The following is a 142,914-nucleotide window of genomic DNA, read 5'->3' on the forward strand; positions in this document are numbered from 1 at the left end:
AGAATGTGTGCATGTGTGTGTGTAGTATATATATATGGTATATGTGGTGTATGATATGTCAGTGTGTATGTGTGTGTGTGTGTGTGCATGTGTGTATGTACTCTCTGTGATGTATGTGTATGGTGTGTGTTGTGGGAATGAGTATATGTATGTTGCGTATGTTGTGTTTACTGTGGGTGTGTGAGAATGTGTGCATGCATGTGATGTATGTGGTATGTGCTGTCAGTGGGTATGCGAGTGTGTGTGTGAGTCAAGGAGCACATGTGCAGGCCAGAGGGCAGCTTGCTGGAGGCAGTCACCCACTTCCACCATGTGGCTCTCAGGGACAGAACTTTACCCACGGAGACTTCTTGCCATCTGAAGTGTGCCAGTCTCGGCCTCACCTCCCCTAATGATGCAACATGGGGAGAAGCCAGAGCTCGCACGCTGTGAACCATGTGGGAACCCTGGAGTTCTGGCAATTCTCAGAAGCAGCTTGTGCTCTGAGCACTTCGGTCCTCTGGGGGTGGAGGGGGCTGGGCCGGGATGGTTTGCCAGCGAGTCCTGCCCACTGAGCACACACGTAGGTGGTGATTTGTTTTCTGCATCTTTCTAGAGACTTCAGGCTGGCAAGGATGCTGTCTAGTGACAGGAGTCTGAGGTTCAGCTATGACAACTGTGTCAGTGTCATCCATACCCTCTGTTTTTAGTGAACATGAAAGACTGCATCACGTTGAAAGACTCCAGCTAGGAGAGAGGGGCGGGAGGCAGAGTGGGCTGCCAGCTCCTACCTGGGCATAGGGTCAGCTGACCTACACAGTGAGGGGCTTCAGACACGTGGCATGTTTTGGACACACTGTTCCCTCTGTTAGAAAAGCAATCGCCTGTGTTTATAAACGGACATCACTGTTGCCATTTTTGGTTCCTAGAAATGCCCTAGGGAGAAGTTATTTTTGGTAAGGGGGTCTTCCTGCTTCAGTGTGTAACTGTGAGTCGCTGGTTTGGAATCTTCTCCAGCATGGGCCAAGGGAGAGTAGAACAGGAGGTGAACTTGGTGGAGCATCTGCTAGGTGTCAGGCCAGGTGCTTGCCTGTGTGTGTGTGTCCATTGTGTGTGAACCTGTGTGTTCATGTGTCTGTGCATTATGTGTGTGCCTGTGCATGTGTGCATGTGTGTATGCATTGTGTGGGTGCATTGTGTGTGCATGTGTGTTCATGTGTATGTGCATTGTGTAAGTGCCTGTGTGTGCATTGTGTGTGTGCATGTGTGTGCATGTGCACATGAGCAGGCCACATGACAAACTTGGGTGTTGCCTCCCATTTGGCCTTTCTAAAAAAATTACATCTATTTATTGTGTGAGTGCACACGCATGCCCAGGTCAGGGGCACCTACCAGGCGCTAGCTCTCTCTGCCTCCAAGGGGCTCTCAGGGACTGAACTCCACGCTCACGGCAAGCACCTCACTTGGTAAGCTACTTTGTCTGCCTCTCATCTTGTCTTCTGATGTTCCGTCTCTTGATGGTCTGGAACGCATGAGTTTAGCCCTGCTGGCCAGCTGCTGAGCCCCGGGGCTCCCCTTGTCTTGTCTTCCTGGTGCTGGGGTTCCAAGCATGCACTCCCCCCACCCCCACTGTATGTGGGTTCTGGCGGTTGAACTCAGTTCTTCATTTTTGTGTGGCTGGCCCTTCCCAGCCCAAGGTACATCTCTAGATGCTGCCCTCCCCCTCTGTTTACTCAAAAGGACGGTCTCCTTACTCATGAGGTCAGAGCCGCAGAGCCGAGACCTTGTCTCTGATGTCTCTCTGCCATTTAGCTTAGACGAGAAGTTTGAATGTGGGGTGTCTTCATAACTTACTACATACCACAACTTGGAAAAGGAGCATGATAGAGACAAAGAATATCTTACTAGGTCAAAAAGGACTTAAACAAACAAACAAACAGTGGGGGAGGCGGGAGGGTACTGTATCATCTGATCATCTGAAAATCCCAGATGACTTTAAAAAAAAATCAAAACACCAACATTTTGGAAGAAATGATATTGATTCAGACATAAAGGAGCAGCGTGCTGTTGGGGGAACTTACTCCTCCCCGCTCTGCCACTGGGTGGACAAGTCATCTGTGTTCCTATTTTGAGTGAAAACGTGTCTCTGTCCCGCTATACAGTGGGCACTAGAGGGGTGATGCTGGCAGTCTGTGGCAGACCCAACTCCTTCCCAGGATCTTACCACACCACCTAGACCTTTTCTAGTCCCTCCAAATACTGTGCCTTGGGGGGTGGGGTGGAGAAATGTCTGGTAAAACTGGTCCATTGGGAAACAGAATAGACAGAAGACAAAAGCTAGCATCAGACCCAAGCCACTTCTACTGGGACAGCAGGAGAACTAATCAAAACGTGACCAAAACCCTCTCAACTGTGGACAGAAGTTCACTCCAGCCTCGGACGATCCGGGGTTCACAGTGATGTATGACAATTTAGATAAAGGTCCTGCAAGCTTAGGATGTCTCCAGATTTCCTCGTCCCTTAACAGGTACCACATGGGTTTTGAACGTGGACCTATGTGCCCAGCCGCAGAGAAATGAAGTAGTGACCTCAGCAGGGTTGGGGGGTAGTGAAAAGGTCACCACAACAGGTCCAGGCCCCTGGAAACTCCCTACTGCCCAGAATCGAGCCTCAGCCCTTCCACTTCCCTGAAAACCCAGGAGGCTCGGCGCTCTCATGGGGGCACTTCCTCTTGTGGCTCTTGAGTTGGTACAGAGCCTGCCGGAGCCAGGATACCCTAAGCTCCCCCACTGGACACACACCCTGAGGCCTTTCACCTAAGTGCAAGCCAGTTAATGACCTTGAACCTAGAGCGCTTCCATCAGCTGGGTCCCTGAGGGACAGCTCTCCTCCAGGGCGTGACTCTCACCCCATTTCACCCCTTGGCTAGAGCCAAGCAACTTTCTCCTCTCTGCTGGTGTCTCTTGGCTTGGTTCACAGAGGAGGTCTAGGGTGGGGCTAATGGCTGGAGACACCCCCTGCGGTAGCTCTGACCTCTATTAGGCAATCACTCGAAAGAGCAGGTGGGAGCACTCCAGGGTACCTCCTGAAGCGTCCCCTCCAGGACAGTGTGTTAATTGGAATGTCCACTCAGTACTGGGCATCTGGACTGTGCTTACGGAGCTAAGGGCGAGGAAGAGAGGAAAAAGAGAAGAGAGAGAGGAGAGGAGGAGGGAGAGGGAGAGGAGGAGGGAGAGGAAGTCCCTGGTGCCTGAGAGGCTGGGTCAGGAGCGCGTGGCCGCGGACGGTTGGGGGCGCGCCGGGCTGGGGCGCGGAGCCGCGGAAGGGGCGGCGCGTCGGGGTCCGCGTCGGGGTCGCGCGTCGGGCGCGCCGTGGCCCCGTCGGGGCGGCGGGAGCTGCGGAGCCGCCATGGCGGACCTGGAGGCCGTGCTGGCCGACGTCAGCTACCTGATGGCCATGGAGAAGAGCAAGGCGGCGCCGGCCGCGCGCGCCAGCAAGAAGGTCGTCCTGCCGGAGCCCAGGTACGGCTCCGGCCCTCTCTGCCCTATCCAGTCCCCTTTGGACCTTTCCCGCCCTCTCTAGTCCCTTCCCGACCCCTCCGGGTCCTCGTCCTCACCTCCTGCCCCTCCAGTTCCCTCCCGGTTCCCTCCTGTCCCCTCTGGTCCTCTTTCTTCTTCTCTGGTCTGCCCGCCAGTCCCCTCTGCCCCGCTGTCCCGGGCTGGTTGCAGGGCTGGCTGGCTGTCAGCACCACTGCCCCTGTCCTCTGCCCCCTTACTACTACTGGAAATAGACCGTGAGTTCTCAGTTCTGTCACCAGCACCAGCACCTGAGCCACTTTCCTCAACTTGGACCCCTGGCGGCCTGCCCTTTCTAGAAGGGATGTCAGGAGAGCCACTTGAACCTAGTCTGGTCTTGCAAGACTGGAGGCTCCCGCTGCACCGGCTCAGGCTGGCCACTCACTGCCAAGTTGCTCTTAATATCACTACTGATTTATTATTGATTTTTCTGAGGTGTGATGGCTTCCTGGAGCCGTGCTTGTGCCGGGGAGTTCCAGGCGGTGTTCCAGAGTGGGGCTGTGGGCTCACTTCTTAACTGGCTCCACTGCCAGTTGCTTAGCCCGTGTGGCTTCCCTGAGTTGAGCATAAAATTGACTCGGACTTTACAGCCACTCCTGAACCATGCAATTCTGTAAGGATCTAAACCAAAGCTGTGTCCCCTTTCAAATGGTCAAGCGTGACACACCCATATGGCACTAATGTTACTCACCTTCCTGTGACGGAAAACATACACATTTACTCTTACACTTTTTTGAGGTCCTGAGGATGGGACCCAGGGCTTAACACATGTTAGGTGAACAGTCTGTCTACCTAGCAGCATGCATAGCCCTCAGAAAACCTTTCAACGCTGAGCGATGGTCAGATTATTTTTTCCAAGCGTGTTTGTGAGCCCCGTGATCCAGGGAGCATCAAATCCCTGTGCGGTGTTTGCTAGGAAGAGTCACACTGTACACACAGCTGTGCTGGCTGGGTATTTTTGGCTTGCCTTCCCTTGCAAGCCTTGGCCCTTTGCTGCCTTTGGGGGCGTGTTGCAGAGTAAACCAGGCACAAGGGAAGACTTGGGTGGACTGGACAGTGCACACCCTCCTGGAGTTTAACCTATTTGAAACTCACTGAAAACAGGACTTGATTGAAATCTTCAGTAAGTGGGAGGGACCAGACCCAGGACTCCCCAAATCACAACCAAGCAAACTTCACTAGAAAACTTTCCCTATTGGGGGGGGGGGTGGACATGAAAAAAATGCATTTCATTCTCTCTTCCCTTCCCTCTGCCCCCACCCTGTGAGGGACAGGGAATCTTAGCTATGTATGGTTTCTATATATAAAACCAATAAATCACAACTCACAGGGAGCTTTATGGGAGAGGGAGCATATAAAATTACTAAAATTAGGAATGTCCGCTCATCATCGGTTTTTTCCTGGTGTTTCTAACCTAGCTGGGCTTCTCTGTGTGTGTTCACTCTTGGGCGCTCACCCCTGTGCCCAAGGCCCTCCCTTCTCTCTACAATACCCCTCTGCTTTGACCTGGTCTTTGGTGATACTTTGTTTCAAAGGAGATGTGGTGTGGCTGAGCTTGTGAGTGTTGACATCCTAAGGTTGAGGGATGTCTATTGGAGAATCAAGTTAGGATGGAGTCCTTTGAGAACTGCTATTCTGTAGCTGTTTTTCAGGTAGACTCTTGAATTAGACCATCTGTTCCCCTCACTCCAGGAATCTAGTCTTTGCCTGTTTGTCTCGGTGGCTTCAGCCCCCAAGCAATAACCAACAACTCAGCCACAGACACTCTGGGTTCCTTGTGAGGATTTGGTTGTTTGAAGATATTGTTTGGAATGTGTCTGTCCAAAGAGGAGTGTGAATTTAACTTGACTTTTGCTATCAATTTTTTTAATTTCTAACTAATTATCTGGTCGCCCTCAGTATTCATTGTGCTTCCTTATCCTGGTGACTTTACCTCTTCCCAGTGTTCCACAGACAACAGTGTCTCATTCATTACAAGGAGACAGGTCTGCGGGGCTCAGCCTCCCTTCCTCAAGCATCCGAGCATGAGGGGAGGAGGCCAGATGCAAACGTTTTGTTATGTTGACACATTATTCAATTAACAGGCTGATGGGTGTAAATCCTTCAAAGGCGGACGAGTTGTTCAAATCACATCTCTGCTTTAGTTCACCCAAACATTTGTTGAGCTAATGGAGCTGATAATGGGGCTCACTGGAGGTGGCGGCTGTGACCCTTGCAGCCCTATTAGCCAGGACGTTTATATTCTGTGCCCTTTGTATGCCATCGTGACAAGAGATGTCCTGATTGAATTGGGTCTGACTCATGGGTAAAGGCCCAGAGAGTTAGTTTCTAAGTCCTGCCATGGATGGCTAAGAGAACTCTTCACACTGGGTCCATTTCTCCAATAACCTTTCCCAAACAGAATGTTACTGAGTTGACTCAACGTCACATGTGGCTGAAGGAAGTTGGATAATGAGGCCATGTTCGCCCCTGAGACCCTTTCTGTTTAGAGGACACTGACAACTTTAAGATCTCCACTGGGAGTCGGCTCTTGTCAATCATGCATGCCAATGACTGGGGGAGCAGAAAGCACACAGCTTGGCCCGTGGGCATGCTGAGGATGTGTAGAGGTTAAAGGATAGCCATAGCCATTGGTCCACACTGCCCCGCTTGTCTGAGTCACATCTTGTTCATGGATGGGACAGCTGACCCACACACTTCTGGATTTCTCCTGTCTCTATCTCCCATCTTGCTGTAACGGTAACACTGAAATTATAAACACTTGTCTTGTCCATCTTTACGTGGGCTCTGGGGATTGGGGTTCAGGTACTCCCCTGCCCTGTTTATTGTTGGTAGCCATTGTTGACCCATTTCTCGGAAGCTGTTATGGGGATGTTCTGTCGCACTACCCGGCCTGTGCAGAGAGTCCTATGATAGCAGAGACTTGGCCAGTAGACCCGGGCTAGAGGCTTGTTTTTGAGAGTGGGTGTTCTCTGTTCTGTTTAACCCCATGCAGGCATCATTTGCTTTATCTGGTTTTGTATTTGTGGAACACATTATGATTGTGAAGCGCTTTCTCATAACTTGTGAAGAGTTGTCCAGGCTTGGCAACACTTAAGTGGCAAGGCCGTTCACCACTCCCGATTGTCAGGCTGCTCGCTCCTGTGACCGACCTGGAAAGGGTGTGGCCATTTGCCCTTTCACGCTGTGGTCACTGGAGAGAGCCTTCCTTATTCTCCCTTTAGGACATTCCCTGGCTTCGTTCTGTGCACACAGTCTGACGTGGAAGAATGGGATGAGGGCTGAGGGGGATGGGAAGCAGCTAGGTGGCAGCCACCGCAAACAAACCAACCTGAAGAGCCTGGGAGGATGGTGTTTTGTTTTTGACAGGAGTCATTCTAAGAAGGGGGCGGGGGGGGGGCAAACTGGAAAGGGAAATTTGTCCTGACATTCCCACTATTATCTCATTCCCGGTCAAAGTTAATTAGTGCCAGTGACTTAGAGAGGCAAGGGCTGCTTGCGGCCAGCGGAGGTTCTTGGAAACAGATGTTCTGGAGCGATCAATTTGAGACAAGGACCTGCCCTGTGGAACACTGTAAGACACTTTCAATCAGAGCCCGGTGTGTCTCTTTGGGGTACAGGCAGTCCCTGATTCGGTGATCTGTTCTTAGAGATGAAGCACTTGCTCTGGACACTCCCTCCCCCCCAGCCCCCCCCCCATGAAGCTTTGCCAAACTCCCATGAAGACAGGCATAAAACTCAGGGAGGGGTGTCAAGGCTGCAGGAGATGCAGTGAGAGTCTCTGTCAGCAGATGGGTGGCGGATGGATGCCAAGGGGGAGAAGTGAGATTGGAAGCAATCAGAGGTTTGTCTCCCGGGGACCCCTAGAAACCCAGACAAAGGAAAGATATCTGCTACATCATGACTTAGGGACCAACATTCCTGGGCACATCTCCTCTGCCAGGTCTGGGCGCCATCAAGTGTTACCAAACCGCAGGTGTACACGGCATTCTCGTGTTTCACAGACGGATCCGTGCTCAAGAAGACCCGAGAGGGGAGGGCAGGTAAGCTCACACAGGATCCAAGATGAAGGATACAAGATGGGGGAGTGGAGCCATGCTCCCCATTCTACCCACTGGGCGGCTCAGCACCGTTCAGCACGATTGAGCGCGAGAGCAGACCACCTCACTTCTTACTTTGTAGGGAATGGATGAACCTTTCTGTTCTTTTTAATTCAGGAGATGGGGGAGGGGGAAGGTCGTGTCAGGAGATCCTGGTGTGGCTTTGGGGTATCGGGAGTGTCCTTCAGAGGCCGCGAGAGCAGCAGCTCCTCTGGGGCCTCCGAGGAAGGTAATTAGGGTTAAGTAAGTCTGCAGGAGCTGCCCTGTTTCCCATGAGGAGCAGTGTGGTATACACTCTTGCTGGAGTGGCGGGAAGTGGTGGTCAAGATCCCCCTTCTCTTCCCTTCTTCATTGCTAGGAAAACAGTTAAAAATGGAAAGATAATGCATTTAGCTTCATTCTTAATAAAATCACCATTCCAAAGAACCTTTGCTTATCAGAGAAGAATGGGGGTTGTAGACTGCTGGTGGGGAATGGTGGGGAATGGCGTGCCGCCAGCATGGCTGTCTCCTCATCCCTCCATCCGTCTGTGGACACTGGCAACTAGACTCCGGTGTGCTGGTTAGGTCTCTGTCGCCTTGATACAAGCTGTAGTCATCAGAAAGGAGGGAGCCTCAGTTGAGGAAAAGCCTCCCTAAGATCAGAATGCAGGCAAGCCAGTGGGCAGTTTTCTTGGTTAGTGATTGAGGGGGATAGCCCCGCCCACTGTGGGTGGGGCCAGCCCGTTGTGGGTGAGCCATCCCATTGAGGATGGAGCCATCCCTAGGCTGGTGGTCCTGGGTTCTATAAGAAAGCAAGTGGAGCAAGCCATGGGGAGCAAACCAGTACATAGCACCCTCTATGGCCTCTGCACCAGCTCTTGCCTCCAGATTCCTGGCCTGACTTATGTATGGTGATGAACAGTGATATGGAAGTATAAGCCAAATAAACCCTGTTCTCCTGAGTTGCTTTTTGGTCACGGTGATCATCATGGCCATAGCAACCCTGTTAAGACACTGGGCACGTTTATTTTTGCACATGTGTGTGTGTGTGTGTGTGTGTGAATGGTTTGGAAGTCGTGGTGTACACAGGCTGGCCGCAAACTCTCAGAGATCCACCCACCTCTGCCTCCAAAGTGCTGGGATTAAAGGCAAGTACTTCTGTGCCTGGCTTTCCCACCTTATTTTTGGAGACAGGGTCTCTCACTGAATCTGGGACCCACTGTTGATGGGACTGGCTGGCTAGTAAATTGTAGGGTTCTACTTCTCTCTCCAGCTCCATCCCAGCCCCCAGGGTTACACACACACACACACACACACACACACACACACGGTTTCTAAGGGGGTACTCAGGATCCAGACTCAGGTCCTTCTGTGTGCAGGGTTGAGGTGGCTTCTCCTGGCGGCTAATGCATTCCTGTGCCAGTGGTGCCCAGTGGGGTTGGGTGTCCCCTCTGCCCCAGATGCTGCAGTCTCTCATGGGCTCCCTCTCGCTGATCTCATTCTCTGTTCTCACCGTTGCTGCAGAGCTGGAATTCCCAGGCCTTCTGATTACTCCGTGGGTCTGTCCTCACACCCTGTAAATGTCACTTCTAATTTTAGAACTCATCTTTTGGGTCCTCTGAGCTTTGGCCAAATCATACGCATATTTAAATACATGCTTCGAGTGGTACTGCGGGGAGGGGGGTCCTGCCTTCCGGATACCCTGGTGAAGGGCAGCTTGGGCGCAGCCTTGGGTCTGTTCACACGGCTTCCTCTTTCCATGGTGTCAGAGGCAGGAATGGCATGAGAGGAGGGCCCTCTGCCGCCAAGGTCTCTCTTCTTCCTGTGCCCTTCTTCCTCTCTCTGATGGATGTGGTAGAAGAGAAGGTTCTAGAACAGGAGCCAAGAGCCCATACAGTCACCCACCACCCGCCCCATCTATAACACAACATATACTCATTGCTGACCTAAACACGTCCCAACAGAAGCCCTTGTCATAAACATCTTAATTCACTCATTCGTACTGCGTGGAACTCCAGGGTGGTGGTGGTGGTGGTGGTGGTGGTGGTGGTGGTGGAGCTGCTGAAGGCTCTCAGGCACAGAGAACTGGAGAGGAGAAGGCAGTTTTCCACTCTACTCTCAGGTTGCTGGGACTGTGCACAGTGCAGCGTAACAGCACTCTGTCTCAGTCAGGGTTTGTATTCCTGCACAAACATCATGACAAAGAAGCAGGTTGGTGAGGAAAGGGTTTATTGAGCTTACACTTCCACAACGCTGTTCATCACCAAAGGAAGTCAGGACTGGAACTCAAGCAGGTCAGGAAGCAGGAGCTGATGCAGAGGCCATGGATGTTCCTTACTGGCTTGCTTCCTCTGCCTTGCTCAGCTTGCTTTCTTATAGAACCCAGGACCACCAGCCCAGGGATTGCACCACCCACAAGGGGCCCTTCCCCCGTTGATCACTAATTGAGAAAATGCCCCACAGCTGGATCTCCTGGAGGCACTTCCTCAACTGAAGCTCCTTTCTCTGTGATAACTCCAGCCTGTGTCAAGTTGACACAAAACCAGCCAGTACACACACGCTTTCACAGAAGCACAGCAGTGGCTGGGAGTGGACATCAGTTGGCAGAGCATTTGCCCAGCATGCCCGAGATCCTCCAGTTTGATTCCCCAGCAGCTGGTAAACAAAGTTTGGTGCACACATCTGTAGTCTTGGTACGGGGAGGTGGAGGCAGAGGGTCAGGGGTTTGTCAAGTTCATCTTTGGCTACATAGTGAATTAGGGGCTAACCTGGGCTAAGTGAGAGCCTAGCTCAAAAAGGAGGGAACAAGAGAGAGAGAGAGAGACAGAGAGAGAGAGACAGAGAGAGAGACAGAGAGAGAGACAGAGACACAGAGAGACAGAGACAGAGATAGAGAGACAGAGAGACAGAGACATAGAGAGTCAAACTAGACAGCAGTAGATGTGCTGCAGTGGAGGCCCTGGCGCCAGGCTGCCTGGGGGAGGAGGTGGAGGTGGAACCATGGACAGTTGGGGGTGACTGGCAGGGCCAGGGAAGAGCCATTGTTGAGCCTTAGAAACAGAACTAGGTTCACACCCCTGACGTGTCCTCCACTTTCTTCTTTGAGCCGCCTATTGTGGCCTCGTGTGTTTAGACCTTTCTACACAGCGGACCCTCCTCTCTTTCCATCCTTTCTCTTTCTCCCTGCTTCCCCTCCCTCTGGTGAGATCTGGGGAGGTCTTCACAGGTTCTTGATACTGTGCCTTCCTTCCCTCATGGTATGAGGCTGCAGGCTTCTGTAGTAAGTCCCTCCGCTCTCCCTTTGAGCAGACTGCAAACTCAGAGAGCCCCACCCTTCATTTGGGAGCTCTTGGGAAGTGGCCAGCCCGGTCACACATCTCTGACACTGTTGGAATGTGTGTAATATCATGACACTGTCCTGTAGTACAGTCTGAACGCTAGGTTCCTTCAGTCCCTCTGTGGTTCTCCAAACACAGCCTCCACGCACGGTGGCTCTCCAGCCTGCCTTGGTTTTCATGGGGGAGAGCTCTGGTGCCTTGTACACTGAAGTGTGCACACAGCTCTGTAATCCGCTCAGCGCAGGAGTGGCCCTGATCAGTAAGGGCTCAGACTTACCGATCACGAAGAAATCAGAGAGATGTGTGGAAAACCATCACAATTAGTTTAGGCGTTAGTGTCTCAAGTGTTGAAATTGTATGTGGTCAGCTTACTCCTAAGTTCCATCTTAGGAAGAGACTTCGGCCCCGTGAATGGTTTAAAAATCTCCTGGCAGTTTTCTGACCAGGGTTTGAGTCAGGGTGCAGAGTGAGGTGTGGGTTTATACGTACATATTGAAGCCTTGGGGTGCTGAGTGCTGAGTGGGTGCCGGGCAGGGTGGAACCCTGCAGTTGTGAGCCGGGATTAGGAAGAAGGAGGACATTAATTGTGTTGAAAGCCACCTTGCCTTGTGAGGGATTTAAGAGGAGATTTTTCAGGGACTCAGAAACACCAATCCCATTAGGCAGGGAGAGCACCACTCTCTTAACCCTAGTGGTCAAGTTGTGTTCTCTCCAGAGCTGGGTGTGAACGGGACCTCACCCATTAGCTGCTAGCAGAGCTGGGAGGCTCTCCCTCCTTCCCAGCAAGTCTTCTGAGCCGTATTCCCAAGCAACAGACTCTGGTGACTGCTGCTGTGTGATTGCCAGTCGGTGTGTGTGTGTGTGTCTATATTTCATGTCGATTAACAAGAAGACCTGCTGTAGTTCCTGATCTTCTCATGGAGGGTTCTGTATCTGCATGGCTATTGACAGGGATTTAAGCTAAATTTTGTACTAAAAGTTACCGTACAAATCAACCTTCATGGGGCCGCTCAGTACCGAAGACTGTCTTTTAGCTTCAAAGGTGTCGGACGCCGTGATATTCCAGTGCTGTCCTCTTTGTGAAGTGTGGGAGCTGGAGGGTGTGGTGGCAGGGCCAAGCTCTTGCCTTGTGTGAGGCCCTGCACAAAAAAAGGGGAAGGAAGAGAGGAGGAAAACCCTTCTGCGCGTGCCTGAGGGGCTTGCTGGTGACTGACAGGTCCAGTCAGCACTGGTTTCCCGGAACATCAATCCCAAGTGCTGCTCCCCAGCGGTGTTGCCTCCCCATGTTCCAGTACACTCATGGCGTGTGTTGTGTTGTATTGTGTGCTGTGTCACACACGCAAGCGTTGTGTGGGTGCGCATGGAACCGTGTGTGTGTGTGTGTGTGTGTGTGTGTGTGTGTGTGAAGGCCTGAGGTTTGTCAAGGGTCTTATCCCTCAGAAGCCGCCCACCTAGGTATATTGAGATGAAGTCTGGTCCAGAACTCACCAATGAGACTGGGCTGGCCAGCGAGCCAGTGGCAGGGATTTCCACCACCCCTACCCACCCAGGTCTGCCTCTCCAGTTTGGGGATCAAACTCCTGTCATTGTGCTTCCAAGGCAAGCAAGCACTTCTGTCTGAGCCATCTCCCAAGCCCTCCAAAACCTCTATTTCTTATAAAGGCCCCCGGACCAGAGAGTAAGTGAATCCAGTCAGTAGGACATGAAGTGTACACGGTATTGGCCCATCTCCTCAGATGAGTGGAAAGAGTTGGTTTATGTAAGCATCTCCTGGCACTCTCCCTCTGGTGAGATCTGGGGCCCTCAACGCTCTCGATGCTGTGCCTTCCTTCCCTCATGGTATGAAGCTGTAGGCTTCCGTAGTAAGTTCCTCCGCTCTCCCTTAGACTGAGCAGACTGTGCAAACTCAGAGAGCCCCACTCTTTATTTGAGGTGCTCTTGAGAAGTGGCCAGCCGGGTCAGACATCTCTGACACCGTTGGAATGTGTGTAGTAGTGTCATGAGGCTGTCCTGTAGTACAGTCTGAACGCTAGGTTCCTTCAGTCTCTCTGTGGTTCTTCAAACACAGCCTCCAGGCATGGTGGCTCTCCAGCCTGCCTTGGCTTTCATGGGGGAGAGCTCTGGTTCCTTGTACACTGAAGTATGCATACAGCTCTGTAATCCGCTCAGCGCAGGAGTGGCCCAGTTCAGTTAGGGCTGAGTGGTGGCTCAGGTGGGACACCGCATGACTGGCAGGTGTCTTGGCCAGTGACTTTGCTGCCTCTGTTCCTTCCACTCTGACTGACATATCCAGGATCTAATCAGTGGCTGCCTGGCTGGCTTATATCCACGTGAGAACAGATGCCCGCCTGGGTCTCTGTGCTATAGGCTTCCCCGATGGCTGCCGCAGAACACGCAGCCCAGAGCCAGGGCTGCTCACTTTGGAGTCTCCGCACTGCTGCTACTTCAAGCTCAGTGCTTGGCTTCTGGTATCCTCTCCCGTCTGTCCGGGACAGGTGCATGCTGGCAGAGTCCATTTAGAAAGACGTAAGGAGACCGTGGCTCCGCAGTGCTCCCCGTTTTCCCAAAACAAGTTGGATCTGAGGTATAGACCTGTTCTTACCCAAGGGACCACCATGACTGTTTGACGTCTCACTTCCCCTTGTACGTGCGTGCACTTGCGACCCAAGACCCGCTGGCTTCTGTTGAGTCATAGACTTAAATTTAAAATTACTCCTTAACTGTTGGCTGCCCTGGGTCAGGGCAGAGCCACAGCTGTGTGTGACAATCTGATGAAACGGAATTGACAGGTGGAGCCCAGTAGCCACGGGAAGGTTGGTCCTCGCGTGGCCCTAGCGTCTGGGGAGAGAGCAGGCTGTGTATACATCTTCAGGAGTCACAATTCTGGGATGGAGGGGATGGGGCAGAGGACATTGCGACCATCTGAGGAGACACTCAGAGTTTTGAGAAACACAGAGTAGTACGGGGTCAGGGACCTGCTGCTGGAGATTTGCTTTAAAATACTTTAAAGATGGAGGAAGTGAGGGAGATAAAGGAGCTCTAAGTCCTGGTGACTGCTTAAGATGTGCCCTATGTGTCCTTAAACTCCATGCTTGCTGGCTGCTGCTGCTAAACAATAAATCATCATCATCATCATCATCATCACTATAGACAGGATCTCAGATAACACAGGCTGTTTTCAAACTCACTTTGGAGCCAAGGATAACCTGGAATGTCTGATAGCCTGCCTTCTGACCCTAGAGCGCCAGGGTTACAGAATGCACCGCCATGCCCTATTTAGGCAGAGCTGGGCCCAGAACTTGGGGCAGGGTTTGTTGCAGGCTGGGTAAGCAACCTGTGCCCTGAGGTACATCCCCAGCTCTGGTTTGGGAATTGTTGTGGTGATGGGGAGGAATGAAGGTGCTAGCTGTGCTCTTGCAGGGTGGAGGGCCTCCGTTGTCACGTACCTTGACTATGACAGCGTCATGCAGATGCACAGTGCCCTGTAACTTCCTAGGGTAAAGAACTTCACTGAGCCTCCTCAGGATCTAGAGTCGAGGTGTTGCAGATAAAACCTGAGGGGAAGGGTGGAAGAGGCTTGCTAGTTCAGATGAACTATACTTTAACCACGCTGTCACCCACATGGCTTCCTAATACGATCCCCACAACAACTTTCTATTTTAAAATTCCTTGAGGGAGGGCCTGCGAGCTGGCTCAGCAGGTGCTTGTGGCTAGGCCTGGTAAGCTGAGTTTGATCCCCAGGACCCACATGGTGGAGGGAGAGAACCAGCTTCCACACGTTGTCCCCTGACCTCCACATGCACACCCTGACATGCGCACAACCCTCCTCTACCCCTAACATTTCACAGCGATGTATGCGTCTCCAAATAGACCAGTGTGAGGAGAAGCAAAGCTTCGTTAGAGCATCTACATGGGAGAGAGCTGCAGAGTTTCTAGAGAAGGTGCAGCACAGTGCAGATTTCCATCCAGCCTCCAGAGAGTGCGTGCATTCCAGAAAACACGGACTGGGACCTCATCGGTGGCAGAGAGCATCTGTCCACAGAGAACACAGTCTTGGGTTTCCCACCCAAACCTTGGGTTTCCTTTGGGTCCCTCCTGTGAACAAAATCAGTGATCAAGACAGTAAAGCAGTGGTTCTCATCCTACTGAGTGCTGCGGCCCTTTAACACAGCTCCTCATAAAGTTATCTTCCTTGCCAGTTCATAACTATAATTTTGCTACTGTCATGAAGTATAACATAAATATCTGATAAATAGGATATCTGATATGCAGCCCTTGTGAAAGGGTCGTATGACCCCCAAAGGGGTTTCGACCCACAATTTGAGAACCACTGGCCTAAAGGTGCTCTGTAAGTGGAGACTTGCTGACCCAGAAGAGAGAAGAGGCCAAGAACCAATAGGATATTGAAAAATAAGGCATGTGGTGGAGTCCCGTCCCCGTCTGTGGATTTGATTTATGAGCAAGTAGCTCTGAGCTGTGAGGGACTGGTGGTCTCTGACAGGCACTATTATGTCAAATTGCAATCCTACATTTCATGCAAAAATGAGTTCTAGAGCATTTAATTATAAACTCTTCATGGAAGCACTGTATTAGAGTTCAAAGGAATGTATCTCTGTGGGCCGGGGGGATGGGGGGGAAACAGGGCTCTCCTAAACCAACCCTGAACCTACAGACTGTGTCAGGGAGACTGAGGGGTATGAAGACCCCAAGCTGAAGCTCTCATGTGACTCAGTTTGCCATACTCCAGCCTGAAAGACCCAAGCGCCCTTAGGAGAGGTGGATGCATCAGAGGATTTTTTTAAAAAAAGATTTGGAATGTTTGAAGGTACATGAGGAGGTATTTTATCAGAGGACCTGAGTCTAGTCAGAGAGGAAACTATGTCACAGACACCTCCCACACATGGTCCCAAAGGACATTTTTAGTGAAGCCTGTATTAAAACAAATACCCCCCCCCCCACACACACACACTCATACACTAAAAACAAAGCAAAATAAAAAACAAAACAAAACAAAAACAAAAACAAACAAAAAAACCCCAAAACAGACAAAGCTTTTAGATTTGGAGCATTTTGAATTCCAGGTCTTCAGATTAGGGGTGCATTCGGTAACCATCCTCTAATGGGTTAGCTTAACTTGTTACTTTTTTGCTACATACTTACGGAATGACATTGCTTCAGGAGGAGACAGCAGGCAGCCCGTGCTGAGGAGTAGGCCTTTTCTCTCAGGGAGTGACTGTCTGCTGGCCAGTTTCTCCTCACAGGAGGGAGGTGCTTCTTCCCCTGACAGACACATTAGCCCCGGTGCTGTGCCTGGCACTCAGGGGCCTGCACATGGCCGTGCAGGCAAGCGAGTCTCACTGTGGCTTGCTGTTTTCCTATATTCAAAGAAAAATGACTGTGTGTGTGTGTGTGTGTGTGTGTTTATTTTCTGTGTTCCCCTGCCTATAAGCCAGCACCTTTGGGCCCTGTTTGTTCTCTTTGTCCTTATGGGGTACCCCTCAGCTTCTGTAGTCCTGCACAGTGTGAGAATGTGTGCACCCCATGTTCGGGCTGAGTGCTCCATGCCTCCTGAGTGCTCCATGCCTCCTCTGTAGATGAAGCTCTGCTGGGCAGGAAGCATCAGCCCAGGGCTGTCTTTGTGCAAATGCATGAACGGCAGCTGAATGAACTGTCTATACCTCTTCCTCCCAGGGAGAGCATGAATGTATGGAGCAAGGCAGGTTGGCACAGGCGTGTAATACCAGCTACCTTTGGGGCTGAGGCAGGAGGCTCACAGGACGAAGGCCTGCTGGGTTGACAGAGTAAGTTCAGAGTGGGCAACACAGTGAGATCCTGTCTCATTAAAAAGAGAGAGAGAGAGAGAGAGAGAGAGAGAGAGAGAGAGAGAGAGAGAGAGAGAGAGAAGAGGGGGTGCTGAGGAGATAGCTCAGCGAGAGAGGACTTGTGTAACATGCCCTAGGTTCTGGGTTCAATCCCTGCAAAGAGAGAGAGAGAGTTTGATATCCTATCTATGATAGGGCTGATATCCAAAGCAGTGAACTCTAAGACAGCAGTGTTCGAGGCTGGGCTCTGTATGATTATGACATCCAAAACTCCTTGTATGTTGTTTCTTTGTATGTGCAAAAACCACATCCCAGAACAGTGGTTCTTAAGCTGTGGGGGTTGAATGACCGACCCTCTCACAGGGATCCCTAAGGCCACAAGAAAACTCACATATTTACATTATAATCCACAACTAGCGAAACTACAGTTATGGTTTCGCAACAGAAATACCTTTATGGTTGGGGGTCACTACAACACGAGGAACTGTGTTAAAGGGCCGCAATGCGAGGAAGGTTGAGAACCAAAGCTCTAGGAGATGACATTATTTTTAAACTGCAGATTTGGATACATTGGGCTCAATAGCTTTCCTTGAGCTGTGAGAATCCATCTCTCTAGACATTTCTGGGGAACCTTACATGAGAAACACACCAGCCGAGGGGCCCAGGCGTATGTTGGTGTGACAAAGGAGATAGGAAGCTAGAAACTGTGGGACTCAGGGAAAGGCGGGGCACGTTAGAAGCCTGGAGTCTTGGGGGTGCGGATCCTGGGAGGCTTGTTTGTTTTGAAAAGTAACTTTGAAGGCTCCACACCAGTACAGGATGTCACAGTTGGCGGCTCGCATTGCATTGCCGGTGTTGATTGTCTGAGAAACGGAGATAAAGGGAAACTGGGTGCTCTCTGGGGTTTGTTGGAGGTCAGTGCTGTTGGGCAGGGTGTAAGCTCTGGTAGCAAAGACTCAAATTACATCCTGGAGAGGCTCAGGATGTACGTCTGTGTGCACATGTGTGTGTGCTCCCGTGCATGAGTGTGCATGTGGATGTGCGTGTGTGTTCAAGATTGTGTGCATGAGTGTGCATGTAGGTGTGAATGTGGGTGTGGTCCTGTGCAGAATTATGCATGAATGTGTGTTGTGTGCATGTGTGTGCATGTGGGTGTGGTGTGTGCATTTGTAGGCATGAGTGTGCATGTGGATGTGTGTTGTGTGCATGGATGTGCATGTGCACATGAGCTCGTGTGCCTGGGTGTGCATGTGTACACCCATGTGTGTGTGTGCACAGGTGTGGGAGAGTATGTGCATGTGTGTGTACATACCTGTGGAGGTCAGAATTCAGTGTTGCTTGTCTCCTTCAACTTCTCCACCTCATTTTTGGGCAGAGTCTCTCCCTGGGCGCCCTGATTAGGTTGATCTGAGTGTCTGTGGAGCACCAGAGATCCTTTACCTTCTCCTCTCCAGGGCTGGGATTACGGTCGCGTGCCCTGGTGCCTGGCATTTTGCCTGAGTGCCAAGAGACAGGAGGCTTCTCTTTGTCTACCGAGTGGTCCCATCAGCCCCTGAGGAGTTTAGATCCCAGGGTTAGCAAAGATGAGAAGCCAGTGACTGACCAGGTCTGCTGCTCATGGCTGCGCTGTCTCTGTTGTCCTCCGTGCCCTTCCTGTGGGATTTCACCCCAGGCCAGACACCAGCCAATGACGGAGCTCAGGTAGGGGTGAGGGAGGAGCCCAGGGCAAGCCAATTTCCTTTTAAGGAAGGGACTTGGTGGAGCTTGTTTCAGATGATGAGAACTTGGTAGTGTGTAGCCCACAGGCTGGCTGGATTCTTCTCTGTTCAGGTGAGGAACGGTGTCCTTAGAATCAAGGGTCCTGGATCCAGGGGCTCACAAGCTGCCTTGGCCAATCAGGGGACTTTCAGGGTTCAGATCTCAAGCGCCATACACTCTTCCTGGCTTTAATCTGTCAGAGAGTTGTTTATCTGGGCTCCCTTAGGGCGAGCTATGCAGACTTCCAGGGAGGTAGGGTGTTAGACAAGGGGCAATCCAGTGGCACCCCTGGGAACCCTGGGTTATCTTGACACATTCAGAGGGGAGAATCAAAACCTGCGAAGGGAAAGAAAAAAAAAAAAAGAGCAGTAAAAACCAAACAAACAAACAAATCCGCGAACGGTAAATGGGGACACTCGCTGTGGGGGACGGTCAATGAACCTCCCTCTCTGCAGTTACACTGTATGCAGTATCTGAATGTAGAAGACATTCTGGTGGGCGGAGAGGGCAGACTCGGGAAAGGCCTCCTTTCCTGTATCCTTAAGGAAAGACTGCTTCCAGCTCGAATGGCATCCTAAGTAAACACGAACTGACATGAGTTTTTTTCCGATGTAGTCGTGGATTTAGAAAAGCGATAGTTCCTCACTCCTTCTTTTGGAGACATTCCATGGTGACACATGAGTACGTTCATAGTGACAGAAGATGAGATTCCATGTCAGAATGGTGGCTTCTGGTCGTCAGAGATCCACAGTGACGTGAGAGGCAGAGAAGCCGGTGGGCGAGGCCTGGGAGGTCCTTAAAGGCCTCGTGGTTCTGAAGACTCCGACAGGGATCTTGGGGTTTGAGTTGGAGGCTCCCATGTGAAGCGGGAAAAGGCTCGGAATAAAAAGGCAGGAGATGGAGTGATCTTTAACAGTAGTGTGGACCAGTGTGGCTGGGTAGAGCTTGCTGTGCCTGGGATGAGGCTGGAGCATGCTTGGGAGTGGCTTGAGTGTGGGTGGGGGGAGTCTGGGGCGTGGCTTGGGTATGGCTTGGACATGACGGGGCGTGGCTGGGTTGTGGGTGGGCGTGTGCGTGCGTGTGTGTGCGTGCGTGTGTGTGTGTGTGTGTGTGTGTGTGTGTGTGTGTGTGTGAGACAGAGATAGAGACTGGCTAGGGCATAACTTGAGTGTAGCTTGGGTGTGGGTGGGGAGATGTTGGGGCATGGGTTGGTATGTCTGGGGCGTGGCTTGGGTGTGGGTGGGCATGCCTGGGAGAGGTTGGGGTGTGGGTGTGGCATGTCTGGGGTGTGGCTTGGGTGTGGGTGTGGCAAAGTCTGTGGGCGACTTGTGCAGGGATGGGTAGGACTTGGGACCTCTTTAGAAATGTCTCTACTAATGAGCCAGGGTCCTGGAGTCTTCCAGGTTCTTCCCGTCTCTCCTCTGAGGTGATGTGTCCTAGTAGCCAATGGTAAAGCGGCTCATGAGTCGGGAGTTGTGTGTGTAAAATCGACTCTTGAACCGAGTTTAAAGCCTTGCTCTGATGGACTCGTGATGAATGGACGGCCTCAGGCGCCGCTCGCCTTTCAGCTGTAGTCTGTTCAGGGTTAATCACATGTGGGGCTTTTCTTTAATTTCTAGTGAAATGCAGGTGTGTTTAGAAGGAGGGGGCTGGGGAGACTCAGCTTCCAGGAGCTCGTAGTACAACCAGGAGACCCGGAGTTTTCAACTCTCAGGTGTCTGGTGGTTCCTGTCTGTCATCCGGGGCAGGGGATGGAGGCAGGAGGACACCCGTGGGTGGCTGACCAGCTAGCCTCACAGAATTTGCGAGCTCCAAGCTCAGGAGAGGCTCTGTTTGAGAAGAGGTGGGGCGTGTGTGGGCTGTGGGCACGCGGTACACATCCTTTAGTGCTTGGGAAGCAGAGGCTGGTGGGTCTCTCTGGGTTCTGAGCCTGCTAGGGCCACATAAATAAAAATACATACATACATACATACATACATACATACATACATACAATAAATGCAAGAGGAAGAAATCCAGAGACCTTGATCCTCCACATGCTCAAATGAGGGCATATATTTGCAACACACACACACACACACACACACACACACACACACGACTTGGCATTGACTGTCCAGATCTTGTTGGAGTACCAAGAGGAGCTGTGAAGTCACAGAGCTTTGCTGGTCTGTTCTCAGGGACAAATGGCTGTGGGTGCTGGATTGTGCAAGGCTGTGGGATTTTTATGTAAAATTCAGTGCTGAGGAGCAGAGGGATGGAGGAGAGCAGGGAGGAGCTGGGGGATGAAGGAGACCAGGAAAGAGCTGGGGATGGAAGAGAACAGAGAGAAGCTGGGGGGTGGAGGAGACCAGGGAGGAGCTGGGGGATGAAGGAGATCAGGGAGGAGCATGGGGATGCAGGAGACCAGGGAGGATCTGGGGATGCAGGGGACCAGGGAGGAGCAGGGGCATAGAGGAGACCAGGGAGGAGCTGTCCCTCATCTGCATGGTGACACACTGAGCAGCCTGTGTGGTCTGGTGACTTTAAACAGTGGAACCAAGTTTCCATGGTGACTTTGGGTATTTCCTTCTGGGTTGTTCGCCTAATGAGTTGTTTGTGGAAAATCTCCAGCAACTGTACATTAAAAAACAGGATGCCAAAATCCTGCGGTTTCGTTTTGAAGGGCTTAAAGTTTGAAGTGACTGCGGAGTCGTTTCGTTTTTCTTAAAGAAGCTGGCGTGCGGTTTATGGCCCCGATGAATGTCGGCCACTGCAGTCCGGGTGTGCGTGGCTTGCAGAGGACTTGCGTGCAGGCAGCAGCTGGCCTGGTCTCCCCACCTGCTTCCTGTGCAACGAGACTTTTACCGGAATGTGATGCCTACTGGGTAAAATATTTATGCACCATAACAAAACAGCCAGACCTTGGGCGGAACTTGGTGGATTTTAACTGTGGAAGCAGCACAGTTAAATCAGCCATTAAGTCTTTGCCAACAGGCACTGGGACTTGCCTCTCTCCCTGTGGTCCAGAGAGATCAGATGGCTGGTCCTTCAATTAATTAGTTGTGTTTTGTGTGTGTGTGTGCATTGAAGTCAGAGGACAGCTTGGATCTACTTTCACCATGTGGGTCCTGGGTATTGAACTTAGGTTGTCAGGCTTGGCAGCAATCACCTTTACCAGCTGAGCCATCTTGCCACCCCCTTTGCCTGCGTTAGCAGTAGAGACATTTTATCCATGGAGCTGACTGTCCTGCCCTAATGGGCAGTGCTGCTGTCTCTCTACCCAGCTGCCATTAAATTTCAAGGAACCCACTAGACTCCAATCAGAATCTGTTGTATAGCCTGATTCGTGTCATGTGAACGCTGTCACCCCTACCCTGGCCTCATCTGTCTGCTGGCAGCACCCGGCCATTTCCATCTCCCTCCACCTCCCGTTTCTCTTGGGTTATTGAGAAACATATCCAGGCAGACATATTGTCTCACCTCTAGCTCTCTCTGCCATTATATACAAGAGAGCTCGTAACTCTCTTCAGATACAAATTGCTTCAGATGTTCAGTCAAGTCACTCTTCCTTCCTCTCCTTCTGCCAAAGTCTCCCTATGTAGCCCAGGCTGACTGCACACTCGAGAGCCTCCTGCCTCAGCCCCTGAGTGCTGAGATCTGAGACAGTACAGCTGGCAGTATTTTAACATCAAAAACTTCCTCCTTAACCTGCATTCCAGTTACGGCTGTGTATCTGCTGGGTCATCCTGACCCCTGGGTCTGCTGCTGCTGCTCCCTCTTAAGTTATTTTGTTTCAGAAATCAGGTTCCTCATTTTCTGCCCCCAGGGTGTACCGGTGTCTTAGCTGTTGCTGAGGTAAAACACCGTGACAGGGGCAACTTGTAGAAGGAAGGGTTTGCATGTGCTGTGGTTATCCTATAATACCCAGAGCAATAAGGGCCCGTGACCCTCATGGAGGGAGCATCATGGACCCTCATGGAGGGAGCATCATGGACCCTCATGGAGGGAGCATCATGGACCCTCATGGAGGGAGCATCATGGACCATCATGGAGGGAGCATCATGGACCATCATGGAGGGAGCATCATGGACCATCATGGAGGGAGCATGGCAGCAGGAGGGCAGGCATGGCGCTGGAGCAGTGGCTGAGAGCTCACATCTGCTTCACAAACAGGAGGTAGAGAACAGACTGGGAATGGCCTGCCAGCCCCAGTGACACACCTCCTCCAACAAGGCTCCACCTCCTAGTCTTTCCCAAACAGTTCCACCAGGGGACAAAGTATTCATAATCAGTTCAATTCCCCCATGACTGTTCACAGCTGCCTGTAACTCCAGTCCGGGGCATCTGATGTCCTTTTCTGGCCTCTTCTGGCACCAGGCACACACATTCATACACACACACACACACACACACACACACACAAGTAAACATGCATGTACACATATGTACACACATGCATACACACATCACACACATACATATACATACACACATGCATACACATATGTGCACATACACTTATGTACACCACACACACACACACACACGTTGCACAGAGGCACAAGCAGGCAAAACGCCCATACATGTGAAATTTTTAAACATTAAAAAATGGAGTAAGGCAGACAGACAGACATACAGTGGACTATAAGAAAGCCTGATAAGTATGATTCTGCCCAGTTAAACATACAAATCCATGTATAATGATGCATACTAGGTAATGCTGCACACATATGTATGCATCTTCCTCCTCAGAGCTTGGCTCTGCTCTCTGTAGTCAAGGAGCATACACTGTCTTGTGGGAGATCGAGAACTTCACTTCTTTAACTCAATGCAATCATTTTAGGACCTATCTATGCTGTCTAGTACACAAACTGATAGTTCATTTCCCTCTGACACCCTGTTTTGAGACACTGACTCTGGATAGCCTCAGATTCACTATATAGAGCAGGCTGGCCTTGAACTCACAGAGATCCACCTGCCTCTGCCTCGTTCAGCCTTTTTATTGCCAAGTAATATTCCATTGGTTGCGTGCCTTAGCAGCTCTTGTGGAAATGTGTATTATTTCCGGGCTTTAGCCATTGTGGTTAAGGCAGGAATTACCAGTCAGTCACATGTCAACTTGTATTTGGTTGTATGCATGCACATTTCTGGGATGCATGCCCGGGAACTGAATAGGGGTCTCACAGAAGTTGAGTCTTGAAGCTGTTGAACTTCAAGGAGCTGCCAAGCTCTTTGCTGTGCCCGTTCCATTTCCCCGTGGTTGTTCTGCATTCGCGGATGCAGGATTTGGTCTTTCCTCAGACCAGCTACTCTGACAGGGTGTGGTGGAGTCACAGTTATTTTAATCCCTTTAAATCGTTAAATTTCTTCTGAGGGAACATCCACTCATTTGCATGCTTGCTCATTTATATCAGGTTGATTTTTTTGTTTTGTTTTTCTGAGACAGGGTCCCATGTAGCCCAGGCTGGCCCTCAACTTTCTACATAGCTGAGGATGTCCTTGAATTTCAGATCCTTCTGCCTCTGCCTCATAAGTTTTTAGATTGGCGGTCTCTTTAAGTTTTATGTGTGGGTAAGGGGTTGTCTGTCTGTGTGTGTGCACGCGCGTGTGCATCATGGTACATGCCTGGTGCCCTCTGAGGCCAGAAGACGGTGGCGGGTCCCCTGAGACTGAAGTTACAGTGGCGAGCCACCCTGTGGGAACTTGGGCCCTCACCCAGATGGGCAGGTGTCCTTCACACTCCCATCTGCAGCCCTTGCTTGGTGATTTCTCATTCTTGAGTTGTAAGGAGCCACCTTCATGTTGGACTCAGGCTTCAGTCGTTGGCGATCTATCTGCCACCTGTTGCCTCAGGTTGGGGCACATCCTTCACCCTCGAGTTCCAATGGCGAAAGGGAAGTTTTGATGTCCATGGCTCACTTTTCCTGTGAGGCTCCTTGTCTGTGCTCCCGTGGGTTGTGTGGAGGTCAGAGTCAATGCTGACAGTCAGCCTGGACTAGTTTCTATTTCATGTTTCAGTACTGGGTCTCAATGGCAGCTTCCAGGGGTCTGTCTGTCTGTCTGTCTCTGCTGCCCCTCAGGGCTAAGGCTATCGTTGTGTTGCTGGCCTGGATGCTACAGGGGTCCTGGAAATCTGAGTTCATGTCATCACGTAGTTTAGCGACTGAGCTATCCCACCAGCCCTGTGTGTTTCTCCCATGACAGATGTCTTTGTTTAATCCCTGGGTGTGGGGTAGGGGGATGGGGGTGGGGTGGGGGGTGAGGGTGGGGGTGGGGTGGGGTGGGGGGATGGGGTGGGGGTGGTAAAGACTTTCTGTAGTTTTCTTTGAGACTTTCTATGCTTCTGTATTTTAAGTCTATGATGCACCTTAGTTAAGTCTACAGCGCATCTCAAATTATTTTCTGTGCGGTGTTGGAGGACTGCAAGCCGCTTTCTCTGAGCCAGCAATTAAACATGAGAAATATTGAAGATACGAGCAGGAAATGAGGACATAAGCGTAGAATGGTTTTCTAGTGGTTAGAGAGGAAATGGGAGCCTTAAATAAAAGATAATTGAATCGCGTTGAAAACTCCTATGTTTAAGTGAATCAGACTCCGAGCCTCTCACCAACCTTATAGGAAGGCAGATTCCAAAGTCTCAGCACGGCAGGTGAGGCAAGAATTGAGAGTCGAACGGAATCCGGGCTAGGCTGGTACTTACTGTGGTCGGCGTCTAGAACATTCCTGAACAGTCTCTCTGGAAGGTGTCAGGATGGTCCGTGAGCCAGTCATAGCACGTGAGACACTGAATCAGACTCCTTAGTTCCTCAAAAAGAAGAAAAGATTCTGTCTCCCGAAGGCAGCCAATCAGCACACAGTCCATGCCTTGTTGAGCTCTGTCCCTTCCTTGAGACAGTTTCTGACTGGGAACTTTTAAACCTGCCCTGTTTGAAAAGTTCATCACTAGTTTGTTGGGGGAGGGAGGAATATGGTGTTTTTCTTTCTCTCCATCCAATGTGAAAGGCTGTGGCTGAGATCCAGGGAGGACCCGATTGAAGTGAAGGAGGAACCCAGAGTCTGGGACAGTTCTTACGTCCCAGTGGTCGGTCGAGGGCTGAAGGCCATGGTGGTCAAGGGAGAGCACAGGTGTTCACACTAATAGTGTATAAGTGGACTCTGCAGGTGGAGAAGTCAAGGAAACTCCATCAGGCAGACCCCGAGGGATCCAAGTGTCTTAAGATTGCATGTAGGAGCTGAAGGTGACTTTCTAGAAGAAAAACCTGGTAGGGCAGGTTGGGGCCTAAGATTAGGCAGGTTTTTCTTTGTTGTTTGTTTGTTTGATTTTTTGTTTTTTGTTTTCCACACCAGAATCTTGATACAGTGTAGAAAAGTATCGACAAGTTGAGTTCAGTCAAGTTTCAAAGATTAATGCCCTTCAAAGACATCAGGCGATTTCAAGAAAAACTCTGAACTTCAAGAAACTATTTCAATGGCGGTCATGGTTTTCTTTCTAGTTGCTGTGAGGAAATACTCCACAAAAGCAACTCTGGGAAGAAAGGTTTAACTCTTTTAAGTCTGGGTTACAGCCTTCCTGCAGAGTAGTCAAGGCAGCAGGATACTGGAGCAGCTGTGGCTCCACTGACAAGAATGACAAGAACGGCAAGGACAAATTCTGTGTGCTTTCACACTGCGGCTGGGTCTTCCTGAGTCAGTTAACATAATCAAGATGATTACCCCCCTTTCCAGGGGCCGACCTGATCCAGACAAGCCCTCAGTGATCATCTCCCCCAGGAGAACCTTGACATAGCAGCAGTAAAAATAGATGATAAGGGTCCTGAGTACATAAAGAACTAAGTAATAAGATACCTCCTCAGAGTGGGCAAAACATCTGGAGGTATTTCATCCCAGAAGACGCACCATCAACAGATACAGAACTTACCATGTTTAGGTCTGCTCTGCCTAACTTTTTTGTGTTTGTGGTGTTGGCACCATGTAGAAAGCGTGCATGTGTTCTGGAATCACGGGCAGGTGACTCATATGTTATCTGCAGTCCGTGGAATTCCCCTCAGCAGTGCACATGCACCCAGACACGAAGACCATACTGCTCAGTTCCACGTGGAATTTCTAGAGGTCACAAGGTCCAACGATACCTGGCTGATGGGTGGCTAGCCTGTGCTGGGAACTGACTTAGATCTCTGATGAGCACAGGGATCCTCTTCACACACAACAAAAGTGTTTTAGGATGGGTCAAGGTGTGCTTATTAAATGTCATACAAGTCAGGCAGGTGAGATGGCTCAGCAGGGAAAGGTGTTTCCTGCCAAGCTAGGTGACGTGAGATTGAGCCTTGGAACCCACACTGTAGAAAGAGAAAACTAACTCCCCGTGGTTTGTCCTCTGAAACAGAAATCAAAGTCAGGGTAATCTACTTAAACAGACCCACATACATAGTTATGGTCAGTACAAGTTGTCCACATACTTCAATTAAAAGCAAAGATTGACAAAGGGAATCAAGGTCCAACTGTGTGCTGTAAGCCAGAAACTCAACTCATGCACATAGGAAACACAGTATCTACTTTGCAGATCCTACCCAGACAGCAGCCAAGATAAACTTGCTACAACTTGGTCAGGGTTTAATGAAACGGCAGAAGAAACAAGCCTGAGATAGACATCAGGAGGAAAAGCTTCACCATGATGGGGGGTGGGGTGGGGGACTGGGGGTTTGGAGGGTTGGGGCTGGGGAGTGTCCCTCATCACCAAGCCATAACACCCCCCCCCCAGCCACAAGACAGACAATGCAGGTGGTATCGAGAGCAGACACAGAGTCAGGATAAAGTTTGAGAGTTCTGCATTGCCACCCCAGCAACTTACAGAAAAACAAGACAAGGAAACTCGGCGATCCTCAATCTGGAAAAATCTAAGTGGCTCTGCTACTCATCCTGACCCAGTGAGCCTTTACCAGTTTGTTCTTCCGGTATCTACACGTGCATTCCACTCACACACGCGCACAGAAGACTCACAAATGAACCGCATGCCAGGAGTGAAGCAGAGGTGGACGAATCTAGAAAGAATGGAAGCGTTTGGTGCGTGCTTTCCAGCTACTGTGGAATTAAGCCAGAATCAATAACTGGCAGGTACCTGACATCTCCAAGAACTCAGAAGCAAGCAACGTGCCCGTAAATAAATTGCAGAGCGGGGAGCGAGCATCGAGGGAAATTAAAAAGTCACGTGAGTGGGGAGAAAATCCAGGTGGGTGTGTCAAGAGCGGTGGGATGCAGTTACGTCAGTGCCCACAGGAAACTCAGTAACTGCCAAGCTACTTCTGAAGGAATTGGCCAGGAAAGGAGCAACGAAACCGGACCACGTGGCGCTTCCTCGAGGGGCCGGGTGGAGCAAACACAGACCTGTGCTGTTGGCTCTGCAGAGGCTCCCTAGTGACTCAGTGGGGACCGATGATGGTCTCATCACACGGCAGTGAACTGTTAGGGATGGTACGGAAGACCTTTGCCTTTTACCCAGACGTCAGCCTGCAGTGAACACTCTTCCAGACAGGAGAGCTGCAGCTCGGACACGTCTCCTCTTTTGAAAGAACCATTTTGTCATTTTAAGTGCGTGCATCTGTGTGTGGGTCTAATTGGATACCCTGGAACTGGAGGACAGGCGTTTGTGAGGCACCGATACGGGGCTTGTCAACAGAACCCAGGTCGTCTGCAAGAGCAGCCGGTGCTCTAACCACTGAGTCGTTTCCCCAGCCCCTGAAGCTCTGAAACTTCTAAAGGGAAACATGAATGGCCTTGGAGGTCTGAAGAGGGCAAGGCACAGACTGCCCATCAAAGGAATGGTCAATAAATTAGATGTCACCAGCAAAGTCCGTGTCAGAAGGACGACATGAGAAACAGAGACGATGCTAGGGCCAGTTGGGGGAGGTGTAGGCATAAACTTTCGCAACCTACTTTTAATAAGGGTTCGATTTCTCCTCTAGCCTACCACCCAGCAGAGGTAGTGGAAGAGAAAAGTTATCAGGATATAGGGAAGTGGACCTGCTCAGCAGTAGTTCTTTGGGGGTGAGCTCGATCTTCTTTGACAGCAGTTCAGTCCCGTAGCAAACACCAAACACGACTCAGCAGCTGCAGACGGGTCCTCTAGGCAGGAAGACACCAGGCAGCTGTAGTTCTTCAGTCCTGAAGAAACCATCCGGCTCACCAACCAGCCTGAGGAGAGGCTGCTGAAGCGACAGGCTGCCACAGGAACCTCGAGAGCAGTCCTTGGGCTAGGTTTCCTCAATGGTGGTGTCATCGAAAGCTGAGATCTACATAAGGCAAACCAATACATGTGTGTCTTTATCAAAGAAGAGCAAAGGGGAGCAAACCAATGCTCAGTGCTCGGCTCCTGCTGTCTGTGGGGTCATAGTTACACTCCCTCATCATGGGTCCTTTCATGTGTCTGCAGTAATCAAAACATTCTTTCATCTGTGTATTTTTGTTTGTTTTTCGTGACAGGGTTTCTCTGTGTAGCCGTGGCTGTCCTGGAACTCACTCTGTAGACCAGGCTGACCTCGAACTCAGAAATCCACCTGCCTCTGCCTCCTAAGTGCTGGGATTACAGGTGTGCACCACACCTGCCCAGCTCACCTGTGTCTTCTTTAGGAAAACATTCTTTCACGTGCCTGTTTTGCAAGACATCCTTTCATCTGTGTGCTCCAGCAAAACATCATTTGACATACCTGACTTTCGAAAGAAACTAGAAGTTTTCACTTTAGGGGAGACCATAGAGTTATATAGACATCTGATAGCATTTTCTTACAGGCTATTTGAAGGAGCCTTATACTCAATAGCCAGGCAAACAGCCCAGTGAGGAAGCAGGCTATTTGACGAAGTTCCTCACTAAAGCAGATGTATTGATCTCAGTCAGCACATACAGACACGCTCAGCATTGCTGCTTATGAGGGAAATGAGAAACAGCATCTTCCACACACAGCAAGGTGTCTAAAGGTTAGAGGGGAGGAGCTAAGTGTTGGCGGGGAGAGGGGCGGATTGAAACATCACAGGCAGTCAGTGTGGTCGTGAGGCTACGGGGGCATTTGGGACTGTGGGGTTCATGGCTTTCCTTGACGGATGGTAGGATTTACCATGCGACCGGCTCTCACCCCTCAGTATTTCCCCATTAGAGGTGACAACATGTGTTCTTAAAATGCCAGGGACATGGATATTTAAGGCACTTTCATTCATAATGATCCCAAACTGGTGGCGAGACAGATGTCCACAAACAAATGAAGGGATCAGCATGGCCTGGGTTATTCCTGCAGCAACAGAAGCCGGGCTGGGGGAAGGCTAAGGATATAGCCTCTGGGCTAAAGAGAAAAGCAAGTGCACGAGACAGCCCTGCATGTAGGCTGACGTGGACCACAATCTTGACCTGCAGCGCGTGACCTGTACGGTTCCCAGCTGCCTGAACTTCAGAATCTGGGGAGGCCTTTTGCTCTTCTATGGCTGATGGAAACTGTTAGGACAGGGGCTTACAGGGTGTGTGTACACATGCAAGACTCACTCAACAGTGCTACCAAGATATGCATTTAATTATGACTTAGAGGGCTGGAGAGATGGCTCAGCAGTTAAGAGCACTGACTGCTCTTCCAAAGGTCCTGAATTCAAATCCCAGCAACCACAGGGTGGCTCACAACCATCTGTAATGGGATCCAATACACTCTTCTGGTGTGTCTGAAGACAGCAAGAGTGTACCCACATATAATAAATAAATAAATCTTAAAAATATTATGACTTATATATAAAAAATATTTATTTTATGTATGAGTACACTTCAGACACACCAGAAGAGGGCATCGGATCCCGTTACAGATGGTTATGAGTCACCATGTGGTTGCTGGGATTTGAACTCAGGACCTCTGGAAAAGCAATCAGTGCTCTTCACTGCTGAGCCATCTGACAAGCCTTGCTGACAATGGGAATTACAACCCCAAGCTCGCAAAGTGAAGGAGGATTGATTCCCACACATTCTACCCCGTTGTCCACACTTGCACCGCGGGTACCGGCACACTTAAGTGTCAAGTGTGGCAGTAGCTTGCACGCTCACCGTCGGTGGCTCGCACGCACACTTGCATTCCACTCTAGCTGAGTTGGTGCTCTGAGGCTCACTTGAAACGCCACCTTTCTCCATTTCCCGCCTTTCTCCGACCGTTTGTATCACACTTCACGGCTCTGTGCGCGCACTGCCTGCTTTCTGAGCTCACTGACCCTGCACCGCACCTGCACGTGGCCGTCCTTTTATGCTCAGCTCCGGAATCTTGCTTCTCCTCCTTCAGAAGCCCACTGGCTGCCCTGCATTCTGCGTTGTTTTATATAAATTGCTTCTTGTCTCTGCATCCTGTGATAGTCCCCCGCGGGGTCCTGATGGGCTCAGATGGACTTCGTAATGAAATTTGGCAAGTCTTTGAGCGTTTTTAATGCCCAATCTCTCCGTTCATAACCATTTCTTCACTCTTTAGTCTTTTCCTCTCTGTGATTTGTAATTCCCCCTGTAAATGTCTCGTGCATAATTTTGGAAGGTTTTAATTTTGAGGCATTTCAGGGTTTTTTATTTTATCGTAACTACATTCTTTTCTTTTAATCACGTTTTGAATTGGTGGTGCACCGAAGTGATTTCAAAACACCAATCCTGTACCTGGGGGGAGGGGGGTCTTTCGCTTTTGTTTTAGGAAGAGATTGATAAGGAGGATTCTCTGTGAATGCATGCCTGGGCTGTGGGGAGAATGCATATGGTATGCGTGTGTGTGCTCAGGGCCATGTGTGTAGTATACAGGCAGCTATGTGCGTATCTGAGGCTGTGTGCAGGGAATGTGTCCATGCATGGGGTCATGTGTCGGGTATGGGTGTGGTGTGTGTGTACATGTATGTAATGGTATGAGATATGTATATAGATATGTATGCATGGGCCTGTGTGTAGAATAAGTGTGCTTGTATAGGGTAGTATGTCTGCATAAATATGACTGTGTGGAGAATACGTGTTTATACATGGGGTCATGTGGTGTGTGGTGTTTGTGTGTGTGTGCACATGTATGCATGTGTACACACATGGGGCTGTGTGTGAGGTATGCATGTTCACATGCTCATGCACACTTTAGAGAGAGGTGATACTGAGGGTAAGCGTTGGCATCTTCATGTGGTACTCTGAAATGGATTTGCCACATTTAGAGTTGGCCCCAGGTCCTGAAAGAGGGTGGGTGGTGTCTGGAGTGTCTGCCTTGTCCACTGCCAGACCCTGGACAGCTCCTGAAGTCCTGGGTAGCCCTGGGAGGACTCTCTCAGACAGCTGATGTCCTTGGGGGGCAGTGGCCATCTCTTCCTCCCTCCATAGATCAAGGTTACTCACGTTGCACGTTTAACACAGTCTTTAAAATCTGATACTGTATTCCTGTTGCCGTAACGGAATGCCGGAGAGAACCAGGTGAAGCAGGGAAGGGCTCAGCTCATGGTTTGAGGGTGCCGTCCATCACGGTGGGGACAACGTGGCAACAGGAGGCTTCTGGATGTAGTTGCAGGAACATGAAGGTAGCTCACAACTAGGTGGGTCAGAAAGCATCAGTGGGACTTCTCTGGCCTGTAGGTCACAGCTCCTCCAAATTCCTTTGCAAAGTGGGTCAGCAGCCTAAGAGGGGCATGGCCAGGCAGTTACAGCCATGCCCCTGTCTCAGCAGCAGTCCTCTGCTTCACTTGCTCCTTTGGGTCTGTGTGACCATTTATATAGCAAGAGGGGGTGGGGCTTTGTGTTGATTTATATATAGTTTGAAGGTTGTGCTGGATAGTTTTATGTCAACTTGACACAAGATAGGAGGGAAGTCCACTGAGAAGATGCTTCTAGAAGATCTGACACATCCTTAATTAGCAATTGATGGGGGAGAGCCCAGCCCATTATGGGTGTGGCCATCCCTGGGCTGGTGGTCCTGGGTTCTATAAGAAAGCAAGCAGAGAAGCCATGGGGAGCAAGCCAGTCAGCAGCACCCCTCCATGGCCTCTGCATCAGCTCCCGCCTCCAGGTTCCTGCTCTGTTTGAGTTCCTGTCCTGACTTCCTTCAATGATGGTCTACTGTGTTAGTGACGCTTTCTGTAGCTGTAAGGAGACACCCGAGGACCCAGGCTGCTCTTAATAAGGAGAACATTTAACTGGGACTGACTTATGGGTTCAGAGTTCAGTCCATTATCGTCATGGTGGGAAGCATGGCGGCGTGCAGGCAGACGTGGTGCTGGAGAAGGAGCTGAGAGTGCTGCCTCTGGCTCAGCAGGCGGCAGGAAGAGAGAGATCCTGGGCTTGGCTTGAGCCTCTGAGACCCCCTCAAAGCCCACGCCCAGTGACACACTTCCTCCAACAAGGCCACACCTCCTAATAGTGTTACACCCTAAGCATTCACACTTGAGTCTATGGGGTTATGCTGATGCAAACCACCACAACTCTGATGTGGAAGTGTGAACCAAGTAAATCTCCTCAACCTATGCTTGGCCATGGTGTTCATCGCAGCAATAGTAACTCTGACCAGGGTAAAGGGTGTCACAGCCAGGAAGGCATGGTGGCAGGCGAGGTTTGTGGGTGTGGCTGCCAGAGCTTGAGACTGCTTGCTCAAGTCTGCATCAAAGACACACACAACCAAAGAAAAAAACCCAAACCAAACAACGACACTTGAGATCTGTCAGTAAGTGAGGCTCCCAGCAACCCGCTTCCTCAGCCTCGTCCCATCTCCAGGACGGTCCCCAGCACAGTCAACTCTGGAGCACATGGAGGGCTGTGTGCACCTGTGCCCTCACAGCTACTTTTATCTTGCAGTATCCGGAGTGTGATGCAGAGGTATCTGGCAGAAAGAAACGAAATAACCTTTGACAAGATTTTCAACCAGAAAATCGGTGAGTCCTGCTTCTTCATCCGGAACTGTCACGGCAGCAGAGGTATCGGGTGATGTCACCGTGACCTAGTCTACCCTATGGGAAGGATGTGTTATTTTATGTCCCAGAAAGAGCCCTCGCCCTCACCTGGAACCACTCCTGTTCTCAGTGAGAATGCACCCAGAAGCCTCAGGCTTGCTTTTTGTGCCTGAGCTTTTAGACTTTTCTGGATATTTCTCAGAAAGAAAGAGAGAGAGAGAGAGAGAGAGAGAGAGAGAGAGAGAGAGAGAGAGAGAGAGAGAGAGAGAGAAGGGGAGGGGAAGGAGAGGGGAAGGGGAGGGGAGGGGAGGGAGAGAGTCACTGTGCATGGACCCTGTGATCTCTCTGTGTCAGGCTATTCCTCAGAGAGTGAGTCCCCACCCCCACCCCATGGAGCCTGTGATGCCCGTGTCTCACCTCTTTCACTGACAATGGCTTTCATTTCATCCGCTGCCACATGTGTTAGCAGTTCATTCCGTGTCGGTGGTATGTATGGACACACCACGCTTTGATTATTCATACATGAGGTGATAGATGGTTGGATTATCTCTATGTTTTGTCCATTCTGAACAAAGGTGCTGTGGCCTGTGAATAATTACAAACTACTCTGTGTCTCTTTCTTTGGTCTCTGTCTTAGCATCTCTCTCTGTCTCTCTCTGTCTCTGTCTCTCTGTCTGTCTCTCTGTCTCTCTGTCTGTCTCTGTCTCTGTCTTTCTCTGTTTTGTCTCTGTCTGTCTGTCTGTCTCTGTCTCTCTCTCTGTCTCTCTGTCTCTCTCATATTTCCCTTTCACTTTAACCTCTGAGGAAAGCTCCAGACTCCCTCTAAAGTCCCTGCATGGCTGCTCGTGCCGCCGGGAGCTCTGCTTTCCCCTGGCTGCTGCCTGCTAGCAGCCATCTCGTGAGTTTGAGGTAGCGTCTCATTGTGGATTTTACTTCTCTTTCTCTCACTGTTAGTGGTATTGAGGGTGTTTGTGTAATTAACTGTAATTTCTAGATGGCGTTGGATAAATGTGTGTTTACATAGCTTCCCCTTTAGGGCTCACGTCACCTGTGTCGTTGACAACAGCACGATTGAGAATGCTCTCTTGTAGTCAATAGCTTCCTTCCCATTTTACTGGTGGCATTTCTGCCCAAAACCTTTTAATACTAAAGCTAAGTCCAGTTGGTACATTTTCTCTGTAATCCTAGCTTGGAGTCATATTTAAGATATTGTTTGCCCAATGAGTTCATAACAACTTTCTTGTAAAGGTTTCAGCTTTTTCTCTTAGTATCTGGTTTATTGGGTAATTTTTTCTAATCTATGGTATTGAGGTCTAAATTAGTGGGGCTGCTTTAATTGTATAAATTATTTTACATTTATTTATGTGTTTGTGTGTTGATGGGACACACATGCACTCCAAGAATCACACGAGAGGTCAAAGGGCAACTTCCTGGAGTTGGTTCTCACTTCCATGTGGCCTCTGGGGCTGAACTCAGGCTGTCAGGCTTAGCTGAAATCACCTTTACCAGCTGAGCCCTCTCACCGGCCCCTTCCCCTCTTGAATGCTTTACATGGTCTTTTCCCCATTGGATTGTCTTTGGTAATCTTTGCTGAAAGCTGACTGACTCTAGAACTGGCTTAGTTGGGCCTCTGGTGTTGTCTGTCTACCCTGTGTCTGCGTAGACTCAAGATTTAGAGCAACATTTGGACTGGGAAATAAAAGTCCCCACCATGTTCTGTTTGTTTGTTTTAAGGCTGCTTGGAGTTGCTCTGGACTCTGCATTTCTGTGTGAGGTTTCATTATTTTAGCAAACGCTTTCCAGTTTTCCCTGGGTCTGTGGTAGCGACCCTTGAATCTGTGCTGCCGGGAACCACCGTTTGACTCTGTCGGTGAACGGCCTCTGCTGCTTCAGGTGCTCAGGCACTGCCGCCGGCCTTTTCCAGTCTTCAGTGAGTTTATTCCTAAGCAAGGAGACCCTGTCTGTGGTCTGCAGCTGGACCTGTTTTCTTGGTTTCAGTTTTTATTGCTCATGGCTGGGATGTGGAAATAATGGTGTGTTCTACAGCTAGCTCCTGGCATCTGAACTAGGTTATTAGTTCTAGTAAAGTGTGTGTGTGTGTGTACTTGTAGGTGTGTGTGTGTGGTCTGTATGTGTATATATGCACCTGTGTGTGGTCTGTATGTATATATACGCACCTGTGTGCATGTTTATGTGTATAAACCAGTGTGTGTGTGTGTGTGTGTGTGTGTGTGCCTATGTGTAGCAGTTCAGGCTCCTCTGTGTATGTGTGCTGCTATGTCTATGGTACAGTTGTGGTCTGTATGTATGTGTATGTACCTGTGTGCATGTTTGTGTGTGTATACTGTGTGTGTGTGTGTTTGTGCATGTGCATGTGTGTGTGTATGTGTGCCTGTGTCTGGCTGTTCAGTCTCCTCTGTGCGTGTTTGTGTTTATGGGTGCATGTTTATATACCTGTGGGCATGTGGGTATTGTCTGTATGTGTGTGAATGCACCTGTGTGTGTGCACCTGTGTACAAGTCTGCATGTATGTGCTTGTTTGTGGCTGTTCACTCTCCTCGTGTGTGTATTGGTATGTCTGTGGTACAGTCGTGGTATGCATATGTGTGAGTGTAAGTGCATGTATACATATGCAAGCCTTAGGCTAGTCTACTTCCTGCCTGAGTGATCGGTTTTACTTTTTTGGTCTAATTTTTTTGTCTGTGTTGATTTCATTTTTCACATTAATTCTTAATTTTAATGGTTCTCTCAATTGTTTATAGCAGCATGATTTAAAATAATGTTTATCTAGAAAGAATACAACAAATTGCATTTGATCCTGGAGGCCCAGGCATAAGAATTAGGCTCACCCCGAGGTTAGAGAACAATAGCATGTGTTTCCTGATAAAACAACAACAAAAGACCATGTGGGCGACAGGCCACGGTCTCACAACATCCTTTTGTAAAAGAGGGCATTGCTGAGAGCTCCCTGCAGAGACAGATTCATCCCGGGCCTTATTCTAGTAAGTGTGATGGCCACACAGGACCGCTGGCACACTAGAACCTATAGGCAATGCCAAATAAGATATTCTAGGGACGCTGGTTTGACTCAGTGGGTAGAGCACTTGCCTCTAATGCATGAAGCCCTGGGTTTGATCCCCAGCTCTGCACAAACTGGGTGTAGTGGCTCACACCTATTGTCTGCTCATAATCCCAGCACTCAGGAGGTGAAGGAACAGAAGTTGAGGGATATCCTTGGCTACACAGTGAGCTTTGGGCTGGCTTGGGCTACCTGAGACCCTATATGCAAAGAAAGAGAACAGCTTAGGATTCCTTGTTGTTGATCTCGACGGGCAAAGCTGCCAATCTGTTTCATGGTTCATAGGTGACTGTTTGCCAGGCTTTGTGCCTTAAAGCAGAATAGATGTGTAGGATCTGTAGGCACTTACAGCTGGGCAGCCTCTGTCCGGGGGCAGCTGGGCAATCTACTTGCAGTCCTAGAGTGGGTTGTGTATCTGTGACATCCTGCCTCCCCATTCTCCCTGGACTGGCCCTCTCCTGTTGGTTCCCCCACCCCCACCCCATGCCATCAGCAGAGCGTCCTCTGGCCCAGAACCACACCACCAGAGAGGAGACACTAGGGTCCTGCTTTGATTCAGCCTCAAGAACTCTGGCTTTGGACGGCCTCTCCTGGGAGGGGAGAGTTTTGAGTTTCCCTGAAGTCAGGGATGGACACTGAGCTAATTGGATTTTCAGTGGAAAGGGCTACAGGGCAGCAGGCAGGTGAGCCTGGGGCACTGGGCTGGTCAGTCACAGACCACAGCTTTCACTTTGGATAAAGAAGCTGCCACACTGACAGGAAACATGAAACAGGAGGGAGACAAGCGTGAAGTTGTCTTGGCAGCCATTCTGTCAACCTGGGGTCAGATAGGGAACGTCTGTCTGCCCCACCCCACATCCTCTGCACCCCTGGGGACTGTGGATGGATCAGCGGCCTGAGGTGAAAACCTACGAAAGGGCATAATGAATCATCTCACAGGGAAACTCGCTGTCTCCTTGTTAAGCAGTTACTCAGATTCTACAAGTGAGCATGCTTGTCACTGCCCAGAGGGAGGTTGGGGAAAGGCCCAATTTATTGAGTCATGAATCTACTATGCTCTGCCTCCTTGTCCCTGAAACGTCCCTAGGCTCCTGACCTTTGACCCATGACTCACAGGCTGACAGAATTACCTGTGTTGTATTTTTTTTTTTTTTTTTTTAGGAAGACTTTCCTCTCCTATGAGCAGCTCTGCAGGGGGTCAGGCTACAGCTGCATGCTCAGTCCCCCCTCCCCCCACTGCCAGGCCCCATTTGTAGCTCACTCCCCAGGGAACTGTGCTGTTTATGTGACCTCCACCACTGAGCTAACCTCAGCCACCATCTCCTCTCTCCATATACAGCCCAACTAGCAAACAACACATACAGTCGTGCATCTGGAGGACTGAGGCCGAGGCTCATTTGGTAGACCGGTTGCCTTCAATGCAGAAACTTTCATGTGACCTCCCCCCCCCCCACACACACACACATACACACAGAGCCATAGGAACACACAGGGTACCCAAACCTATGCTTAGTACCTGTAATGCATAGGCATGTACAGGCACATGCGTACACACGTGTATACATGTGCCGAGCACACACAATGCACTTCCAGGCAGAGGCTCTGCACAGCACTCATGGGTGACCTGCACATACAACTCACACACATGTATTCAGCATAGTGAATACACACAGGTACATGTGCACACATGCACTCACGCCTCTGGTTCTTTGCTCTGCTTCCTGTGGTTGTCGATGACTCTTCTGGACCCCAGCCACTCGGGACAGACTGGCTGTGATTGACAGATTGCTACCCGGCCTATGGTTATCCTTCTCTGTGCCTTCTGTAACCTCCATCATGATCCCTGTCCAGGATGTCTCGGGGCTCTCGAACTGGGGTTTCTACCCTTTCCTTCCCTTCCTAACTGTCCAGACAAGTGACATCATATAGGCTCCTTTTATGACCCTGAGTGGGCAGAGATCTCCCGCATTCCGTGACTCAGGCCAGAGAAGGAGGCTCTGTGACTTTGTTCTTTCTCTTCTGTCTCACTGTTCACCTCTGCCCCCTCTGGATTCTTCCCTTCCTTTCTCCCGCCACTGGAGGAATGTCCCCATGTCAGTCCCCGGCAGCACTCAGCTCACAACCTCATGCCTGGGGTTAAAACAGTTCCTGTCCACCAGGGCAGCTTCTACACCTGTGGGCTCAGGAAGCTGCAGACCTGGAAAGTGCCAGAGCAAATCACAGCTGTGCTGAGCGCTGCAGACTTTTCCTGGTCCATGTTCCCTGAATGGCTGCTGCAGCACTGCCGTCTTCTCAGCATTCCACACTGGGAATGATGGGGGTTGGGAGGATGAGAGGATGATGGGAGCACAGGAGAATGGGAGATGGGTGGAAGGATGATGGGAGGATGATGGGAGGATGTGAGGATTGATGGGAGGATGGTGGGAACATGGGAGGATGATGTGAAGATGGATGTAAGGATGGATGGGAAGATGATGGGAGCATGGGTGGTTGGGATGATGATGTAAGGATGATGGGAGGATGGGTGGGAGGATGATGGGAGCACGGGGCGATGGGATGGTGATGTGAGGATGGATGTGAGGGTGGATGGGAGGATGGATGGGAGGATGATGGGAGCACGAGAGGATGGGATGGTGATGTGAGGATGGATGTGAGGGTGGATGGGAGGATGGATGGGAGGATGATGGGAGCACGAGAGGATGGGATGGTGATGTGAGGATGGATGTGAGGGTGGATAGGAGGATGGGTGGGAGGATGATGGGAGCACGGGAGGATGGGATGATGATGTGAAGATGGATGTAAGGATGGATGGGAGGATGATGGGAGCACAGGAAGATGGGATGATGGGTGGGAAGATGATGGGAGCATGGGAGGATGGGAGGATAGGTGAAAGGATGGGAGGATGGGTGGGAGGATGATGGGAGCACGGGAGGATGGGATGGTGATGTGAGGATGGATGTGAGGGTGGATGGGAGGATGGATGGGAGGATGATGGAAGCCTGGGTGTTTGAGATGATGATGTAAGGATGATGGGAGGATGGATGGGAAGATGGATTGATGGATAGGAGGATGATGGGAGAATGAAGGGATGATGGATGGGAGGATGATGGGAGGATGGATGAGATGATGGATGGGATGATAGATGGGAGATGATGGGAGGATGGGATAACGAATAAGATGGTGGGAAAATGACGTAGATTCGGATGATGGAAGGATGGAAGGATGGATGGGAGGACAGAGTGGTGATGAGAAGATGAGTGGGTGGCAGTGTGGTCAGAAAGATCCTCACTGTATAAAACAGGGAGAGGGCGACAGTGGAGCAGCCTTCAACCACGCCATTCTGTAGAACGTGATGCTAGCACAGGGAAGAGGCACACGGAGCCGGCATGCTGATTTGGCACAGGACAACAGGTTTTAACTTATTCCCACCCCCAACCCATCTCAAGACATTTCTGTCCTCTCTCCCCAAATGGCAGAGACCTGACTGCAACCCCCATCGAATTGGTTTAGGATGCAGACCTTTATTTAATGAATAATTTGGGGTTTCAGGCTGCCCTCTTTTCTCTGGTCTCAGAAGAGGGCAAGTGTGTGGATGCATGTATCCAGGTTCCGTACAAGCAAGACATCTTATACAAGGGCCGTGGACACCTCAGGACTGGTACCGGGGTACCAGGGATGTCCACATGTGAGGGACAATGTCTCAGATGAACAATCAGTTCATTGAAGTGTCCACAGCCCTTCCTTTCTGAAGCATCCACTGGCACTTTTGACACTTATTGTGGAGAACACAGTTTGCTCGCGCGCGCACATGCTTCTGATGTTCCTTGGGACTGATGGTGAAGGAACTGAATTCCCAAATTTCAGCCTAGCTCGGGGCAGAGTGTTCTGGAGGTGTCTTGGCTCAAATATCTTCCAGCTTTGGACTTGCAAGCTGAATCTTCATATCTTATAAAAAAAACCCAATTGCCCACTTTATTAAAATTATTCCCCACAGGCCTTTTGGCCGTTGGAAGCCTCTGGCAAACACGATACTGTCCAACTGATAAATATCAAATGTGGGTTTCCTGCAAATGGGTCCCTTGGCTGCTGGATGTAGCAGCTCTAACAGCACACTGGAGACTCTGCAGTGTGGCGGTGTGGCGGTGTGGCGGTGTGGCAGATCAGCCCTTCCACCCTCCACTCCCCTGCAGGGACTTGCTCTTCTGAGCTGAAGGCACCTGTAGTGGAAAGTCCTGTGTCAGAGCCTATACTGTTCTCTCTGGGGCCTATGCACACATCTCTTCCCCTAGAACCGTCCATGACTGTTCATGGCCACACTGATATTTCCATATCTCTGACTTGGGGACAAAGAGGAGAAGAAGGGTGAGCCCCTATCCTCACATGATTCTGACCAGGTAAAAGGCAAACGGAAGCAAATGGTGGCTGCTTACACAATGAGGTGGGGAAACTCCCTAAACAGGGTCCTAGCTGCCAGGGCCAAAGCCATGTGGTCAAGGAAACATGAGAGGTCTCCTGAGCAGTCCAGGACTGTGGGAAGGAGCAGAGATGGACCCATGCATCGACCACATTGATCCAGGGCTTACATAATAGCCCCCTCTGTCATGGTTACCCCACGGGACAGACTGCCATGCTGCTGTGGGGGACTCACATAGCTCTCCATAGCCGGCATAAAGACTCCCAACCCTGTGTGATGCTGCATGTCCACAGTCCCTGCACTGTGAAGGGGGAATGAGGGCAACCCGAATCTTCGTTCCTTTCTCTGTGGCTGTGATAAAAACACTCTGACAAAAGCACTCTAGGGAGGAAGAGTTTGCTCAAGGCTCACTCAGTCTGTCATGGTGCAGAACTCAAGGCAGCAGGAGCCTGAAGCAGCAGATCATGTTGCATCCTCAAGCAGGAAGCAAATAGTGAGGAATGCCGTCTGCTTCTCCACTCAGAGTCCAGGACTGCACCAGGGAATGCTGCCGCCCACAGTGCGTGGGTCTTCCCGCCTCTGTTAACTCAAACAAGACAACCTCTCACAGGCAAGCCTAGAGGGTTGCTTCCTAGGTGACTCCAGATCCTGAGACCTTGTCCTGGGAAGGCTAGGACCTCAGTACAGGGGGATTACAGGCAATGGATGGCTTCTTGGACCTATGAGGGGTCAGTCAGGGGTTGCTGCTTCACGTGAGGCTTACGTGAAGTACCGTGGGCACAGCAATGGCTTGCCAGTTGAAGCTGGAGGGTGGATGGCTGAGGAATGTCTTGTGGAGAACTGGCAGGTGTGGAGGCCAGATGTACAGTAAATACAGTGTGTAAATACAGTATGTAAATATGTTAGGGGGAGCCCATCTGCTGAAATTGGCCAGCCTGGGCAGACAGGATGGGGAGACTGCCCTTCGTGGGGCAAAGCAGGTGTGCACTGTGGGGAAATGTGTGTTTTCTAATGTTTCCAGCAGCATCCATCCCTAGGATCTAGAAATCACCAGGATGTCAGGTATGATGGTTTGTATATGCTTGGCCCAGGGATTAGCACAATTTGGAGGTGTGGCCCTGTTGGAGTAGGTGTGGTCTTGTTGGAGTGGGTGTGGCCTTGTTGGAGGAGGTGTGGCCTTGTTGGAATAGGAGTGTCACTGTGGGTGTGGGCTTTAAGACCCTCATCCTAGCTGCCTGGAAGTCAGTCTTCTGCTAGCAGCCTTCACCTTAAGAGGTAGAACCCTCAGCTCCTCCTGCACTGTGCCTGCCTGGACGCTGCCATGCTCCCGCCTTGATAATAATGGACTGAACTTCTGAACCTGTAAGCCAGCCCCAATTAAATGTTGTCCTTAAAAGAGTTGCCTAGGTCATGGTATCTGTTCACAGCAGTGAAACCCTAACTGAGATATCAGGAAAGACTGGTGGGAAAAGACAGCAGACAGCAGAGGGGCTGCGGCTTCCCAGGTGCCAGAAGGAGGCTGTGTGAGTCCTTAGCACCCCTCCCCCAGGCCGCCTGCCCCTGTACTCTAGGCAGCTGTTGGCTTTCTGGCTCTCTGTAGTTAGTGCTCTGAGGGCTCTCTGGCCATATGTGTAGTATGACACATGCATGGGACACAGGATTGATTCTCTTACTGTCAGGAAATGTGTTTGGAATGTAGTGTCCCTGGGAAGATGTTCGCATGGGACTCAGAGTCAGCACAAAGCACAGAGGGGACACACTCTGCTCACTGGCTGCTCTTGGCTACCTCATGTTGAGGCTGGACCTGCTGGGCGTCCATGGTCTATGACGCCCCTCTGCCTGACGTCCACAGATGCCAGTGTGGGTGGATGTTTCTACACAAGCCTTTGGGTAATATTTGTCTGATGGTTTATTTGAGTATTTCTAGTGCTTCATAAATCATTTGAAATCTGTTTAATTATCAGAGTTTGTGCTATAGAAGAATGTCATGGTTAGTTTTCTGTCAGCTTGACACAAGCTAGGGTCATTTGGAGAGAGGGAACATCGATTGAGAAAACTGTTCCATGAGGTTGTCTCAAGGCAACCCAGCAGGGCATTTTCTTAATAAATGGTTGACAGGGAGAGTTCTGCCCACTGTGGGTGGGGCCAGCCCATTGTGGGTGGGGCCAGCCCATTGTGGGTGGAGTCAGCCCTGGGCTAGTGGTCCTGGGTTCTATAAGAAAGCAGGTTGACCAAGCCATGGGGAGCAAGCCCGTAATCAGCACCCTCCATGAATTGTGCATCAGCTCCTGCCTCCAGGTTCCTGCCCTGCTTGAGTTCCTGTCCTGGCTTCCTCCTGTGGTGGACCGTGATCTGGAAGTGAGAGCCGAAATCAGTCATTGTTTGTGGCGTTTCTCACAGCAGCAGAGACCCTAAGACAGGGGCCTGGGACAGAGAGCTGTGAAGACAGGATTGTAACCCTGAGGGAGCCCGCCGTGCCCTGTGGCTGGAGACTGTCACTGTGCGACAAGACCACTTCCTAATACTGGAAGGAGTCCTCCAGGGATCGGCAGCACTGGGTGCGATTTCCCTGTGGCCGCGCTCTATTCCTCCTGGAATAGCATAGCCTGGCCACCCTGAGTTGAACACTTTCCTCATGATTCCAAATTGGCAGTGACCTTCCTGTGGCTTCTTCCTGTGAAGGTTTAAGTCTGGATGCAAAAGCTCCGACCACTGTGTACAATTATATGCTAGTTTAACGAGCGGGGCTACCTTCTACTGTTGTTGTCTGCACTCTTTGCCGTAAATGTTAGAGTTTGTTGACTGACTTCTTTAAACGTTTCCTGCTGGACCTGGCACTAGGATCACAAAGTCAAAGGCAGGCTTAATCATCGATGCCCAGGAACACGACATTGCTCCTCACTGACTTGTGTTCTCCTGATCTTACTCATTGGTGTTCTGCAATGTTTAGCCTGGGAATCATACACTGTATCTGGCTAGACTCGTCCCTACTGTTGCGCCGTCTGGTGTTAGGATGAACAGCACTCCTGCGTATGTTTCCGTGTGCTGTCTGCTGAAGGCCATCGTAAACCCCTCCAGTTAGCTCATCACGCCACGGGGAAGCATTTTATCTTATCACCGCTCAGTTTCTAGACAGACAGTGTTTTAGCTCCTGTTCCATCTGAAGCGTCTCAGCTAACCTTTGAAGCTTGGTAAGAAAATGCAGTACAAATGGTTTTATTACCAGGGCCGTTTGTTAGTCCACACAGCGTGATGATGGCTGTGTTCTCTGTCTGCCCTTTGGATAATTTTATTTTTATTCTGGGACCGTCCAGTTCCTGGCGTCTCCTGTCTGGGGGCTCCAAGCTTGAGGGGTCTCCGAGTCTTGCTTCTGTCTCCTTGTTCTCTGTCTTTACACCTGGCTCCTGGTTATCTCTGGTCGGTCCTGATGTCGGACCACCCATCCCGTAAAAGGATTGTTTGGTTAAGTTTGCTGTGTTTAGAAAAAAATGGAATCTGAGAGCCTCTAGAAATTGGTCCAAGAACCTTTTCTTTTAAAAGTTACATTGTGTGTGTGTGTGTGCTTGTGTGTGTTTGTGTATGTGTATGTATGTGTATGTTTGTGTATGTGTGTGTATATGTGTACATGTTTGTGTATGTGTGTGTTTGTATGTGTGTATGTATATGAGTTTGTGTATGTGTGTGTTTATATATATATGTGTGTTTGTGTGTATATGTGTACATGTTTGTGTGTTTGTGCTTGTGTGTGTTTGTATGTATGTGTATGTGTGCTTGTGTATATGTATGTGTATGTGTATCTTTGTATATGTGTGTATGTGTGTGTGTGTGTGTGTGTGTGTGAAAGTGCATCTGAGGAGGTCAGAGGACAACTTGTGGAAGTCACATTTCTCCTTCTCTCCCATGGGTCCTAGTCATCAAACTCAGGTTATCAGCTTGGTGGCAAGTTCCTTTACCCCCTGAACCAGCTCACCTGCCCAAAGTCTTTTTCTTTCTTTTTAAACGTTAACTATATACAAATGCTAGGAGCACACGATATTGGTTTTTGTGAGCTCCTTCGCCTCATTGAAGCAGGCTCAAGAGACGTGCAGTGTTTCGGGGTAATTCACGTGATCCACCCATGAGACTGGCATAGAGAAATTTGTTTTGAGCCACTTGACACGATGGCAGGGCAGAGTGGGAGGGGCAGGCTCGCTCAGTCCTGAAGACGCTGCTGCGGAGGGTGGAGAGAGCCGTCCGAAGGCGTTTTAGAGAACCCTTGGAGCATGTGGTCTTGGCTGGCTGTATGCTGGCTCCTTCCTTCCCTCTCGTCAGGTTAATTGCAGTGGATTTAAAATGCACTCCTGGTAAATTGTATTAGCATTTACATTTTTTCCCCCTGTGTGTTAGCTCAAGGATATAATGCACTCAAAGTTTGTTTTTTCTTGAATGCCAAACTCAACAATCTCAAGTGGTTAGGTAATTGCTAATTATAAAAGCGAAGCACATTAGAAACCCGGGACGATATCACTTATTCCTATTATGGCCACATAAAATTATTTTTAATTGTTAAAGGCAAGGGCTTGATTATTTCTCAAGCATAATAAAATAGCTCCTCCTGTAAGTTATATAACCTTAAATTACTTTTTATTTTGCCTTCATCACCCATTGTGTTGGTGTTCGTTTTATTTCAGACATAGTCTCACACTGTAGCCCAGGCTAGCCTGGAATCTACTCTGTAGCCCAGGCTAGCCTAACATTTTACCAGTCCTCTTACCTCAGCCTCTTGGGTGCTGGATTGTAGGTGGGTACCACTTGGCTCTATATTATCTGTTTTAAAAATATAATTTTGTATTTCTGTCCTTAGCCCCGAGGGCAGGCTAAGGAGCCTCGTCCTGGAAGCCCCAGGTTCTTTGCTTCTGCTGCTCTCTTTACCTTCTCTTGTGATCTTTTTGTTTTGTTTTTATCTTGTACGTGTGTGTCCTTTGGTGAATCAGATACGCTATGCCCCTCAGACACTGTGTGAATGAGTGTCTCAGAGCAGGGCTCCTTTCTGGGCTGGCTAGGAAACTCAGGGGTGAGGAGCTCCACGGTACACAGCGGCCAGGGAACTCAGCACTGACGTGCTCACGGCTCACACCAGAGCCTCGGTGTCCCCTGTCGTCTGTCGCCATTACCATCCTCTCTCTGGGAGGGTGAGCCTTCAGCTTTCCCTGGGTTTCTAGGCGTTTTCATTGTGGAGGTGCACAGGATGACTGCTCCTTGAATCATCCATGACGTTGGTTGTCAGTTACAGTTCTGGGTACATACACACATATACGCACACATATACACACAAATACATACACATATAGGCACACACATACACACATACATACATAGACACACATTTACACACATACAAACACAGGTACACAGACACACATTTACACACAGACACACAGACACAGACGACACATATATACATACGTTCACATACATATACACATACACATAAACACACATACACACACACAGAAATACACACACACACACACACACACACAGAGTCATAGGAAGGGCCACCTTTTCCACGAGGGTGCGAAGGCTTGAGAAAACGGTTACTGTTTTCCTCTTCCCTCTATCTTGAAAGTCATGTCCTATGAGCCACATGGAGTTAACAGGGCTCACACAGGAAGGGGAAGTTGGTCAGTCTGGCAAGAGGGTAAAAGGCGGAAGAAAGCAGGGCCGTTTGCTGATTGGTTCTGAGCCTGGTTACGTGGTCCTGGCTAACAGTCACAGCTGCCCTCTATCCCCACTCCCACCCCTCTGCTGGCACAGTCACCTGGGCTCCCTGTCCAATTCAAGGTGCTGAGTTATAAACACATTATTTCAGGAAAGCCCTGAGGGATAAAGTTTATCCTCATTTCCCAGCCTGAAGTTTTCTTTTCCTTGTCTCCTCACTTTAGGCTTCCTGCTATTTAAAGACTTTTGCTTGAATGAAATTGGCGAAGCGGTGCCTCAGGTGAAATTTTATGAAGAGGTAAGACTCGGGCCTCTCGTGAAATTCCCTTCCAAAGGGTGAGCGTTGGAGAAATCTTAACGATTGTAAACACTTATGTAATTCAGTTCATTAAAATCCTTCTAGGCACTGATGTCTCAGCCCCAACGCTCATGGCCACAAGCCAGGGCTGATGCCCACACATCCCAGGCTTCAAAGCAGCAGCGGTTCTCAGCCTGCGGCGGGGGGGGGGGGGGGTGCCAACCTCTTTGGGAGTTGAGCAGCCCTTCCACAGGGGTCACGTGTCAGACAGACATCCTGCATACCATATGTTTACATTATGATTCGCAACAGTTGCAAAATGATTCACAACAGTAGCAAAATTACAGTTATGAAGTAGCAACAAAATTATTAATGGTTGGGGGCACACCACAGCGTGAGGGACTGACGGGGTCGTGGCATCAGGAAGGTGAGAACCGCCGCCCTAGAGGCTTTGGAGTGCAGTTGTGGCGGTCAGCATCCTTGGGCCTGGTAGCTTTCCCGAAGGACAGCGTGGCTAGTGACAGAAGCCTTACAGGATGCCCAGGGCTCCAAAGCCAACGGGAGACTGAGAGGAATGGAAGCAAAGCCCTGGAGATGCAGAGCTTGGATTATAGAAAGGTGGGGCTGGGACACAGCGGTGGCCACAGTGGGTGTGTGGCCAAGCAGAGACTGGCTGTCTATGGGCGTATGCTATCACTCCTGTTCTTCAGTGTGGAGACTCATCACCTGAGTGAGTACCAGGTCAGCTCTCCTACCATTGTGAAATGTGTGCAGCTGTCAGGAAGTCCTCTGGGCAGGTGCATCCCAACTCACAGCCTGTTCTGGAGAGGTGACTCAGCAGTGAAGAGCACTGACTGCTCTTCCGAAGGTCCTGAGTTCAAATCCCAGAAATCACATGGTGGCTCACAACCATCTGTAATGAGATCTGACTCTCTCTTCTGGAGTGTCTGAAGACAGCTACAGTGTACTTACATATAATGAATGAATCTTTCAAAGAAAGAAAGAAAGAAAGAAAGAAAGAAAGAAAGAAAGAAAGAAAGAAAGAAAGAAAGAAAGAAAGAAAGAAAGAAAGAAAGAAAGATAGATGTGGGTTTCAGACACCGCCAGCCCTGTACTCTCTCAGCCACCAGCACATGCTCTCTCTGCGCTGTCTGACATTCGAGTGAGGTTAATCAGACTCAGGACCCAGAGCACAGGCACGGTGCTGTGCTCCATTGGTTCACAAAGCCAGGATTGTCTGTGTAGCTGTAGAAGACAGATCGTGGAAACTTCCAGGAGTGAGCATCTGAGTCGCCAGAAGCACTGTGCCCCATGGGTCCCCTGCATGCATCCCTTTACGGTTGTGTGGTTGTGTTCAGGACATTAGTTCTGGGATGGTGCTCTACTGCACCAGGTTGTTTGTATATCAGGGGACACGCTTTGGCCTCCGGTTGGCTTGGCATCTGTTCTAGCTTTCAGGCCTTCTGGTGTTAACCCTTGACTATCCTAAGACCAAAATACAACCTGAGGAGTCAACCAACCAGAGGAGTCAGCTAGGCCCCACCCCATCCTCTCTGATGACTTGGGTGCACTGTGCCTGACGTTGTCCACCTTGCAATGCTGGCGTCCACATGGCTGCTCTGTGCTTAGTTTTCAGAGACTGAGGTAGGATGCTTGGACCTGGTTATGCCAGCCTTACTGAGACCTTCTGATCCTCTTGGGATGGTCCCACAGTGTCGTCTGCCCCAAGAAGACCCCATTCCTAGCCCCAGAAGTCCCTCTGGCATAACTGTCAGTCACTGTGCTACACTGCTGACTGAATCCTTGGTGACTTCTCAGTGTGGGAACTGTCTAGCTCCCACAGGACCTCCATGGTGACACCCTCTCCCCCCACCCCCAAACTGTGACCTCATCTGCACGAGGAATCTTTGTAGGATTGACTGGTTTTCATTCTAGTGTGTGATTGACATCCTGAAAGGTCAAAGCTAGCCCCCCCGTGGAGCAAGTCCCTGTTTCTGCCAGCCCACGCTGCCAGCTCAGGTGAAACACAAAAGTAGCCTGAGGAAGGTGTCTTATTTTAATAGTTCATTGTTTTTAGTCTTGCCTTGAGTTATCGAAATAAAGAAATGTGTAAAGAAATGGGGACAGTTTTCTGACCAGGAACCTCTCAAGATCAGATTACAATAAATGGACTAATTACACGATTCCCACATGCCACAGGTGCTGCTAAAAACCCACTTCACTATGTAGTCAGCCCAAAGGCCAGCTGGGCAGCCTTTCTTGGCAGCTAGAAACACTAGAGCCTTCCTCTCTCTCTCTCTCCCTCCCTTCCCTCCTTCCTCCCTCTGTCTCTCCCTCCCCCTCCCTCCCTCCCTCCCTTCCTCCCTCCCTCCCTTCCTTCCTTCCACCTTCCTATCTAGCCCAGGCTAGACTCGGCCAAACTCTTCCTGTCTCTGCCTCCCTTCCTCTTTCCCTCCCTCCCTCCCTTCCTTCTTTCCCTTCCTTCCTTTCTTCCATCTCCCTATCTAGCCCAGGCTAGACTCGGCCAAACTCTTCCCGTCTCTGCCCCCCTCCCGAGGGCTGGGATGACAGCCATGCATACCACACCTGGCCTGTGATAATCAGGAGGGTTGGAAAATCACACTTTCATCCAGGAGGCCACTCCACCCCCAAACACACCCTTCCCTTGGGAAGATGAAAACCTCCCGATGACTTCTGGTTACTCCCCCTGCTGGAGCTCTGGTAGAGCGTGGACTCCTCCATCTCAGAGCTGAAATCCAGCCGGCTTGGGAAGATGTGTGCTTTGTAGAGAACTGGCCAGGCAAGTGGCCTCTGGCTTCCGTGCAGTGCGGGATAATTGCGGCCGGGGTAGATTTTGTTTCCACATTAAAATGCTGAGGGTCACCGCGGAGTGAAACCCGTTTATGTCTCTAGCCAGGTCTAATGTGTGGCAACCTCATTATCTCCCCGTGCAAAGCAGTCATTTTAAGGGGAATCGCTGCCTTGGTAATTTGTTTTATCTCGTGGGGAAGGGTTCCCGCCTGGGTCAGCCATAGTTCTAAATAAAGCCAGTTTCTAGGAAGCCATGAGCTAATGTTGACAACCTCCGGAAATCTAGATAAAAGAATACGAGAAACTGGACAATGAAGAAGACAGGCTTCGCCGGAGCCGGCAAATGTATGACGCCTACATCATGAGGGAGCTCCTATCCAGCACACATGTGAGTGTCCCATCCCAGTCCCCAGATGGCACCACGTGGGACATTGACAGGCATAGCACACTAACACTGACACCCTGATGGTGGTGGTGGTGGTGGTGGTGGTGGTGATGGTGATGGTGGTGGTGGTGGTGATGGTGATGGTGGTGGTGGTGGTGGTGGTGGTGGTGGTGATGGTGGTGGTGGTGGTGGTGGTGATGGTGATGGTGGTAGTGATGGTGGTGGTGGTGGTGAAGTTGATGTTGATGAAGATGATGATTAGTGCTGCTGTATCATTTAGGGGTCTAGAACTGAACCCAGGGCCTTATGCTTGCTGGGCAAATACCAGTGAGTCATCTCCCTAGCCTTGCCTCATTGGATTAAATTTAACTATACTTTAACAATGGGGTGAACCAGAGTTCTATTAATATAAATACTCAGCAATGTCTTGGGATTGATCAGGATTATAAATATTATGTTAATTTTATTCATGAGTAGTTAAGTGATGATCGAAATTATCGTCTTCCTTAGAAGTCAGATAAAAAAATCTAATTGGGATAAACTAGGTTCTAGGAAGTGACTTAGGAGAAAATGGATTAATTATTAGCAAGGTGGAAATTGCAATGTGGGTGCCTCTGTATCGGCACAGGCTGTTTTTCAAAGGGCACAGAGTTTTCACCTACTCGATCCAGGGCCCTGTGCCCACTAGCCACATGTAGCCACTTGAGTTTATTTAAAGCAAGAGATGGCTCAGCGGTTAAGAGCTCTTCCCGGAGGTCCTGAGTTCAAATCCCAGCAGTCCCATGGTGGCTCACAACCTTCTGTAATGGGATCTGATGCCCTCTTCTGGTGTGTCTGAAGACAGCTACAGTGTATTTTCATATAATAATAAATCTTTAAAAAAAAAAAAACTTTTAGAATGAGATGAAGTCACTTCAGAGATCCCCCATGAACTGTGTCTGTCCCAGGCACCTGAAGCCTCGTGTAGCCGGAGGCTCCCATTTGTGACAACACAAAGGTACAATATTACACTGTGCCCTGATGGTGGCCTGGATGGCCCAGTTGTGCCCTAGCACTTAGGATGTAGTTATAGTTTGTAGTGATGCAGGCCTGGTGGTGGCACATGCTGTGGCCTCTCTCAAAGCCTCACTGCTTTGTACCTGGGTGCCTTGGCTGGGCGTGGCTGAGCCCTGGGGCACGCATGTAGTCCGTGTGAATTTGGTTTTCCTTAGCTCAGCTGTGGGGGCACTGCGGTATGGGTTTTGTTCAAAGGACTTGTGGAGATCATCCCCCCAGGTTGAGTGAGGTTTATATTCCAGAGTTAGAGGTGGTGCTCAGAGCACACTGGGGTCGCATACTGCTTAGCTGCTTCTATCCTGAACACTACAAAGATTTAAACCAAGACTGAGAAAGCTGGCCCCTCATGACAGGCCTGTGTGTGTTTGCTGCTGTTCAGGCTGACTGACTTCTCCCCTGAGAACCTTTTCCAGCCCAGGTTTTCTGTAAAGGGGGCCACAGGAGTAAGGACAGTCAGAGTCTCAGGTAGCATGTGTTCATGTCAATTCGAATAAAGGAGACCACATTGAAAGGTTTCTGGAAGACATGGTTTGCAACCCACATCGACTGAAGTTCTGTTCAGTTTGCCCTCTGCTGGGGCTCAGTGAGACCTCTGGGCCCCAGGGCCATCTGCCGCGGAAGCCTGGCTTGTAATCCTTGTGTTGAATTCCTAGGTGCATGACCCTGCATCTGTTTCCTCTGACACAGCAGATAGTCTACATCTGTAGAACTGTTCATTAAGGAAGGAAGCAGTGGTAGGACTCCTGACATTCTGTTGCCATGGGAACCTTGACCTGCTGAGGGGTCCTATTCTGGGCACCCAAGGAAGCACTCTGGATACCCAGAGAGACAGTATGTGCATGGATTGTCTGCAGAGAGCCCATGGGTCACTCTTAGGGAATCACTGTGTTGAGACATCTGTTGTAATGTGTGATCTAGACATGTCACCTCCTTATTTTAAAAAATGCTGTTCCCTTCCTTCCTTCCTTTTTTTTCTTTTTAAAGCAATTCTCAAAGCAAGCTGTAGAACACGTCCAGAGCCATCTCTCCAAGAAGCAGGTGACGGCTACTCTTTTTCAGGTAAGATTAGATTACTCCAAAACAAATGTCCCAGCTTGCCTCCCTCGAAGTCTTGGCAATGCTTCCTCAGCTCGTCAGACACACTGAGGTTTCTGGCTGTCTGCTCAGAGCACGCAGGTCCTCTTGCTGCAACCCGCTGCAAGTGCCGACAGCCATCACAGACGTTCCTGCAAAGGGGCCGCTGGCTGCGGTGGTCTTGTAACTGTATGTTCTGGAAATCCGTTGAGCTAAGACAGAGCCTTAGCTGAGCCTTCCTCAATGTCTGGGAGAAGTGTGGGTGATGTGGCTTGTGGTGGTTATCCTCTGGATTAAGTGGGATTTATGTTCCAGAGTTAGAGGTGATGCTCCGAGAACGATGGGGTCGCATACCGCTTGACTGCTTCTATCCTGAACATTACAGAGGTTTAAACCAAGGCTCGGAAAGCTGGCCCCATTGGAAAGATGATGCGGTCATGCCTGCCACATTTGTGTTCTGAGGAGTTCTTAGAATCCCGTAATCCAGCTCCGCTTCCATTCCAGCTGGCACTGTGCTTCAGCGTTTTCCTCAGAGCGTGAGACTCCTGGGGAAATTCTAGTTCTCCGCCACCTTGTTATCTCATAGCCTGGTAGCTGAGGAGAAGAGCATAGTGTCTTTTTAGGTTGTCCTCATCCCTGCCTCGCAGGTTACAGGGAGATTTGGAGGGTGAGCACACAGGGTGCTTTGTGGGGGACCTGCTCTTCTCACTGTTCCTCAGATGAAAGCTGAGACCAGATATGCTGTGTTTTATAAAAAATAAGGAGAGGAGAGAAGGAATATGTTTGGTGGATGTGCAGTCCGGTGTCGGGGAAGCGGGTGGCTCCTCAGGCCCATGCTGAGGCATCCCTTCCCCCCCCCCCCCAGGGACCAGTCACATGACAGTATCGTATAGACTAGAGGTTATCCCGGGCGTGAGGAGGGGAGTTGAGCGGGGAGTAGAGAGAGGGAGAGCAGAAGTAAAGAGACAGAGCAGGAGAAGAGAGTGTGAGAGAGCGAGAGAGCGAGAGAGAAGAAGCAACAGAAGGAGGAGGAGGAGGAGAGGGAGGAGGAGGAGGAGGAGGGGCAGGCAGCCCCTTTTATAGGGAGTCAGGCACACCTGGCTGTTGCCAGGTAATTGTGGGGCAGCACCTAGAAGAGATGCTAACAAGATGCCTTACAGTGAAAGCAGCAGTGGTGCTGACGTCCACATCGCCACACCGTATTTACAGTGTGAGTGCTTTGGCTTTCAGCTGATTCCCACAGATAGTCCCTAGCCAGTCACACGGACATTGCTGAACTGTACCTTACACCACACCGCACGCCTCTTGAGGTTCCCGAGAGGGGCATGAGATACAGCACTAAAGTAACATTTATCTTCAAGAATCAACAGTGACTGCTTGCAGTAAAGAGTCTTAACTCTTCGTTTATTTAACTCTTTATTATTAATTATTTATTTATATTAGCTGTTTGGGATACTGTGTCCACTCTGAGGAGTGGAGGCCCAGGCAGTCAGGCTAGCCTCTGCTGCTAGCTTCTAGACTGCATTTCTAGAAGAGACACTGGCAGGGGCTTATTCTTTAATAGTTTCTCTTTCCTGAGAACATGCAGAGTCCCCAGAGACCTACATTGATCCCTTCTGAGCACCTTGGTGCCCTCTCCACCTCCTGCTTCTGGGACGTCCCTTTAGTTCAGCATGCTGGGGACCAGGCTTCCAACATGTGACCCTGACATGAGTAAACCACATCTCACCCTTGGCACCCCCTTCTCCATTCAAGTTTAGCCTCAGTAACAATGAAACAAGATCACTACAGGCAGGAGTTACAGCGACTGAAGAAGTTATCATGCTGGCTCCGGGACACACCCACCTACAAGCTATTTCTTCAGCACCTTGGCGCCGTTAGTGTGGCTTAGTACAACCTAGTGATGAATTGGATGCATGGCTAGATGGACAGACAGAAGGGCCATTGTCTTGTGAAGTCACCTGAAGTTTACAATGCGACACAAATGGTCAAAGTCCATGCAAAAGGATCAGTTGATATATTGAATATATTTTCCAATCTGCTTTTGAGAGAAATAATTACATAGGCACATTTGGAGGTGAGAGAGGGGCCTAGCTAGACACAGGAGAGGGGCCTGACTGCAGAGGAGAAGGGCCTGCTGCGGGTGACTAAAAGGTGCTCTGTCTTGTGCCCCATAGGTGACATTCTTAAATTTAATTTACTTGGTCATTGTTTGTTATATGTGACTTCCCACTTTTACAGGTTGAAGTAACTGAGGACTCTAGTGGGATGTGTGCTCTCATCCCTACTGCTGAATGCTGGCTTTGTCTCCCTTCACTGGTCTGTGAGTGTGTGAGCATGTGCATGTCTGAGTGTGTGTGTGTGTGTGTTTAGTGTATCTGCATATGTGCATGTGAGAATGTGTGTATTGTGTATATGCATACATGTGTGCATATTTGTGTGTGTGCATGTGAACATATATGAGTATATGTGTACATTTTGTGTGTGCATGTGTGAGTGTGTGTGAGTAGTGTTTGCATCCACATGTGCATGTTCACATGTGTGCAAGTGAGAGTACATGTGTGTGTGTGCATGTGGGAGTGTGCATGTGTGCATTGTGAGTAGTGTGTACATGTGTAAGTGTGTGTATGAGTAGTGTATGTGCATGTTTGTGTGTGGGCATGTGAGAATGCATATGTATGTGTGTGAGTGTGTGTGAGTGTGTGTGAGTGTGTGTGAGTGTGTGTGTATGTTGGTTCTATAAAGTACCTGACAAAAGCCACCTAAGGATCGCAGGGTTTGTTGGGGTCTGCAGCCCACAGGGACACAGCCACCATGGCAGAGAAGGTGTAGTAGCAGGAGTCCACAATCAGGAAGCCAAGGGGAGGAAGCAGCTGCTCCTGTAATGGAGCCACTCCCTGAGTCCATATGGCGATTCTGGACCCTCTTGGGTTGGCTATCAGTAGCTACCAGTGCATGTCTGATTTGTTAAAACATGGCCAGGTGGTAGTCAAGGGGTCCTGTAGAGACTTAGCTACCCCTTCATTACTAGGAAGAACAGAGCATTTGATGGGACAGAAACATGAAATATGACCAAGCACACTGATCCCTGAGGAGAAAGTCTATTGGAGGAACATGGGACCTCACTACTGAGTCCCCACCTGGGCTCCCTGCTGCCAGGCCACTCCCTTCTCCCTCCGTCTCTACTTGTTTTGATATACTCTCAGTGAAGACACAGAAAGGGTTCAATTTCCCATCATCCAACGCATCAAACATATCAAGATATTTTCCCAAAAGATCTGATGAACTCTGGTGAACTCCAGAGCATGGCCGTCTGCCAGCTTCTTGTTCTCAAGTGGAGCGTGTGGAACCGAAATCATGGCTCAGTGTGAGGAGGAGCAGAGCTGAGTCAGAGAGTGGTTGTTCTCCATCAGAGGAACTTGGAGATCTCTGCATCTCCCAGGGTACTCCTCAGAAGCCCTGACCACACCCATTCCACCCTACAGCCTCCTTCTCTGTCCCTGAGTCTAAAAGGTATAATACTAATTAACTAATTAATATGGCCAATTAGGACAAGGAACTGTGGGTCTATCAGCTTCTGGTCTTTAAAACAGTCCCAATGGACGAGGCATGTAGCAAGGCATGCTGGGAAACTCACTCACAGGATGCGTAGCAAGGCATGCTGGGAAACTCACTCAGAGGGCCCAGTGCCCGAGGTAAACGCAGGGCCCACTTTTCAGAAATTAGTCTGAATTCCAAGATGGCGGTAGAGGGCCACATAGCTAAGGGCTGCAACTTTTTATGTGCCTAAGGAAGACAACTCCCATCAGTAAGGAAGTGACAGCGGCTCATGAAGTGCTGTGTGCAATGCTGATGGAGATGATAGTCCTGGAATGAGCCCGGTCATGCTGCGGGGGCAGTGAGGGGGCAAGCATGGGGACAGAATCTTGTGGGTAGCATCTCCGGGTAGCGGGGTTGCTCACTCAGGCCCAAGGCCACCAGCAGCCTTTCTCTGATTCATTCCTATTTACACTGTGACCTTTCTTTTCTATTCTTTGCAGCCGTACATAGAAGAAATCTGCGAAAGCCTCCGAGGGGATATTTTCCAAAAGTTTATGGAAAGGTATGCAGCTTGGTGTATGCATGATGCCTTCCCCTCCACAGACTCTTCCTTGCCGGGACCCCCGGCCAGCCCTTTGTGACACTTCCTCCTTGATGCTTTATGTTATAGCTCTGGGGAGGCTAGCCCTAGATCCCCACATTCTACTCCAATATGTTCTAAGACTGAGACAGCCTGGGGAACTTCCACTTTACAAGGATCATAAGGGAGGCCTTTGCTAATTTGGTGTAGTGGCTGTGTTTTATCTGATTCACATCTTAGGATCTTGAGACATGTCTCCTAAGGCAGGGCAAGCCTGGGAAAGGACAGACTGTGTACTCACGGGGGCATTGTTTGCACACTTAATCAATTCATGTCCATGGGTTTCTAGGCTGCAGAGCAGTGTGTCATCCGGTACTCCCTTGAGCTGTTTACGCATGTGTCTTGCAGTCACAGGACTCCGAGCCTCCGAGGGCAGCCCCCTGTGTGTGTTCCCCTTGACTGCACGGGTTGTGATTCTACTAGAATGGAGAGATAGTTTATCCTGGAATGCACTCAGTATCTTGGGGACTGACATTCGTGTATGTGATCCTTGGCCTCTGATCATGGGGCCGGCAGAAAGCTCTGGAAAGATGTTTAGTAAAGACAGAGAGGAATGCAGGCTCAGAGCTGAGCTTTGGCCTCTGGGAGGGGGCCAGCCCCACTGCCTAGAGTTCTCCAGTCTGACTCCTGACTAGGAATCCATCTCAGTCTTGTGTGACTGGGTTCCACTTGTTCTGTGCCCTGAGACTGGTCTGTCTTTACCTCAGGAGTTGGTGATCCCTCATCGTGGGATACCAGGGGTATAACTTGCTTTATAGGTGACACACACAAAAGCACATGCCTTGCTCCACGCCTTGTCCACATGGACGTGCGTGCGCACAGCAGTTACCGACTTAAGTGTTCTCCTAGGATGCTGGCACCTGTGACTTTATAAGATCCTCCTCCTCCGCCCCTCCATTTATAAAGAACCTTGGATTTTGTGTCTTTATGAGGAATTAGTCAGGGACTAGGTGAGATGCAACCTCTGGTCCTCCTCACCCCTCCTTTCCCCTATCGCTCTCTTCCCTTCCTCTGCCCTCCCTCTCTTCCCTCCTCCATTTCTCCCTTCCTTACTCCCCCCTCCTTTCTCCTTTCTCTAGCCCTAAGGATTGAATCCAGTGCCCCATACCTGTCAGGGAGACATTCTACCACCAAGCTGCACTGCCCCAGCCTGCATTCTGCATTTCTTCTGGACCTCTGTAATAGCAGCACCACACCGACATTCTGCTCATTGCCGGATAAGCAAACATAGTGCTGTCTGTGTTAAGGAGGGTAGACGTGTGTCCACTGAGTCCATTTGTCCTTTGGGTTGTTTAGAACAGAAGTGGAAATCTCTAGGGACTAAAGACCGTTGGCAGTCAGAGCCCAAGGTCTCCGTGGGGTCAGAGGGTAAACCTTGGATGTGGGAGGGGCTCAGGCTCACCTGCTGCCACTCCAGCACTGATTCTGATGCTCAGGACCAGCGCGTCCTTGTGTGGGCTGGGCTCCCAGCCCCCCAGCTCTCAGCCTCTGTGCTCCCCAAAAGCAGCCGGAGCCTGGGAGCCAGGGAGCCAGGGGAGCCGCAGCCATGCTGCTGAGGTTTCCCCGTCCTCCCAGCAGGTGGCAGGGCTCACAAGAAAGCCCTGAGTGCACCACCCACCTGCCTGCACAGCTCAGGTGATGTCAAGGCCTGCGCTTTCCAAACCCAAGCTTCACACTCTCAGCGAGCACGCGTGTTTTTCAGACATTTATGAATGAAGACATTTATGAACGTCGCGTTAACAAGCGACGAAAAGACCAGTGCGAAGTACAGTATCTCTGCTGTACTCCATGCGTCTCTGAGGAGTTCAGGAGCCTCTTAGTCTGGACCCATCTGCCCACCCACACATGTCCTTTGCCCAGTTCCATTGGCTGGCCCTGGTCTTGGCAGTTGTAGAGTTGGGTCAGGATGTCCCCGTTCATGGAGCTGTTGAAAGGAGTCAGTGAGCCTTGTGGATTGGACATGCGGTGACCGCAGGCTGTGCTTGCTGCTCTTGGAGTTATTTGTGTGCATTGCTTGTCTTTTTCACTGTTTAGAACCGAAGGTCTAAAAGAGTGGTCATGAGTCATCCGTAGCTACAAATTGAAATGTCCCTTGTGTACAGAAGAAGCCGATTCTGGGAGGTAGTGATTCTCACTGGTCTCAAAGTGGCAACTTTGTTGCACTGATTTGCATCAATACACTGTTAAATCAAATTATACATGGGGCATGTGACACTTGAGGAGAGCCACGGAGGCTTTCATTTAAACAGAAAAATATTTTATTTTGCGAATTGTATCTCATCATACCTTCATTTAAACAGAAAAATATTTTATTTTGTGAATTCTATCTCATCATATCTACCCTCCTCCCTCCCGCTCCTCCTCCTCCCTCCAGCTATTCCTCCTCCCTCAAGCTACTCCTCCTCCCTGCAGGTACTCTTCCCTCCAGCTGCTCCTCCTCCCTCAACTTCTCCTCCCTCCAACTCCTCCCTCCATCTCCTCTTCTTCCCTCCAGCTCCTTCTCCCTCCAGCTCCTCTTCATCCCTTTAGCTCCTCCTCCATCCAGCTTTTCCTCCCTCCAGCTATTCTCACATTTGTCTCCCCCCAAGTTCACGGTCTTGTCTATAATGGCTATTGCTATGTATATATACGTGTGAATTTATATGTATAAATACATGTGAATATACTCACACAGGTATGTAACCTGAGTCTATTTATCTCACATGTACATGTATGCAGAGCTGGTCACAGGGGATTAAAACTATGTGGGTACTCATCCTTGGAATAGACTGGTTTTCATTTAGGGGTGGGACCCTGTGAAATGTCTCCTGTGCCCATGTAGGTCACCTAGTGTTGCCACTGTGCTAGTCTTATTCCAGCAACCATATTGCTAAGGGTTCATGGGTGTAGCGTCCCTGTCATGCATTGGTCCTCTGGTCTTATAATCTTTCTGCTCTCTTTTCCAAAATCTTCCTGACCCACGGGTACATGGGTAGCATTGGAGGTGTGCCAGTTGCGGTGTCTGAGAATGTTTTTCTTGTGTGAGAGGCAGCACAGGAGCTAGATCCCATCCCGTGGGCTCTTCTAGAACTCCAGTTAGGTGCTTACGCAACTCTCCAGTAATTACCTATATTCTCTTTTAGCGATAAATTCACTAGATTCTGTCAGTGGAAGAACGTGGAATTGAATATTCACGTGAGTACCATACTTCTCTGCCACGCTCCTTTTAAATAAAAACTTCCTCTGCCCTAATGTCATGAGAAAATGCTTTGTTCTGGAACATTCTCCCCAAGGGTATGCAGCGCAGCACAGATGTGCTTCATACAAGTCCGGGGACTAAAAGCTGGACTCCCATGCTCAGTGATAAGCAGTTGCGACCTTAACTTTCCTTCCTCGTGTTTGTGTGAGAATGAGCTTATGTACGTAAGAAGGGCTATTTTAGGTTGCAATTGATTGACCCTTTACCAAAAATAACAGTGGCGATGCAAGCCTTCTGTTCGCTATCACGTCTGCTTGGCTTGCGCTCGTGACACACTGTGAAGTTCCCTTCACCTGCCTTACTGTAGGATATAATAAAATGAACAGAGTAGTTTTCTAGAATAAGGGTTGTTTGGTTTCCTTTTTCATACTTTGGAATAGGCAGGAGTGGGGGTTGGGTATTCAGCTCAATGATATAACACTGGGATAGCCAGTGCAGGAGTCAGTCTCTCTTTCATTCAGACACACGCACACACACACACATGCATGCACACGCACATGCACACGCACACGCGTGCGTGCGCGCGCGCACGCACACACACACACACAGAGAGAGAGAGAGAGAGAGAGAGAGAGAGAGAGGCAGACAGAGAGAGAGGCAGACAGACAGAGACAGAGAGACAGAGGGACAACAACAAACCCAGGGAGATGGAACAGAGTGACCCGTGGCCTCCGCTGTGTGATTCTTAGTTATCTTGCCATCCTCTAGGCTGAAATGTCAGTCACTCTAGGAAAGGGCCGGGCTGCAGGTCACATTTGGGTGCACACAGTTCTCTCTGTACCCTCCCCCCTCCTCATGTGGGTCTTCCGGAAATACAGGGTTTGGATCGGATAAAAGAATCAGTTGTATTTTTGTTTTCAAAGAAAGATTTGTACTTAAAGCAGTGTTGTGAGAAAAGAGCTTTTTCAAACCTTCCCCGTGCATCCTGCCTGTATCCTGGATGATTTAAAAGAAAGGGGTTGTAACATATGTATGCACACACACACACATACACACACACACACACACGCATACACATACACAGTCATACACATGCACTCACATGCACACACATACACACAATCACACACATGCACTCACACAGATATACATATACACAGTCATAAAGATGTACTCACATACACACAGACACACAAGCATACATACATATACACACAGCCTTACACATACACACATGTACATACATATACACAGTCACACAGTCATACGCATGTATCACATACTCACACATACATACGTATACACAGTCACACACAGGCATATACATACATACACATACACACAAGGATACGCGCGCACACACACACACACACACACACACACACGCATATACCTTTCTTGGCCCCTGGGCTCTGTCAATGAACAGAATATGTGTGTGAATGAAGTCTCTTTCTGTGGCTCTTTTTATGTTCGTGTGAGGAGTCCCGTCTCCCGCGGCCTGCCTCTCAGCATTTCCAGTCAGAGGGTGTTTGTCCTGAAACAGCTGCCCTCCACATGGACTCTTGCCTTCCCACCAGGACAGTGTGTAGAAGGATCTGTTTGTCCCCAAACTCTAGGCTTCCTGGTGCCTGAGATCATTTCTCATATTGTCTAGTAATTCTACTTCTGTGCTGCCCCGACACCACAGCTTGCATGACCTAAGGTTTTCAAGATCTCCTCCCTCACTTCCCCTCCCCCACATCTGCCTCCATGTTGGACCTGGTGTGCCTCGGGGCATCGGTTAAGGCAAAAGATTGTCCCTGGTTACAGTATCCTGCAGCCTCATCTCTCAGGAATCGGTCCTGGGAGTGGGAGGTGACACTGTCCTTACCCTGACTTCATGTGACTTTATGTCTTTCTTTTCTCTTGTGCCTCCACAGCTGAGCATGAACGACTTCAGTGTACACAGGATCATCGGCCGAGGAGGGTTTGGGGAAGTTTATGGCTGCAGGAAAGCAGACACCGGTAAAATGTGAGCCTTTGTCTTGTCTCACAGGATTGTTAAGGGGACCTCAGTCCACAGAACAAAAATAGATGGTTGGATTTGGTCAGGAAGCCTGGCCCTTCACTTCTTAGGGTGACTGGGAAGCTAACAGGATCCACACATGGAGTGTCCGCAGCATCGAGCCTGTCCTGGAATTGCTACCTGTTCCCCTTTGAGCTGAGCCAGCAACCATGGTGCCTTCCTTTGTGTCGGGATCCTGCTGAGCGTGTGCGCACGGCCTGACGGTACTGGCTGCTCGTTCTCCAGTGGACGGGTCTATGAAAACCATCCTGGCAAATGGTGGAGACTGGAACAGAGAGCAGAGCTTTTGGAAGGTCCCGCATCAGGGATACATTGTTGCTCTTGTTCTCAGGCTCTACCATGCGGTTAAGCTCCTTGCTGCTTCACAGACTAGTTCTTCTATAGGTCACATGACAGAGTCTCACGCAGCCCAGGCTGGCCTGATACTCGCTGTGTAGACCAGGCAGACCTCAGACTCAGAGATCCGCTTGCCTCTGCCTCAGAGCGTTCACTGACACTCTTCTCACTGTGCTTCAGTTAACAAGCCACGGTTTGAGTTCTGGACTCTGATGCCATCCCCACCCCCACCTGCTGGGCAGTTTGAAGCAAATGAGACAGTCACAGAGAATTTTCTGTCCTTAAAACTCTTGTAACAAGAATCCTCTTTCAGCTTGCCACTATTATACTGAAACGTTTCTTGCTGTCCTCTGTCTGTGATTTATAGAGCAAGCCAAATGATGGGCTGGTCGGTTTCCCTCGTGACTTTGTCATGGGCTCTTGCAAATTTTAAGTTGTGAGCAGGGCCCTTTAGTTAGCCAGGATCAGACATGTGAAATCTTCTTGTCACCTGGAAGACCGCAGGCCATTTGTGAGTGCAGGAGAATCCGGTTAGGGTCTTACGGCAAGGAGTCCAAAGAGCTAAATCCGATTGATGCATTCATCTCCTCTGCTCGATAGCACCAAAGTGCACATTAAGTATTATTTTTGCTTCTGCCCCATTTACCTAGTGCATCTCTAGCCACACGGTGAGAGGAATCCCTGTAGTATCGCATGAATTCTTTCTCCTCACGGTGGAGATTCTCCGGAGGGCACCTGGGTGCCATCTTGCTTCCTCTGGCCGCCATTTTGTTTCCTCCGGCCGCCATCTTGTTTCTTCCGGCCGCCATCTTGCTTCCTCTCGCTGTGACAGAAGTTTGTGTAGAGAAGCCTAACCTAGAAGTTTGTGTAGCCTGGTGTAAGTTCCCAGCCTAGACTCTCATCTTTATGTCTTCAGGTATGCTATGAAGTGCTTAGACAAGAAGAGGGTGAAGATGAAGCAGGGAGAGACACTGGCTTTGAACGAGAGGATCATGCTGTCTCTCGTCAGCACTGGGGTGAGTAGGTCCTGTGGCTTCGCATATCTTGTCTGTTGCTATGTCTATCCCAACTGGTCACAAAGTAGATTGATGGAGGGAGGGTTAGGGTGTGACACAGGACGGGCTCATGCTGGTTGGGCGGGGTGTGATGCCTCTGTCAGAGCTGGAGGGGAGGTCTCCAGAACCAGTACCTCTCCCAGAGCCATTCCCCTCTGCTGCCTTCCTTCCTTTCTTCCTTGCAGAGTGTGGTACCCAGAGGGCAAACAATTATGATAAGAACACACCAATGCAATTTTTAAATGGCCTGCATGAAGGAAAGCTAACCAGAGGAGGAAAGGTTGAGCCCTGCCAGCTGTAAGCCGGCAGAGGGCGGGGCCTCGACTCTGACTTATTTGTCTGGGAGTGGGTGTCAGGCATCCAAGCCTCAGCATCAGAGCTAGTGATATGGGTTGGAGAATGAACATTTGAGGAGTAGGCATGAGGCCTTGGGTTTGATCCCAGTACCATGACCACTACCACCCCACCACAACACCACCACCACCACCACCACCATCACCCACCCCCAACCCCCAATGGCCTCTATATGTTTGCACAGAGCCACCCAACAAGACAGCCCATCCAAGACAGCTCTCTTCGCAGGCACCACACGGCTGACAGCCAGTGCCCAGAGCAGGCCAGAGGCTTAGGATGGAGTTGTGCCGTGGCAGAGTATACTATACACGTGTGTCTGGCAGGTTAATGCACCCTGTAATAAGTGGAAGGCTCTGATTGTCACTGTACAGGCCATAGGTGACAATTTCTGACGGTCACCTCCTGTGGGGCCCTTCTGACTGACACAGCTGGATTCCATGCACAGTTCTCTCTGCCTACAGGATTTGAAGGCATCACATCTAAATGGCTAAGAACCAGTTTCAGCTGGTGAGAGGGCTGCAGATTCCCCAGAACAGATCTGCCCCTTCCCTTCTGGTTCTTCGCCACACTGACCCAAGCTCACCTTTCGGATCATTCCTTTGGAAGCAAAGTGGTTTTTGTGTGACCTGTTTTTATTGAATTGAGGCTGACAATGACTCTAGCCTTTCTTTTCAGAGCTTCTGGAAGAACTATTTGCTACTGAAGCAAAACAACCACGTCATTTAGGTGAACTGTAAAACGAGATCAGGGGCTCTAATTAATTCCTAATTACGCAGTTTGTCTTTCAACTCTGGACATTTAGCCCCATTTTTAATGAGTTATTCCAAAGTCCCATTGGTTTTTAAGAACTCCAGGTTGTGTGTTTTCTTTTAACATTTCCTTTATTCAGATGAGGGGGTATTGGGGTGAGAAGTACATCAGCTTTGCTTTGGTCTAGAGGAAATAAATTTGAAATCCAGGTTCTATTGGGCCACTAACCTGAACTAACTTAAGAGAATTAACCCTACTCATGTTCAGAGACTGAACTGTTTTGCTAATGACAGCCCAGGTGCTTCAGCCTGGCTCGCTATGGTAAGGTGACTTGGGACGGTCTGCACTCAGTTCTGCATGTCCTGGACACCATGTGACCCTCCTTCTGGTGTCTGCTTAGCCACTGGATCATTGAGGTTTGCCTGTCTTCTCCCCTTACTGGGTGTGTTTCACGCTGTGTCAGTGAAAAGCACCATGGGGCTTGTGGTAGGATGGTGAGAACTATAGCCAGTGGTGTTCTCTCTAGTTTCACAGAGGGGTGGCAGGGAGATGGGGTCTGCCCAAGGGGAGCAACTGAGCTCCCAACTAGTATGTTTGTGGGGGAGGGGTGTTTCCTAGGCGTGGTGGGGGAGGGGCTGCCCACAGGTGTTTTATTCAGTTCCACAGTCAGTTTGGTCAGGTGCCCGAGGGGGCCATCTGAGTGTGCCATTGGTTGTTGCCAGGCTGTGTGTTCTCCCCACAGAGGTGAGGGAAGGGTCTGGTGGCAGGTGTGGCCAGGCCAGATAATGTAGCTTTGGGTTTTCCCAGGTGGGCAGGAGTCATCCCAGGGATGTGGTCTGAGACTGGGGCAACACGCCTTGTCTGTTAGAGAAACTCAAACTTGAATGGCACCCATGGTCAGGGCTGCGCGCGCAGATCCACCCTGCTGGGACTGGGTCAGGTGGAGTCTGGACCTGGCACTGTGCAAAACCACCTTATAAGGAGCTGTGGGGGTGGGGGTGGGGGGCAGGATGCTCAGGGAATCATGGCTGGCTGCCCATTTCTTTGTGGCCCCAGGCAAGAAGTTTCCTCTTCAGGGCTTGGCTTGCTGGTCTTTAAATAAGGAAGTGAGACCAGCTGGGTTTCTTCTTCCTCCTCCTCCTCCTCCATCTTCTTCTTCCCCCTAATTCTAAATTCTAATTCTATAACTCATTCCCTATCTTGCTAAAGATGCTGGGCTGTCATTAGAAGGAGCACAGGCCACTGTGTTCCAGGATCTCCCTCTGAGGTCCCCTGGTACCCTGGGTACAGTTCCCCACCCCAGCTGGGAAAGACCCTGGCTTTGCTGAGTTTTGGGTCCACCCACTTCTCTTTTCCACTGAGCTGCCCATTAGATCACAGGGCACATGTTTGGGGGGGTGCCCACTGAGGATGAGGGGGTAAGTGTAGCAGGGGAAGGTCACGGGAAGATTTGGAGAAGATGGAGGCCTGTGTTGGTTAGTTTGAGTCAACTGGATAAGAGCTGAGAAGGGGGAACTTCAGGTGAGGAGATACCTCCATAAAATCGGGCTGTAAGCAAGCAGTGAATTTTTTTAATTAGTGACTGGTGGTGGAGGAGGACCCAGCCCCTTGTGGGTGTGGCCATCCCATTGTGGGTGGGGCCCTCTCTGGTCTGGTGGTCCTGGGTTCTATAAGAAAGCAGGCTGAGAAGCCATGAGGAACAAGTCAGTATGCAGCACCCACCGTGGCCTCTGCATCAGCTCCTTCTCTAGGTTCCTGCCCTCTTCCTGTCTTGGCCTCCTTCAGTGGACTGTGACTTAGGCTGTATAAGTCAAACGAGCCCTTTCTTCCCCAACTTAAGTCCAGTCATTCGGTTTCAGCACAGCAATAGCATCCCTAACAGAGCTCCAGAATGCCACAGGCTCACAGGAGGATAGCTCTGTGCTTTATGTACTTAAGGATGCACAACTCAGAGTCAGTAAATTCACCACCTCAGCAGACCAGAGGCCCGAAGAGGAAGCTGTCAGTCACCCTGACCCAGTTTTCTCCAGAAGATTTATGGAAATGAACCCGTCTGTACGTCCTCGGTTTATAGCGCATACTAACTCGAAATCATCCACACACCCTCGATACGGAGATTTTGGAGCCTGTTAGTGCATATTCTGTGTGTGGTTGTGTGTGCACTCTTTGGCTTGAGTGTGGAGGTGAGAGGTCAGATGTCAAGGGGTCACTCTTAGGTTGTTGACCTTCCCCTGTGTTTTGAGATAGTCTCTTTCTGACCCGGGGCTCAACAATTGGGCTAGGCTGGCTGGCTCAGGAGGCCCAGGGCTCATCTTTCTCTGCCATCACAGCTTTGGGATCCCAAGTGCATACAACCATGCCTAGCTCGTTAATGTGGGTTCTGGAGATCAAACCCAGACTGTCTTGGTTACATGTCAAGAATCTTATAGACTGAGAGTCTCCCCAACACTGACGTTTTAAGGAAGTTATGTAGTGAGAAGTTTGGTTTCTGAAAAAAAAAAAACTATGTAGATATGGGTTTTGGTTGTTTGGTTGTTTTTTGTTGTTGTTTTGGTTGGGTTTGGTTTTTGGGTTTTTTTTGAGACAGGGTTTCTCTGTATAGCTCTGGCTGTCCTGGAAAACACTGTAGACCAGGCTGGCCTCAAACTCATTAATCTGCCTGCCTCTGCCTCCCAAGTGCACCACCACTCTTGTTTTAATCCCAGGTGTGGGATATGGGGCTACTTCAGTTTGTCTACAACCATTAACTATGATTGTCTCGTGTTCCAAGAGGGGCGGGCTTTTTGCCAGCTGCAGACAGTTTACGTTTGGAATTCTGGAGACTCTAGTGAGGGTATAAAGTGTGAGGGCCCCAGAGGGCTGGGGTGGTTGCTGGCTCCCCTGCTGCTGCTGGTTTCTGCTAGATTGCTGGATTTGCTGGTTTGAGATATCCTGACGAATGAGATTGGGCTTGCCTCTAGGAATTCAACACCCCTGGTCAGCAGCAAGTTGTCTACAGAGATCCACACCTCCTTTCCCCTCTAACTTTCTTTCTCTCCTACCTAGTGGTGTGGAGGTGGGGGCGGGGGGGGGTTGTGGTTGAGGTGGAGACAGATGGTAGATATAAAAACCCGATAAAGTAAAAGAGTACAACTGCAAAGTATAAAGCGTGTCTATACTTTCTAACTGCTTATAACCTCCCACATACAGTTACACTGGGGAAACTGCAGCCCTTCTTTGGATTTTAATAATTCAGTGTCGAGAAAGGCCATACTGTGTGGCAGGCATTGACGTATGGTAGGTCACATTGTCGCTGGGGCTCTTTAGTGGCAAGAGTCTGAATTGATCCTGTGTTGAGTCCAGCAGAGGATCCTGCTGAATCAGGATCTGAGAGCTGGCTAATGCTCAGCCAGAGATAGGGTTTGTCAGGAGCCTGAAGTCACCCTGAGACTTGAGGCACCTGCTCCCTGCCCAGGCAAGGTGCCTGTCTCTGCTGTTAGCCTGACCTGCATGTGCCTGTTTCTGCTTCTCTCCCTGAGAACGTGAGATAGCCCATGTTGCTGTATGTAACAGCTGTTCCCTGTATAGCTGAGTAGCAGGGTCAGCAAGATCTGTGTGGCACTGGCGCCAAAGCCAGTCCGTGAGCTGAGCGTGGTTCATCTGTATCTAGAGGCCATGTAAGGAAAGGTCTTAGAGACTAGGTGTCGGACACTGTGTGTTCTGCAGAGCCTGAGCTAATGTTCAGGTCCAGTCTGGTGCCACAGCCATGTGTCCCCTCCCTCCCTCTCCCCTGAGGCCTTTCCCAGGCTAGGCTAATCCAAGCAGAGCTGTTAGGCAGTTCTTGAGATAGACCTCCTGCACCCACAGTGCAGATGGCCACCGACTGTATACTTGGTGTGGAGTGGCCAGGCCACGTAATGCACAACCCAGGTAATAACTCCAAATAGGTGGCCTTGTGGCACTAGTGGTGGTGGTGGTCACACAGAGTGTGTGGTCGGCCATGTTTCTGCTTTGTTGAGTAGATGCTCAGCTGTTTGGCACTGATAGAGAACACTGAACCTGCCTGTGGTCTGTTATGTTACATTAGTTCAACTCAAGTGACCACCTACATGTGTGTCCTTGGCAGGACTCTCTCCTCCGTTACTTGTTTTGTGCTTGAGTTTAGGGCATTGTTATCTAAACTACATTTATAAGTATGTGTATGTGTGTTTACCTGTGTGCATACCTATGTGTGTGAATGCATGTATATACATGATGTACACTTGTGTATGTGCTACATTTATAAGTATGTGTATGTGTGTTTACCTGTGTGCATACCTATGTGTGTGAATGCATGTATATATATGTACACTTGTGTATGTGCTACATTTATAAGTATGTATATGTGTGTTTACCTGTGCATATACCTATGTGTGTGAATGCATGTATATACATGTACACTTGTGTATGTGCTACATTTATAAGTATGTGTATGTGTGTTTGCCTGTGTGCCATTGTACATCATGTATATACATGTATATGCATGTATACATCCATGCGTGTTTGCATATGTATGTATATATGTGTGTATGCATGTGTGCATCTGTGTGTGTGTGCTATCCTTTATGGAGGAGTGTGTGATGCTCATGTGTGTGCCTGTGGAGGCCAGAGGTGGATGCTGATTTCCTCTGTTGTTCTGTAGCTTGCTTTCTGAGGCAGGCTCTCACATTGAATTTGGAGCTCACTGACACAGTCACTGCACACTCTCTTTAATGCGTGTGCAGGGCATCTGAGCTCAGGTCCTCATGCTGTGCAGCCCCACGGAGCCCTCTCCCAGCCCCATAAGGAGTCAGCACGTACTGCTGCGACTTTCCTGGCTTGTTTTTCTTAAAGCGTGTCTATACCTTCTGACTTCTTATAATCTCCCACACATTGATCAACCTGTCAGCCTTCATCTCTCTTAGGATTCTGTGGGATCTGTGGACAATTCATGGGACACGTACACCCGTTTATGTTGAGTTACTCAGTCAGTCTACCGCATGTTTTCCACCTTCAAACGCTAATTTCATTCTAATATCACAAGTGCTAAATAACTGCCCTCTCCTCTGGCTCTTCTGAGTTCAAAGCAGAGATTCAAATACATGGTTGACTGGCCAGAACTCAAACCTTGACAGCAGAGACCAGCAGGGCAACAGTGTCCCTGGTGGCTGTGGTCTTCTGAAGTGAGAGAGTACCCCTGCTGTTCCGATGGTGGGCTGTGTCTCTGGCTTTGTCATCAGCTGCTCTGTGACTCCTGGAGTGGCCAGCATGTGTCACACTGAGCCAAGGAGAAGGCTCAGCAGGAGTGCACGGTGGGGTGTTGGGCAGTGGAATGCTTTCTGGGGCTCTGTCTGTCCGTCTTACAGGCTTCTGTTTGTCCACTCTAGGACTGCCCCTTCATCGTCTGCATGACCTATGCCTTCCACACGCCGGACAAACTCTGCTTCATCCTGGACCTGATGAACGGTGAGCACGCGCCAGATGTCTGGCTGCCGTGTGAGCGCTACACGGTGTTTGCTCCGAGCCAGCGGCCCCCAGACGCGCTGGACGCTGTGAGTCCGTCCCAAAGTCAGACTCCCGCTGTACTTTAAGGGCATCTTTGCTCTTTGGCTTTCGGAAGGAAGGTCGAGCAGTGATTTCTCTCAATCTGCCATTTTCTCCCAGGACGCTGGGTCTAGAAACGTCTCACAAAATAAATACTGGCCATGAAATTTTGCCCTCTAGCCTGGCCTCAGTCTTTAATTAGCCTATTTCCTGGTCTCGAGTCTTAGGAATGAAATATCTCCCCAGAACGCAGGCCAAAGATAGACACGCATGTAGGAGCTGGCTTTCAAGGGCTGATTTGTGTGGATTCTGTGTTTTAATTTTCGTGCCTCCCGAGTCCTCAGGATTCTGTGCTCATCTCTGAAACCATGAACAGCCACCCCAAAAGGCACAAACACGAAATGTTCATCCGTCTGGAAAGTGCTTTCAGTGTGAGAATGTGGTATCGGAGCACTGGAGTACTTTTAGGAAAAGCTGAAACAGAATATGAACCATTCAGATGTTCAGTTGCTTGCTTGTTTATTTGTTTATTTATTTGTTTGTTTGCTTATTTTTAGTTCTCTTAAGTTTTATGTTTTGAGTGTGTGATTTTGAGCTCACATCTAGCCCCAAAATAGGAAGGACAAAGATTGGTAGTGAGTTAAAGACGTGTGTGTGTGTGTGTGTGTGTGTGTGTGTGTGTTTGTGTGGGGGTGGGGGTGGGCAGAGGGAGCTGTGATCATGGCGGAGTCCCTTCCTGCCAGAGCCAGGCTGGCCCACGGAAGGACCTTGGAGCCCGTTATTGTCTCAGTCTGCACACAAGGAGGGAAGAGCTGCCTGGAGTGCAGGGTATCAGCGTCGGACCTGTGCAGCCTTTCCCGTCTACCCCTCCCCAGCCCGGGCCTTATGACCGATCCTTGAAGCCACGAAGCTATTTCCTTTTCCCAGTACTGTGTTACAAACGATTCTGAACACATGACCTGGGTGGCAGTTTTATGAGGGCTCTCGGATCCCCGCCACCTGGGTTTTGTCAGCTACACGTCACTGTTGGACAGGACCAGCATCCAATCTCCCTCCACGGGGCCAGCTTAAGGGTTTATTTTGGATTCTCGTTTTCTCCCTATGGCAGATCAAAGAGTGGACTACTGGGTGGGTTCAGTTACTGGGCAGGGTTTAAATAATTTGGAGGTTCTGCTGGCTGGCCTACACTCCATGGTGTTGCTGGCAGCTGAGCTGCTGCCCCAGTGGTGGCTGTGTCTCATCCATGTCTTCCTCATCATCCCCTTGAGGTTGTTTCTGTAATGATCAACGCTTCTGGCCAAGTTAACAGAAATCAAAAACACATGTTAACTTCAAAAGGAGGAGCCATTCCCCTTTTCTCTAGCCCCCTCATGATGTGGCGTGAGCTCTGTCTCCTCTCAATGAACACCTGTGACTTGCCCTCTGGGTCTCTGGTTGCAGGGGGCGACATGCATTACCACCTCTCCCAGCACGGGGTGTTTTCTGAGAAGGAGATGCGATTTTACGCCAGTGAGATCATCCTGGGCCTCGAGCACATGCATACCTGCTTCGTAGTCTACAGAGACCTGAAGGTGAGGAGTGTCGGGGTGTGCCCAAGGCCCTCTGGGAGCTCCTTTCTCTGCAGTAGGACCCTGTGCTTGTCTTCCTAGCCCTGGCGAAGTGGTTTGTTGTGCAACCACCTTGCGGGGGGGGGGGGGCGGGGGGGTGTATCTGCAGCCAATCCCTGTTGTCATGGCAACCTCAGTGCTTACTAAGGTGCTGGGTGCAGCTCATACTTAGTCCAGAAGTTACACAGCAAAGGAGGTGCTGGTCAGCATCTTTTGGGAATTTCCCACTTTACATATATCGTGGTTCAGCAGCCGCTGGCCAAGGAGCAGATCTTGCTCTGGTGGTTGTTGGTCAGAGCTTGAGAGGGATAAGGATGACCAGGAGCTGAGATAGAGAAAGATACGGGTCTGGCTCCTGTAGGACAAGGCTGGTTTGGGGGGAGAAAGGTGGGTTATGCAGTGTAGCTCAGCCTGGGGGCGTCTCATGGTGGTTCTTCCCTGAGCTGTGCTCATGCCTCTGACTTTGCCCCAGGGCTCTGAGCACTGTGACCTCACACTCTACAGGTGTGCTTAGACATGGGCTCCCTAAGAAGGGGGCCTGGGTGGTTGCTCTGTGTGTCCATGGTGACACTGTGCATCGATGTGTGATGCAGACAGGAGAGAGAAAAGGAGAGACTTACAGAGGAACTCAGTAGCTGTGATAAACCACCCATGTCCAAAACCAGTGCAGGGAGGAAAGGGTTTATCTCCTAGCCTGTGGTCCATCACACAGGGAACTCAGAGCAGGATCTCAGGCAGGGCAACCTGGAGGCAGCAGCTGATGCAGAGGCCATGGAGGGCGCTGCTTACTGACTTGCTCCCCAAGGCTTGCTCAGCCTGCTTTCCTATAGAACCCAGGACCACCAGCCCAGGGACAGCCCCACCCACAATGGGCCAGCCCCACCCACAATGGGTGGGGCCCTCCCCATCGATCACTAATGAAGGAAATGCCCTGCCAACTTGCCTACCAATGTCATGGAGACTGGTTCTCAGTTATGGTTCTCCCTTCTCAGATGACGCCAGCTGAGTCAAGTTGGCAAAAGCTTCCAAAATAACAAACCAAACCAAAATGCAAGCAAGCAAACAAGCAAGGTCATTCAGGACAGAGACTCTAACAGATTATAGACACCTGTGTTTGTAGAATTTATTTAATCCCAATCCTGGATTTCTACCCCACCTTTGACCACATAGTTCCCAGATAAAGGACACGCACAGCCTTTATATTTGCAATAAACCTTAACTGGCGTAAGAGCTGAGCAGATACCCGCCCTCTGTGCTATTAGAATCTACTTTCCCACCGATAACCCCGATTAGTACTTACTGTGTTTCATCTGGGCTGCTCTTAACTCCAGTTGGCCAGCCCTCAGGGCCATGTTTTCTTGACTCCGGACCCATGGCGTCTTCTCCTTCCTTCACCTTCTTCTCCCTCTTGTGGTTCTCCTCCTCTCCCCCAGGAACCCTAACCCCATGTCCCTCTGCCCAGCTATTGGCTGATGCATCTTTATTCACCAATCAGAAATAACTTGGGGTCAGGGTCACACAGCATCACTTGGCTCTAGGAGCAGACTCTCCTCTCTGGGGCAACCAGGTCTTGGGGCCTGCACTTCACATTACAGTACACAGCAGCAGACCAAACCTCCACACCTGTGTGAGACGCGTAGGGAGCTGCTAGAGGATGGTAATTTACCTGTGGGATAGGAAGCTGCTAGGGAAAGTGTCAGACCCCCATTTCTGCTTCCTTCTGGAATGATCTAAACACGCAATGGGCTGGACCGAAGTCACATTCCTTTATCCTAGGTTCTGTAAGGTAGGTATGTGTGTGTGTGTGTGTGTGTGTTTGAGACAGGGGCCTCACTAGGTAGCGCCAGGGCAGCGTGGAACTTAAGATCCTCCTGCCTCAGCCTTCAGCCTCCGGAGAGGTTGTATGACAGATTACCCTGCTACTAATAGACTCATTAAAATCTAGGAGTAAAAAAATGCTGCATTTTGGTTTGGGCACATACGGTTTTATTTTTTCTTTTTAAAGAATGTGTCTGTGAAACTCAAAGTGTTTGGGGAGTTAAAATAATTAGTCTTAGCTTTTATGTGAACATACAGAAGCAAAGATAGTTTTTTTTTTAATTGGACTAGAAATAGCCAGATGCTGGTTGGCTCGTGGCGTATTAGTTGTTCGTGAATTTTACGAGGAAGCAGATACACAGACAGACATCCCAGGGCTGCTGCTGCCCCTGTGTCTTAATTGAAACCCTGGAAATGGCTTCTCCTGTTCTTCTGCCTTGTTTCCTAAGCTATTAGCAGGCAATGATGTCATTTAATTCTCATTCAAATGAATTTTAGTCTCTCATGGTTATTCATATTAGTGCTGTAAGAACTTGCTGTTATTTTTATTTTAGGCAAACAATAGGTGTTCAGAGGAAGAAAGATATTCCTGAGGTTACTGCAGGTGTTTGTGGGTGTGGGTATGTGGGGTGTGTGTATGTGTGTGTGTGTGTGTGTGTGTATGTGTGTGTGTGTGTTCATTTCTGTGATTGCACTAACCAAATTGAATCTGGATGGAAACAGATTAGATCAGCGTCAGGGTCAGACCCATTGGTAGAGCCCTGGTCAGTGATATCTGTTCATCAGGACTGACCTGGCACTCTGGGGTACTTCCAGCCCTCTGGTCAGCAACTGTCCATCTCTGTAAGATTCCTCCCTGTCTTGGCCATTCCAGTCATCTTCTCTGAAACCTTGTGGTGCTCAGGCAGCATGAAGTCACTACCACCATGTCTAGGATGAACATCCTGGTTACACCAAAGTGCTTGGAGTAACAGGGAAGACATGCTTCAAGCCCATGATGGGGACCCTCCAGCCCCATGCCCACCCCCACCAGCTGTTACTTTCTGGTGACAGGGATGGGGGAAGTCACTCTCAGAGCCCCTTCCCACTGATGTCAGCAGAATGGTGCTGGGTTCGTTGTCCTGCTGCCTTGGTTTGAGGATAACAGAGTCCCCAGTGATGACATAGGGGTACAGCCTGTAGAGATTTCTGCGACCATGGCGAGGGGATGTTGGGGTGTACCCTCTGGAGCTCTTGGGAACTCTAGAACCTCTTTTCCCTTCAGCCTGCGAACATCCTCCTGGATGAATATGGGCATGTGAGGATATCGGATCTTGGCCTTGCCTGTGATTTCTCCAAAAAGAAGCCTCACGCCAGCGTGTGAGTACCGCGTCCATTGTCGTCGCACTTGCTGCATTTCCGCACTGTGGCACCTGCCCGGCCACCCGCACCCCTCTCCTGCCTCCCTCACCAGCTGGGATGTTCTGTGTTGTATTTGGTATCAAGGTGATGGGAGCAGAGATAAAGATAGAGGGCTTCCTGTCTGTGGGGACAGACTTGGCTCCTGGGGAGCCGGCCCTGCTCAGGAACGGGCTGGCTCACGGGAAGGGATTTGGTTCTGCAGAAGCTGAATGCACACTGACTGTGAGACCCAGCCAGCCTGCTCACCTTTTTGACCTTCAGTCTCTTCTTCCATAAAGCTAATAAATTGGCTTAAGCCATTGCCAGAGTGTGTGTCAGAGTCTGTGCCCTAGAGAGGCATATGACTGCAGCCCAGAATACCCCAGAGGGCTAGGGGACCCATTTCCCATCTCCCTCTGCTGCACTTCTGAGAAATGGGGAACTGCTGGGAGCCAGCCACCTGATTACTCGACAGGTCACGCCCTTAGCCCAGACTGGTGAACCAGTTGATTGCCCCTTGAGGCTGCAGTCCGGAGCCAGCTCTGAGGGCTCAGAACCCTGTGTAGAAATGCTAAGTGCAGGGCACCTGGCCTGAGGCCACCCCTAAGTAAAAGCCTTGCCCCAGCCCCGCAGAAGCTGTGAGAACTGTGCTGGTGCAGCCACAGCCCAACTCCTACTTTGAACTCCCACTCTGCCGTTTACAATGTCTCCTTCTCTGCTCTGAATGGCTACATTGTTACCACTCCGCTGAGCTCCTGAGTTCAGTCCCTGGGACCCATGTGATAGCAGAGACCTGACTCCTGTAAGTTGTTCTGTGACTTCCACACCTCAAGCCATGGCCTGACTATGCCTCCTGCCCACGTACACACAGACACCCACTAAAATATCTCATTCTGGCACTGAATTTTTACAATTACACTTCACTATCTTCTGAGCAAGTGCTCTCTCTGCTGAATGATTCTGGAGATAAGTCCCCAGACTCTCATTCCATGTGCCTGTGTGGAGAATGAACTACAGACCGTTCTTTTTTGTAACTAGGCCTGAAGGGGTAGGTTTGCGGTATTTTATTGGGGCCTGCCTTAAATCAGAACCGTCTTTGAAGGCCCCAGTTACCGGTTCACACATCGCTACTAAACATCATGGTTTCTGAGTACATTGCTCTTTTCATGGAATCTAGGACAAGACTCTTTGAAAGCATCCGTGTTCTGTCAGAGCACCGCTACCTGCACATCTCCCAAGCTGTTCATGGCTGTTTTTGAGAGATGCTTTTGAATTTTTAATGCCTCTACTCTCTGGTGTGCTAACATCTTCAGTTTACCATACTTATAACCTGAGTAGGAGGGTTTGTAAGAGTTCATCTTCCCAGCACCTCAGCTTTGTGTCGTAGGGCTGTTTATCCCAAGCCTGGCTGCCTCGGTCCTGAGAGTCACACCAGCCCCAAATGGACGGCTGTTCTGCCTGCTTCTCGAGGAACTGTATTTGAACAGTGTCTTGTTCTTAGCTGTGATAAGATGCCCTGACAGTAGCAGCTTAAGGGAAGAAGGGTTTATCTGGTTCAGAATTCTGGGTGAAAATGAGTCTTGGAAGGGGCATCCCAGCTCTAGGACTGGAGGCAGCCAGGGACGTCACATCCAGGCAGGGAACTGCACACACTCAGCTCATTCTGTCCTCTTAATGCAGCCCGGGACCCAAGCCTGCATTAATGGTGCCTCCCAATTTTAGTGTGGGTATCCCCGCCTCAGTTAACCTAAGCAATACAGTCTCGGGCATGCCCAGGAATGAGTGATCCCTCCTGGGTGCTCCAGATCTCAGGCCCAGCAGTGAGTGAGCCCTCCCGGGTGCGCCTAGGGGCGTGTCTCCCAGATGATCCAGATCCACCATGTTCACAGCTTGGCACTGACCATCTCAAACAGTGTTCACAGAGAGATTGGCCTGAGGATGCTGGGCTCCTGGTTTAACTGCTGGCACCAGAGCCACCACTTTATGCATATAAAAGCAGAGGGAGCCTGTCTTTTATTTTATTTTTTTACATTGAGGCGTTTCATGGCTAGGGCTAAATGAAGGCTTTGGAGCCACAGACCTGGGTTTGAATTTTTTCCTCTTATCAGATGTGTTCTCTCTTGCCGCAAGGAGAGGGTGGCAATGTTGCCCTCCTGTGCTGACAGTTTCAGGCACGAGTCTGTATACCTACTGGACCTGGCAGCTGGTGGAACCCCAGGCAGATGGGGACTACTAGCAGGACTGGGTGCATGTCGTGGGCCAGATCTCAGAGGTGTTCATAACCATTGTTGACAGCATACAAATTAAGGTATAGAGAAACTGAAGTTGAGTCATGGGCACACAGTGGAGCTGCAATTGTAAGTCCTCTGCCTTCAGAGATATGTCTAGGCTAAGATATGTGGCCAGGACCCCCACCCCCACCCCACCCCACCCCACCCTACCCCCCGGGTTTTCTTTTCTTTTTTTTTTTTTTAAGATGTATTTATTTTATGTGAGTATACTGTAGCTGTCTTCAGACACACCAGAAGAGGGCACTGGATCCCATTACAGATGGTTGTGAACCACCATGTGGCTGCTGGGAATTGAAAGGACCTCTGGAAGAGCAGTCATGTTCTTAACCACTGAGCTGTCTCTCTGGGCTGCAGGCTGCAGGCTCCCAGGTTCTGGTCAGTGTGAATGTAGCCGGAAAGGAGCCCTGGAAGCCGGAATTGAACGCATTGCCCATGACTAGTTTGAGGGAGGCGGAGCTTCCCTGTGCCACAGTTGCCCTTGCTGAGCTGTCCTCCTGTGTCCCCAGTGACCCAGCCGCCCACCTGTGAGCGTACAGCTGCAGTGCGGGCCAGGGAGACAAACCCCAGTGGTGGTGGCTCTGGTTGACCCCAGAGAACACCTACAGAGTACACCCACATCAGCCTGTTTGATTCCTTTGGAGGGTGTCCCTCCACTCCTAAATTGGGGTTCAGCCATGGATACCACCTAAAAGTCACCTCGAAAGACTTCTAGGCAAGGCTGAAACTCTGCTTTCCCAGAAAATGCATTAGAAATCCCGGCAGAGGTCTCCTCCCTTCCTAGCATGGCCCTCTTGATTTTACACTGGCACCTTGCAGAGAATCAGGTCGGCTGTGATCTGCCAGCGCTCATACCACATGTTTCTCAGTTTCTTCAAGCCTCTCCCATAGGCTCCAGTGAGCGCCCGTGATCCTTATTGGCCAGGGAGTTCTGAGCCGACCTCAGTGTATGTTAGCAAGTCAGTATCACTCACCACCGTGAACCTGGGATTTGAACCTGCCTTCTGTCCTGTGTGTCCTCCTGGGCCTTGTGATGCCGAGCCCTAGCCACACCTGCATGCATTCCCTCAGGGCCCTTGTTGAAGACAGATCAGCTGCAGATAAGGACTTTGTTTCCTGGGTCCCTCAGACAAACCTTGGGGCACAGTGTATGAACTCTTGGGTGTTCGTGGACACCCACCTAGCAGACCAGATCAGTTGACTTGACCCTGGTGGTCAGTGGAGTGACATGCCTTAGCCAAATTGACTTTACGTCCTCCTTCTTGTCCCATGTGAACTCACAGTTCCCTCCTGTAGGGTGCTCAGTACAGTGTGTGTGTGTGTGTGTGTGCGCGCCTGCCTGCTCCTCTGTGCTCAGTCACTGCCCTCCTGCAATGGGCCAGCCTCCTGATTCCTGAGTGACCTCCTGTGACCATCTCCCTTCCCCCCCCCCCAGGGGCACCCATGGGTACATGGCTCCCGAGGTGTTGCAGAAGGGGACGTGCTATGACAGCAGCGCTGACTGGTTCTCCCTGGGCTGCATGCTCTTCAAGCTCCTGCGGGGGTGAGTGCAATGGGGACGTCCTGTCCTGGGGGTACTTGGATCAAGTGGGGCTTCCTGGGTGGAGGTTAGCACTGTGGCAGAGGACTCTGCCTCTTGAACGTGGCAGGCACCCTGGGTTCCATCCTTGGCATGGGGGTGGGGAGATCACCTAATTACCACCAAGATGTCTTGCTAGAGCACAGGGTGTCCTTTACACCACACTGCTATAGGTGATGGTCACAGTCGTTTTCCTGTTTTACTCTGGCTGGCTTCTGTCCTGGGGGCTCGGAGCTCAAAGCCTGTGGCTTCGTATTTTGTTTCATTGCAGTGGGACCCATACGGTTTAAAGGAGGTCTTAGAATGATAGAGCAAGCTGAGAGGGCTTGGAAGCATTCCCACTGTAGGCAGTGCTCTGGGACAAGGCAAAAGTATTAAAGTGTGGATGATTGGAGGAGGGAGTGGGTCTCCCCGCCCCCGCCCCCACATACACGTGACTTCTCGTAGTTCCTGAGCCTTGAGCATTTGGGGAGTTGTGAGGGGTGTGTGTGTGGAAGAGCCAAAGTAGCCCTTCCCGAAAAGCCTGCATCTCTCCCTGAGCCTGCTACAGCTGTGTCTGACACTGACCTTTCTGCTAAGCTGTATTCTAGGCTACAGGCCGGCAGGGCCGATGAGCTGGGCTGTAAGGGAGTGCATACCAAGGTGTGTCCTCCTGCTGGGTGGTTGACAGCTTCGATGACACCTGTGAGACTGTGAGACTTTCTAGAGGTTTCAGCCGGTTTTAACTGGGAGCATAATTCTAGTGGAGCCCAGGCATGTCCGTCATTCTCACTAAAAGGTCTAAGAAAGGCTCTCGTCCCCACTTCCTATCCAGATTTCCCTCTTATCCATTGCCAAGAAGCTTGGCCCCATAGCCTGCTGTGGGCTCACTGCGCCCCTGGGAAAACTCATTGAGTGTACTGTGGCCGCCTATGTCCTGTTTGGTGCATTCGAAGAGCTGTTGAACTCCCCAGTCCTCCCAGCTTGGCTCCAAGTACGACTCAGTACATCCTGGGTGCTTCCATAATGCAATTCCGCTGTGCCCATTGTATTCCCCGAGGATCAAAAATTATATTACCGCTGAGAAAGTCGGGTCTGTTATTCCATAATTGTATTACCAGTACCATGTTGGTGGAGATCAGGCGCCCTTAATTTCTGCAGGCAGACTAGCTGACCTGATTAGCGTTTATGCTAGCCAGAGGAAGCCATTTCCCAGGGAGGACCCATTCTCTCCCCCCCCCACCCCCCCCACCCCCCCCACCCCCCCACCCGGCCCCTGAAGTCACTGCAGGTTCACAGAGACACCCAGGAGCCCCTCCAGTCCCCTCTGGAGATGCAGAGTCTGATCTTTGCAAGTCCAAGTTGACTCACAGGATGCAAGATATGAGAGTCCCCAGCAAAGTTCCCTAGGGAATGGGCGTACGCCTGGCGAGGGCTTGCTGCTTCATTGCCGTCCCCAGCTGTTTATAACACAGCCCATGCTCGTAGCCTGGAAAGGGTCCATGATCACATGACTTTGTGTTTGAAGAGTCAGCTTGTCTAATTATCACCTTTGTCCAGTGCAGCTGTGATTTGTGCATCATGCGCGTGCACGCGCGCGCGGGGTGAGTTTTACAGAGCTGCAGTTTCATCTGAGTCTGTCTGAAGGAGAGGATAAAAGTCCTTGGCAGAGTCCTCTCCTGCAGTTGGAGATTTTTGTCACAGACCCAAAGGCCTCTGAGGATGGTCCTAAGGACAATTGTGGAAAGATGTGGGGGAGCCGGAAGCCAGAGAGTGGACACGGCTCTGGTGACCAAAATGCCAGACTGCAGCCCTTAAAAAGAGCATCTCATGGAAGGCTGGTTCAGGCAGGAAAAACACTGGCCTGGTGAGGTGGCACCTGTCACCAAGCCTGAGGGCCTGAGTTTAATCCCTGGGACCCACATGGTGGAAGGAGATGAACCCACTCATGAAAGTTGTCCTCTGACCTCCACGCCCCCCATTGCACACATGCAAGTATGCAAGCACTCACATGCTTGTGCATACACACACACACACATACACACACACACACACACATGCACGCACTCATAGGAAGAATGAATGTGAACGAGGATAAGATTGAAGAGATCACTGAAGAATCTGTTATGTGTGTGAGCCTCTAGCTGCCGAAAGGACCTTCTCCACAGCTAGTTCCCGGTCACTGCCTACTGATTATTTCCTGAACGTGGAGGAGGAATCTCGGATGTCTTGCAAATGGGCTTTGATGCAACCTCCCTACCCAGATTCTCTCTCTGGTGCTTCCTCAAAAGCCCTTCCAGGCAGTGGTATAGCACCACAAGCAAAGAACAGTAAATGAGTGAGTGAAGCTTGATGCACATTTATTGAGTACTTAGAGTACACGAGGGGCTTTGATGCTTAAGAGGAGGGCAAGAGAGGGATGTTCCCCTGACCCCTGGAAGCTGGGAAACTCAGAAATGGGAGACCCTCTCTGACTGAGTGGGGTGACTGTGGGAGGTGGGGTGCTCAGGTTGGAGATGTTTGAGGGATAGGTGCAGCTCACCACTGGGGCCCAGCGAGTGGTAATCGCTGTCTCCGATAGGGAGCTTTAGAGAGAGCAAGGAAGACCCAAGAGCATCTGTGTATGCTACAGAGCATGGTGGCCTTGGTTCCTGGTATTGGAGATTAAGGGTTTTTAAGGGATGACAGGGCCACATGATCTGCAGTAAGATTATTCTGGAAGCCACATTAGTGTCAGAGGGACAGAGACATACACAGGAGGCCCGCAGAAAGGCACCATGCGCCTGAGCTTCCGTGGTAGAGGATTGGAGGGACACAACAGCATTATAGAGTCCACACAGACAAGTGCATGGACATCCATTCCAGGCACAGGATGGGGGTTTGCTCTCAGAAAGATGTCCTTTGTGCTGAGCCAATGCTCACAGGGACCTTTCATGCTCGTAGCCCCATGGTGGGTCTTCAGAAGAGGAACTGAGGTGGAGAGATGGCTCAGGGGTGAAGGGCACTCACTGTTCTTACAGAGGACCCTGGGCTTGATTCCCAACACCCAAAGCGCAGCCACTGTTACTGCCATTCTGCGGGCTCTGGCTCATGTCTCTGCTCTCAGCTGGCGCTGTCGGCACATGGTGCACAGATGCATGCAAGCACACATAGTGTACACACACACACACATGCATAGAGTGCACACAGAGTACCCACACACAGAGAGTACACACACATAAAAACAGTTTAGAGGAGAAGGAACTAGTCGGGGGGACCTTCCTTACCCCAGCTGTAAATGACAGTAAACACCACCCGTGAATCTGCATCTAGGGAGGCTGGGCACTTTTCTGCACCTTGCACAAGTATCACATGTGGTTCAGAGGCCCTGAAGCTGCCCTTCATTGGCTCTGAGGAGAGAAATATCTGGGGCAGGACACTGAGTAGAGCTGCGGCCAGAAGGAATGCTGCACGCCTGGGGCAGCATGTTCCTTTCCTCTCCCATCTTGGGGTGATCACAGCCAGACAACAAGCAACACTTGGCTTCAGTCTCCAGGGATACACCGCACTCCCTGGGGACAGTTTTGGTTGCCATAGCTTGGATGCATGGGCACTACTCAAGTATCCAAGTGCATAGGAGAGTTCCTGTCCCCAGCAGAATTGTGGGAACGAAGAACTCTCCCTCTGGGGAAGGCCCCTCCCCCGCATGTGTCTTCCATCAGGCTGGGCTGTGGCCTGGAGGCAGGGTTAAGTGCCCCTGGAGTTACTGACTTTCTTTCATAGCAGAGATGGGACCATTTGTAGCTATTTCACAATTCATTTCACTATTTGAGCTATTTATTGGCTCAAACTCCAAAGGCATATTCGATGTGACATACAGTCTCTCTTGCCTTCTAAAATTAAATTGTGGGAGTGTTTAATCATAATGTCATATTGGTTTGGGCTCAGTGTCAACCCCGTGGGTTTGAGACGCCTGTGAGTGTGGGCCTCCTCGGTTTCCTGGTAGGTGTAGGGGGCGTGCTCAGCGCTGCACTATCTAATTAAGAGCGCTGTGTTTGCTCACGGTGTGGGCTCTCTGTCTCCTACATTTCCCGCTGCTGCTGCTGCGGTCAGAAGCCTCCTGGTGCTGGGGAGCGTGTCTCTACAGGACACCTATTAACAGAGCCTGCATGGGGGGACGGCTGCCACCGTGGTCTGTGAGTGCCACTCCTTCCCAAAACGGAGATGTTACTATCCGAGGGTCCCCCCCTAACATTTTCTGAAATGGAAAGCCAAATCCCAGACTTGGTTCACAAAGAGTAATCAAGACCGCGTTGGCAGCATATGTGCGTGGGGCAAGGCTCAAACACTCACGTGTTATCATGAGGCAGCCCAGGGATGAAGAGCTGGAGACTGAGCTTCCCATGATCCTCGCTGATTCAGATGTGGCCTCACTGAACTTGTAAAAGGGACCTATGGACCTAGGGATGGGCATAGGAAGGACCTGGGGCTCTCTCTGACTCTGACTATTTTGTGCAGCCGAAGCAAATTCGTAACAGAATTGTAACGGACAGAATTTATTTGGGCTCATGCTTCTGAAAGTTAGGGTTTAGTCAGCAACTTGAGGGACTTCCTACACCACCATTACAGACCCTGGCCAGCGTACAGAGTGAGAGAGTAGAAGAGGGGACTGAGGAGAGTGCTGGAAGCCAGAGTCACTTTTCTAACAGGCTCCATGATAATAACCTCAGTCCCTTCCTGGGGCTGCAGCCCTCCTGACCTCGTCTTTGAAAGACCCCCACCTTCTCACATGACAGATACATTTCGGCAGGATTTTGGGATGACCTTTGCACTGTGTCAGAGGTCAAGACTTTGCACTCACAGCCACAAGCATACATTTAAGCTCAAGGTCCTCAGCAATCCCTCAAACTGTGAGAAATGCCATGGGGTGGAGGCAGCAGCCTGGCACCCCTCTCTCCAGACCTCAACACAGAGATATTTCTGAGGATTTCTACAAAAGAGCGTGAGTGTCTGAGTGTCAAGTGTGCCGCTTCCAAGCAGGGTGTGGTCAGGAACAAGAGAAGGCTGCCTTCTGTGCTCTTGGTTTTTATAGTTGATGATGTCTCGAGTGTCTATGCTTGACTGGAATGCCCGCATAGCTGAAGATGGCCTTGAACCTGGACGCCTCTGCCTCTCCACCTCCCATGCTGGCATGCACCACCACACTTGACTCTCCATTTCCTTTTTTGAGCACAGTAATTGCACATTTTTTTCCTTGGGAACAAGGCAAAAAGAATATTTCCAATCAAATCTATTTAAAGATTATAGCACATCCTTGGTTAGTGCCAATTTGCCTTATTGGGATTTTTTGTTGTTGTTGTTCAAATCGGTGCTTTTAGGAGATGGTGATTACTTACTTGGTGGTTCTGCAGAGACACCGGAGCGCCCTCTCTCAGAGAGGGAGAAAGGAGCCTGGCACTAAGAAGCTCGCCTGCAGTAGGAAGGGGCAGCCTGGGGCAAGTGTGGCTGGGACTCATTCCTTTAGAGTTGCCTTGATCAAGGATCCCATGCACTGCTGCATTCTGGGAAATTGGCCTCGAAATGTTTTCCACAGGATCTTGCTTCACCTTATATCTTATGTACCTTGTAAAGTGGCGGGGTCATGACTTTCTGTAGGGAAGCCCCAGCCCTTCATCAATTTCAAATACATCGATAGGCCATATGTTCTAACTTGCAAATTTAAAATATCATTTAGCGATAAAAATTTTCCTTGAAAGCTCACTTCTGCAGAATTTCAAAGACACAAAAGGTGTGGCTCACACTTGAAATGCCATCGCATTGGAAGCTAAAGCAGGAGGATTGAAGTGAGTTTGAGGACAGCCTGGGCTGCATAGAGACTCCTCCTGGTGTGTGTGTGTGTCTCTGTATGTGTGTCTGTCTACCAGAGTGTGGTATGTATGTTCATGTGTGTATATGTGGTTACATGTATGTATGTATGCCCGTATGCGTATTGTGTGCATGTGTGTATATGTACATGTGTATATGAATTTATATGTATGTGTATATATGTCTGTCCACCCACATGTGGTATGTATATGTATATGTGTGTGTTATATATATGTGTCTATGTATGTATATATATACATATATTCCTGTATTCATGTGTATATGCACACGTGTGTATGAATGTGTATGTATGCATATATGTATATGAATGTATATGTGTGTGCCTATGTCTGTGTGTATATGAATGTATATGTGTATATAAATGTGTGTGTATGTGTGTGTGTGTGTGTGTGTGTGTGTGTTATACAGCCATATAGCTCTCCCAGGTGTTTATATAAACCTTCACATTGAGCACATCACAGACTCCCGGAGCCAGGCTCACCCACAGCCAGGCTGGAGAAGCAGCCCAGGTGTCCAGCAGCAGAGGCATCGATAAAGACAATAGAGATTTGGTTTCTGTCCTGAAGGGAAACAAGGTTGAGCTGTTTGTACTGAAATTGTTGCTTGGGAGCTAATCACATAAAGCAAACTGAGTTGGTCCCAGAAAGACATTACATGTGTCTTGTCACTGTGGTCCCAGACTGCAGGTGGGAATTACAGGAAAGAATTGAAACTGGAGGCATAGGAGGCAAAGGGGGTGCATGGGGACAGTGGGGGAACATGGAGAGAAGAAGGAACGGGTGGGAGAAGGGGGCACAGAGGGAAAGAGAGAAGCAGGGAGCAGGGCAACATTAGATACATGCCTGAAAACAGCCTGGTGTGACTCTGTATGAGAATAATAGCTTTAAAAGGTAAGAGAAAGAAATATAAATAACACAGCCAAGAGGAGTCCTTCTCAGGCTTACCAAGCAGGACTGGGCTCTTACCTGACAACCGACTGCCTGCCGTGCTTGGCACCTGCTGTCTACTGCCACAGTCTTGGTTTCTCACACTCGGTGAGACATGCAGCCAAGCCTTGTCTGCAGGTGGGTGCGGTTATGAAAGGTCTGTGTGGTCAGGCCACAGTCGACCCCAGCTTTCCTGACTCCTCCTGGGCGAAAAAATCTGGGCCTAGTGGTGTGACCTTTGTCACTGAGGCTGTGTTTATGGTGGGCGCAGGGCCTCTAGGCTGACCCACACTGACATGGGGACCTTTTGTCACTGAGGCTGTGTTTATGGTGGGCGTGGGGCCTCTAGGCTGACCCACACTGACCTGGGGACTCTTTGTCACTGAGGCTGTGTTTATGGTGGGCACAGGGCCTCTAGGCTGACCCATACTCACCTGGGGACTCTTTGGTACGATCCAGGCTATTCTAGGAGCCAGACTGCAGAAGTCTGCATGCACTGTAGCTAAGACAGCTCTCACCCTTGGTGCACATGGCTGCCTGGGGCCTGTGTTCCCTGGTGATTTTAGTAGAAGCAGCCTCTCCTACTGCCACAATGTCACAGACAATGCAGCGAGGACCGACGGCATGTCTGGCTCGTTCAGGACCCAGTCTATTCTGTGGCTAGGTTTTGTTTCCAGAAATGGCAAGTGTTTGCGATCTCTGAACGTAGATGTATCTGATTTTACCCAAATGTTGGTCAGCGCCTGTGCTGGTTATCAAAGCCATGTTCTTAATAGAACTGTCTCTTATCTCTACAGCCACAGCCCTTTCAGGCAACATAAAACCAAAGACAAGCATGAGATAGACCGCATGACCCTGACCGTGGTAAGACCATTATGGAAAGTTTCCGAGTCCCATAAATGTGCCATAGAATAGCATAAGATACTACAGGCTTGGAGAGATGGCCCTGTGGATAAAGAGCTTGCCGCACAGACCTAGGCCCTGTGTTCTGATTCCCAGAACCCCCACAAAACCTGGATGCAGTTGCTGCATCTGTAATAGCAGTATAGCTGGGCAGTGGTGGCGCACGCCTGTAATCCCAGCACTTGGGAGGCAGAGGCAGGCAGATTTCTGAATTTGAGGCCAGCCCGGTCTACAGAGTGAGTTCTAGGACAGCCAGGGCTACACAGAGAAACCCTGTCCTGAAAAAAAAATATAATAGCAGTAGAGCTACAAAATGTCTGGTGAGGATAGGGAAATCCTCAGAGGCCATGGGATGTGTGCAGCAAAAAGCCAATGAAGACACCACAGGTGGAAGACAAATACAAAACAGATACAAAACCATGTAATACATAGTATAAAGAATATTATAAAACAATATGTAAGACAAAATATTATAAAACATATTATGCAACACGTAAAATATCACATATGTAACATGAAGTGTTGGGATTATAATGTATGAAGATAACCGTTCCTAGTGGAAATTTTGAAAGGAAAAGAAACAAGCAGAAATATGCACCAGGGCAAAAGATGAGAGTTGTAAATGAATGTTGAGATGCAGATGGTGGGGGCACAGACATGCCCCCAGTTAAATGAAGAGATGACTCCTGTACAGAGGAGGTCAGGACTGCAGGCTCTTTAGACCTGCCAAAACTAATCACTAACCACATGAAGTTTAATATTAATCTGTTGTGAATTTGATTCGTCCCTTTCCTAAAGGGCAGTCTTGGCTTGGGTATGAGGCCATTGTCTTAGGATGGACCGGTGAAGTTTGTTTCTTCTCTTCCTAGAACGTGCAGCTTCCAGATGCCTTCTCCCCTGAGCTGAGGTCCCTCTTGGAGGGTCTGCTGCAGCGGGACGTGAGCCAGCGGCTGGGCTGCGGAGGAGGAGGGTGGGCCATCTTTCAGAGTCTCCACTCCAAAGGAAAAGGCTGGTCTCTTGTATCAAGTCCTCACTAGGAGCCCTCATCATCCCCTGGGGGGAGGGGTGGGGTGGAGAGTTGGTTGGTTGTCCATCCTGTTGCCTTTACAACACCAGATGGAAATGCCCTCAGGGAGGAGATGTTTGCTTCTGTTAAGGTTTCAGAGGGGTCTGAAGTCAAAGCAGGGGCCAGTTCTCAGTAGGTGGTGTGGGCGGGGCTTGTAGGTCAGTAGGTGGTGTGGGCGGGGTTATACCTCTGAAGGTGGCATAGGGAGGGCTAGGAGGGTGGGCTTGTACCTCAGAGCAGGAAGCAGAGATGGGGAACAGGGGGATTTTCTTCAAAGTAAATCTTTACTTGGAATCAAGCCCCACTTGCTAAAATCTTCAGCCTCTCCCCCCACCCCCAGTATTGCCAGCTGGAAAACCAGTGTTCAAACAGCTGGGGAGGGGAGGGAGGAAGATGGGAGAAGGGGAGGGGGTGTGGGAAGAGGGAGAGGAGGGGAGAAAGGCTGGAGGAAAGGAAGAAGGAGTAGGGGAGGGAAGGAGGGAGAGGGAAGGAGAGGGAAGGAAAGGAGGAGGGGGGAAGAGAGAAAGGAGGAGAGAGGGGAGGGAGAGAGAGAAAGGGAAAGAAAGAAAGGAGGGTTTCATTTTTCCTACCACATTCTGTGAGAACTGGGCGCAGCCCCTGTCTCTTCCTGTCTCCTGGTTCTGCTGTTTACCTGACCTGAGTCCTCCTCTTTCCTGGCCCCCACCTTTTAGCCACAATGTGTTCCCAAGCAGTCACTCCTTAGAGAGGAGCCTTCAAACCAGCCTAATCTTGCAGTTGTGCAGAGGCATCTGAATCTGAGTCTGCAGCTTTATGCTGACAGCACTGCTCCTGATGCCTGGGGCTTCTCCAAGGCTGGTGCTGCTCAGCTCAGGAGACAGGCGCCATCTACCCCCACCCCACCCTGTTCCTATTATGATTGGCGGAACGGTCCTTTGTGCACCTGATCTCCTATGTCAACGGTCTCTTCCCTTTGATTCCCTATTTCAGTCTCTGATCATTTAGATCCCTAACTCATCTATTGATTTTGTTTTTGTTTTCTTAAAAGCTTTTTGGCAATTTTGGTTGTTCAAATGTCAAACCTTCCAGGGCTTTCCCTCCTATTTGAATACACAGTTGTGAGGACTTGAGGATTCAGGAGTTAGGGCAAGGTTTGGTGTAAGGGTGCGTGTAGATGCATGTGTGTGTCTTCTTAAAGAATTCCAACCCTGATGTGTGCACACACATGCACACACACACATACACATGCATACATGCTCACACGCACGTGCTCATGCATGCACACACATACACAACGCATACACACATGCACAAGCATACATGCTCACACAGCGCATGCACACACATATATACATGTGCACACAAGTCTGGAGGTCAGTACATGCTGCATCCATACCAAGACAGTTGCTCTGCCACCTGCTGGCGTTGCAGATTCCTCTGTCCACTCCCATCTATCTCTGCACAGCCCCTCTTGCTTGCGTCTCTGACGGGCATGTGTCTCTGTGCTTCACCCAGCATTTCCCGTGACATCATGGAAGGGAAAAAGCCAGGCCAGATTCCAGCTCTCTTGCTAGTCTGCCTGTTGCATGTTCAGCCTGCTGTGTATAGACAGCAGGAGGTGCAGACAGGAACCAGACAAGGCCCCTAGAATGTTGTTGCTGAGGACATAGGTACCAGCCTTGCCTGGTCCTTCATCAGCTCAGGATTTGTTAATGATTCAGGTCTGGGAGGATCTGAGAGGGAAACAGACACAGCAGTGTGCTGGAGGTGGTACACTGAGCACCAGCCTGAGAAGAGAGGCAGTCCTGGGTCAGAGCATTGCATGTGAGAGGCCTCAGAGGGAGGGCGGGCTTGGAGGGGAACCATACTGCTTTGGCTAAGGAGAGCAAAGGAGTCTCTGGGGGTGGAGAAGGGGTTGGAAAGAATAGCTCTGAGGGGTATTCTGAGTGAGTGCTCAAAGCTGCAAGATCTGGAGCCTGGGTGCTTGGGTCAGGGCACTGCTGAGGACCAGTCCACAGCAGCCATTGCAAAGAGACCAGGAGTCAGCATGTGACCTCTACTGTGTGACCTCAGCCTTCATCCTGACATTCAAGGAGTTTGTTTATTCAGTCGGTTGGGGTGTGGGGGTACACATACTGTGGAGTTTCCATCTAAGTCAGTGCCAGAGGCTTCAAGATCACTCCCTTTTTCTGTAATTCTGTCCATCACAGCTGATTGACATTTGTGGAGATACTTTAACATGATCCTCTTGCTCTTCTTCAAACTGTTGTTGCATGCAGCTACACAGTACAGATGTACATGTGTGTGTCTGTGGGAACTGCCAGCCTGTCTTAAGCTGCAGTATACATCTGGGCAAACAAGACATCTTCCCAGGCCCAGTGTTGATGTCTCCAATCACTGCAGTGCTCTCTATGGTTTCTGACAGACACACACATGCACACAGATGCATGTACATGTATACACAGACAGAGTTAGATGCACATGTATACACACACATTCACAAGTACACACACAGAATTCCATGCACAAGTACACACATACACTCACACACAGTTGCATGCACATGCATACACACAGTGTTGCATGCACATAGACACACACATGTGCAAGTACACACACACACACAGAGTTGCATGCACATGTACACACACATGTATAAATACACATACTCATTAACACAGAGTTGTATGCAAATGATACACGCACATGCACAAATACCTGCACACAGAGTGGCATGCACATGGACACACACATGCAAACACACACTATGCATATGTGTATGTGTACATGTGCATGCAATTCTCTTTCTGTCTCTTTGTGTACATGTGCATGTGACTGTGTCCGTGTACCTGTGACTCTCTGTGTATGTATACATATGCATGCAACTCTGTGTGTGTGTGTGTGTGTGTACCCAAGATTGATGGGTGTCTTTCTTGATGGATCTATACCTTGTATCCTGAGGCAGGTTTCTCCCTAGACCACAGAGCTTCCTGATTGGGTCTAGCTAGCTGTATGCCCTGTGGCACCCTGGTCTCCGCCTCTTGTTACCATGCCAGTATGACATTGACATGGGAGCCAGGGATCCTGATCAGGTCCCCCTGCTCACACTGTAAGCGCTTCACCTCCTGAGTCGTTTTCTAGCCTGCTCTTGGTTTCTTTGTGTGTGTGTGGGGGGGGGAGGGTTGTTGTTTTGTTGTTGTTGTTGTTGTTGTTTTGTTTTGTTTTATTCAAGAAAGGGTTTCTCTGTGTAGCCCTGGCTGTCCTGGAACTCACTCTGTAGACCAGGCTGGCCTCGAACTCAGAAATCTGCCTGCCTTTGCCTCCCAGAGTGCTGGGATTAAAGGCGTGCGACACCACTGCCCGGCTCTGTTTCTGAATGAGCTGGAATGTTCCCGTGGGAGCCAGTTTGGCACAGCAGCACCCGTGCTCAGGACTCACTCTCTCTCCTCTTCCCCAGGGCACAAGAGTTGAAGGAGCACATCTTCTTCAAGGGCATTGACTGGCAGCACGTGTACTTACGGAAGGTATCTCTCCCGCCCTCTGAGCTCGCTCGCTGTGTCTCTCCACTGCTGGCTTCCTGACCCTGTCCCTCCAGAGTCCCCGCCCACGCCAATCCTGCCATGTCAACATGCTCTGCCTGGACTTAGGGACATCCATGGGGGGGGGGGCAGGGGACTCCCACAGGGGAGGCTCCTCTTCCTCATTTTCTTCATATACACCTTAGTTTCATATAGACCTAAGGAACTACATAGACCATATAGTTCCTTAGTTTTGCATCTGTGGTTCAGCCAGCTATGGGTGGAAAATATTCAGGGAAAAAAAACCCCACAGGTGTGCTGAACACATGTGGACTCCGCCCTGGTCACCAGTGTCACAACAGCCCAGGCTGAGCACTCTCTGCAGGGCATTTACACTGTCACCCAGAGATTAACGTCTACAGAGGGTGTGTTTAGGCTCTGTGCAAATCCTTGCTGCTTGCCTGTAGACCTTGTAGCCAAGCCACGGCCTGGACAAGTCCTCTGCAGGTGCTGAGGGTCAACCATATAAAATTTTTGGCGATCTCCTCTCAACAAATGAATAGAAGGCATAACACAGCAATCCTCCGGATAACTGAGATGCGTGTAGAGTCAGACTCACACGTGCAAGGAACATCTGACTGAACGTCGATGCTTGCTGGCTCCATACCACCCCTTCCTCATTTTAAAAACTAGTTATTTATTTATTTAATGCTGGAGCGGAAACCCAGGCATGTCCCCCACTAAGCACACCCTTCCCCAGGGAGCCACACCCCTTCCCTCTCTCCCTTGTTTTAAGCTCTGCTGTATTCTCTTTGGTACAGGGAACACCCTGGTTGAATTTTTAAGATGTGTTTCTGTGTGACGCCTGCTGCTGCAGAGTAATAGCCATTTCCATGGGGAGGGGGGACTGTCTGCCTACCCTGTCATGTTCCAACCCCCGGACAGCCAGCACTGATGAGGGCCGGCTTGTGGAGCTCTGGGTGGGCTGAACTTTCTGGGCATGCGCTTTCTGAAGGCCGGACTGTGTTCTTTTTATAGACTGTAGTCTTGGGCTGGGACATACAGGTTAGCTGGTAAGTGGGTCTTACCTACTCGTTGCATCTCGTAGTACCCGCCACCCCTCATCCCTCCTCGGGGAGAGGTCAACGCTGCAGATGCCTTCGATATCGGCTCGTTTGATGAAGAAGACACCAAAGGCATTAAGGTACACGCTCTTCCGGGTTTGGGGTTTCTGCTTCGAACCACTGTGTGTGGAGTTGGCTAGGGTCTAGCCTTCGCACCTGCTCAGCAAGCACACTACTGGGATGGAGCTACAGCCTCGGCCTCTGGCCTCACTCTGGAGCATAGTGGGCCTTGAACCCCAGGTTCTCCTCAGCCTTCCCAATGCTGTGGTCACAGACCACCCACTCCTCCTGCCTTGAGGAGAAGGAATCCATTTAGTTTAGCCTCAGCTGTGCCCTCTCTTTCAATCATTTCATGCTGCTAAGAGGCAGAGGGAGGGCTCAAGTCGCTATGACTGACATGCGGCATTTGCCGTGGAAATCCAACTTGAAAGTGGGAGAACATTCCACCCAGAACAGAAGAATGAGTGGCCTTCATGCTTCCAAGTCTAGGGTCTCCCTGTGTCAGGAGACCTGTGTGGACAGCAGGAGTCGCCTGTGTCAGGAGACCTGTGTGGACAGCAGGAGTCTTTGTCCTTGTCAATCAAGGATGAACTGGCTGTGGTCTTAGTATCATCCCCTGCATTCTCCAGACACTGGTGCATGACTCTGGTTTTCCAAGTGGAGACAAGACACACTCACAGGGAGTGAGTCATGAGGGGAAATTACCATCTTCAAAATCCCCAGCCAGCAGGTCACCGCCCGCCTTCCTGACAGCCTGTCATCTGCCCCTGACTCTGGTGGCTTATCCCAGACCTGGCTCTTCTCTGCTGCTTGAGTGTAATCCCTCAAGCGCAGTCACTTTCTTGACTAAAAGTGTCCCCTCCAGCAGCAGGCCGTGGTTCCGAATGTCAGCCTCACACCTGCTGCCTGGAGAGAGACCTGCAGGTGCCATGGGCGAGTCTGACCAGCTGCTGTCACAGGGACTCCCAGAGCAGGAGTGTGGGGGTGAAGTGGAGGCAGAGGCTGGAGGGAAGTGGGAGGAGCATGGGAAATGGGAGGAGCATGAAAATGGGAGGAGCCGATGCCAGAGAGAAGCAGATGTGAGCCCGAAAGCAGCTGTGCTCAGGGGAAGAGGCTGACCCCAGGAAATCACAGGGTGTTACAGGTAGACCCCCAGTACGGAGCCTGTGTTGGACAAAGAGCCCACAGCCACGTTGACGACCAACTCAGATCCACTTTTGTGAGGCTTGAATCAGTGACCTTGGGCGGCGGGAGGCCAGTGGGCTCCCCTAAGCCTCTCAAAACTGGCACGTTGGGTGTGCAGGTACCGCACATGGTAGTGCTGCAGAAAGGTCGGTCCACTTCCAGATCCATCCAAACATTTTTCCCCGTCAGATGTAAGGCTGCCTGTCAAAGGCGCTAGAGGCAAGACAGGGCTCAAAGATGATGCTTCTCGGTTGATAAGCGTGAGCCACGAGCCTCAGTTTCCTCACCAGTGTACTGGTGGTGGTTAAACCACCAGGCTTACAGTCAGTGCTTAACCAGCTAGCATCTTCTATATTGTGGGTTTGGAAAGAGCATTGTGGATGGGGGCGGGGCTGGGGGGCAGGGAGGTCAGTGTGAGCCAGAGCCACGGCCAGGGAGGGAGCTGGAAAGAACTCCATACTTTATGATTTAAAACAGCTGGAAAGATGTGGTTGCTCATTTTTGGGTGGGCTTTTTGATATTTTTTTCTTCTTAAAGGAAAATTTTCATGATCTCATAGCAACATAAATTCCCCTCTCCTAATTTATTTCTTCCTCAGTTTTTTGTTTGTTTGTTTTTTGCTTTTTAATTTGAGATATATTCCAGGCTGCCATCAAACTTGGCATGTAACCCAGGCTGGCTTTGAATGAGAAATCCCTCTTTGCTTCAGTCACAGGTGTATCCTGCCCTGCTGGTCTAGTTCATTATTAACAGCCTGGGCAAAGCACATACACGAACTTCCAAAAATTACAGGAGGTGAGACCATGTGTCTGTAAACAGTGGTGGTAGTTTTGGGAATGCATAGTATGCGTGTACACTCTGGCCAGGGACTTCCTAGGCTCTGCCACCCTAGGGGTGCCCAGAGAGCACATACATACATACAGACGTGTACACAGGCATGTGCACATATATGCATGTATACACACAAACATGTACATAGGCATGCACAGATACATGCATGCACACACAAACAGGTATACATACATATGTACATATACATGTCTTCTCACAAATGTATACATGCATGCATACACAAATAGGTATGCATACATATATACACATATGTATGTTCCCATAAACATGTGTACGTACCTGCATGCACACACAAACATGTATATATGGATTACATACATATGCATATACATACATACATACATACATACATACCCATGCCTCTTGTCATGCTTAGAACAAATGAGGACTTCTGCTCTGGGCTTAATTTGGTCATTCGAATGGATGTGGGGTAAGTTCTGCTCCCTTCAGAAGCTCAGCCTCCCCTTTGCCTTCTAAACAGCCTGCCTGCTGCTCTCCCAGTCAGTCTTCTGTCTCCCAGATGCAGGAGGAGGACTGGTCTCAGAATGGTTGTTCCAGCAGATGCAGTTCCCATTACCAGGGTTTGAGCTGTAAAGTCACTGAATTCTCCTGGCTTCCCAGTGAAGCCTGCTTCAGAGGGTGGGACAGAGACCTTCGAGTGACTTCAGCTCTTGGAGGCCAAGCGCCTGCACTCTGTGACACTGGTATTTAAACAGCCATTCACGTGCTGGGTGAGTTGGGTTTGTGAGATACTGGCAGAGCCATCCTACAGCAAGCTTTCCCTCCTTTTCAGATTGTTTGAGGAGGCTGGTCAGCCAGCCTGACTTTTCTCCCTTATCAAGATTCTGAACACTATGCAGACCCACGTCCCCATTTTTACAAATACAGAACCTACAGCTGAAAGTCTACTTGGCTATCAAAATCTATTATTATTTCTAAATAAAGCCAGCATGTGGGGCTGGGAAGTTATGCAGTCAGCAACATGCTTTCTGTACATGAGCATCTGAGTTCAGAGCTCGAGCACATGTGTAAGACTTTGGTGTGCTGGTGCATACTTGTTACATAGCACTGGGGAGTCGGGGAGGCAGAGACAAGAGGAAGTCTGGGTTTTGCTAACCAGCTGGTTAACTCAGTTGCTACTCACCCAGATTCAGCAAGAGATTCTGTTCTCTATATAAATAGGTAAAAAAACATGGAAGACACCAGTGCCAATCTCTGGCCTATACACACACACACATAGATACATACACTCATGTGCATGTACACCTACACACATTCTCATCCATGTGCACATGCACAACACAATATACTCACATATATACACATGTACATGCACACACTTGCACACATACATGCACAGATATACATATATATGCACATACACACATTCTCACACATTTACACACATATATTCTCATGCACATGCATACATATATGTGTACATACACATACATACACATGTACTTCCATATACATTTACACACACTGGAATAGATATACCACATACACATACAAACAAAAATTAAAAAAAAAATTTAAATCAGCATATGTTCATTTTCATTGGCAAAAATACTTGATGCTATTGAAGGCCAGGCCTGGGCTGCATGGCTGGGAGCCATGGTGAAGCCTTCCGTGAATGTGGTCATGGTGGGGTCCTGTGGCCATGGTGCTGGCTGCCCTGCATCTGGGAAGATACTAGAGCATAGCCTCTTCTTTCCTTACACATCCAGCTGTTGGACTGTGACCAGGACCTCTATAAGAACTTCCCGCTGGTGATCTCTGAGCGCTGGCAGCAGGAAGTGGTGGAGACCATCTACGATGCTGTCAATGCTGACACCGATAAAATCGAGGCCAGGAAGAAGGCTAAAAATAAACAGCTTGGTCAAGAGGAAGGTAAAATGCTGTGTCGCCCCTGTCATTCCTGGCAGAGGAAAGAACACACCCAGCTTGGGTTTTATGTGGATTGGAGTCAATAGGTGGATGGAAGTGCCCACTGAGGGAGACAGTGCTGTCTCAGTTCCGGGGTACCCCCCGCCCTGGAACCTTGGGAGCAGGCTTAAAAATTTAGTCCTTGGAGATAGTGCATCGCATCACAGAGTCAGGAACAGATCTGTGGAGATTCCAAAAGCCTTTGTGACAGGAGCGTACAGTGCAGGCACCAGTTGGTGTCCAGGACAAACATAGTAACAAGTGCATTTAAGTCTGCTCGGGAATGCAAGCCTGTGTCAGAAGGACAGCTCTGTGCACCCCAACCCCTGCCTGTCTCTGCTGTCCTTTGCTTTCTCTCCATCTCGGGGGACACGTGGGTCTCAACCTCTTGAGGGTGATCGGACTCTCTCCAGAGAGTAAGCTCCCAGGGGTGGGTGAGTTTTATCTCTTTTTATTTATTATTCCTGGCACCCACAAAGCATAGCCCTATGCCTAGCCCCTGTGGCACCATGGTCATATCAATGGTTGAGTGAGTGATTTTAATAAACCACCAAGGCTTTGATTAATGTTTTCCTTAAAGAATGCACCAACTTAGAGACACAGTCAGTGCCCAGCGTTGGTCTGGGCTGCTTCAGCGAGCTGAGGGTGAGTCTGCTGTGGCTGCTACCTTAACCTTGAAGAGAAAAGGTCTGGCTTCAGAACAATTCACAGGATGAAAGTGGATGGAGGGAAAGGCCCCTCCAGTAGCAATGAGACTTTGGAGAGATTTCACAATTAAACAGTCTCTGTTATTTAGTAGTTATTATTATACATATAGGTTAAAAAAAAAAGATGGATTGGGGACAAACCCTGTCAGAATTCTCAGTCGGTATTGCAGATTCAATACCAAGAGCCTGGGGCCTTCTGAACTCCCAGGTCCTATGGGTCCAAAAACTGAGATAATGGTGTTCAAAATGAGTTACTCTGTAGACCTGTGTAGGTTCTCCAGTCCCAGTGTTCAAAATGAGTTACTTTGTAGAGACCTGTGCAGGTTCTCCAGCCCCAGAGCCTGTTTTAGTGGCCCTAAAGTAACATTCTGTCCTTACCCTCAGATGAGTTACTTTGTAGAGACCCCTGCCCATTCTACAGGCCAAGAGCCTGTTTTAGTGGCACTAAAGCAACATTGTATCCTTACCCTCAGATGAGTTACTTTGTAGAGACCCCTGCCCATTCTCCAGCCCCAGAGCCTGTTTTAGTGGCACTAAAGCAACATTGTATCCTTACCCTCAGATTATGCGATGGGGAAGGACTGCATCATGCACGGGTACATGCTGAAGCTGGGGAACCCCTTTCTCACGCAGTGGCAAAGACGTTATTTTTACCTGTTCCCCAACAGACTGGAATGGAGAGGAGAGGGCGAGTCTCGGGTAAGTCCCAGGGGTGGGCCCTGCACAGCCTTGGCGTGCAGCAACTCCCTCATACTGCTTTATATCCAACGTCTCCTAATGTCAGAGAAACAAGGGTTGCTGGCATCTAAGTTGAGTCCCTTCTTAGAATAAGATGCAGGTGTCATTTGAAAGACTGAGTCCAAGTCTGGCAGCCTTGGGGGGGGGGGCGGGGAAGAGTGCAAATGGAGGCTGGAGGGAGGAATGGGTGTCCTATCTATGAAGCTGGAAACACAGAAAGTCTCAGAGCTCCCATGATTACTGTACTTATCCAAGGCTAGGGACTGTAAACAAACTCACTGGTTTAGTGGTTTCCAGGGTCTAACACTGGATTCATTGGGAGGAATCTAGGGTAGCCAAGGTCACAGCCAGCACTGTGGGTGGGGAGGGATGCAGACTCAGGTCAGCCTGTGCTCTCTCAGTCTCTCCTCAGGTCAGATTACACGAAGTGTCACCAGTGGGCTCTATGTAGGGTGGCTAGGACACCAACCCATGCAGTCTGCACCCTGCTGGAAATCTGTAGGCAAATTCCACCGTCCCTCGGAACCTTTCTCAAGTTATTGTTAGCAAAGGTAGTCAGGCTGTTTTATTAAACAGTCACCATGTGAGAGGCCTGAGAAGGAGTCCCCCTGGGTGGATGGTGCAGGGAGGAGGGGCGGGGTTCCATGCTGTGAGTGTAGGTGTGGTACCAGGGTCAGGACATGGTTTGTACATATTGGCAAGCTGGACTGAGGCTCAGCAGTGCTCTAGTCCATGCAACCAAGCAGGATAAAACTCCTTTATCCTGACTTGGAGCCATGGTTTTTGATAACTGCTGGTGAATCCAGGGTAATTGTGAATGGTGGCGACGGCGTGTGGCCACCTCCCTGCTGTACCAGGAGGCCCTGTGAAATTAAAGTCGGGTGTCTTGTGGGTGCCCCACGATGCAGCTCCACACTGGCAGGTGTTGAAGGGTTTCCCTCCAGCCTGAGCAGGCAGTATTCTACAAGCCTCACGGAGGAGGGCACAACAAAACTGTCTCTTGTAATGGAGTCTGCATGTCCCTTGCTGTCTCTCTCACTGTCTCTGTCTCTGGTCTGTCTTTCTGTCTATCTCTCTGTCTCTCTCTGCTTCTTTGTCTGTTTTTCTGTCTTTCTTTGTCTCTGTCTCTCTGCCTTTTTCTGTCTCTCTGTCTCAGCCTCTCTCTCTTGCATCTGTGCATCTCTCACTGTCTCTGTCTTTCTGTCTCTCTGTCTCTCTCTACCTCTTTGTCTCTGTCTGTCTTTGTATCTCTGTCTCTGTCTATTTCTGTCTGTCTCAGTCACTCTTTTGTCTCTGTGCTTCTCTCACTGTCTCTCTGTCTCTGTATGCTATCTGTCTTTCTGTCTGTCTCTCTGTTTCTGTCTCTTTCTGCCTTTGCCTCTTTGTCTCTGTCTCTGTTTCTGTCTCTCTGTCTCTCTCTGCTGCTATGTCTCTGTCCCTGTCTCTCTTTGTCGGTCCCTCTCTTGCTCCATTCACAGTTCTGTGTGAAGCTGGGCAGTCTCTGAGGTAGACCTGTCAGAATGAACAGAGGCATAGAGAGCATGGGAGGTTCTTACAATGCTTATTCACTGCAGATTTTTCTAGAATTTATGTAAAATATAAACAACCAACCCTCACAACCCCTGTGAGGAAGACAGTGCATGGTGGCCCCCTGTGGAGCCATCCCAGTAGATTCCTGTGAGAATCCTATAAGGATGTCACTTGCATTTAGGTCTTTTGGACATGGATCAAGATAGCCATAGTGTCTTAGCCCATCTCCCTGCCCCAGCTGTCACCTACCATGCTCACTGTTCTGATAATGGCTGGACAGTGGCAGATGCTCCTGTGACCTGTGACATGGTCCTGCACATTCACAGTTGGCCAGACTGACACTCATCTACAATGCCCGGCCGTGGGCCCTCACAGAAGTGTGGCTTTCCTGGTGTTTCATTTTGAACTTTTTTTTTTTAAGATTTATTTATTATATATAAGTACACTGTAGCTGTCTTCAGACACTCTAGAAAAGGGAGTCAGATCTCATTACAGATGGTTGTGAGCCACCATGTGGTTGCGGGGATTTGAACTCAGAACCTTCAGGAAGAGCAGTTGGTGCTCTTAGCCACGGAGCCATCTCTCCTGCTCCTTGAACTTGTTTTTTATGTCATTGTGGCCATTCTCCTTATCTGTAGACTATTGGGCAAGAAAGAAAAAGTAATGCCATTTGCTTTTGAAAATTCACTCTTTGATCTATCCCAAGAGCTCACCAAATACCAAAGTAACCGTTGACTATTTGTGTTTAGCAAAATCTCCTGACCATGGAACAGATCACGTCTGTGGAGGAGACCCAGATTAAAGACAGGAAGTGCATTTTACTCAGGATAAAGGGAGGGAAGCAATTTGTCTTGCAATGCGAGGTAAGGCTGTTTAATGAATTCATTCACATCCCAAATGCTGTCCCCCAGACCCCCTTACAGGGTTCCCCCCCATCCCCTTGCCCCTTCACTTCTGAGAGGATGTCTCCCCCCCACCCTGGTGCATCAAGTCTCTGCAGGATTATTCGATGTAAGTTCTTATTGACATCCTCTGGCCATGGCTCTGGCCACTGTCCCCAAGCTTCCCCTTGTCTCTCTCACAGGTGTACTGAGGCATGTACACACCACATGTTTACATAGAGCAGAGGCAGAGAAGCCTGTAGAACGATGTCTCCCTTTAGCCTGTTGTTGAGACGGGGTCTTGCTATGTAGTCCCGGATGGCCAGGAACTGCGGTCTCTCCTGACTTAGCTTCCCCTGCACTGATCACCCTCCCTAAGTAACTGTAACCGTCTTAGACCTGTGAGAGGTCATTTCAAAGTATCAGATCCCCTGCCACAACTATTACTCTATAGGCTGTGGTTTTAGGACCCAGAGAAAAAATCTCCAACTAGATTAAGACAGTAGATACAGTGAGGAACTCCACTGGAAGAGCTCAGAGCTGTCTGTCCCTCAGTCTCACCAGGTTCCAGGGGACCTGAAGGTAGGGGTCAGGCTTCAGTGCAGGCAGCATGTGTCCAGTGTCAGACTCCATTTGTAGACACTGTTGGCAGCTGAGCAGTCACACCCCAATTCTCACCTCCATCTCTGTGCAGAGTGACCCCGAGTTTGCACAGTGGCTGAAGGAGCTGACGTGCACCTTCAATGAGGCCCAGAGACTGCTGCGCCGTGCCCCCAAGTTCCTCAACAAACCGCGTGCCACCATTCTGGAGTTCTCCAAGCCACCGCTGTGTCACAGAAATAGCAGTGGCCTCTGAACCACAGAGCAAGCAGGGCCTGAAGGAGGGCATCCCCCACCCCCGGCTCTTCAGCCCAGGAGTGAAGTGGAGCCATGGGGAATCATGCGGGGCTGACACACAGTGGTTCTGGGCACTGGACTGTTCCAGGCGGAGGAGGCCCATGACACCAGGGCGGCCCTTTGGGAGCTGGGACATCCTCGGAGCCAGCCTATCCACACTCAAATTACCGAAGAAGCAGGGGCGTTTTTCTGTGCACCCTCTCACTTTGCTATCCACAGACCCGGAACGCTCAAGCTTTTACGTCTGGTATAGCTGGGGTGGGAGCGCAGTCTCTGGGACTATGGTCGCCTGTCCTAGGCCTGCCCCAGGTGAGGGGGCTGAGGCTCCAGATCTTGATAGAGGGTCACTGTAGGTCAGAGCTGACTCCTTGCTGTCCCTGAAATGATGAGGTGACCCTGGGCATCACGTGCACTTCCTGCCTCTGATGGCTTCTTTCCAGAGATGCCAGTCAGAGGGAAGAGGAGGGATGTCTCCTCTAGGAAACTCCATGGCATCCATCATGGCCATTTCTGGTGGACACAATCAGGACTTCAAGCAGGACATAGGTAACCCACCAGACAGTGCCCCCCCCCCATGCATGGCATGCATGAACTCGGGGTCACCATTGATGGTTAGATCTGTGACAGATTTTCCTGCTTCCCCTGTTTGTCCTGGCGAGCATCTGAGGATGTATCCAAGAGTATAATTTCCAATGATCTCACACTGGTGGGTGACAATGTTCAGGGGTCCCCTGTGCACCCTGGCATGCCCCACACCCTCTGTCACTTATGCACTGTGTGCTGGGTTATTCTGACAGGGGCAGCAGTTTGCCCAGCTCCCCTTACCCTTAAAGGTGGTTTTCTCTGCTGCTGCCCTGAATAAATGCTGGGGGCCCCATGTCACCACACGGAGAATTCCTGCAAGGTCTCTGAGGTCTTGTCCAGCTCCCTGGAGGTGGTGGTACTGGGTCTCTAGATGAACTCCCGAGCACATAAAGAAACCTGACAGCAGAATTCTTTGCATTCTGTCCTGGATCTTCCTGACAGTTCCCAGTGTGTATTATGTTCCTGTGCTGGGGAAAATATGATGTTTATTTATTTGTATCTATGGTTTTTAATTGCGATTACCTTTTGAGAGTTTGGAAGATAATTTACCGAGAGGCCCCTTACTCTGCAGGTGCACACGGGACCTAGGAGAGCCCGTGCCTGTCTCACTGCACACGCATTCAGGGTTCAAGGTCACAAACAGTGCCACTGCTCATTGCCTCCATGGTGAGAATGTGGCATCACCTGGTACGGACACCCTGCTTGCTTAAAAGACTAATATTCAGACTATGTTACACACACACACACACACACACACACACAGTTAAGTACTGTGGTTACTGTGTAGGCATGGTTAGAATGGACAGCTCACACATGCTCAATCAGACCTGTAGGGGTAAGGGCTGTATCTCTGGCCTCTTTAGGGCATATAGAGCCCCACCCCCACCCTTCCACATTGAGAGGGGGCTTGACCCCAGCAGGTCTTAGGCTAGCCATAACAATCTCTGATGGGGTTGTAGCTTTTCCAAAGCCTTTTAAGATGGCACAGGACCATAATAGCATCCTGCACCTGCACAAAAATCACACCAGACGGTCACAGATATCATGTGTTATTTTGGCCGAGGTTAATTTTAAGGCTCCTTCCCTTTTAGAAAAAGAAGTGAGTGTGGGTGTGTGGGGTCTCCTATGAGTTCTCCTGCCTCAGACTCTAAATAAAACATTTTGTCCCCTTGACCCCATTTCCCTCAAGGACAGGAAAGAGGGGGGGCAGATGGCCCCTGGCAGAGTCCTAGAGATTCACATGGGCTGGTGGTGGATCTGTTAAGGCCATCTCAGAGGCCATGTTTCTACCCCAGCATGTGGCTAGGGTGTGTCCTAGGCCCATAGGGTAGAAGGAGAAGCCAGCGGATGGCTGTTTGAGAGTTCTTAGCACGCGGGCAAGTCCCTAGATGCCTCTTGTACTCAGACCATTGACAGGACGAGCCGTGCGTTCTGTTTCTGGACTGGAGCACTTACCTTGGTGGAGGATGACCCATGTGATGCTGGTTTTATACAATTATGCTCTACATAGCCGCGGTTTCATAAAGCAAGAATCAAGGCACAAAGCCCAAGGATATTAGATTATTTTAAAACCGCTATGTGACACATACCAAAATTAAAACCTTTGGCAAGCCCCAGTTTGTTTATTATTTATTTTAATTTAAACTACCCTCTTGTCCCTGGGGCACCCTGCTTTTCCTCTGGGTCGTAATTAAATGTTATTTTAAAAAAAAATGTGGAAATTGTCACACTGTAGTGGTCGACAGAGGAACCTGCCTTGCTGTTGATACAAGAGTGTGCACATTGATGGGCCCATTGGCTGACATTACAAACTGTATGTGTAAAACCAGCCATGAAGGACGGATGATGGCCTTTGGGGGAGTGATGCTGCAGCCTCACAAGCCCAGCCCTGATTGGCAGAGGCAGGAGGCTTATGAGTTTGCGGCTAGCATGAGCTACACAGCAAGTCTCTGCTTTCAGAACACCAAGGGTTACAGCAGCAGCTCTTGGCCAAGGTCTTGCCTTGTGTGTCCAAGGCTCTGGTTTTAATCTCCAGAGAGGGTGGACAATGGGCAGCAGACTGTTAGCCAACTAATAAGATTTAGCTCCAGTGGTCGCCTTGACCTTGGCTATGTGTCTGTGAGAAGCAGCTGATCTGAGGCCCCACCAGCCAGAATAGTTCGCCCGTGGGCAGTGTGGCAGAGGGGCAGAGGTCCTCAGGACAGGAACTCATCGGTTCAGTGGTAGGGTAAGGACAGAGGGAGACAGCTTGGTTGGCTGACGGAGGCCACACACTTGGCATGATGACCCACCAAGGACGGGATGAGGGAAGCTCAAGGGACATGCCCTCCCTCAGGATCCCCCCTCTCCCAGGGGGTTTTGCACTGATTTTTCATTCCTGAGGCCAAGTTGCTCCCATCATGAAGGTGGCCAGACATTGCTGGAAGGTCCATCCCAGACACTGAGCCTGTCACCTACACTGTGGCTGCATAGCCCAGGCAGTGGGAAGCAGTGACCTAGTCGCTGAGCTGCGGAGGGGCGTGTTGTCCAACTTAGATCCGGTGACCCCCAGAATGACACCCCAGCCTTCCTACAGGTTTGACTCCATTTCTGCTTGGAACTTTCATAATTTAAATTTAAAAAGAAATCTTTTCTTTCCTTGAGTGAGGTTTACTCGAAAGTCTCAGTTGCTTAATAGGATTGCTTGCTTTAACCTCACTGGTTGGTTCAGGTCTCTTTTCCTTTGTTTATTGCTATGGGAACGAAGAATAGTCGAAAGCCTCTTCTCCTCAGTCCTTGGTGGACATTAGCATGTCCTCTGTTGGTTCCCTTTGTCTACTTAGAAGAGTAAGAACACAGCACAGCAGCTCAGATCCGCAGACACTGAGACAGGAGGATGACAAGTCCCAGAACACCCTGGGCTGGGGGAAACCCTGCCTTAGAAACAAACTAAAGAACTGAGCTGTTTCCTGACGCAAAACGTGTTATGGCTCCTACAAGCAGCCAGGAGATGTCATGCTTCCGAGATATAGGAACCCACACATTTTAAATGGCCTTTAATTAAGAAGCAGCCACAGAGACTGGGTTCAAAGTGTTTGCCTTTCGTGAAGCAAAGACTTCCTTACAGCTGATTCAAATCCGTAGCCTAGAGTTAGGTTTCCAGTATCTAATAGTCTGAGTCCTTCCTGCATCCCTTTTAATTTCACCCTAGACATAAAACATCTTTGACAGCAGTTTGGGGATGGAACCATCATTCTGATTATCAACTGTGATTTCCACCCCCATTTCCTTGAATTTTTACCTACCCTGTGGTTATATGCATCGTATGTGGTTTATAAACTCAACACTGGCTTGTTTTTTTTTTTTCAGTTCTGTTATTAAATTATATTTTTCTATGTTTTAAGTAATAGCAGATCTGGCTTCTTCTGGTAACAGAGACGGATGGACCTGTAACTAGGAGACAAGAGTTCTATTTTAGCACAAAAGCATTTTATATTATTTATTGAATCCGTACATGCGTTCCCATGGAAACCATCTGTATTTCTGCTTCTTGTGATCTGTATAGTTTGTTATTTAAAGAGAGACAGCAGCCTTTTGTGTTGCAGAAACAATAAAACGGAGCTCCTGTGAGTGGTGGCTCGAGGCTGACGTCTCATTTCCCTCACGTGGACTACCCTGAACCAAGGCACGCGCGTGGCTTTTGTAACGTGTTGCAGGTGGGCTGCTGCAAATTGATCTTTTCTACCTCATTGACAGCCATCAAGGGTGCTGCACCCTGAGCTGGCCACCGTGCACTTTGGAGAATGACCTTCGGAGTCAGTCCCTCAGGATGCTGATCTAGATTTAAAGCCAAATAGCTCCCTTCCCTGGCCAGCATGGCCTTGTGGGAGCGAGGGATGCCAGCGAGCCTCCGCATATCCCATCTGTGCTGTCACCGTCAGTCTTACTGGTCCCCATGTTCAGTAGCCACACCAGCACAGCCCTCTCTCCCTCTCCTTTATCCATGACAAGTTGGGTTTTAAAACTACTCCAAGGAAAAGCTGGTTTAAATGTGCCTTTGACTCCTTTCTATTCAGAACAGTTTGGAAAAAACGGGATCATAGTGGCAAACACTCACACCCAGGAACGAGCCTGACAGGTGCTGTGTTTTAGTTTAAATGGACCATGTAAATGCCAACAATGGTCAGCTGTGGACGGGAAGTACAAGGACCTAGTAGTTGCTCAGTCCCATGAGGCTGGTTCACCTGGTCTTCTGTAGATGTAAATTCCAACAGATGTGCTGGCAGGTAAGCACAAGCAGGTGAAGAAGACTGAGTCTTCCTTCTTCCTGCGACCAATATAGGCCTCCAGCAGAAGGTGTGGCCCAGATTAGAGGTGTACCACCTTGCCTGGATCTGGGATTTGCTTTGTCCCAGGCTGACCTTGAACTCTGAGATCTCCTGGCCTCAGTCCCCTGGGATTCAAGGCATGTGGCACCTTCCCTGGGCCTAAGCTTTTCATGGCCACTATGCCTCAAGACCTCCATGCCAAGATCCAGGTGAGAAACTTGCGTCTTTCAGCCTCAAGATCTGGATCACAGGTGAGCCCTCCAATCTGGATTGTAGTTCATTCCAGATAGTCAAGTTGGCAAGCAGGAATAACCATGATGGCTCCCTGACAACATCTCAGGAGCAGGTAAGGCAGTTTCCACGTGGGATCATATGTTACTCTAAGCCTCTGCTCATTGGCCCTGGGTAGAGCATCACAGTCTGTATCATCACCAGTCCTGTGTGAGGTACATACAGTCGGTCCACATCACCAATCCCTGGCCATGGGTGTGGTACACACAGTCAGTCCACATCACCAATCCCTGGCCATGGGTGTGGTACACACAGTCAGTCCACATCACCAATCCCTGGCCCTGGGTGTGGTACCACAGTCAGTCCACATCACCAATCCCTGGCCATGGGTGTGGTACCACAGTCTGTCCATATCATCCTGTGGTATAGTTCTGCAACAGCCCAACTGGTTTTCTATGTAGGAAAATTGCTCCCATCAACCACGCTAAAAAGGATCTGTATAAAAGATGCCTAATCAGACATGCTGACCCCTGCCTGTCAGTGAAGACTGTAGTATTGGTGACTCAATGTAAAGGATCCTGACTTTGGGTGAAATTGATATGGGATGATTCTGTGATGATGAAGGAGTGGAAAGGCATTGCTGCTGATTCCGTTGGTCTCCTAGCACAGCTGCTTGCTCAGGCTCAGGGTTTTGGAGCCTCCCAAACCTTCCAAGATGTGGCTCTAGGTCAACATGAAGAGTTCCATCCTGCCAGCAGCATGTGGAAAACTGTGGCACACCCCCAGTCTGCTTACAGGATGACTTGGGTTCCCTTCTTGTAGTGGCTATTACCGGTTGTCAACTTGACTATATCTGGAATGAATTCTGACCTGGATCTTGGCTTAGAGATCTTGAGGCATGGTGGCCATAAATCCCAGAAGGTTATGACTGGGAGATCTCTGAATTCAAGGTCATCTGGGACAAAGAAAGTCCCAGATCCAGGCGTGCTGGCACACACCTTTAATCTGGGCCACACCTTCTCTTGGAGACCTTCATAAGGACATTGGAAGAAGGAAGATTTACTTTCTCTCTTCTTCGCCTGCTTGCCTTGTGGGACTGAGTAACTGCTAAATCCTTAGACTTCCATTCACAGCAGCTGCTGACCATTGTTGTGAGTTGGACCACAGACTAAGTCATCAACAAATCCCCTAACTATGTAGATACTACCCATAAGTTCTGTGATTCTGGAGAACCCTGACTAATATTCTTCCTGTATAGGGAACTCCTTTCTCACATACTGCCACTGCTCCGTGGAAATGCAGAGTAGCTCTTACAATGCACACCCCTGCTCCGTGGAAATGCAGAGTAGCTCTTACAATGCACACCCCTGCTCCAAGTCAGAGCTGCGCGCCTTGGCTGCTTGGGCAGGTCCATCTGCTGGATCCACAGTCAGGGTCAGCTAGGTACTTCCTGTCTTTGAGCTGGACAGGAAAAGCCCCGTCTCCAAAGCCCCGTCTCTTGCTAATTAGGGAAGAAAGGAAGTCACCACTGGCCTGGCTACCACTGAGCCTCCCTGGAGTGTCTTAGTGCTGACTTTATAACTCTTCAGCCAGTAGCTGGCAGGAGACCCTAGTCTGGTCTGTGTAACTGTCCTGTGGGCCTTGTGTGAGCTGACATGTCTGTGACGAAAGTTGAAGAGTTCCTAGTCCTCTGGAATGCCACAGAAATCCCATCACCCCCTAGGTAATGACTTGAAAGGGAACTGGCTTCCCTCCAAGGACACTCAACTCATCCCCAGCCAGTCCCTTTAAATAACCTCGACCCATATCACTTTGAATAACACAGTCTCTCTCCCTCCTCCTCCCTCTCCCTCTCCCCCTCTCTGTCCCTCTCTCTCTCCCTCCCTTACCCCCCTCTCTCTCTCTCTCTGTGTGTGTGTGTGTATAATGTCTTGGACTTGCTTTACTCTGGGAGAACCCATCTGTAGCATTCGGAGGATATCTTCCTCCAGACTGTCTAGAGCCTAGAAGAATAGCAATGTGGAGAGGCTTTAATAAGACATTATCACTTGAGGTGGAGTGTCCCTCCATGCGGGTTCAAGCCTGGAAAGCATCATGTGTATCAAGCACAACGGTGGAGGTTCGGGTCACCCACAGCAGTGGTCATGTAACCTGAGCACTCACGGCCGTTTGCTTTCCTCCAGCTGCCCAGTATACATTCTGGTTACTTACATGAGACTCAGGAACCTCCCACATGACTGGAACAATGGGCTCCTCGGAGTCTGCCTTGGGACCAGCCCAGGAATGAGTCTACTCAGGTGGCCTTTGGATAAGAGAAGCAGGTGGTTGATGTGCTGTCTCTTCCCCATAGTAGCTTTGAGTCAGTTGTCCCTTCAGCTGTCAACCTCACTGTCCTCTACCTGAGGTCCCTGCTTTCCACGTTTCAGCCTGAGAGGCTGGTCCTGCCTCCAGCCACTCAGCTCTCCACTCTCCTTGTCAGTTTCCAATGTGCTTCTGTGACTGTCCAGACTCTGTATTAGTCAGGGTTCTCTAGAGTCACAGAATGGATGGGTAGACACTATATGGTAAGGGAATTTATTGATGACTTATAGTCTGTAGTCCAACTCCCCAACAATGCTCAGCAGCAGTTGTGAATGGAAGTCCAAGGATCTAGCAGTTGCTCAGTCCCACAAGGCAAGGAGACAGAGAGTGAGTCTGTCTTCTTCCAGTGTCCTTATGTAGGTCTCTAGTAGAGGGTGTAGCCCAGATTAAAGGTATGTGCCACCACACCTTTAATCCCAGATGACCTTGAACTCAGAGATCTCCCTGTCTTAATCTTCTGGAATTCATAGCCACTATGCCTCAAGACCTCCATGCCAAGATCCAGGTCAGAAACTTGTATCTCTCAGCCTCCAGATTAGGATCCCAGGGGAGCCTTCCAATTCTGGATTGTAGTTCATTCCAGATATAGTTAAGTTGACAACCAGGAACAGCTACTACAGACCCTTGTATCCTGCATGGTGAACAATTTGAGAACCCCTTCTGCCTAAGTTTCTGGTGTCATGCCCAGGGCACTTGTCCTAGTTGCTTTCCGTTGCTGATAGCCACCATGAGAGAAAGGAAGGTGGAAAGGAGAGGGCTTATTCCAATCCTCAGGTCACAAAGTATCACAATGCATCACAGTGTATCACTTAAGGCAGGAACCTGGAGCAGGAGCTGAAGCAAAGGCCACAGAGGAACCCTGTTTATTGGCTTGATACCCATGGCTTTTTCAGCCTGCTTTCTTATACACACAAGACCACCTGCCTAGGTGTGGCACCACCCACAGTGGGCTGGGTCCTTCCATAACAATCACTAACCAAGAAAACACTTGTCAGCCAGGCAGTGGTGGCACACACCTGTGATCCCAGCACTTGGGAGGCAGAGGCAGGAGGATTTCTGAGTTTGAGGCCAGCCTGGTCTACAGAGTGAGTTCCAGGACAGTCAGGGCTATACAGAGAAGCCCTGTCTCAACAAAAAAAAAAAAAAAAAGAAAGAAAGAAAAGAAGAAAGAAAGAAAGAAAGAAAGAAAGAAAGAAAGAAAGAAAGAAAGAAAAGGAAAGAAAGAAAGAAAAGGAAAGAAAGAAAGAAAAGGAAAGAAAAAAGAAAAGACTTGTCTATAGACTACTTTCATGGGAGCATTTTCTCAATCATGATTCCTTTTTCCTGGATGACAATCTTGTGTCAAGTTGACAGAACCCAACCAGCATAAGGACCCTTCCTGCAAAGTTCATGAACAAAGTCAAGTTACAATGATAGGCAATAATGGACTATGGCAAGGTGGGGCTCTGGTGAAGTGGAAATGTATGGTTTCTTTGGAAAGCCAGTTGTGTCATATGATGTTCTTCTGGAAGCTGTCTTGTGAGAGGATGTTTTGCTAGAGTGACACTTGAGAGAGTGCATGATGTTTGGGAAGAGTATGAATGGAACCCCACAGTGAAAGGAAGCTCATGCATTGTGACATCATGCAATGCTTTGCTGGCCTTTTCTGGCCATGTGTAACAGTTCACTGGTCTCACTTCTTAGCTGGTCTTCGCTGGTCTTCCCTTTGTAGAGAGAAAAAAGTCAAAAAACCTCTTGTGGTATTCTGGTTAATTCTCACCACTTCTTTTGGTGCTGATTCTACAGAACCTTATGGTTTCTGCTGGATGAGGCTGCTGCTGCTGATTTGTGTTTGGTGTTTGCTATTAGTCTGGAATGCTGTTATCCTGACAAGGAAGAGTGGAATCGCCCCTAAGAACTAGTCCACAACCTCCTTTTCTTATTAACCTTCTTTCTCTCTAGTCTCTAGTCAGTGGGTTAGAAGGGAGGACGAAGCACTCAAGAACCCTAAATAAAATAGGTTTAGAAAAAGATCCAAGCCTACACTCCTGCAAAGCCCTTCCCTTCCTGAGGCCTGGGATGGGAACTGGGAGACAGTTTCTGAGCCTTGACACTCTGCATTAGTTAGGGTTTTACTGCTGTGAACAGACACCATGACCAAGGCAACTCTTATAAGGACAACATTTAATTGGGGCTGGTTTATAGGTTCAGAGGTTCAGTCTATCATCATCAAGGTGGGAGCATGGCAGCATCCAGGCAGGCATGGTGCAGGAGGAGCTGAGATTTCTACATCTTCCTCTTAAGGCTGCTAGTGAAGACTGATTTCCAGGCAGCTAGGATGAGGGTCTTATAGCCCACACCCACAGTGACACACCTACTCCAACAAGGCCACACCCACTCCCAACAGAGCCACTCCCTGGGCAGAACATATACAAACCTCTGAACCTAAGAGACCAAGCAAGGCAGCATGGGGACCATCAGGTGCCATGGGAAGTTCAATTGCACTCTGTTATCTCCATGGATGCCAGCACCCAAGCCCCCCACAAATTAAAGTGTCTCCAGACATTGCCACAGGTCCCTTGGGGACAAAAGGAAACAAAAATCACTCCCCGCTGAACTCTACCAGTTTACCAGAGGATGGCTTCTGCAAAGTTGGGCTTAGGACTGGGCAAGACTACGTGAGTGCTGAGGTTAGGTTTAGTGTCCTGGGCTCTGGCTTCCCTGAGATGGCAGTGGCCTAATCACAAGGCCAAGACATATGCATGGCATCTTACTACTGGAGGTCACACCACCCTGAGCCCAAAATAGAGGACCTGTGGCCACTAGACTGGCAGAAGGGGACCTGCCCAGGGTCTCTGACACAGGTCAGAGTCACAGGACACAGTGGGGCAGCTACAGGCAACTCGATTCTTTCCCCTCCGTGCAGGGTGAGCTCACAGCTTTGATGGCGCTGTGCCTGCCAGGCCACAGTTTACCAGGGTCATCCATGGTCACCTGGGCATGGAGCAGAAGCAATGGTGAAGACAGTGGACTCCACCCACCTTGGCACCTCGTGGGTGACCTTGACCACTGTCATGGTCCAATCAGATCTTCTTTCGTGGGAAGATTTATTGGCCCCATGGCTTGGGGTACTGTCATCGAAAGTCTTAGCTGTCCTCTCTTTGGGGACAGGGCCATGACCTTTTACAAAGCTCTGTTTGATGCTGGTGTAAAGGCTGTTCCCCCACCCTGTCTCCCCTCCAGGACTGTAGCAAATACAGATCCAGAAAATGAATTGGGGTTGGCCAAGGTGGTCCTGCGACATCCCTGAGCCCAGTCCCAATGCTATTCCCAAGTCCCCCGCACCTACTCTTGGGGCTATGTCACAAGGAAGCCAGTTTGCAGCTTTAGTGCAGGACTCAAGGGATCCTCTCAGAGACCAATGGGATGGGTGGGTCACATCCTTGTAGGATGGGAAATGTCAGGTGAATGGATGTGGGGCTCAGACACTGGTTCATTGGACCATATGAGCCCTCACCTTTCCTGTGGAAGTGGCTGGAGATGGGATGTCTGAGACAGGAATGTGTTTGCTGGCGGGACACAGCCAGTATCTGAGAAAAATAGAGCAGAGGCAATAGAGGCAGGGAGCCGGGACAGGGTGGCGATTGCTTCACCTGACGTACTCCTTGAAAAAAATACAAAAAGGCAGAAAGAAATCAATGGCCCACTGACAACAAAATGTGGAAGAAAGATGATAGCCTAGTGGCATGTGATGGGGACCCCAGATATTGGGAGGTAGGACAAACTGGGACCAGCACTGGGACTCAGCAGTCAGACCAGGTGTCTTAAGGTTCTCTAGAGTCACAGAACCTATGGAATGTCTCTCTATATTAAGGGGATTTATCATGATGACTTACAGTCTGCAGTTCAACTAACCCACAATGGGCAGATGTGGATGGGAAGTCCAAGAATCTAGTAGTTTCTCAGACCCATGAGGTTAGGTGCTTCAGCTGGTCTTCTGTATAAACTGGAATCATGAAGTAGGTCCCAACAGATGTGCTGGCAAGTAAATACAAGCCGGTGAAGAAGAGAGAGCCTTCCTTCTTCCAGTGTCCTTATGAAGGCCCCCAGCAGAACGTATGACCCAAATGAAAGGTGTGTACCACCACTCCAGGATTTGAAAATTGCTCTGTCCCAAGCTGGCCTTGAATTTGGAGAACCACCTGCCTCAGTCTCCTGGCATCAAAGGCCTGTACTACCTTGCCTGGGCCTAAGCTTTTCATGGCCACTATGCCTCAAGCTCTGGATCACAGATGTGCCCTCCATTCCTGGGTTGACAACCAGGAAGAGCCAGCCATCACACCAAGTGAGCATCAGTCCCATCTGATGGCACTCTCTTGTCAAGGCAGAGCTGGCCTTGGGAAAGCTGCGACCTTGTGACAGGAAGCAGGGACACCGGAATGGGTAGCTGGAAACTTAGGAACAGTGATTGCTGGGGACCTTCTGTGTCTGTGTGTAGTCCTGTCCCATAGCAGCATCCTCTTGCTTGAGGGATGGTAAGGCAGCACACACGTAGGCGCCGTCCGTCTCCCTCCCATCCCAGGACACCCATCACTAGGGCTGAGTGCCTGGTTGTGATGGCCCTCAGTCAGATCCAAGAAGAAGCCGTGGCCCTGCCATGGAGGTGAAGACCTGATGGGCAGTGATGGGCGGAAGTGGAGAGAAAGCAGGAACACTGGAGAGGGGAGGGGAGGGTGGACTGGGTGAGGAGAGCACCCTCGGTAGCTTTTGTTGTCGTCTGGACCCAGTCTCTGACTGGGAGAGCCTGGATTGAGAATCTTCCCTGGTCAGCCTGGCTCGTGGGCATAGCTGAGGTGAGTTGTTTTGATTGGTAATTGATTCAGGAAAGCCCAGCCCACTGTGGCAGCACCAACCTTAGGCAGGAAGGCCTGAGCTGTATGAGAACGCCAGCTAAGCATGAGCCTGAAAACCGCTTTCCTCCACAGTTTCTACCTAGAGTTTCTGCCCCAACTTCCCTCAAAGATCGTTGTTTCCTAGAAGCTAAGTAAACCCTCTCTTTCCCAGATAAGTTAATCAAGGCTATATCCCACTCAGGAACAGGAGAACACTCCAAAGCCACCGGGGCAGGGGGCAAAACCACTACCAACCACCAAGAAGCTAATGGTGGCTTCTCTGCAGGAAGCACCGATGGTGGAAGGAACCTTTACAGGCCTACTTTGGTTCGTTTAGTCATTTAACAAACATCCCCTAAGCATCCACTATAGACCACAACAGCGGTGGAGTAAGGATCCCATTTCACAGAGGGGAGCCCTGAGGCTACTTTTCAGAGGCACACAGCCAGGAGTGGGTTCATTTCAAAGCCTGTGCCCATGCTCAGAGCTCAGTGCAGACCCACTGCCTTCTGGGGATTTCCTATTCTCTTCTTCCACATTTTGGCTTTATCTTGTTGATTATTCATGCTCAGAGTCACGAGTGGACCAGGAGATTACAGGATGACGATGGACAGACAGACAGCTAGAGAAAGCGCAATAAGAAACCAGGTCTGTAGATGCCCGCCATGGCCCAGGTTCCACGTAGTCAGTTCCTTCTGTAAACACGTACTGAGCACTTGCTGGGTACTTGGGATTATACAGTCATTCACCAAACACGCGCTGAATCCCTACCATGGTCACGGGCCCCTTTGAGGGAGTCTGACTCAGAGAGGCAGTTCTCCTTCTTGATGCAATGACGCAGGATCCTGGCCTCTGATGTGGTCACACATATGTGAGTGGGACTCTTTGTTTATCTAAATGTACATGCTTGTGCACACACATACATATGCATGCACACATACATGGGCACACAGTAACATATGGACACATACATGCACCCAGACATTAATGAGAACAACACTCCATAATAATAGAAGTCAGGTGATGTCACTTCTCCCTCTGAGGCACACACACACACACACACACACACACACACATATGCACGCACACACACAATACACAAACACACATTCATACTCCCCCCACAACACACATAATATACACACACACAAAACACACATGTTCATGTCTCCCCCGCATGTTCATGCACACACACACAAACACAAAACATACACACATAAAACACACACACAAAACACACACATTCATGCCCATTCCCCACCCCCACATGTTCATGCACACACCCACAAAATAACCAAACACAAAACATATACACACATACACAACACACACAAAACACACAAACACACATGTTCATGCCCACACAAAACACATAGACACACACACAGACACTCGCACACACACACATTCATGCCCACACATGCACAAAAAACAAACACACATAAAACACACCCAAAAACCCACAAACGCACACACATTTCTGTCCACGCATGCACACACCCTAGTGAGTGACCAAATGGAAAAGGCTGGAGGTGTCCAACTGGATGATATTCCTGTGGGGGGCGGGGAACAGCAGATGGGGCGCCATGAGCTCACACAGGAGACTGAGATACACAATTTTTCACCATATTGTGGACCCAGAACTCACTCTCTGAAGGGACCAAGTCCCTATGGGAGTCCCAGTGCCTAGCAGAGGTATGGGGACTTCCCTAGACTCTGCTCTAATGAATCTGTGGCACCAAATAGCACTGAGACCCCCCTCTCCGGGTGACAGTCCCTTGTGGGAGCCCAGCATGGCAGCCTCTGGGTGTTCATTTATTCATCTTCTTCTTCCTCTTCTCCCCCCAGGCAGAAAGAAGCCTGGAGGCTGGGACGGAGAAGCTTGGTGGGCGCCACAGTCACAGCGTGGTGACCTGTCATCCCGAGACTCACACACACACACACACACACTCACTCACACACACATACTCACACACTCATACACACTCACACTCACACACTCACACACACTCACACTCACACACTCACACACTCACACTCACACACTCACACACACACTCACACTCACTCACACGCACTCGCACTCACACACACACTCACACTCACACACACACTCACACTCACTCACACACACTCACACACACTCACACACACTCACACTCGCGTGGTGACCTGTCATCCCGAGACTCACACACACACACACACACACACACTTACACTCACTCACACTCACACACACTGTCACACATACACTCACACTCACACACACTCACACTCACACACACACACACACTCACCTACTGCAGATACCAGGGAATTAAACAGACATGTGCAAAATCTTCTGGAAAGTCTTTCTTCAGGGACAGAACACAGAAGCTGTGTTCTAGCGGTGGCCAAAATTGTACCTTGCACTGGTAGTGTAAGAGTCACCCAGGTAGGCTGGAGAGATGGTTCAGCAATTACGAGCACTGGCTGCACTTCCAGAGGTCCTGAGTTCAATTCCTAGCAACCACATGGTGACTCACAAACATCTGTCATGGGATCCAATGCCCTCTTCTGGTGCATCTGGATACAGTTACAGTGTACTCATCCATAAAAATAAATACTTTGAAAAAAATAGTCACCCAGGTGGTCGGAGATTTGAAGGCAGCTGAGGCTTGGCACTGTGTGGCAGGGCTAGAGTCCCTGAAGAGGGCCCAGGAGAGGTTGTTGGTGGAGGCAGAGCCCAGGTGCAGCAGGAGACCCAGCATTTTGGAGACGCCAGTCCCATGGGATAACCACCAAGGACAGCAGCAGCAGTGGAGTGGAGCCAGCCGGGCCTAGAAGACACGCTGTGAATCCCAGATAACTGGACATTGAATTATTTACACTTCTGGAGTTTTGTGTTGCTTTGTTCAGATTGTGACTGTGCCCTGCTCCTTCCCTTTTGAAGTTAGAAAGCATCTACTTTGTTTTTCATTCGACAGGAGTCCACAGTTGAGAGACTTTGAACTTTTAAAGGGGATTTTGGATTCTTAAAGAGACTTGACGTTTTTCAAAGGCTGAGCTTCTGATATGTTCGAATTTGTAAAGACTGTGGAACTTTTGGAGTCATTTACATTTCATACTGTGATGTGAGTACTGATGCGGCATCAGGGGGATAAACCAGAAAAGAAAGGTTCTAGCTGAAGGGTGATGTGTTGGCATGGGACGTTGACAAGGGGTCAGTTGTGCTGTCTAGTGTTATGTGAAAGAGGGCAACCTCAATTGAGTTCACGTCCCCATAAGATGTAGTGCCTTTTCTTAATTAGGGATTGATGGGGGAGGCCCCCAGCATTGTGGGCGGGGCCATCCCACTGTGGGTGGAGCCATCCCTGGGCTGGTGGTCCTGGGTTCTACAAGAAAGCAGGCTGAGCAAGCCATGGAAAGCAAGGCAGTAAGCAGCACCCTCCATGGCCTCTGGATCAGCTTCTGCCTCCAGGTTCCTGCCCTGCGTGAGTTCCTGTCCTGACTTCCTTAGATGGAGAGATCAATATGGAAGTGTGATCCAATCACGGCAATAGAAACCTGAAGAAGGGAGATGTGCCCCTTGCGGAATTAACTGCCTGCTGTCTAAGTACCAGGACTCAGTTTTGTCCCCATCACCTAAGTAAAAAACCAGGCATGGTGGCTGGTGCTCGTAAATATAAAGTTAGGGGCTTACTGGGCAGCCAGCTCAGGTCAAAAACACCATGGACCACATCCTGAGGAAGGGTACCCCAAGTTAACCTTTGCCCTTCACACAAAACAGCACAATGCACACATACATGCATGCATGTATGAGAGCAAAAACAAAAAAAAACAAAAAAACAAAAAAAACATGTTTGATTATTAGAGTTCTGGATTTGAGTTCTACCTGGGTTTCTTGCTGGCTGTGTGAACCTGTGCACCCGCAGGCATTCTATGTACTGAAGGCTTAGTTTCTGGTGCATCTGGAGCTGATGCTCAGGCGCTGTGATGGTTTGTATGTGCTTGGTTCAGGGAGTGGTGTGGCCTTGTTAGACTAGGTGGAGGAGGCGTGGCCCTATTGGAGTGGGTGTGGCCTTGTTGGAGTGGGTGTGGCCTTGTTGGAGTGGGTGTGTCACTGTGGGCATGTGCTTTAAGACCCTCATCCTAGCTACCTGAAAGCCAGTATTCTGCTAGAAGTCTTCAGATGAAGATGCAGAACTCTCAGCTCCTCCTGCACCATGCCTGCCTGGATGCTGTGCTCCTGCCTTGATGATAATGGACTGAACCTCTGAATCTCTCGGGTAGCCCCAGTTGAATGATGTCCTTATGAGTGCTGTCTTGGTCATGGAGTCTGTTCACAGCAGTAAAACCCTAACTGAGACAGGCCCACGTACAGGCTAAGCACTGGTCCTATGTTGTGCTCCACCCAGCCTGGGACCAAACTCTTTGGGCCATGGTGGTTTTAGCCTGGTGTTCACAATCAGGCAATAGGGGGGAGGAGGGGGATAAATACTACCTGGTTCAAGCATTGGCTTTCTGGTGCCTCAGACAAGCTGGTTAAGCTAAAACTGGTTTTAAATTACATGTCTTCATTTCCATGTGTGTGCACACCAGGGACATGGGTAAATGGAGGTCAGAGGGCAATTTGCAGAAACCCTGGGGACAGGCTTGGCAGCAAGCTTTTACCTGCTGATCCCTCTCACCAGCCCCAAGTGGTTAACTTTTGTACCTCAGTTTCCACCTGTGGAATGGAGATGAGAGAAAGAAAGAGAGAGAGAGAGAGAGAGAGAGAGAGAGAGAGAGAGACTCCCCAGCGCTGAATTAGAGTGAATTTAGAACCCTTGGCAGGAAGCTCACTGTGGGCCACGGTTGTCTACCTTAGCTTATTTACAGAGTCACAAGGAGCCACCAGAGCGCTTTGGTGACTTCCACCAGCCTGGCTGGTGTAGAGAGTCCTCCACGACTCCTCCACTGTTCCTTCCCTTGGCAGAAGCCATATCTTGGGTGTGTGTGACCCGCCCCAGGACAAGATGAAGGCTGAGGGCATGCTTGTCCAGAGAGGTCCCCTCCCGCCACCATATATGTGCATGCTGTCCCCAGCTGGTTCACCAGCCACCACCCCGCCTGTGTCTCCTGGCCAGACCTGGGGCTCACAGGCTAATTTTGGAAATGACTGTGGCCCAGCTGCTGCTATCTCAGTGGCTGGGGGAGGAGGCACGGGGAAGGCGCTCATGACACTCTTTCCTCGCCCTGCCTGGCCCTCCTCAGTCGCAAAAGCTGGGGTCCCTTTGTGACTGCCGCGGGGAGACCTTTTGGACAAGAGTAGTTCCAGAGACCCTTGGTCACCAGGTACTGTCGGGTTGGGCTTCTCGCTGGCACCCTTCGAGCTGGTAGAAAGTCAATGTTCGGTGTTTGGTATTCAGAGGGCTGGTGTGAGGCCTGGGGACACACTGTCTATTTTAGGCCTTCCTGGTGGTGAGTGCTTCAGAGGCCTTTGCTATGGACTTGTGGTGTTTGCTCCAACACCAAACTATTTGGTGTTAGAATGTTATCCTAGGCCATGGGGACACCAATGAAAACTTCTGAGTTTGTGTCTGTTTGCCAAGCATTTTTAAAACAAAACAAAACAAAACAATTATTTTAGATTGGAGGGAGGGAGGCAGGCACAGCATACCTGAGGAGGTCAGAGAACAACTTTTGGCAGTGAGCTCCCACCTTCCATCATGGGATTGAACTCTGGACGTCAGGCTTGGCAGCAGTCTCCTTTAGCTGCTGAGCCATCTCAGTAGCCCATCGCCAGTCTTCGTTTTAAAATAAAAAATTATGTTGAGTTTCTCCTTAATGTGTATGCATGTGTATGGTATGTATGTCTGTGTCATGTGGTATGTGTGTGTATATGTGTTGTATGTATGTATATGTATGTAGTGTATGTATGGTATATATGTATGTTTATATGTGTAGTAGATATGTATATGCATGTGTGTGACATATATGCAAATGCATGTATGTGTCTAGACGTGTTTAGTTTCATTGATTTCAGCTATACTATTTTTCTGCCTTTGTCCCGAGGAGGCCCCTGCTTTCCCCCTCCAGGGTGCTCGCCCTGCTGAACATTAGCTGGAGCTTCCATTGGATTTTGTTTCAACTGAAGCCTATGTGTGTGGTGGGGGAGGGGCTGGAGGATTCAGCGTCTCACGGGGAGATCTTGAGGGGAGGTGTTTGCTATGACACATTGATCCACAGGTCCCAGTAGTCCTGGGGCGGGTGAAAACTTGACCACAATACTTTGCCTGTGCTTCAGAGGCCCCACAGTTGCAGGCCCAGGCAGCTGCCGCCCTGGAGCAGACAGGGAAGAGCCCAAGCCTTCCTGGAATGGTCCAAGTGCCTGCCGGGCCTGGCCCCACACTCAGGGCCGGGAGCTTTGGGCTGTCAGTTGACTTTCTAACCCTCCTAGAAGGTGGTTCTGATCAGGACACCTGCTCGGGCAGCTGAGAACTCAGGGTCTCTAAGCTGCTTCCTCCCTAGCCTGTGGAGGCAGGAGAGGGGTGAGTTCTGGGGAACAATAGGGGCTGGAGGGGAGAGTGGGGAGGAGGAGGGAGGGAAAGAGGACCAGGAGGGGGAGGGGATATGGGGAAGAAGAGCAGAGGCAGCTGCCTGAGAGAAGGAAGGGAAAAGTGAGGGGGAGGGGAAGAAGGGAAGGGAGCCAGAGGAGGGTGACTGGGGTGGGGGCAGGGCAGGCCCTCTTCTGAGCGCCTTTTGGTGACAATCAGGTTTTTGGTTCTTGCTGCATGTTGGCCTAGTCACCTTGAGTCACTCGGCCTTGTGCTACTGACCCTGTGACCTTGGCCAGACCTTCCTGGTGGGGATTTTTGTTTTTCCTTCTAACCTCAGAGGACTGAGGCCCCGGCCCTGTGCTCCAGGACTTAGTTACCAGGGGCCCACCCTGCCCTGCCTAAGACCTTGGAGCCTCAGGGTGGCCTGGGAAGGGCTCTGGAATGCATGGTCCAGGCTTACTTCAGACTCCTTGTGTAGTGTTTGGGACCAGCCAGAGACCAAAGATTGGCCCACAAAACTGCATGGTGTGCATGTGTGGTGTGTGTGCATGGTATGTGTGTGTTTGTAGCATCTGTGCTAAGTACAGCGCTCATTACTTGAATGTACTGGAAGCAATAAAGGCATTAAACGGTGGAAAGAATGGTTTGAGACAAATGAAGGTGCTGTGGGGTGCTGTCTAAGACTCCCTGTGTGCTAAGGCACAGAGAGGAGAGGCAACTTGCTCAAGGACACACAGCTCTACAGTGACAGGACTGGGATTAGATCCAAGTAGCCTGCTAGAAGGAATAACCTGGTCTACTATGTGCCCCTTCCCATCCCCCAACCACCATCATAATCCAAGACTTGAAAGAAAACACGTAATCTCATGTATTTTAAAATTACATGTATGTATGTCTGTGGATTTATGTGCATGCGTGTCTGTGGGTGTCTGACAGCAGAGCTCAGAGGCCTGTGATCTGCCAGGACCACTCCTGTTTACCAGCACAGCTGGGCAGGGACGTTGGGGCTCAGGGTTTTGGGCTTCCCTCTTCACCAACCAACCCGGGCTCATTTTCAGCTGTTTTCAGGAACCAGCCAGTGTTGACGCCCTGGTTTCATAGAGGGCATCTGGGAAAGGCCCAGTGTTGAGAAACTATTCTTTGGGATCAAACGTTTATTTCACTCACCCTTAATATTCCCAGAGTTCTGGCAAGATGGATGAGCCCATTTCACAGCTTTGGAAACCCAAGGTCACGCAGACAAATGGCCTGCAGGCCAGGTGCTTCTCTGGTAGCTAACCTGTGTGATCTGTTAAGTGTCTCTGGTTGAGATATCAAATCCCGTGATGTTTCACTGGGACAGACAGATGGCAAAGACCATTCTAGGTCATCCCGCTGGAACTGGCTGTCTGGGGCGACTGTCAGTTTTGCAGAGGGGGAAACATCTTCTCCTCATATTTTCCTGTCCTCAGAAAATACTCAGCTCATTTTCTTGCTGCTTTCCAGACACATCTTTTTTTCTCTTAGAAGCAAAGTCACGTCTGCCTCCATTTCTGTTCACGTTTCCTTCATCTTACCATGATCCTTCTATTCCTGGCCCAGAATGGGTGCTCGTCTAGACTGCACTGAGGTTGGGCGTGATAACCCTGTTTCTGGCTTTTGGTTCCTGTGGCATCTCTGGCTTTGACCCATGAGACTCAATCCTACCTTTCCAGTGTGGCATCTGCAACTGTCCCCAGGCATCACCAACATCCATGGGCAGGCACACACCACTTGATGAGACTCACTAACGTAGCCTAAGACCCATTGCTACTCCCACAGCAGACATGAGTAGTTGATCCCAGCACACTACCTTGTCAGATCAGACGTAGCCCAGGTAGCTACCTAGCTATGGGCGAAGCACCATTGGCTACATCTCAGTAGGGTCATCAGGCTCACTTGCAAGGTCTAACCTGTCATTAGGAAGAAGGTGGGTGATAAGAGACATGTGACCCGCTATATAATTTAGAGTTGGAAGGGGAGGAGGGGCTATTGGCTTAGCTTCTGATAGTATCCTGTGGTTGGGGCTTTAAACACCTGATAACGTTAGGAGACATGGCAGATGCAAACGGATAAGGCCTCAGACTTAGTAAGGAGCTGCTGGGCTAGAACTTAGACCAAAGGAGACCAACACCCCCATCTGACAGATGGCAGAACTACAACCCCACCCCCAGCATGAACTCAGGTGAGGCCAGAGGTGTCCAGGGTGGTTGATATCACTGTCCCCAGGGAAATGAAGGACAACCATGGCCCTGGTCCACTTTGCATGGAGAAAGATGACCATACAGGACACAGCCACTTCCTTCTGAAGAACAGTTGGGGCTCCAGATGAGGGCCTGGTGCATGCGTGTGTGTGTGTGTGTGTGTGTGTATGTGTGTGTGTGTGTGTGTGTATGTGTGTGTGTGTGTGTGTGTGTGTGTGTGTGTGTAGGAGCCACATGGGATTGGAAGTGTGCAAAAGGGGTTTGTTTAAGATAACAGTGCTAGGGTGAGGTGTGGATGGGGTGGGGGGTTGTGGCTGCCATGACAACACACCCGCCTATAGAGGAAGCACGTGTCGAGGAAGACCCTGGGTCTGGGGCTTGGTGTGTGTGGGAGCCTACAGACCTCTGCTCTCTCCTAGACCATGGAGGCCAGGGCAGGATGGGGCTCATGGTGGGCTACAGACCTCTGCTGTCACCTGGACCATGGAGGCCAGGGCAGGAAGGCGCTTAGGGCCCTTGAGGGTTTCAGCATTATTTCCCAAGAAAGACAACAACTTTGTGCTTGAATGTAAGCTTGCTGGCAATGGAGGGGCCCCAGGGCGCTGACCAGGACTTCACAGCGATGCAGGCAGGCACCCACCATCAGGCCTTCAGGCTGCCCTTCCCTGTGACCCTCCCTCCCACCATGACACTTTCCCTATGACATCCTGCTTCCATGACCTCCCCTTCCCTATGTGGCATTCTCTTCCTCGTGACCTCCCCATAACCCCTTCCTTGATAACTCTTCCTCCCTCATGACCGCTTTTGCTAAGAGCCCCCTTCACCTGTGACATTCTCTCCACTGTGGCCCCTCCTGTGTGATTGCTCTTCCCCAGATAATCCCTGTTCAGTGTGACTGTCAGCCCCTGTGACCCTCCCTCCACAATGAACTCCTTACTCTTTAAGCCCCTCCTGTGACCCTCCTCCTGTGACACCCCTCTCATGAGTCCCTTCTCTGTGACACAGTCTCTCTTGTTACTCTCTGTGCCTTCACCTCCCCTCCCCCATGGTCCTCCCTCCCTCTGCTGGCCTCCTCCCCATGGGCCCCATCTCCTTCCTCCCTTCCTCTCTGCCCACATTCCTCCTCACCACCTGTCTTACAGATTCTGTTGCTGTGATAAACCACAACCAAAACAAAGTTGGGGAGAAAATGACTTATTTCATTTTATACTTCCAGGCAACAGCCCTGTCACAGAGGGAGTCAGGACAGGAGCTTACACAGGGCAGGAACCTGGAGGCAGGAGCTGATGCAGAGGCCATGGAGGGATGCTGCTTACTGGCTTGCTCCCCACGGCTTGCTCAGCCTGCTTTCTTTCTTTCCTTCCTTCCTTCTTTCTTTCTTTCTTTCTTTCTTCCTTCCTTTCTTTCTTTCTTTCTTTTTTGGGTTTTTTTTTTTTTTTGGTTTTTTTCGAGACAGGGTTTCTCTGTGTAGCCCTGGCTGTCCTGGAACTCACTCTGTAGACCAGGCTGGCCTCGAACTCAGAAATCCACCTGCCTCTGCCTCCCAAGTGCTAGGATTAAAGGCGTGCGCCACCACCGCCCAGCCAGCCTGCTTTCTTATAGAACCCAGGACCACCAGTCCAAGGATGGCCCCACCCACAAAGATCTGGCCCCACCCACAATGATCTGGCTCCACCCACAATGGGCTGGGTCCTCCCCATCAATCACTATTTAAGAATATACCCCACAGGCTTGCCTACAGGCTGCTTTGATGGACGCATTTTCTCCATCAAGATTTCCTTTCCCTGGATGTATACTACCCGGCACAGCATGCCATATCTCCATCAAACTCCCAGCCCTTATCCTCCGTGCTTTAAGAGGGTTTTGAAACAGGGTCTCACTATGTAGACCAGACTGGCCTTGAGCTCAAGAGCCACCTGCCTTGGTGTCCCACATCTGGGATTCCGGGTGTGCACCACCATACCTGGCTCATCACCCGCACTCTTTCCAGTTCTAAGGGGATGCAGTGCTGCAGACACAGCTGAAGCCCCTGGCCGAGGCCGCCGGCTGCAGCCTTCCCCAGCACTAATGAAGAAGAGCGTTTTCTTCCTTTCTGTTATGGTTCAGCTCAAGGCCAGAGTGAGCTAACCCGCACTGCGAATGAGCCACAGCAGCCTCCTTTAGTAATTTAGCCAATAGACTGCAATTGCATAGGTACCTCATCCACTCCTCCCAGCAGGTGCTCCACCCACTCCTCCCAGCAGGTGCTCCACCCACTCCTCCCAGCAGGTGCTCCACCCACTCCTCCCAGCAGGTGCTCCACCCACTCCTCCCAGCAGGTGCTCCACCCACTCCTCCCAGCAGGTGCTCCACCCACTCCTCCCAGCAGGTGCTCCACCCACTCCTCCCAGCAGGTGCTCACCTACTTCTTCCATGTCTAGGGCAGACATTAATAATCAACCAGAGGACTCTCTTGCCCCCCAAGTCCAGACACAACTCCAAGTCCTTCAGTCTAACAGTCTAAGTAGCCATGCCCCACTTTTCAGAATCAGTCTGGATATTGGAACCAAACTGGCCCTGGATGCAATGGTCAAATTCTTCTCATACAGTCAGTAGGATTTTGGAGGGACCAGTGGGTGAAGGAACGCCCCCAAAGTGTGAGTGCTGGGGTTAGGGACACAGGGACCAGGGAAGCTCTGGAGGTGTGTGGGTCTCATGGGGCTATGAACAGATGGAGGAGAACAGGAAGGGCAAGAGACAGAGGGATGGGGATGGAGGATGGAGGGATGAGGAGATAGATCTCCTAGGATGTGAGCTGGGGACACCCCGCTGTGAAAGGGGCAGCAGAGCTTTTGTGATAGACTGGGTCCCTTTGTACCTTCTTCCTTCTCTGATTCATTCAGCAAACATTCACCGTACACAGAAGGGAACCAGGCCACAGTGGAGGACAATGGGATGAGGTTGCGGTTGCTCTGTTGCTTCTTTCAGAATGTGACTTTTAGCAGAGATCTCAGGGGAGTGGAGATGTAGGTCTGTAGGCGAGAGAGCAATGCAAAGGGCCTGAGGTGACCACGGGCCTGGAAGGGTATGTCCAGGGCTTACTTTAAGTGCCTTGGGGGGTGGGGGAGCAGTTTGGCAGGGGTCATGAGTGACCTTTCAGTCCCCATGAAGACTTGAACATTTACTTTAGGATGCCGGTAGACTCTGGCTGCCTTGTGGAGACTGGACATTCTGAGGTGGAGGAAGAAGCTCTAGGGGCCGTGGTGGGCTACTCACATCCCACCTGAACATTGACAATGTCCCAGGCCACTTACAGATCTAGGGCTCCAGGCTCCCCTCACCAGCCCTCCTCCCAGAGGACACTGGAGAGAGGGTTTCCAGATTCCAGACTCAGCACCGGTAGCTGCTTAAATTGGCGACTGACAGCATGCTCAGGCCTGGCCTTGAGGGGCAGAAACCTGAGCGCATAGTCAGTTAAGGCAAGCCAGAGTCCTGAAGTATGATGGATTCCTGGCCCCAGGCAGGGAGGCTGGCCCAGAACCTTTGGGTGGAGTCAGGGTGCTAGACACTAGGAACAGCAGTTGGGACCTAGGGGAGAGCTGGCAGCTCAGGGCTGTCACAGCCAGTGTTCCTTGAGCCTCCGGACAGAGAGTGATTTCAGCACAGGGTCCTGGCCAAGGCTGAAGAGGGCACAGAGGCCAGGCCAGCCAGCATCATGCCAGGCAGATTCATATTCCCAACTCAGCTCATCAGTTCAGGGCCTATGAGTCACTAGGACATTCCCCAGGGTGCTCTAAGGGAGCCAGTATGGGAAAGAGGTTGGAAAAAGAGGTGGCCGCCTTCCATATGTGGCCTTGTGCTAGCTGCACACTGAGGTCATGCTTGGGGACTTTTCCATAGGTAAAGACCTGGCTGCTCTGGTCACCTGCATGTGGTAAATTCCTAGCCTCCCCTGTGGCATGGTCTCATCAGACTTGAATGTCCCTTCTTGGCTATTTGAGCCTTGTGTCTCTTCCTTGCCCAGCCATGGAGGAAGCTGGGAGCCCAGTCAGTCACTCTCTGGTGACTGTTGGGCAGCCAGCTCCCAGCACCCAAGCCCAGTGTGGCAGTTGCCAATGCCTGGGGTCAGGCTCTCTGAGGCTGAGGTCGGGCCCCTCACAAGGCATCTCTGGGAGCTGAGTTAGAAAGAGATGTAAGAAGAGACTGAAAGACGATCCTGGGGTCCCCATGCTTTGCTGTGCCTGTGGCTGCGGGCTGCAGACCCCATGCAATCCGCACAGCTAAGCTCCAAGCACATGAAGTTATAGAAAGCCATAGACCGAAGAAGGCTCTGGCGGGGCGCATGTGTGTGCCTGTGTGTGAGTGTGTATAACTGTGTACATATGCTTGTATGTGCCTGTATGTGGGTGTGTGTGCCTATGTGTACATGCAAAGGATCTTCTCTGGGGAGGGGTGGGAGGGCTCTGGAAGAACATAGTTCTAAGGTCAGGCCCAGGTCATCTTCTTCCACTCCATGGCCTCCATGAAGCCCTGTAGCTGTTTCTTCTTCTTCGTTTACATGGGAATGTTCCATTATCTGCCCCTCTTCTTTGGCAGTTCTGAGATTTGCATGTAGGCAAGTGCTCTGTTATTTAGCAGTCCTCAACACTGGTCATGCTTTGTTACATTGTATCAGCCCAGTTCTTAGCACTGGTTGTGCTTTGTTACATTGTATCAGCCTATGTTTCATAGACAAAATTCCTGAGACTAGTTAATGTATTAAGATGAGGTTTGTTTGACTTATGGTTCTGGAGGTTCATGAACATGATACTGGCTTCAGTGTGGCTCTAGAGGTGGACTGGTACCACAAAGGCAGGGTGTATGAAGAATGGGCAAGACAGGAACCCAGAGAGAGTGAAGATGGCTGGGTTTTGCTATTCCATAACAGACTTCTAGCAAAAACTGACCTAATTTTCATTAGAATGACCGTATAACCTTACTCTCTTCCCAAGGAACCAATTTGCTCCCTCTACATTCTGCTCCTTAAAGATTCCAATCACTTCCATCTTGTCACACAAGGATGGCTCCTCCTACAGCTAAGCCACAGCCAGCCAGCCCAACCTGGCCATCTCACACTGTACACAACCCTGGAGGGCAACCTCCAGTCTCATGATGGGGAACACAGGAAGGCCACTTTGCATGATAGTTTGGACATTTCTTCTAAAAACTTCAGACAGGAATGAAGAGATAATTTGTCTAGAATGGTTCCTTGCAAACACAAGAACCAGAGTTTGGTTCCCATAACACAAGTTAAATAAAATAAAATAAAATAAAATTAAATTAAATTAAATTAAATTAAATTAAATTAAATTAAAAATCCAGGTCAGTGCTGGAGAGGCGAGGCAGCAGACCCCTGAGGCTCACCCACCAGCCAGTCTGGCTTACATGCTGAGCTCCAGACCTATGAGAGGCCTTGTCTCTAAAAGCAGGTGAAAGTCACCCAAGGAAAGACACCAGAAGCCTCCACACACACCGTGCACACACAAGCATGCATACATGCTACACATGTATAAACTGAAAATACAATCATTCAGCATTAAGCTGCCATGTGGTTCAGAAACTGCACTCTGAGAATGAAAACATAAGGTGGCCTGTGAGGTGCTCTTTGTGACAGTCCTTCATGGATGCAGCCAGATGCCTGTCACATGAATGTGGCTGAGATGTGAGAGCAGAGTCTGAAGACTGCCATGAGGTAGCTGCAGCTATGGTATAGAAAGTGGGTTTGTATGACAATGTTCCAGACTGTGGAGACAAGCTACACAAACCCAAAATCCAATAAAAATAGCAGAATGTCCAAATTCTGCCCACAGCAAGAAAAACAAAACAGACAGAACCCTCAGATACCACAGAAGTATACATTTAGGGGATCTTTTGTGGTGTGTGAGTGTAACCTGGATAAAGCTGTTCAAGTATTGCTAAGGTACACTTTCCAGTGCCCAGGCTGTACCCTTGAGCTGGGCTCACTTGCCCTCTAGCTGTCTGGCCTGGTGCCCTGATGCTTCAGTGGTCTTATCAGCCACCCAGTGATGTGTGTGTATGTGTATATGTGTTTGTGTGTGTGTGTATGAGAGAGAGAGAGAGACAGAGACAGAGAGACAGAGAAAGAGAGAGACAGAGGGAGGGAAGGAGGGAGGGGGAGAGAGACTTATTCCCTCATTTATTTATTTATTATCTATTTATTTATTTTTAGGATTTATTATATATATATATATATATATATATATATATATATATATATATAATATGATTACAGTACACTGTAACTGTCTTCAGATGCACCAGAAATTAGTCGCTCCTTCCCGTGTCCCCTCCCCCACCCTGCTCCCCCATCCCTCTCCCTATCTAACCCTCCCCTTTTTCTCTTTCCTAGTCTCCTCACCACACTAATCTATTTTCCTTTCCTTGGGAGATCCTTTCCTCTCCTCCTTCTCAACCTTCCTAACACTGTGACCCTTTAATACAGTTCCTCATGTTGTGGTGGCCCCCAACCATAAAATTATTTTGTTGTTACTTTATAACTGTAATTTTTACTACTGTTGTGAATTATAAATATATGATATTCTGGCTGTATTTCCATTGTTTCAAGCTGGCCCAAAGGGGTCATGACCCACAAACTGAGACAATGTAGCATCAGGAAGGTTGAGAACCATTGTCATAGATAATGGCTACTAGATTGCCAACCTCTGAGGTTATTTGGATTGTAGCCAGCATACCAAATGCTGAAAATCTAGCACCCATACATGAGAGGACACATACAATATTTGTCTTCTTAGGTCTGGGTTACCTCACCCAGAATAGTTTTTTTTTTTTTTAGCTCCATCCATTTACTTACAAATTTCAGTTTCATTTTTCTTAACAGCTGAATTATATTTTATTGTGTGAATGTGCTGCATTTTAATTATCTGTTTATCAGTTGATGGACATCCAGGCTGTTTCCAACTTCTGGCTGTCATGACTACAGCAGCAATGAAGATGAGTGAGCAGTGTCTCTGTGGAGAATGAAATGTCCTTTGGGTCTGTGCCCAAGAGTGGTATAGCTGGGTCTTAAGCTGGATTGATTTCCAGCTTCCCAAGGAACCACCACAAAGATTTCTATAGTATCTGTACAAGTTCAGATGCCCACTAGCAAGGAATAAGTGTCCCCTGTCCCCATATCCTCCTCAGCATGAGTGGTCACTTGTTTTATTGATCTTGGCTGTTCTGAGATGTGAAAGATGGAATCTCAAAGTATTTTTAATTTACATTTCCTTGGTGACTAAGAATGTTGAGCATCTCTTTAACTGTTTCTCAGGCATCCATGTTTCTTCTGAGAATTTTGCTTACTTCTGTTCCTCATTTTTAATTGAGTTATTTGTTTCCTTGATGTTAGGTTTGCTGTGTGAACATTTTGGATATTAGCTCTCTACTAAATGTGTAGTTGGTAAAAATCCTTTTCCTATTCTGTAACATGCCACTTTGCCCAAATGACAGTGTCCTTTGCCATACAAGAACTCATCAGCTTTGTGAGGTCCCATTTATTAATTGTTGATCTTAGTGCTTATGCTAATGGTATTCTGTTCAGAATGTCTTTCCTGTGTTGATGAGTTCAGGATTATCCCCCACTTTCTTTTCTGTCAGATTCAGTGTATCGACCTCATGTTGAGGTTGTTGATACATGTGGAGTTGAGCTCTGTACAGGACGATAAGAATGGCTCTGTTTGCATTCTTCTGCATACAGACATTCCATTTGACCAGCATTTATTGAAGACACTGTCTGTTTTATAGTATGTTTTTGACTCGTTGTCAAAATTCAGGTGTATGTAGATGTATGGACTTATGTCTGAGCCTTCAGTTTGACTCTATTGACCATTGATCAGCACGCTTGTTTCTGTGTCAGTGCCATGCTGTTTTTATTAGTACAGTTCTGCAGTCCATTTGAGACTGGGGATGCTGAGGTCTCCAGCAGCTCTTTCGTTATTCAGGATTGTTTTAGCTGTCCTGGGTGCCAATATAAAGCTGAAGACTGGTTTTTTTTTTGTTTGTTTGATTTTGTTTTTGTTTTTGTTTTTTTGCTTTGTTTCTTTTCCATGTGTGTGAAGAATTGCCCTGGGATTTTGATGCAAATGACCACTTCACGGTTCTGTGGGATGGATTTCACACACTTGGGTCGGGATAATCTGCACTGTCTTAGTCAGGGTTTCTATTCTTGCACAAAACATCATGACCAAGAAGCAAGTTGGGGAGGAAAGGGTTTATTCAGCTTACACTTCCACACTGCTGTTCATCACCAAAGGAAGTCAGGACTGGAACTCACGCAGGGCAGGAAGGAGGAGCTGATGCAGAGGCCATGGAGGGATGTTCCTTACTGGCTTGCTTCCCCTGGCTTGCTCAGCCTGCTTTCTTATAGAACCCAAGACCACCAGCCCAGGCACCACCCACAATGGGCCTGCCACCCTTGATCACTAATTGAGAAAATGATTACAGTTGGGTCTCATGGAGGCATTTCCTCACGGGAGGATCCCTTCTCTGTGATTGATTAGATTACTCCAGCTTGTGTCAAGTTGACACACAAAACCAACCAGTACATGCACCTTCCAGCTGGGTCCTAATCAGTCCATCTCTCTCCTTTCTCCCTCTCTCCTATTCAGCGTGTTAGGCCTCACCTCATGCTCTCCATGTGTCTGTGAAGCTTCACTCCACGCCAGGAGCACTCAAGAGCACAACCTCATCGCTTGAGCCCAGTTACCTGTGTCACCATGGCTATATCATCACGCCTTGCCCTGTGGGAGCAGAAGGAAAGTGGTAGTTTTTTGGGGGAGGAGGAGGGGGCATGCTGTGGTCACAAGGCCAGACTCTACCCTGGCAAGAGGGTCCATGGCCTGGGTGACATGGCCAACTCTCTCTCTCTCTCTCTCTCTCTCTCTCTCTCTCTCTCTCACACACACACACACACACACACACACCCCTCAGGCAGGGGAATGATGGTCTTCTGTGTCTATGCCTGCCCAGTCTGGATTTGCTGACTCCTTCTCATCCCTTAGCAGGAGGATGGGAATGAGGGTAATGTAGCTGCCCTTTCTCTACCTCCATGGCATCCTGAAGAGAGTTGAGGTGGGGGCGGGGAGAAAGTGGAAGGGGTGCAGAAGTGAGCTATTGGCTGCCGGTCTAGTGCTGGAGGGCTTCCTTGGATCTACCTCTGGTCACCACAGAGACCTGGACCAGGGCTCTTACCTGGCTATCCCTCCTTCCCAATGACATTTCCTGTAGGATTCCCTAAGGGCTCCTTGGTCCCTGTTACATTCCCCTCCCCCGTTTTCCTCCCCTTCCCTCCCTTGCCCTCCCCTTCCCTCCTATTCTTTCCCCCCCCTTTGTATAGACACCACTTTTTTTTTTTTTGAGAATTTTCTGTCCAGGATTGGTTCCAGGGATACAGAACCCACGGACAAAACCAAAAACAAACAAACAAACAAGCTGGTGGTATAGGCCACGACTAAGGGTCTTCCCAGCCTCTGTATGGCCCAGCACACAGGAATAATCTATTAGCATACGTCAAATCCCCAGGAGGCTTCCTCAAGAAGCCAGGAGGTACCACTGAGATAAACTTGGAATGCAGTGCATCCTGGGAGTATCCCTGTCTTAGGTGGGAAGAACATCTTCTCCTGGAATTTGTCCAGGAAGGCATGAGGGCAGGGGAGCCTGGTGTGCGAGCCAATCCTCCTGACATCTCAGAAGCTGCTCGGAGAGGTGGTTTGGGCTCCTTTCAGGAGCGGACTCTCCAGGCGGAAGCCAGCTCTCCCCTGCTACCTCTACCGTCCACACTGGTCCATTCTGTCTCCCCACACTGTCTTGGCTTCCTGGCGTCCCTCAGAGTCGTTCTGCTTTCTCTCATGCTTTTCCCCTTGGCTCCTCCCAGGCATCACAGACTGTCTGGGGGGAGCCCTGGCCCTGCAGACTCACTCTCACCTCACTTCCACACACAGATTCGAGAAGAGGACAAGAGCCCTCCTCCATCCTCCCCACCTCCCTTGTTCTCCGTCATCCCCGGGGGCTTCATCAAGCAGCTAGTTCGAGAGACAGAGAAAGAGTCCAAAGAAGCCAGGCGGAGGAAGGAGGCGGCACTCACCTCCCCAGAAGTAGAGGTGAATGGTGGTGTGGGGGTGGGGCGGTGTGGGCAGGGCAGTCGGTGTGGGCGGGGCAGGGTGGGGAAGGTGAAGGACACGTTTCCATTCATATCTTCCCTATTACCCTGAGTCAGTCACTCTATCTTTGCTCTCTATGTTCTTTCACTTGATCTGTTGAACTCCTATGCAAACTGAAAAACCCGTCTCCAATTGCCCACCTCTGAAGGGTCTCACACTGCTCTACTTTTCTTAACTCCCCCATGGTTGCTTTTCTTGAGACCACGCAGAGCTCACTTGATCACATGACTTATTCGGCTATGAATTCCCAAACAGCCAGCGGCAGCTGCCTCCCACTCAGCTCTGTGCCCTGCGTAGCTCTTATGCTCTGAATTAGCTCCTTGTCCCAGGCCAGCCTGGGACTTCAACTCCTGTGCATTCAGCCTCCTGAGTGGCCATGGTTACAGGCCTGGCCACCAGCTTGTCTCAGTTCATTCATTAAAGCAGAAAAGATGCTGGCATATCCCTTCCTTACATAGCCTGAAGTTGAAGTATCGGCATTCTTCTAGGCCAGGCACATGAGCTGGTGGTCCCGCACACCTGTCTCCTCCAGCCACAGGTCTCTCAGCCCCTCCGAGTCTCTTGGAACATCCACCATCCAATAACTAAAGGGTTAATCCCAGCTAGGTTGTAGATCCTGGATGCTCCGTCTGCTGCCCCTTCTGAATGGTGATGGGCACCATGGGCTAAAACTAGTCCATAGAGGGACCAGCGTCTTTGTAGCCATGATTACATCTAACACTTCATATGGAGACCCCCAAAGCCTGGGTAGGATACCAAGGCTGGACACCAGGAAGTCAGGCTTAGAGTGCAGTGCATCCTGGGAGAATCCCTCTGTTAGGCAGCCAGGGCACCGGCTCCTGCTGCCTCTATACTGCCCTCTTGAGGCAAATAGAGTAATGGCAGGATTGGGCTGAGAGGACCAGGATTATAAAACCAGGTGTTGGCTTAAATCCGGAGAGGAGTCATCCTGGCTCAGTCTTTGCTTCCTCCTCCTCCTTGGCTCATTTACCCCGCACGTGCTTGCACCTGTTTAGTGACAGGGGCTTCTCTGTGTCAGCAAGCCACTCACAACTGACTGGAAGCAGCTGTGGGGATAGCAGTTGGGTCTCATGGAAGAGACTGACAGGGCGGCTGGGCCCCGTGCCTGCTTCTGCCTGACTTAAGGCGTAAACAGAGGCCATGCTTACCTCGTGGCTAGAGAAACGGTCATGTAAAATGTTTCTGTCAATCATCCTGTTCCGCCCTGTTTAAAACAGTAATGAGGATGGCGGAAGTCACACCTGCGTATCAGAACCTGTGTATCTGAAGCACAGAGAGGCCAAGACACTTTCTCCAAGGTTACCAGGCCAGGTAGAGGCAGAAATAGCCAGCTCATGTAAAGCTCTCTTTCTGGAGTTGCCTCAGAGAGCAGGCGGGTGAGGTACAGGAAACAGAGTGGACAGGAGGGGTGGAGAAAGGGCGTGCCTGCTGGCCATCAGGACCGGCATGAACACGCATGAGGGTGTAGGGAAGGACTGGGTGGGCCAGAACTAGGAGGTATCCAGTGTGGCCAGAAAGTGAGGTGAGTGGAAAGGCTTGGAGAAATCAAGGGTGTGCTCAGGGACTTCCTGTAGACTTGGGGTGGCCACCAATGCCCTGCTCAGTGGCCACCAGTGTCCTGATCACTTGTAAAAGGACAATCAGCTGGTGAGCGGAAGATGGCTGGGAGGGTGGATGGTGCAGCAGTAGGCTTGAGAACCTGGATGGCTGGTGTGGAAGCAGCGCCCCCTCCTGCCATCTCCCCGTCTGAGATCCCAGAAGAGCTTTTCATACTCAGCCTGCAAAACTCCACAAAGCCTGCTTCTGTTATGGAGGGCCAAAACTCACAGAAGATAAGAAGCGATGGGTCACAGCCGCCCCGCATCAGCACCATGGTGGTAACATGTATCCCTACTGATGATCTCATCAGGAGGGTTGAGATGTGTATCAGGGTTAGTCACGGTTTCTATTCCTGTACAAACATCATGACCAAGAAGCAGGTTGGGGAGGAAAGGGATTATTCAGCTTACACTTCTACATTGCTGTTCATCACCAAAGGAAGTCAGGACTGGAACTCAAGCAGGGCAGGAAGCAGGAGCTGATGCGGAAGTCATGGAGGGATGTTACTTACTGGCTTGCTTCCCCTGGCTTGCTCAGCTTGCTTTCTTATAGAACCCAAGACTACCAGCCCAGAGATGACCCCGCCCACAATGGGCGGGGGGCGGGGCCCTCCCCCCTTGATCACTAATTGAGAAAACACCTTACAGCTGGATCTCATGGAGGCATTTCCTCAAGGGAGGCTCCTTTCTCTGTGATAACTCGAGCTTGTGTCAAGTTGACACAGAAAACCAGTCAGTACAAGATGGAAATATAATAGATACATCTAGAGCAGCTGAGGACTGACTGTGTGCTGGGCCACCACCAGTCCTAATACCCACCCTGCATGGCAGGCTTTTATGGTCCTCGTGCTATCATTAAGAAATTGATTCAGAGAGGAGAAGGAGTTTACCCAACACCACACAGTGAACAGAGGCAGAAGCGGCAGTGTTGAACTCCCTTCTGTTGGATTTCCAAGTCTACCTTCCTCTCTCTGATTCTGCGCACCCTCAGCCCCTATCTAGGCTGAAGCTCTGTCAAGCACAGATCCTGAGGATCTCAGAAGGGCTTGGGTTTCTTTGGGTGGGTGAACCTGGGAATGGTTGGCTGCTGGTCAGTCATACAGCAACTAAGCATACTGTGGTCTCTTTCCTAGACCCCAGCAGTTCCCACTAACCAAACCAACAAGACCAACAATGTCCCCAAGCCTGGAAGCCAACAGACTTCCCAGGACAACTCCTCCACCGCTCAGAACAGTGTAGACATTCCAGGCAAGGAGCCCCCGGGGGCTGGTGACAAGAACTCCACACCTGTGACCAGCACCAGTGCGGAGAGGCCTCAGGAGTCAGGTCCCACAGGAACACCCGCCAAAAGGACACTGCCCTTCAAGAGGGGCGTGAGGAGGGGTGATGTGTTGCTCATGGTGGCCAAGCTGGATCCAGAGCTGGCCAAGGCAGACCAGAAGGTCCAACCTCATGATGGACCCATGGACAAGACCCCAGCTCCAGCCAAAGACTCTGGAGGCACAAAGAAAGGAATGACCGCAGGGACTTCCTGTGACCCCCAGGCCTCCGTGCCTGAGAAGACCAGGACTAGGGGTGTTGGAGATACAAGCCAAAGCACAAAAGGTGGGAAGTGTCAGGGCACAGAGGGCAAGGGGAGCCGGGACCCCCAGACCAACAGGCACAAAGAAGGGAAGTGTCAGAACACAGAGGAGCAGGGGACCAGGTCCCAAGCTCAGGAGGCAGGAAACAAGGGACAACCGGGAACAGCAGAGAAAGATGGAGGAGGTCCCCCAAAGAAGATGGGAAAAGAGGACAGGCCCAAGATTGCAGCGGCTGAAGTGAGACCCGTGGAGCCCCCAGTCCCCCTGAGGAAGTCAGGAAGTTCCTTGAGCCGGAGAAGCAAGTGGGACAGTCCTCAAAGCAAGAACAGCATAACAGAATCGCATGGTAAGGATGAGAAGACCGGTGACTTGCAAAGTTCAGCGGCAGCCAGGAGCCGTGGGCAGCCAGCGGAGCCCACGGGGCAGTCAGCGGAGCCCACGGGGCAGCAGCAGGAGGCTCCTGCGAAGATGGAAAAGGTGGGGAGACCTCAGAAGAAGCTGGTGACACCAGGGAAACCCCGGGAGCTCCCTGGGGTGGCAGCAGAGACTCAGAGTCTTAAAGAAAGCTGCAAGGTCCCAGATGGGATTCCTACAGCAGGGATATCAGCAGAGGCTGCAAAGAGGGAGGGCCCGCCGGAGAGCAGGGTGCAGGGAGCCAATGAGTCCCGAGTGCGCACAGAGGATGAAGTGGATGTGGTGGAGCCTCAGGCAGGCCACTCAGAGCCTGTTCCCGAGACTGGCATGGAAAGACTTTCTATGCAGAGGCCTATGGAAGAGAAGCAGACCCTGCAGGATCCAGACAGAGGGGGCCAGAGTGGAGATTCCGACCAGGTGATGGGCTGTGGGCTGTGGAACCTGAGGAATCGGAAGGACCTGCCCTGGGGGAGACCACAGGGTGGGCAGAGGGCTAGCCAGAGCCCAGCACTCCTCAGGAGAGTACTCCTGAAGAGCTAGGCCCCTAGGCTCCACACGGCCCCTCCCCAGGCTAGACTTCTCCGCTGGTCTCCTCCTGTTACTACTTAGTGGTTACCACGTCCCTCGTTACCCACAGTTCTCTGCGGTGGCACCGCCTATAGATTCTCAGGTGCCCTGCTGACTCCATGAAAGCTCTGGTGGGAGAGGTCAGGGCCAGGCGCTGGTGGGTTTTGCTGGTTAGGCGACATTTTTTTTTTGCTCCCAGGCTTACGAGGATAGATGGTACGAGGCACAAAAAGTCTGGCTGGTGCAAAAGGATGGGTTCACACTTGGTAAGTGGGCTCAGGCTGCGGGGGTGGAGTGGGGAGGTCCCACGCACCTCTCATGTCCCTCCCGCCAAGAATCCTCAGCCAGTTCTACTTCACTCTCGAGGCAAGGAGGTAGGGGAGAAGCCGAGATGAGGGTGGGGCCGGTAACTGCCAGCGGGCAGAGAGTCCCCATCCCTGAGTCCATTCTTGCTGACCAGTGGAGGCTGAAGGCTGTGTCCCGAGAAGTGAGTCTGCGTTCCATTCATACTGTCTGTCTATTTCCATCCTGATTTGACCTAGGTGTGGGACAGGTCGGTGGACCTCACCCTCTGAGGAGCCTGCTCAGTGCTAGCCTTCGTCTCTAAGGGGCTTGGGGCAGCGTTTCTCAACCTTCCGAACGCTGCAACCCTTTAACATCGTTCCTCGTGTCGTGGTGGCCCCCAAACATAAAGTTATTTTTGTTGTTATTTCCTAACTGTCATTTTGCTACTGTTATGAATCATAACATAAATATCTGTGTTTTCATATGGTCTTTGGTGGACCCCAGTGGAAAGGGTCATTTGACCCTAAAGAGGTCAAATTTGAGTCGCAGTTGAGGTTTTGTTTTTATGTGAATAGAATTCCAATAGAACCTTTCAGCCTGTTCCCAAGTTCTGTCTCCAGCTTCCTGGCTTGGCTCAGAGACTCTTCCCTCCTCTCCCCTCCCTTCCCCTTCCCTTCCCCTCTTTTCCTCGCCTCTCCCATTCCCTGCCCTCCCCTGCCCTCCTTTCCTTTCCCCTCCCCTCCCTTACTCTCCCCTCCTTCCCCTTCCCCTCCCCTCCCTCCCCTTCCCCTCCCCTGCCCTCCTATCCCCCTTTCTTCCACCACCACCACCCCGTCTCTGGCTGCCCACACAGCAACGGTGCTTAAACCAGACGAGGGGACAGCTGACCTGCCCGCTGGAAGGGTGCGGCTCTGTGTCGATGCGGACAGGACTGTCACCGAAGTGGATGAGGAGCAGATCCACCCGGTAAGTGGCCCCTCCTCCCCACTGCTGCTCTGTGCCCTCTGTCCTCACCCCTGCCTACAGATGCCCATCATTTCAGAGGGGTTGTGGGAAACACCCATGGTACTCCTGCCTCTGCTGGTGGGACTCCATCACGGGATCATGCACCACATCTTTAGCCTCTTTGCAAAGACAAGCCTGCCGCTCCTGTTGTGGTTCTGACTGATCTGAGCAGGAGATTACTTTTCATTTTGTGAAGATCTTTCCATGGACCTGTTTCCATTTTCACCCTGGATGCCAGGGAACTCAGCTAAAAGGGCAGGTAGCCACTGGGACATAGGTTCCAATGGCGCATACTTTGGGCATCAACCTTTCCCTTAGGAGGCTGTGCATTCCTTTAAGGGATGACAGCACAGGGAGCTTTGGTAAAGGAGGTGGTTGGCCACTGGCCTCCACCGTGGGTGTCACAGGGCATGTCTAGTGTTCCTCTCCAGGACTTAAAAAGCAGATGATAAGAAAAGGCATGTACCCAGACATGATAAACTCGGGGTTTTGCTTGGCCCGTCTTGGAGACAGCAGCCTCACAGGGCAGTGTATCCAGGATGTGCAAACAAAAGCGAAGGAGAGAGCTAGGTCGAGGAGAGAGACTGCCACTTCCCCTGTGCACTGGTCTTTGTCACATGCCCTTTCTATTGTGTGTGGGCACATGTATGCACGAGGGTGTGTATGCAGGCATTTGTGCATGCACATATCTGTGCATGCATGGTGGTGCTGCTGGGTAGGGGCCAAGGAATCCAGAGGAGATCCTTTGTGCTGTCTTTAGGCCAACCCCTCTGAGCTGGACCAAGCTGAGGACCTGGCTTCTCTGGTCAGCGTCAATGAGTCAAGTGTGCTGAACACGCTTCTGCAGCGTTACCGGGCTCAGCTGCCACACACGTGCTCCGGGCCTGATCTGATCGCCCTGCAGCCCTGGATGACCACAGCGCCCTCTTCAGGGAAGGTGAGGTGGGACAATGGTCGGGGGCAGAGATAGGTAAAAGGCTCCTTGCCTGGGTTTTATAGGGAGACCTTCAGCTCTGCTCAAGATGATAATCTTGGATTTGGCAAGCACCAGTGACCCCTGCTCCCTAGAGGGGAGTGGTGAGCTCTGGTCCAAAGCCTAGGTGTGATGCTTTGCACTAGCTGTGACATTCACCTGGAAAGCCACGTCATGGATACACAAGCAGGGGAGCTGGGGCAAAGGCCAGTCTGGGGCTCCTCTGAGCTCCTAATGTGCGCTAGACTCTGAAGTCTCATACGTCCACCTTCATGTGGAGACGGAAGCTCTGTTCATCCTGATATTTATTAAGTGGAGGAAAGTGGTATTTTTGATTGGGATTAATAATGAAAGCAAAGGTTCATGGCACCACCTGGTGGAGAGTCATGGACTACACCGGCGTCCTCTGAGCCTGTCCCTGGCAGCTGTTTGCTGGTGATTGGTGGGCTCTGAGGAAACACCATCCCTGCTGCCCCGTGGGCTTCTAGAGAGGAAAGACAGGTCACAGATGTTAAAGCCTATGGTGGCCGAAATGGACTGGACGCCTTTGGGCCAGGATGGGACTGGAAGAAGTTGGTGGGGGAGGGGCAAGTGTTCCAGGTCCTGGGTGTGACTTGTGTAAGGATAGACTTACAGGACCTTGGGCTGCAGACAGATGGACAGGGGCACAGAGGAAACTACGGACAGATAGACAGATGCTCCCTAGCTGTGGCCCTCATCTGTCACTCAGGGCTGTGAAGCCACACTGTGCTCACTGCAGACACATGGGGTAACACCTACTTCAGGTCTCTCTCCTCAGACTGGGTGTTGTGGATTGGTCAAAAGCACCTACAAACACAGGCATGGGGAGGGCCCTGAGTGGCCGTGCCCTGGCTCTCCCTGTGAGGGGCACTGGGATTCATCTTCTTCCTCTTCCAAGTCTTCCTGTCTCTCAAACCTCATATGAAGCCATCTTGGCTGGTCAGCCTCTGGACCCCAAACAGTCACCAACTGGGGGTCAGACCTTCAGTAGCCTGTGACTAGGAACAGCTTAATCATGGGCTGGGTGGCTTCAGGATACAGAGAGGGACATGTCCCTTGGGGCTGGAACATGTAGAAAGGTCCACAGATGTGAGCACACGTGTGTGTGTGTGTATGTGTGAATGTGGGGTGCAGCTGGGGAGTCTCTGGAGGGGGTGCCGCTGTGCATTCTGCAGGAGGCCCAAGGCATCATGGGTAGGCCTGTGAGTGCCCATGGGTATCAGGTCTGCAACATCCGTTTTCTTCACAGTAGAGACCAGGAACTGAAGCTTGCTCATGAACACGAGTCTTCGGGCTCAGACCCTAGGACCTTTGGATGCCCCTGGCTCTGAGGCTGCGTCCAGTAGGGCAGGCCTTGTCCCGTGGCGTGCCTGCTTTAAGAACGTACCTAGTGCTGGTTCTAAGCGGTTTAGGATAAAAGGTGAAGCCACTCCTGTCCTGGTTCCCCAGACTCCAGGTCCGAGCTCCGAGGAGGCCTTCTGGGCAAGGGGAACTACCTGGTTCCCCGAGTATTAGGAGAAAAAGGCAAAGCTACGCTGGGCCCCATGGTCACTGTGAGGTCCGGGGTCTTGGGCTTTCTCCCCATTCCTTCTAGGATTCCCACACGCCTGGGCCCCCTCGGCCTCTCCTGTCTCTGAGGGTGTATCTGTGTAGACTCTGTCAAGGTCACCTGACGCAATCAAGGCCGCCTGAGCAATCTCCTTCCCTTTGACCCTGGGCAGAGTGGAGGATCTGATCATCCCCTTCTGGGCTCCAGGGCCGCTCTTGTCTTCCCCTGGTCCTTTAGTGCCCAGGCTCCTCTGGGACTTCGGGAAAGCTTTATACACCAGAGAGAGAAAGTTGCTCACTCTCCCTCCCTCCCTCCCACCCTCTCTCTCTCACCCTTTCTTTCCCCCTCCATCTCTTTTCCTCCCTCTACCGTCTGTCTGTCTGTCTGTCTGTCTGCCTGTCTGTCTGTCTCCGAGTTGGGAACATTGGAGATGGAACCCAGGGTCTCTCACATATTAGGCAAGCACTGTACCACCAAGTCACACCCAGTCCCTCTCTTGTAAAAGTCTGAGATGTTCTTCATTGGCTTGCCCAGGCTATGAACCCCTCCGATAGCTTAGGCAGGCCCCAAGTGTGTGATTCTCCCGCCTCAGCCTCTTGAGAAGCTGCAACCACAGGGTTAGGCCTCCATATCCAGCTCTTTGTCTCTTTAAAACCCGGATTGATGAAATACAACTTGTATCCTGTTCAATCCAGATTTCTCTGGGACACTTTCCTGTGAGTGTGTGGTGCTGCTGTGGCCCTGCACAGGACAGGACAGCCATCACTTAGAGAGGGCTCTGGGCTCTCTCTCTCTCTCTCTCTCTCTCTCTCTCTCTCTCTCATGTGTGTGTATGTGTGTGTGTGATTGGTCGCACCCAGTGAATTTTCCCAGAACCCCTAGATATGTTTTCTGTTATGTTCCATGTGACCTGTGATGTAAGGATCTCTGTCACCACATCTTCCTTTCTCTTGGGCATGTCCCTTGAGCAGTACACAGGCCGTGTGATGTGTGCTCAGCTTTCTGTGGAGGAATCTCCAGCCGCGCTGCAGTGACATCATCATGCCGCACTGTCTGGCACTGTCTGAGGGTCTTGCTTGCGCTGCCCTGTCTTCATCGGAACCCAGAAGTGACTGCTCAGTTAGTTTCTTGGCGGGGGAGATGGCTTAGTTTGTTTCTGTGGCAGACATCACTAATTGATAGCCATTCCCAGCAGACATCACTAATTGATAGCCATTCCCGGTTTCTGTGCTCAATGCTACTAATCAATTGTGCCAATTTTCCTGGCTACCTCGTTGCAGGTAAATCGCACCCAATGATTTAACTAACAGACGCTATGAACCCCTTCTGGTTGAGCCTTTAATGAGCTCCTCGGTTGCTTGGGACTCCTAGTGAGCCAGCTGTAGATGACTCTTGCAGGCTGGCCAGGAGGCTGACATATGTCATCTTGTGGCAGGTACCCCGAGGCCACCAGGATGGCCTGCCTGCCCATGTAACGTCCCTGGCCCAGCGCGCGTACTGGGCACTGTTGAGCCAGCGGAGAGACCAGAGCATCGTGGCACTGGGCCGGAGTGGAGCCGGGAAGACCACCTGCTGTGAGCAGGTTCTGGAGCACCTGGTGGGCATGGCAGGCAGCGTGGACGGCAGGGTGTCAGGTATGGTGACAGCTCATGGGAACAGGGAGGGGAGATATGGGGGTCCTGGGTGACTCCAGGGGAGGTCCTGGGTGGCCTCTCTTTACTGTCCAGTTGCTATTCACTGAGCACAGATAAGTAAGGGTCCTGTGTTGGCTTCTGACCCAGGAAGCCGCTGCTCTGTTATATACCTCTGTCAGGATAGCAAAACACCTCTCTCATGACATTGGTGGCTATTACAGTGGTCACACACTGTGACAATCAGAAGTGGAAGCTTGGCTGCCACCTGCTGGGAGCCATCCTTTAAGACAGGATGAGGGATTCTTGGGAGTGTGTGTCCTTGAGCAGTACACAGCCTGCTCCACTGTACAGAGAATCTGAGAAGCAAAGGCAAAAAGCAGAGCTGGGAGCCAGAGGGGGCGGAGCTACTGCGGGGGTGGAGCTACTGCGGGGGCGGAGCTACCATGGGGCAGAGCTACAGTGGGCGGGGCTACGGAAGGCTGGAATGCTCTAGAGAGTGCTCCTGGGCTGGTTGGGAGAGAGGCCAGGCAAGAACACAGGAGGGGTGCAGTGGGCCTTAAAGACCATCAGTTAACAGCATGAATAATGATGACAGCATGGATAATGGTGACTGCGGTCACAGCTATCAGTGTGGCCATCTCCAGGGACCCTGTGCCAGGCCTTCTTCCAACCACAAGAGCTCTGTGATTTGAACACAGTGATTATTTGAGATTTATAGATAAAGGCATTGAAGACCAGAGAGGTTAAGTAGGGTTCTCAGTCACACTTTAATGTCTCCATGAGCCTTCATAGACACTTCACTGCTCCTCCTCCTCCTCCTCTGCCCTCTCACACACCTACATACATGCACATACATGTACACACGTGTTTATCTAGAAAGCATAAATGTGCACATGTGTGTGTGTGCATGTATACTCTAAATGAATATCACTTTCACTCTCTCCAAGAATGGAGTCTGTCCATCCTGGGGACACTGTCCCTCAGGACGCATACAGTGCTATACCAGACGGCACTGGCTATACCATCATTGCAGCCTATGGGTGCTTCCCAAGCACAGAGCATTGTTAAGTTGATCGACCTTTCAGAGCTATGCCAGAAACATTGTTACACTCCAGGGAGGAACTTCCTTAAACATGTGCCTGTTGCCCTCCCGCCTTCTGTGGTCACGCTAGCACTTAGTTTACTGAGCTGGGGATAAGGGTGGGGCTGGCCTAGACTCTCTCACAGACTGGTTCCGCTGTGTATGTGAATGCGGGAGACAGGAAGGAGTGTACCCAGATGTCTGGTACAACACACAGGGCTTGTGGGCACTCAGAAAATACCTTTGGGGAGACCCCAGGACTTGCAGGCTCTTTGGTGGCCCTCAGGTGTTAACAAGGTGTTAGGTGGATACCCCACCCTCCCACCCCCAGGCTCCCCACCCCCCACCACTCAGATTGTCTCTATCCTACCCATGATTTTGAGAGTCAGGTTGAGGCAGCTGCTGGGGCTCATGAGTGATTGC

General features: G+C 50.3%; 2 protein-coding genes across 3 annotated transcripts in view; both read left to right on the forward strand.

Annotated features, from left to right (window-relative positions):
* The first annotated feature begins 3,253 nt into the window (after nt 1-3,253).
* Grk3 (G protein-coupled receptor kinase 3) lies at nt 3,254-104,660 on the forward strand. 2 transcript variants are annotated; one of them, XM_052168950.1, is made up of 21 exons: nt 3,254-3,500; nt 33,345-33,421; nt 46,857-46,930; nt 50,028-50,129; nt 52,167-52,241; nt 56,297-56,358; nt 59,559-59,610; nt 61,534-61,625; nt 62,932-63,031; nt 69,559-69,637; nt 71,156-71,286; nt 74,405-74,499; nt 78,244-78,351; nt 85,955-86,021; nt 86,930-87,030; nt 90,563-90,629; nt 91,732-91,827; nt 95,515-95,677; nt 96,983-97,119; nt 99,438-99,551; nt 100,264-104,660. In XM_052168950.1, exons 1-21 carry the CDS (start codon nt 3,388-3,390, stop codon nt 100,423-100,425), a joined length of 2,067 nt encoding a protein of 688 aa, XP_052024910.1. In that variant the 5' UTR covers nt 3,254-3,387; the 3' UTR covers nt 100,426-104,660. The 2 variants fall into 2 exon arrangements, with proteins under 2 accessions (XP_052024910.1, XP_052024911.1); XM_052168951.1 differs by lacking the exon at nt 33,345-33,421 and having other exon boundaries at nt 3,413-3,500.
* Nucleotides 104,661-131,241: 26,581 nt separating this feature from the next.
* Nucleotides 131,242-142,914, forward strand: part of Myo18b (myosin XVIIIB) — a 191,649-nt gene continuing 179,976 nt past the window's right edge. The window contains exons 1-7 of the mRNA XM_052167649.1: nt 131,242-131,382; nt 131,542-131,700; nt 134,513-135,793; nt 136,143-136,209; nt 137,082-137,194; nt 137,994-138,170; nt 141,212-141,410. Coding sequence (XP_052023609.1) covers nt 131,242-131,382; nt 131,542-131,700; nt 134,513-135,793; nt 136,143-136,209; nt 137,082-137,194; nt 137,994-138,170; nt 141,212-141,410 — 2,137 coding nt within the window. The remainder of the gene's footprint in view (nt 131,383-131,541; nt 131,701-134,512; nt 135,794-136,142; nt 136,210-137,081; nt 137,195-137,993; nt 138,171-141,211; nt 141,411-142,914) is intronic.

This window comes from Apodemus sylvaticus, chromosome 22 (assembly GCF_947179515.1).
Source record: "Apodemus sylvaticus chromosome 22, mApoSyl1.1, whole genome shotgun sequence".
NCBI lineage: Eukaryota > Metazoa > Chordata > Mammalia > Rodentia > Muridae > Apodemus > Apodemus sylvaticus.

Excerpts from the sequence above, each read along its gene's own strand:
- Grk3 (XM_052168950.1), top strand. The coding sequence starts at position 3,388 with ATGGCGGACCTGGAGGCCGTGCTGGCCGACGTCAGCTACCTGATGGCC. Across the intron at positions 3,501-33,344 it reads GTCGTCCTGCCGGAGCCCAG|TATCCGGAGTGTGATGCAGA; the intron begins GTACGGCTCCGG and ends TTTATCTTGCAG. Across the intron at positions 33,422-46,856 it reads GATTTTCAACCAGAAAATCG|GCTTCCTGCTATTTAAAGAC; the intron begins GTGAGTCCTGCT and ends TCCTCACTTTAG.